General features: G+C 59.6%; 3 protein-coding genes across 6 annotated transcripts; 2 read left to right on the forward strand and 1 right to left on the reverse strand.

The window, feature by feature from the left end:
* Positions 1 to 16936: 16936 nt before the first annotated feature.
* On the forward strand, positions 16937 to 30873 carry CAMSAP1 (calmodulin regulated spectrin associated protein 1). The gene is made up of 12 exons (XM_068986853.1): positions 16937 to 17065; positions 17159 to 17255; positions 18771 to 18927; positions 19338 to 19429; positions 20259 to 20343; positions 20892 to 23244; positions 24152 to 24288; positions 24393 to 24601; positions 24818 to 24920; positions 26172 to 26287; positions 26736 to 26854; positions 29177 to 30873. The coding sequence occupies exons 1-12, from the start codon at positions 16952 to 16954 to the stop codon at positions 29477 to 29479; spliced, it is 3885 nt and encodes a 1294-aa protein (XP_068842954.1). The 5' UTR covers positions 16937 to 16951; the 3' UTR covers positions 29480 to 30873.
* A 9117-nt stretch (positions 30874 to 39990) lies between these two features.
* Positions 39991 to 111355, reverse strand: KCNT1 (potassium sodium-activated channel subfamily T member 1). Of its 4 annotated transcripts, XM_068963808.1 has the most exons (31): positions 111246 to 111355; positions 98930 to 99088; positions 71735 to 71814; positions 71069 to 71168; positions 66258 to 66314; positions 64887 to 64935; positions 64740 to 64799; positions 64452 to 64526; positions 64301 to 64384; positions 63605 to 63699; positions 62427 to 62607; positions 59742 to 59906; positions 59313 to 59449; positions 58371 to 58434; positions 58151 to 58259; positions 57635 to 57743; positions 56704 to 56853; positions 56198 to 56436; positions 55719 to 55953; positions 54391 to 54496; positions 51971 to 52143; positions 51519 to 51590; positions 51279 to 51413; positions 51067 to 51178; positions 47603 to 47704; positions 47050 to 47133; positions 46742 to 46867; positions 46521 to 46541; positions 45501 to 45825; positions 40885 to 40969; positions 39991 to 40751 (listed from the first exon to the last, which is right to left on the reverse strand). In XM_068963808.1, the coding sequence occupies exons 1-31, from the start codon at positions 111353 to 111355 to the stop codon at positions 40631 to 40633; spliced, it is 3720 nt and encodes a 1239-aa protein (XP_068819909.1). In that variant the 3' UTR covers positions 39991 to 40630. The 4 variants fall into 4 exon arrangements, with proteins under 4 accessions (XP_068819909.1, XP_068819918.1, XP_068819927.1 ...); XM_068963817.1 differs by lacking the exons at positions 46521 to 46541; positions 66258 to 66314; positions 111246 to 111355 and having other exon boundaries at positions 98930 to 99024; XM_068963826.1 differs by lacking the exons at positions 46521 to 46541; positions 51519 to 51590; positions 66258 to 66314; positions 111246 to 111355 and having other exon boundaries at positions 98930 to 99024.
* A 3806-nt stretch (positions 111356 to 115161) lies between these two features.
* Positions 115162 to 119197, forward strand: SOHLH1 (spermatogenesis and oogenesis specific basic helix-loop-helix 1). The gene is made up of 8 exons (XM_068977415.1): positions 115162 to 115167; positions 115471 to 115658; positions 116088 to 116235; positions 116691 to 116809; positions 116897 to 116994; positions 117688 to 117874; positions 118327 to 118397; positions 118977 to 119197. The coding sequence occupies exons 1-8, from the start codon at positions 115162 to 115164 to the stop codon at positions 119195 to 119197; spliced, it is 1038 nt and encodes a 345-aa protein (XP_068833516.1).
* The last annotated feature ends 7831 nt before the right edge of the window (positions 119198 to 127028 follow it).

Here is a 127028-nt window from a genome sequence, read left to right on the forward strand (position 1 = left end):
AGCTCCTGCTGTCCAGCGAGCTGTACTGCCGCGTGTGCAGCCTCATCCTCAAAGGGGACCAGGTGGCCTCCCTGCAGGGACACCAGTCTGTCATCCAGGCCCTGTCCCGGAAAGGGATTTACGTGATGGAGAGTGACGACACCCCTGTGACGGAGCCCGACCTCAGCCATGCGCCCATCAAGATGGTGAGCGGCCTGGGCGGTGGGGGGCGGCCATGGGGCGGCCTCTGTGCCCCTGCAGCGCAGCGGAGTTGCCCCGAAACTTCGGGCCTGAGACCACCTTCTCTCAGCAGGATGTGGCTGGGCTGGAACGGGGTGGGGGCGGCTTCCCCCGGTGTGTCCCCTGGGCAGTGCTGCCCCACCCCGGCTGTGGTAAACCGAGTTGCGTTCAGAGATGGCGACATGGAGTTGCTGAGCCCACTCTGAGATTGTTTCACGTCTATCTTTTAAGAATTTTCGTGCCAAAATAAAGAAACAGACGCGCCTCTCCTCCCCTGATTGTCCCCCTCCCCATCCTTCTCCGCAGCCATTCACCAGCCTGGCGTTTCCGGGCCAGGTTGCTCCAGGTCGAGCCACCTCCTGGCGCCTCCCACGTGACTTTAGCTTAGGCTGTTCTCGGGCGTTCTGCGTTCTCTGGTTTTTGGCCTGGCTGGGTGTGTTTTGGGTTGGGAGGATGTTACGGATTCCCGGGAAGAAAGGGTTACAAGGCGTGAGTTCAGTGTGCAGACCCCTGACTGCCTGGGGCCAGTGGTGGTCACGTGCCCGTCTCGTGTCTTCTCCCTTGGCTGAGCTCTCACGGGATCCTTGGAGAGGAGGATGTGGGGCCAAGCCGACCTGACCCCAGGAGGGCTCAGGTGTGGGTGTGGGGAGGGTCTCTGCCTGACTCTGGGCTGTGGGGCAGGGGAGGGTGACCGACTGCTGCCTCTGCCTGCAGAGCGCCCACATGGCGATGGTGGACGCCCTCATGATGGCCTACACCGTGGAGATGATCAGCATCGAGAAGGTGGTGGCCAGCGTCAAGCGCTTCTCCACCTTCAGCGCCTCCAAAGAGCTCCCGTACGACCTTGAGGATGCCATGGTCTTCTGGGTCAACAAGGTGAGCGTGCGGGCCCTGCTGGAGGCGGGTGAGCGGCCTGAAGCTCCAGAGGTGCCCTGTGGGTGCGGGTCCCTTCTCCCCGAGAGCATCACCTTCCTGTGTGTCCTGCTGAGACGCGACCCAGCCGCAGGCCCAGGAGACTGTCCGCTGTGGTTCAGACAGACTGGCTCCTCCTGTGTGTGCAGACGGAGGGTGAAGGGCTGCGTTGTGTGTTGGTGGTCCCGCTTCATAAATTCCTGCTGTTTTTATCTCAGGCACCCAGTGTGCCTTCATTGAGGTCTCAGTTTCAGAAGGCATTTTGATTAAGAGGAAAGGGTATCTTCTTGAGCGCTGTTTTCTCCTCTGGCGTTTAGAAGCTCTCAGTGTGACCGTCTGTACGATCCATGTGAAGAATGTTCGCTTTCCGTGTTGTGTGGTGATAGGATTCTGCTGGAGCCTGTGGTTATTAAGCCCCTCCCTGCAGACAGGTGCTGCGTGTGGGGCACTGCACTCACAGAGCAGAGGGGCAGACGCGGGGCGGCCCTCGGGGGTGGTGCTCCGTGCGCAGAGCCTGTGCGTTTCTCACTATACAGCTCGCACACGCGTTCTCGTCGTGTAGGGCTTTAGCCAGGGTCAGCCGAGGAGCAGGGCAGAGCCTGGCGGGGCCTGCACGTCTCGGGGAAGACGTTCTGCCAGGACCTCTGCTGAGACGGTGCCCCCACTCTTGGTTCCTCCCCCGTGAAGGGGGGGGGCCTCGGGAATGAGGGACGCCCGGTGAGGTGGGGGCCTTATGTACCTGCCAGCTTCACGTGGAGGTGCAGGTGGGAAGCGCCCCGCGGGAATCTGGAGGCAGAGCGGGGCCTGGCCGGGTGCAGGATGAGGGTCCTGGCGTCTACGCTCTGCCCGTACGCGGTGGCGGCAGTCTTTCCGATCAGCCGTGAGTGGCTGTGTAGAGATACCTCACGGTGTTGGTCGGCATTTCCCTAACAACTGAAGGTGTTTCTGTGTGTTTTGTTAGGTGTCCGTTCAGACAGTTGGCCCAGGTTTAACGAGGTGGCTTGTTAATGAGTTCCAGGAGTATTTTATGCGTCTGAAGATCTAGAGATCCGGCACCTTTTTTGGTGTATTTTCTTGTGTTTTACTGTGTCAGCATCGGGATGATGGCTGGTATCAAAGCAGATGAGTTGGGAAGTATTCCCTCCTTTATTCTGTGAAACGGTTTTTGTACAATTAGTATTATTTTGTCCTGAAGTCTTTGATGGATTCACTGCTGAAGCCATCTGGGCTTGGGGTTTTCTTAGTGGGAAGGTTTTAATTATGAATTTAACTTCTTCAGTGTACATGTAAGGTATTTAGGATTTCTGTTTAATTTCGTGTCAGTGCTGGCAACTTGTGACTTTCAAGGAATTTGTCAATTTTGTTTAAATTTTGACTTGATCATCACGTTCGTATTTCTTTGTTGTCCTTTCGTGTGTGTATGGTCCGTAGTGATGTCCCCTCTCGTTTCCCGCTCTTAGTAATTCCTGTCTTTTTTCCTTCCCTTTGTCGGTCTAGTTTGTCAACTTTATTGATGTTCTAAAAAACCTGCTTTTGTTTTTTATTTATTTCTCCAGTCATTTTCTATGTAGCGTCTCTTCTTGCTTTCATTGTTTTTTATTTATTTTGAATTCAGTTTTCTCTCCTTTCTGAGTAAAGTAGGAGATTAGTTCTTCCGTGCACTTGTTCATTTTGATATGGATGTTTAAAGCTAGTGACTGCTCGTTACGTGGTGCTTACGCCACACCGTGCACATCTGTCTTACTTGCTGTGGTCTTCTTTCTCTTTAAGATGCTTTATTTCACTTGTGGACCCTTGTTTCGTCAGTGGGCTGTCTGGAAGCGTGTGGCTTAGCTCCCATGTCTGGTGGGGTGGCTCTGGGCAGTTTGGGGGGGCGTTGGTTTCTCATTCTGGCGTGGTCAAAGCGCGCTGTGACTGCCGTCCTCCTAGGCTCACTGAGGCTTGTTCTGGGTCCACAGTGTGGTCTTGCCGGGTGTTCGTCGTACTCTCTGCTGTCGGCCCGGCGCGCCGCACGTGTTCAGGTTGCTGTGGGCGGGGTGCATCTTTGGGGACCTCATGCCCCATCAGGCAGGTTGCCACAGGAGCACTGGAGTCTCCCGGCGTGGCTGCATCTGCTCTGCCTGTTGGTCGTGCCCGTCCTTGCTTCATGTGTTTTTTGCGTGTTGCTACGTTTGTGCGCTGTTAGGATTTTTCTGTCCTTTTGTGTTCACAAAGAGTCCCTTTATCACAGGTGATGGTCCTTGCCTCCAGCTTTCTTGTGACCAGCACATCTCTTCCCTTCTTCTTTTTTTTTAAAAATTTATTTGTTTTCGGTTGTGCTGAGTCTTCATTGCTGCCCGTGGGCTTTCCCTAATTCAGGCGAGCTGGGGCTGCTCTCCTTGCAGACCACGGGCTTTAGGGCTCCTGGGCTTCAGTAGTTGTGACTCGCGGGCCTAGTTGCCCCCTGGCACATGGGATCTTCCTGGACCCAAGGGCTGAGCCTGTGTCCTCTGCATTGGCAAGCGGATTCTTCACCACTGGACCTCCAGGGACCCCCCTTCCTGTTATGTTTAACCTCTCCTTGTCTTTCTGTTTAAAGTGGGTTTCTTACAGATCTCTTCCAGGCAATTGCAGTTTTAGATGAGCCGCATTTAACCCAATGCTGGAGATGCCTGGGTTTGCATTTCATCTGCTGCAGCATGTTGTTTTTATTGACTTATGTGAAGAAAATCTGATTTTCCGTGGACTCACAGTTGAAGAGAACAGTGTTTTCACAATCTTTCCAGATAACCATACACATCATTTTTTCATTCTACCCCAAAACTTGGCTAGTTTCTTGAAGGTTAACCAAAATGTGAAATTCAAAACCATTACTAATGAGCATTTTTTTTTAAGTTGAGATATAATTCACATGCTGTAAAATCTCCGTTTTAAAGTGTACCTTTCAGTGGAGTTTCACGGTGCTCACCAGGCTGTGCGGCCGTCACCACCAATTCCAGACATTTGATCACACCGGTCGCGTCGGCAGTCGCACCCTGTCGTCCCGTCCCCAGCCCCCACCAGCCCCTCCTCTGCTTTGTGTCTGTGTAGATATTTCTGTTGCAAACGTTTCATTTAAATGAAGCCTGCAGCGTGTGGCCCCTTGTGTCTGACTCTCCCCATTTGCCACGGCACTGGCACCGCGCTCGCTTGCTGTGGGACTTAGAGTGCCCGCTCCTTTTTAGTCGTGTACGCCGCACTGTTCAGCCGTTCCAGGTTTTGTGTAGCCATTTCTCAGCCAATTTTCTGGCTGTTGCAAATTCTGCTATAAATGTTCTTGGATGAGTGTGTGTGCGGCTGGGTCTTCGTCTTTCTTCGGCTTGTGTCTTGGGGTGGAATTGCCGGGTCGCAGGGGCCCTGTGAAGAGCTGGCAGGCTGGCCGCAGCCGCCGCACCGTTTTCCTTTCCCCAAGCACCTGAGGTTTCTAGCTTCCCATGTCCTTGCTGATACGCACTTTCTGCTGCTTTGTTTCCAGCTGTTCTGGAGGGTATGAGGTGGTGTCTCATTGTAGTTGAAATTCACATTTCCCTGATGATGGGCTCCCTTGATAGCTCAATTGGTAAAGAATCTGCCCTCAATGCAGGAGACTCAGGTTCAATCCTGGGTTGGGAAGATCCCTGCAGAAGGGAATGACTACCCAATCCAGTATTCTGGCCTGGAGACTTCCATGGACTGCATAGTCCACGGGGTGAGAAAGAGCCGCACACAACTAAGCAACTTTCACTTTCCCTGATGGTTGTAACGCGGAACCTCTTTTCATGTGTTTACTGGCCATTTGTAGATCTTTTTTGGAGAAATGTCTGCATGGATCTCACTTTAAAAGCTGACTGTCTTGTTCTTGTTGCAAGGTTTCTTTTATATGATCTAGGTACTAGCCCAGTGAACCTTTTTTTTTTTTGAAAACCTTTGTAGTAGATGACGTTTGAGAGGTCTTGCTGCTCTTTTCTTTTATGTTTATGTTTAGTTGAAAGGTAACTGCTTCACAGTATTCTTTTGCTTTCTGCCGTGCCATCAGTTCCAAGAAGAGATAAGAAGGCCTTCCTCAGTGATCAGTGCAAAGAAATAGAGGAAAAGAACAGAATGGGAAAGACTAGAGATCTCGTCAAGAAAATTAGAGATACCAAGGGAACATTTCATGTAAAGATGGGCTCGATAAAGGACAGAAATGGTATGGACCTAATAGAAGTAGAAGATATTAAGAAGAGGTGGCAAAAATACACAGAAGAACTGTACAAAAAAGATCTTCACGACCCAGATAATCACGATGGTGTGATCACTCATCTAGAGCCAGACATCCTGGAATGTGAAGTCAAGTGGGCCTTAGAAAGCATACTATGAACAAAGCTAGTGGAGCTGATGGAATTCCAGTTGAGCTATTTCAAATCCTGAAAGATGATGCTGTGAAAGTGCTGTATTCAATATGCCAGCAAATTTGGAAAACTCAGCAGTGGCCACAGGACTGGAAAAGGTCAGTTTTCATCCCAATCCCAAAGAAAGGCAATGCCAAAGAATGCTCAAACTACCGCACAATTGCACTCATCTCACATGCTAGTAAAGTAATGCTCAAAATTCTCCAAGCTAGGCTTCAGCAATACATGAACCGTGAACTTCCAGATGTTCAAGCTGGTTTTAGAAAAGGCAGAGGAACCAGAGATCAAATTGCCAGCATCCGCTGGATCATGGAAAAAGGAAGAGAGTTCCCGAAAAACATCTATTTCTGCTTTATTGACTATGGCAAAGCCTTTGACTGTGTGGATCACAATAAACTGTGGAAAATTCTGAAAGAGATGGGAATACCAGACCATCTGACCTGCCTCTTGAGAAATCTGTATGCAGACCAGGAAGCAACAGTTAGAACTGGATATGGAACAACAGACTGGTTCCAAATAGGAAAAGGAGTATATCAAGGCTGTATATTGTCACCCTGCTTATTTAACTTATATGCAGAGTACATCATGGGAAATGCTGGACTGGAGGAAACAGAAGCTGGAATCAAGATTGCTGGGAGAAATATCAATAACCTCAGATAGGCAGATGACACCACCCTTATGGCAGAAAGTGAAGAGGAACTAAAAAGCCTCCTGATGAAAGTGAAAGAGGAGAGTGAAAAAGTTGGCTTAAAGCTCAACATTCAGAAAACTAAGATGATGGCATCTGGTCCCATCACTTCATGGGAAATAGATGGGAAAACAGTGGAAACAGTGTCAGACTTTATTTTTGGGGGCTCCAAAATCACTGCAAATGGTGATTGCAGCCATGAAATTAAAAGACGCTTACTCCTTGGAAGGAAAGTTATGACCAACCTAGATAGTATATTCAAAAGCAGAGACATTACTTTGCGGACTAAGGTCTGCCTAGTCAAGGCTATGGTTTTTCCTGTGGTCATGTAAGAATGTGAGAGTTGGACTGTGAAGAGGGCTGAGCACCGAAGAATTGATGCTTTTGAACTGTGGTGTTGGAGAAGACTCTTGAGAGTGCCTTGGACTGCAAGGAGATCCAACCAGTCCATTCTGAAGGAGATCAACCCTGGGATTTCTTTGGAAGAAATGATGCTAAGCTGAAGCTCCAGTACTTTGGCCACCTCATGTGAAGAGTTGACTCATTGGAAAAAAACTCTGATGCTGGGAGGGATTGGGGGCAGGAGGAGAAGGGGACGACAGAGGATGAGATGGCTGGATGGCATCACGGACTCGATGGACATGAGTCTGAGTGAACTCCGGGTGTTGGTGATGGACAGGGAGGCCTGGCGTGCTGCGATTCATGGGGTCGCAAAGAGTCGGACACGACTGAGCGACTGAACTGATGCCGTCAGTATGGCTGAGCCATAGGCATACTTGTGTCCCCTCCCTCTGGAACCTCCCTCCCACCTCCCAGCCCAGCCCATCCCTCTAGGTTGTCTCAGAGCACTGGTTTGAGCTCCTTGAGTAGCCCAGTGAACTTTTTGTACTCTTGTCATATTGAAATCTTTCTTACACTTTTCCTGGCCCTGTTACCCATGGTTTTCTGAGGTTGCACCTTGTCAGTGGGAAAGCTGTTCCACTGACGTGTATAGATCTTCCCAGTGTTGTCACACCTAATGATACAATATCAAAAGCTACATTCGTTAACATTGCATCAGTCCAATCAGAAAATCATTTCCATGGTAGGAAGGTAATTTATGGCATAATCAAATTTCCCCAAATTTTTAATTTCCGATGTTTAATTGTGAAAAATTTTAGACATGCAGAAGAGTTGAAAGAACTAGAGAATGTCCTGTGCCCACCACCTAGATTTATAACTAGTGTTTTACCATACTTCCTTTATCACTTATCCACGTATATGTACATTCTAATTTATTTTAGAATATTTCTATGTTTACTTTTATCTTTTTCTTTTAAAAAACGTTTTTTCCAACTGTCCCAGTGGTCCAGTGGTTAAGAATCCACCATGTAATGCAGCGGGTGTGGGTTTGATCCCTGGTTGGGGAACTAAGATCCCACCTGCCGCAGGAGCAGCTAAGCCTGTGAGATGCAGCTGCTGAGCCTGTGCGCCGTGACTCCAGAAGTCCATGAGCCGTGATCCCGGAAGTCCGCGCGCCACAACTAGAGAATCTGTGTGCCCTAACAAGATCCCACATGACTTAACTAAGACTCTGATGCAGGCAAATAAATAAATATTAAAAAAAGTTTCTCCCTGTCCTTGATTTGATTTGCATGAGTTCCCTTATCTGTGTTCTTTGTTAACGATAAGACATTCAGTTCTGTGGCATTTCATCTGACCGTAGCTTTGACCACGTGCCCGTTAGCCTTGTTTTTTCCTCCATGGTATTAGTTTGTAATTTGCCGTTTTGATCTTATCTTTGGGTTAATAATTCCAGAAAAGGGTATTTTTATTTCTGTGCGGTTGTAGTAAGTGCTTCCGGGTGTCTGACGATGGTTGCTGGTGTTCCTTTGGTGTCAGGGAGTGTGCGAGCTCCCATCTGGTGTCCGGGGCGGGTCTCAGCCAGGCTGTGGCACCGGCGGTGTTCGGTGATGTGGTGCCGCCTGAGCACTGGGGTGAGGCAGTGAGGCGGGGAGCAGCGCACAGGCCCCAGGGGGTGCTGGGCCTTTCCCCCTCCTCTCTGTCATGGGTCACGAGGTCTGTGTATTTCCTCAGGTGTGTACTGGTCTAAATACTACCTGCATCTGAGAATCAGAGTTCACACAGGCGAGGTGGGGTCTGGGTTGTGAAGGAGGGACATAGACCCCAGTGTTGGAAATCAGTCTCAATTGCCTCCCTAATGCATTTGATTTCTTCCACTTTAGGTAAATCTTAAAATGAGAGAGATAACAGAGAAAGAAGTTAAGTTAAAACAGCAGTTACTGGAAAGTCCAGCTCACCAAAAGGTAAAGGGTGAATCTCACTCCTCTGGAACGCTCCATTGCCGTAGCTCCTGGTCGTAGAGAATCGTGTCCGTGTGGGCTCCCTGCTTGTTCTTCTGCTTCACTTGCCAGGCAGGGAGTGGGTGCCCTGGCGCCCTGCCCTGGCGGTGGGGGCTTGGCAGCCCGCTGCCCTTTCTTCCAGGCAGGGGTGGCCTAGTATTGAACTTGAACTGGGGAGGGTGGGGGAGCGGAGGGAGGGCGTGAGGGTCACCTGAGGGGAGTCAGCACAGGAGGGGATGTTCCTGGCAGCCAGCAGTCCCCTCGGGGCCCTCGTGGGCCACGCATCCAGTGGGGGCTTCAGGAGGGTGAAGGTCCCGTGTCCAGTGAAATGAGACGGCTCCATCGTGTTTGTCCCTTTTTGGGGGTGGGGGTGCCAAGTGTGTGTGTGATTGAATCCACGTCCTCCGCGTGTGCACACCGTGGCTGGCCGAGGCTGCAGTCCCAGGGCTGCCGGTCGAGGGAGCTCCTCTCACTGCCTCCCGGGCCCTGGGATGCTGTCCGCGGGTCCCTCACCCCGGCCACACTGCCGTGAGCCCCCCTCCTCAGACGGGCGCAGACGGCTTGCCGAGGCCCTCTCTGAGCGGGCTCGGCGCCTGTCCTCTGTGGGGCCTGGCCCGCATGCCTCCAGAGGCCAGCGTCGTGGCGGTGCCCGTGGTGTCCCCTGGGTCCCCTGCTAGTGCAGAGTGTCCCGGGCCACGTGCACTGGGCACATCCCGCCTCTCGGAGGCGGCGCACCTCCCGTGTGAATGTGGCGTGTTGCGTGTGTCTCGTCCGTCCTCACGCGGACCTGCCTGCTGACTCCTCTCCTGCCTTCCTTCCCTCGCCTCCTGAGCAGTCTCCCTCCAAGTGGTACTGGAAGTTAGTGCCCGTAAGTGGACCCCGCGTGCACCCGGCCGCCATCAGACGGCCGTCCGCCGCCATCACTTGCTTCCATTTCAAACTGCTCGCGCCTGTGTCTTTGTTTGAGTGTCCTCCCTGGTGGTTCGTTGCACCTCCTGCGGGGCAGGGCTGGCCCGCTCTGGGCAGAGTGGACCGTGGCGCGGCCCTCTCAGCTCCAGGGAGGCCTTCTGTAGCCGCCACCCAGAGCGTGGTTTGCCCACTTGCTTAGGTAAACTCGACAGACAGCTTCATGTTTCTCCTTTGAAGAGGTAGTTTCCTGCTTTATGTGATGAACTTCAGGGTCAGTGGCAGGATCCACTCCCTCTCTTGCAGGTTTCAGCAGGCGTGGCCCTTGGCTTGCTCTCCCTGGTGGCGAGGGCGCCGGCGACCGTTCTGGAAACGGACCCAGTGTGTACACCGTTTCCCACGCACAAATACTCGGTGCTCCAAGTGGCGCCCTTTAAAATGAAGTTCTGGAGAACAAATCTTTTTGAAGCTCCTTTATTTTTGCCTGACCCTTTAGTTTAATTGTTTGGATCAAATGGTCCTTAGGATTCGATTAGAAAGGCGATGCGGTGGGTATAAGCCGTCAGTGGGATCTACATGAAGGGTCCGCTTTGTGGCTGGTGGATAATTTCCCTTCTTTGAAATGTAATAATCACAAAGAAGGGGAGGGCCTATTTTTTTTGAGTGTTTATATATTTCTTGTTGGAAAGCGAAGGCCAGAGAGCAAACTGGGAAAGCAGGTCCACGCGTAGCAGTGAGGACCGCCAGGCGTGCAGATGCCCCGGAAGGAGGTGTCAGATGGGACGAGGGCCTCACTGGGAGACGTGGCTGGGAGCAGAGCCCCGGGGTCTCCTCCAGGGAAGTCGGTCCCCTTGGCTGTCCGAGCACGCAGCCCGCGCTTTGGCAGCGGGCTGAGTGTGGGCAGGCCCAGGGCTGGGAGCGGGGCCCCCTCGAGGGGCGGTGGCGGCTCCCAGACCCAAGGGGTCAGCGCTTTCCCCAACGCAGACGCACACCATCTGTCCTGAGTGAGAAACCATCCGCTTTCCTGCATGCTGTGCTCTGCCGTGTGCCGTGTGTGTGCGTGTGGAGGCTGGTCAGGCGCATGCCTTGGGCTGCACACGGGAGCCCCTGGGCGGGAGCCTACCCCAGGCTGAGAAACAAGTTCAAAGTCCCTGTGGAGACTGGTGGGAGTTGTGTGCATCGCATGGGCCCAGATGGGGCGTGTTCCGTGCACACGCCGCTGCTGACTGCCTGGCGCTGGCTCTCCCGGGATCGCTGCCGGGGGCTTTTCCTTGAGTTCATTGACTCTTCCGCGCAGCTTCCGGAAACCCTCCGTGAGCAGCACGGGCTTTGTTCCTTGAGCCAGCACTGTGCTCTTCTACGCTGGGGTAAGTGTGGCTGCAGAAATGCCAGGCTTACCGGCACCGCAGGACGTGGTCACCCGGCAGGCGGCCTGTGTGTCCACGCTCCAAGCAAGGCCCAGTTACAGGGCGGCACCTGCAGGCGGGGGAGGCTCCGCTCTGAGCACTTGTTCCCTGTCGATAAAGACAGCAGCACAGAAACCTTGGGAAAAGTGCTTATGTTTTTTTAATAGCACTTCACGTGCCTTCAGATTCCCGGCCGCCGTGCGCCTGCCCGAGGGGCTGGTGAATGGCCAGGCGGCCTTTGTCTGAGCTGGGTCGGGAGTTTCCCAGGTGCCGTGAGAACGCTGCCTTGTGTTTTTCATGACCCCGAGCTGCTGCTGGCTCTGAGAAGGGCCAGTCACGTGGGTCTTCCCGGTGTAGGGCGCTCACCACGTAACTTGTTTCTTACCCGTGGACCGTGTGCAGCCCCTGGCAACGTAGGCGTGTGTCCTGCCTCCTTCCCTGGGGTGTCTGGCCCTCAGAGGGAGATGGCCGTGGCGTCCTGAGCAGCTTACCGCGGTTGCCCGCTGTGGCCAGGAAGCCCAGTTCCCTGGGTCTGGACGCGTGTTCCAGGCAGAGGGCGTCACCCGACCGTGAGGCTTACGCGCGTGGCTGCCATTGTTCTGACCGTGGTCTGGCCAGCTGCCGTGGACGCTGGCTGAGCACCGGCCTCGTGTGCAGTGACTGGGCCCCTCTCACCCGCAGGTGCGGTACCGTCGGGAGCAGCTGTGCGCGCGGCAGCCGCCCCACTTCCCGCTGCTGGAGGACCTGATGCGCGACGGCAGCCACGGGGCGGCGCTCCTGGCCGTGGTCCACTACTACTGCCCGGGGCAGCTGAAGCTGGATGGTGAGTGTGGCCCCTGCCTCCGAGGGGACCCGGGGGCCGGAGGACATGTGGATCGCCAGTGTAAGCGATGAAGCGGGCAGCAGTAGCCCTGAGTCCTCAGCGTCGCTGGGGCAGCACTTGGACGCGTAGATCTGGCAACAGCATGCCTGGGCCTGGCATTCTACCTGATGGGGAGCGGGGCTGGGACAAATATGGTAGCGCGTTCCCTATCAGTGACTGGACTTAGGTCTCGGGACGGCTAAGAGCCGGTCAGCCCCACTCCAGTCGAGGTAAAGCATCCCGAACGCGGTTTGGGAAGACGAGTGCGGAATCCAGCCTGTGGACACACCGTGCGGGGCGCCTGCAGGCCTGGTGTCGGTGGCATCACTGGGTCACGTGTGTTGCCACGGTGCCCGCGCTGGGCCGTGGGGAGAGGCGTGAGTGATGACCCGAGCAGCACTGCGGGAACAGGGCTGCCGATGTGGGTTTGCTTTGCACCCTCCTCTCTGACGTGGGGCGGGGCGGGGGCGTGAGCTCCACGGTGTCCTGACCGCTGCTGCACACGGAGTGTCTGCCAGGCTCGTGGCTGGCACAGGGCTGACCGTGGTCCCTCCCCAACCCAAGCAGACATGCTGGGCTTGGTAGTTTAAAACACACAGCTGATGGTGAAAGAGGGGGAGTCTCAGAGTCCGGGAGGGGGTCCCCATCTCTAGTGAAAACCCCTGGATTGGCACCTGATTGCCCTCGGCCTGGGAAGCCTCTGTGCTTGTGGGGCCTGGGCCACCTGCCATGGGAGCTGTGACTAGCGCCCTGGGAGGACTGTGGGGCACCCCCTGCTGGCATGACAAAGCCAGGAGGCCTGTCTGACGCCCAGGCCTGCAGCTGAGGGGGATCTTTCAGGGGGTGGAGGGCCACTGGGCTGCATCCTGGGTGGGAAGGAGACAGGTGTGCGGTGAGTTTATGTGAACGAGTCAGCACTTGGGAGACCACCATGCAGGGGTGGGCTACTGCCGGACCCCTGCCCCTGCCCCTGCGGGAAGGCAGCAGGCTGGCGGGCGCAGCAGACAGACAGACTTGTGCAGACGGACATCTGACGGAGCGCAGCGTTCACCACGAAGACTTCGGGGGAGACACTGGCGTGGCGCGCTTGTGTGTGTTGGGGTCCCCTGACCCTTAGCACTTCCTGCGGCCGCCTCGGGGCTCACTGGTTCAGTAGTTCTGACTGTGGTTTTGTCCAGCCTGCGTCTCACCTCTCCACCGGGGTCTGGAGGTAGACGGAGGTACTAGGAGCAGAGAGCCTGTGGTGCGGATGAAGCACAAGCCCGCAGGAGGAGAGGGTTGAGGCTCACTGCGTCCGTAGCAGAACTTTAGAAGGGAGTTTTAAAAGCAGCACAGGGTGAGATGACCGGAGGCACACTTGTGACCTAACTCGGGGGCAGGAAGGCTGGAGGGGCCTCGAGCACACGGGCGCAGGCCCAGCGCTCCAGCTCACAGGGGACCTGCCCTCTTAAACGAGAACGCATGGAGGCGTTACAAGAACGGGCTCGACTAAGGCCACAGAAGAAACCTCGGCAGGTTGTGTCACAACACAGTAAAATGAGAAGTCAGTAACAGAAACGTGCAGTGTCTGTCTCCAAACTGCTAAAATCTTGAATGTGTGGAAACAAAGAACTTACTCTGAAACATTTCACGCTCTAACTCAGAGTCACAGTGGGATCTCCTGGTGGGGGCTCACTGAGGACAGGTGTCTTTATCCGTTCAGCTCACTGATACACCCCATGCTGTTGGGGACAACCTGGTGTTTGGTAGATGTTTGTGGAATAAATGAGCAACGTACATGCCTGAATGCACAGGCTGCAGCTCAGATGGCTTAAAGGGAGACTTGTTGCATCAGCTCCAGTACTTTAGCCACCTGATGCGAAGAGGCAACTCTTTGGAAAAGACCCTGATGCTGGGAAAGATTGAGGGCAGGAGGAGAAGGGGACGACAGAGGATGAGATGGCTGGATGGCGTCACTGACTCGACGGACGTGAGTCTGAGTGAACTCCGGGAGTTGGTGATGGACAGGGAGGCCTGGCGTGCTGAGATTCATGGGGTCGCAGAGTCGGACATGACTGAGCGACTGAACTGTTGCCTCAGCGCGTGTCGTGTACAGCAAGGAGTTTAAAAATCAGTACACCAGGCTGATCTCAGTGCATTTGACAATAACAGAAAAATATGCCAGAACGAGCTGAAGGAAGGAGAATGAAGAGTGGCCTTCTGTCTCTGCTGGTCGGAAATCATCCGAGCACAAGGGGAAGCCAGGCTGAGCTGCAGGTTCTTCCCTGGGGGACGTGCCCCCCGGTGTGGGGGGCAGAGCAGGGGGTGCAGAGGAGGCCGAGGGAGGGCCCTGGGAGCCCCCGGCACCAGGAGCAGGGCGTGAGAGGAGGGGCGCGGGCTTTCCCTCCCGGTGCAGTCAGGGCCTGGTGTCCGCAGCCGCGCTGCCCCGGGCACTCTGTCCGGGACACGCCGCGGTCCCTGGGTTCCGGCCTGTCTCCTCTCTGACACCGCTGCTCTTTGCTTTACGACTGACTAGTGACTGGGCTGCATGGACATCGGTCTCCTGGTCACGTTTCTAACCCCACAGTGGTCGTCAGATGGGAATTTCTGGCCCTGCTTGTCGGTTGGCAGGTCGGCGTTGCGGTGCGGGGGGCCGCTCTCCTTGCGTCGGGATGGCCTCATGGAGTCTTGCTTCTTTCGGCACACTGACCCATTCATCATCCTTTCGCTTTGATTGTCCCAGATTCCTGTGTGTTACCCTTTGCTTCAGCTAAAGCACTGAGAGCTGGGCAGAGGGGCGCAGACACCAATGCTCTGTGGGAACCTGGCGCCTGGCGTGGCCCACAGACTGTGGGGCAAGCGCCACCGGTGAGGGGCGAATGCAGTGGGACCCCACCCCACATGTGCCAAGCACCATGCCTTGGACGAAAATCGTAAGAGTGGAAAAGCAAAATTTTAAAAACTCGGAAAAAAAACAGGAAAATATTGTCACGACATTGGTAATGGGATGGATTGTTTAAATTACACAAGCACCAGAGAAGATTCCTGCATTTACCCATGTGAAATTCTCTGTGGTGACAGAGGGCATCATAAAACCGAGCATAAAATTGCACAAAAATGTTCGGAATAAATATGAACTGGCAGTGGACTGCCACACTGATGTTTTGTAACCAGCATACACAAAGAATTCCGACAAATCAGTAGGATTTGAAGAACCTGAGGGGTAGTAAGAGCAGGCTTTTCCCAGAAGAGGCGGTCCAGGCGAGGACGGCCCAGCACAGAGAGAGGCCAGATGCCGCGGGCAGGCTGGGGTGTGGCCAGGCCAGGTGTGGGCAGCGTAGCTTGTGACCCTTTCTGGAAGGGTTCCCGGTGAAGAGAACATGCAAGTTTGGTTTTTCATAAGAGTGAAAATTGTGGAATCCTAAGTGAAAGTGAAACTTGCTCTGTTGTGTCCAACTCTTTGCGACCCCACGAACTATACACAGTCCATGGAATTCTCCAGGCCAGAATACTAGAGTGGATAGCCTTTCCCTTCTCCAGGGGATCTTCCCAACCCAGGGATTGAACCTAGGTCTCCCGCATTACAGGTGGATTCTTTACCAGCTGAGCCACCAGGGAAGCCCGGAATCCTATATAGCCATTGGGAAATTGTGGAAACCTCTTAAAGAGATGGGAATACCATTGTGGGAAAAGACCCTGATGCTAGGAAAGACTGAAGGCAGAAGGAGAAAGGGGGTGGTGGAGGATGAGACAGGCAGATAGCATCACCGACTTAATGGATATGGGTTTGAGCAAACTCCAGGAGATGGTGGAGAGCAGAGGAGCCTGGCGGGCTACAGTCCGTGGGGTTGAAAAGAGTTGGACATGACTTAGTGGCTGAACAACAACAAATACAGCTGTTGAATGACAGAATCTGCTCACATCAGCATAGAACTTTTTAGAGACATAATTCCGGGTCTGGGGGAAATAATAGGCTGCCACCTGCTAGGCATGGCTTGTTGTTGTGAGTGCTGTCTGCAGTCAGCCAGGAGCTGTGTCCATGATTCATGGGGCAGGCCTCGCGTGGTGCAGACGCTGCATGCGACAGGTCCCAGGGCTTAGAGGGTGCTGCCTTGGGGCTAGGTGGGTCAGCACTGGGTGCTTTACCGAGAGAAAATAAGATTTGGATCAGAGAAGGAACGATGTTAACATTTGTTCACTCGGTGGAGGGTACCTGGGAGTCTGATCTTTATATTTGTAATATTTCACAATCTGAATTTTAGAGTAAAAGGAACATTTCCTAGCAATATAATTGTTACTCAACTTATGAAAGTTTCTTTTGAGAATTCACAGTGTTAGGGCATCTCCACGTAGGACAGAATTCGAAGATAAATCCCATTTGTGCGTGAGATTTCTAAATCGTTGAAAATGACTTCTTAGGAGTAAAGTTTTTCTAAAGTAAGTTTCTCAATCCTGTTTGTTTATTTACAGGCACAGTTAAGTCGTCAGGACAGCCACTTGTAGTTTAGCCTTGGGTGGTATCTGGGTGTTCTGGTTGCTCCTGAGGGTGGGCCCACATCCCCCTCAAGAGCCTGTTGAGTGGCCCAGTGTGGGTGTCCCTGCTGGAATTTTCTGGCTGAGGGTCTGGCATCCTGCAGAACAGCATGAAATGGAACAGTTGTCCTGCTCTGGGTACAGACAGCCAGCAGAGGGAGGCCGAGCTCTGCGGGTCTCCTGCCTTCTGTGATGAGCAGCATCCCGTACATTTCTGTGGGACAAGCCTGACGTTTCCCGTTTTATGCTCCTCTTTCCCACCCGTGGAGGTAGTGTCACTGGAAGGACTCAGGGGAGAAGCTTGGTTAAATGCGCACTGACCTTAGGTAGGCAGGTCTTTATAAACTGAAAGGTGATTGTCACAGTTCATGCTTAAAAGTTAAGTAATTTCTGTATACTTTATAGATGTTAACAGTTAAATTCAGGTCCTGGAGATTTTCCCTATCTTTTTCTTAGTGTTTTCTTTCTATATTTAACATTACTTGTAATCACTTGTGATGTTTAATAATGCTTTTTACCTTTTTAAATGTCACCTTTACCTTCAATTAAAATGGTTTTCAGTTGAAACTTGTATACATATATGCGCACGCAGATCTGTGTGCCTGCACAAACAGGGTGTCTTTATAATAAATTTATCTTTTATATATAATGTATTTTAGGTATAATAAATTTCATCTTTCTATCTATTAGATATCTGCTTGAAGGAGGTGACGTCGATGGCTGACAGTCTGTATAACATTCGGCTTCTGAGAGAATTCTCCAATGAACACCTTAACAAATGCTTCTATCTCACCCTAGAGGATATGCTGTACGCCCCTTTAGTGCTGAAGGTAATAATCAATTATCAAAGCACATTTCTAAAACCATGTGGGAACAAGCTGTCTGCTGTGTCCTTGATCTTTTCTGTGTTTTTTTTTTTTTAGCCAAATGTTATGGTTTTTATTGCCGAGCTCTTCTGGTGGTTTGAGAACGTCAAACCAGATTTTGTCCAGCCCAGGGATGTTCAGGAACTGAAGGATGGTGAGTGGCAGACTTCCGTGCATGAGAGTGCTCGGGAGGTGTGCTTACAGGCCCCTGCCTTCATGCCGCAGTGGGGTTGAATCAGGGCTTTCTCTGGGAGCTCCAGGGGGTTTGACGGGCTGTGATCAGTCTGCCTCCGAAGCCCAGGTCTGGCCACCAGGACTGGCACTGGCACCATCTTTCTTGGCCAGTGTTCTCGGAGCAGGTTCAGGCTGGGCCTGACCTCCACCCCTGAGCCCATGGGGGCTTGAGCTGCAGTGGCCACTGAGGCGTTCGGTCGCAGGCTGGGCCCAGCTGGCCAGCCGCCCCCTGAGGGTTTGGCTGCAGGGCGCCCTGGTCAGCTCTGTCCCCGGGCCCAGTGAGGAGGCTGCGTGCTAGGGGTCCATGCACCCTCCCTCGCTGCTCTAGTCTGGCTTGTGTCTTTTGATTTTAGTACTTATTGTTAAAATATTTGTTTTATTCGTTACAAAATATGCCTCAGTTCAGTTCAGTTCAGTCGCTCAGTCGTGTCCCACTCTTTGTGACCCCATGAATCGCAGCACGCCAGGCCTCCCTGTCCATCACCAACTCCCGGAGTTCACTCAGACTCAGGTCCATCGAGTCCGTGATGCCATCCGGCCGTCTCATCCTCGGTCATCCCCTTCTCCTCCTGCCCCCAATCCCTCCCAGCATCAAAGTCTTTTCCAATGAGTCAACTCTTCTCAGGAGGTGGCCAAAGTACTGGAGTTTCAGCTTTAGCATCATTCCTTCCAAAGAAATCCCAGGGCTGATCTCCTTCAGAATGGACTGGTTGGATCTCCTTGCAGTCCAAGGGACTCTCAAGAGTCTTCTCCAACACCACAGTTCAAAAGCATCAATTCTTCGGCGCTCAGCCTTCTTCACAGTCCATCCAACTCTCACATCCATACATGACCACTGGAAAAACCATAGCCTTGACTAGACGGACCTTAGTCCGCAAAGTAATATCTCTACTTTTGAATACGCTATCTAGGTTGGTCATAACTTTCCTTCCAAGGAGTAAGCGTCTTTTAATTTCATGGCTGCAATCACCATCTGCAGTGATTTTGGAGCCCCCAGAAATAAAGTCTGACACTGTTTCCACTGTTTCCCCATCTATTTCCCATGGAGTGATGGGACCGGATGCCATGATCTTCATTTTCTGAATGTTGAGCTTTAAGCCAACTTTTTCACTCTCCTCTTTTACTTTCATCAAGAGGCTTTTTAGTTCCTCTTCACTTTCTGCCATAAGGGTGGTGTTTTCTGCATATCTGAGGTTATTGATATTTCTCCCGACAATCTTGATTCCAGCTTGTGTTTCTTCCAGTCCAGTGTTTCTCATGATATGCCTAATGACCTTGAAACCAGTTTGTTATTTGTTTTTGAGAAGTTTGGTTTCATGTAAAAGTTTTGTTTTTAGTACTTATAAAAATGGATTTTTTTTCTTAAAGATTCTTCTCGCTAGTGTTGTAAGTAGTGGTAAATAACAAGACTATTCCTATAAAATTGTTTCTGCAGCTAAATCAGTGTCGCACCCCAAAAGCAGCCGGCCCCCAGTTCCCATCTCCAACGCCACCAAGCGCAGCTTCCTGGGCAGCCCTGCAGCGGCGAGCCCGGCCGACCCGCAGCCCCCCGCCCCGCCGCACCACCTGCAGCTCGGGGAGCCTGAGCCCCTGTAAGTCCGGCCTGCCTCCCACTCCTGCCTGTCCGCTATTCCCACTGGGGTCACCTTTTCTCAGGGCGATGGGAAGCTGCAGGGAGTCAGGAGCGAGGACCTCCTCTGTGGGCGGCCCCCCCAGCCCAGGTGAGCAGCGTAGCCTCAACACAAACTTGAATTTGCTGTGGAAACTTGAAGCCTGTTGTATGATAGGCCTTGACCAGAGGTCAGTGTGTCTCCGAGCTACAGTCCGGATGTTTATCCAAGTTTGAATTCTTGATGTTGTTGGTACATTTTGGGTTCATTTTTACAGTAATTAATTTTCCCAGGGAGTCTGAATCTTTTGCAGGTTGGTGTGATTCATGCTGGTCTGGTTTTGAACTTGAAGATTGGCAGCTGGTGATTTTTCTCTCCCGTCCTCTGTTTAGGGGGAAGGGAGCCTCTGCTTTTAGCCCATCACACCCTTTACTGCCACTGAGGCAGAAGCAGCAGAAGACGGTGCAGGGAGAGGACCCCCCAGGTGAGAAGCACCGCCCCCCCCCGCCCCATCCCTCTCTCTGGAGGTCATTACATTGTAGTTTCAAAATGAACAGATTCATCACGATGGAGCGACGCTGGTTAAGAAGACTGGCAGAACGCTTTCTGCATTTTATTGATGTCCCTTAGAATTTATAGTCTTTACAGTGACCATATTAAACCTAATGAATTACATAAAGCCTGACGTTACCTCGTGTCAGACACTTACACTTTGACATTCACTGGTTCTTTTAATTGACATTGACATCACTTATTGATAAAGTGAAAGTGAAAGTCACTCAGTCATGTGTAACACTTTGAGGCCCCATGGAAGTCCATGGGATTCTCCACACCAGATTACTAGAGTGGGTGGCCTTTCCCTTCTCCAGGGGATCTTCCCAACCTAGGGATCAAACCCAGGTCTCCCGCATTGCAGGCAGATTCTTTACCAGCTAGTCACCAGGGAAGCCCAAGAATACTGGAGTGGGTAGCCTATCCCTTCTCCAGGGGATCTTCCCGACCCAGGAATCGAACCAGGGTCTCCTGCATTGCAGGCGGATTCTTCACCAGCTGAACTGCCAGGGAAGCCCATCGTTTATTGATACTGCCGTATAATTGGCATTCTCGTGATTTCATGACCTGGACTGACTTATACGTTACCTATTGTCGAAGCTGGAAAATTGTGTTGGGATTATTTGCTTCCCTGAGCAGTTTTGGTGTGCTGAGTTATGATGCATTTCCTTGAGAAGTGGTTATTATATTGAAGGAATTTCAAGTGATATAAAACTGGTTACTTAATGCTGAGGTCACTCACTGTTTTCTCCAAACCGCAGACCAGCGACACCGATCCAGTTCCTTGACCCGAGCCGACAGTCAGCCCCGAGGAGCAGCCATAGCATGGACGGAAAAAAAAAACAGGTGACCTGTCCACGTTTCCAAATACGTTTCTGCTGGAAATATTGGTTAGTCTAACAGAGCAGTGCCCCAGATGTGGTCCAGGGACCCCAGAATATATCCACAGCGATGCTGCTTTCAGCCTTCTGAGGCCCTGGGCAGTGTGGGGTCACAGCAGCCTGACTCAGGCAGACCCGAGGATCCAGCCAGGGACGCAGCGGAGGCCGCTCCTTACACTCTGCCCTGGCTTGTTTTAGAAAACAGGCCACAGTTCATGTAATGGATTTCTTACCGGAATTTTTAATCGTTTTCAAAACGTCTCAGCTCCAATTCCTAGGGCGATACATATGGACTCGTATTGACGGATCCGCAAAAGTGTGTTGGGATCCTCAGCGTGGTCAAGGGGGGCTGGGCCAGAGTGTCAGGACTGCTGAGCTGAAAGGCTCCTGGCTTTCCTTTGCCCAGGAGAGAGCTGTTCATGCGTCCTGTGTGTAAGAGTAGGGTTCTCTCTCGTGACTTGTGTTCTCGTCAGAGGCATGACGTGTCTCGTGGCCTCTCTCCCCGCATTGCAGGCCTGTGTCTCAGCCAGCGCCCTTTGCCCTCCACCACACCGCGAGCTGTGACATGGACCCTAGCGGTGGTGACAGCGTCAGCCTGGCCCGCTCCATCAGCAAGGACAGCCTGGCTTCCAGCGTCGTCCACCTGACCCCGCAAAACCAGCCCCAGCCCGCAGCCCTCAGGACCGATGGGAGGAGCCTCCTGAGCAACGTTGACATTGAGGACGAAGACGAGGAACTCCTGGCCATCGTGAGGACGGACATGGCTCGCCAGGGTGGTGACCCTGGCCCGATGGCCGGTGCCAGGTCTCCCCAGCGGCTAGCAGACGCCTTCGAAAGTAAGCCCGACAGCTTCTTCCTGGAGCCATTGATGCCGGCCGTGCTCAGGCCAGCCAAGGAGAAGCAGGTGGTCACCAAGGAGGACGAATGTGGAGAGGGGCGGCCCCGGGCCTTCACGTCCAGGAGGTCTGGCGATGGCCACCAGCCTCTGGGGCGGAAGAAGGCGCCTGGCAGTCACGTCGCTCGGGACTTGAACAGGACTTTCACCCCCATCTCCTGTTCAGAGATGTCTGCAGGCTTTGACGCCGTGCCCGCTGACGTGGGGCCCCAGGTGGCGGGGGACACGCATGGTGGGCCTCTGGCTGGCAGCAGTTTTGACCCATCGTCTCAGGGACAGTCCGCCGACGGCTTCTTCCTTCATGTAGGCAGAGCCGACAAGGACGCGGAGGGCAGGCTCTACATGAGCTGCGCACGGAGCCCCGGCGCCCTTGGCCCGGACACCTGGGCTGTCCTGCGGCAGGACTCTGACTCGGACGTTGCAGACCTGGACGAGGCCGAGCAGGACTTTGCTGGCGAGGAGCACCCTGTGGCGAGGGCCGGGTACGGCGGGGAGGAGGAGTCCGCGAAGCTGCAGGAGGACCTGAAGGTGAGGGAGCACGACGACAAGGACGATGCCAGCGGCCGCTCCAGCCCGTGCCTGAGCACCGTCTCCCAGACCAGCAGCGCGTCCATGGCCAGCGGGAGCGCGAAGATGACCAGCTTTGCCGAGAGGAAGCTCCAGCGGCTCAACAGCTGTGAGACCAAGTCGAGCGCGAGCAGCTCCCAGAAGACCACGCCCGATGCCTCGGAGAGCTGCCCGGCCCCGCTGACCACGTGGAAGCAGAGGCGGGAGCAGAGCCCGAGCCGGGCGGGCGGGGACCACGCCAGCCTGCTGGCCTCCGAGCTGCTGCAGCTGCACATGCAGCTGGAGGAGAAGCGCAGGGCCATCGAGGCGCAGAAGAAGAAGGTGGAGGCGCTGTCGGCGCGGCAGCGGCTGCAGCTGGGCAAGGCAGCCTTCCTGCACGTGGTCAAGAAGGGCCGGGCCGACGCTGCCCAGCAGCCGCTGAAAGCAGCGTCCCTCGCAGGGGAGCACGCCCAGCACAACGGGGACGACTTCCTCGGCAAGGAGGAGGGCCGGGGAGCGCTGCTGGGGTCTCCGGATGTGGACGGGGAGGGCCTGGCTCTCGTCCAGCCGCAAAAAGCCCGGGACCCCGCCGGCCTCCCCGAGCTGGAGCGTGGCAAGGCGCTGTCGGCGGTGCTCCTAGAGGACGCCGAGGGCGTGGACGTGGGCGAGTGCGACCTGTCCATCGAGAAGCTAAACGAGACCATCAGCACGTTGCAGCAGGCCATCCTCAGGATCTCCCAGCAGCAGGAGCAGCTGCTGCTCAAGTCCCCCACCATGCCCTCACCCGGGCCCCGCAATGGCTCCCAGGACCCCAAGGCCAAGGCGGCCATCCACTTTGTTGAGCCGCTCTCTCCAACAGCCCTGACCGGTCACCGCAAGCCCCCTCGCCTCGGTCAGGGCCGGAATGCCCGGTCAGGGAGACCGGCTGAGCTGAAGGTGCCGAAGGAGCGACAGCAGGGTTCCTCTCGGAGCAAGACCCCCACCCCTGGCCTCGAGACTGCCCCCCCACACTTGCGGTCCTTCCCGCCTCGGACGCCCCCCGAGCCGGGCTGGGACGGGCTCAGTGAGCCCGGGAGTGAGGCTGCAGAGAAGTGCGCCTTTGACAGTTACCGACTGCACGACGAGAGCAACCAGCGGATGCTCGTCCTGTCGTCCTCCCGAGACGCCAACGTCCTGTCTGAGCAGGCGGGCTTCAGGGAGGGGCTGGAAGGCAGTGTGAAGGAGGTGGGGCTCAGCACCCTGACCGCACCTGGGAAGGAGAACGTGCCGCTGGACGAGCCCCCGCGCAGCAAGGCCAGCCTCATCGAGGTGGATCTCTCCGACCTGAAGGCCCCTGACGAGGACGGGGAGACGGAAGGCCGGGACAGCTCCGTGGACCTTGGCAGCGAGGGGGACCAGAAGCCGGGGGTTGGCTTCTTCTTCAAGGTAAAGGCTGGCGGCATCCACGTCCCACAGTGGCCAGGCCATCACCCACCTTGGTCACGCGGAGCCGCTGCTGCAGAGGCTGGGGGGAGAGGGGGGTGCCTGTGCGGCCTCCTGGCTGCAGGGTCTCCGCAAGGCCCCAGCTTTCCCAGGGCAGCTGGCCACTCCAGCAGAGCTGCTCCTCGGGCCCCGAAGCAGGAGCTCCGTGTGGCTTTGACGTGTCACGAGGTGATTTCCTTGTGGTGGTTTTCTGACCACGTAAGAATGAAAAGCACTCTTAGTTCAAAGGCTCCGCAGAGCAGGTGGTGTTTGGCCTTTGGGCTGAGGTTGGCTTCTCCCTGTTGCAGTCTGGGAAGGTGGAGAAGCTTCAAGAAACATCCTGGAGCTTTTTCTTCAGGAGGAGAGGGCAGTGAGCCATGAGACTCCTCTCTGTCTTGAGAGCATCTCCTCTGTCCTGGCCCTCGAGGGCGGCTGACACCGACGGAGCGGTGAGGGCCGTCTCGTCAGGACACACAGGCCCCTGCTTGGCGATCGTGCGCTTCAGTTGTAAACACACTTTAGCTCCTGTTGTGGGAACGAGTGTGTGGGTTTCGGGCAAATAGAGTCAGCGTCGGCACACTGAATGCTTTTGGAACGGCGCGGCTTGTTTCCTATTTGCTAGCACCTCTAAAGGGGTGCTCCTTTCTCAGTTAAAAAGAGTAAGGAAGCGTCTGGACTACGTTTCCTGTCCGTGGTGCATTCAGTGTGGCCAGGGTTGACGGTGCCGGGGGTCCTGCGAGGGTCCGTCCCGGCTTCTCATAGGTGACTGCAGACGTCCCATCTGTACCTTTAGGGCGGGGCTGGGGAATGACCATGCTGGGGGTCCCCCGAGGGTCCGTCCGGATGCTCATAGGTGACATCTGCTTTGCAGGACGAGCAGAAGGCAGACGACGAGCTTGCCAAGAAGCGGGCGGCCTTCCTCCTGAAGCAACAGCGCAAGGCCGAGGAGGCCCGCGTGCGGAGGCAGCAGCTGGAGGCAGAGGTTGAGCTCAAGAGAGACGAGGCGCGGTAGGTGACCGAGGCGCCTGCCCGCCGGGTCTGTCATGGCCCCCGCCCCCAGATTCTGCTGGGCACTGGTGCAGGCAGGACGCCCCGGTCGGTCCTTCCCACAGGCGTAAAGCGGAGGAAGACCGGATCCGCAAGGAGGAGGAGAAGGCGCGGAGGGAGCTGATCAAGCAGGAGTACCTGCGGCGGAAGCAGCAGCAGATCCTGGAGGAGCAGGGCCTGGGCAAGCCCAAGGCCAGGCCCAGGAAGCCGCGGCCCAAGTCCGTCCACCGGGAGGAGCCAGGCAGCGACCTGGAACCCAAGAGCGCCTCCCCCCGTAAGCAGCGCCGGGGGTGGCGTGTGGGCCCTGCCCCCTCCGCTCCCCGCCGCCCCTCCGGCTGTCAGCTCCCACTTCCCTTCTCCAAAGTTGGGGCCGAGCACTGGCATCCTCAGGTGCTGAGAGGCGGCGGGCCGGCCCTTCCCACCCCCGTGCAGACGGCTGGTGTGGGGGACCCTTGTCTCACGGAAGCGCGCCTTGTCTTGTCTCTGGCAGCTGATAACCTGAGCCGGGCCCAGTCGGGCTCCAGCCTGTCGTTGGCCTCCGCAGCGACCACAGAGCCCGAGAGCGTGCATTCGGGGGGCACGCCTTCACAGCGGTGAGCAGACGGGGTGCTGTGGGGGTGCTGTGCAGTGTGGGCGGTGGGCCGTCCGGCTGGCCCTGGGGCAGCTCAGAGCTGCGGCAGTGCTGTCGTCACAGGAGCTAATCCCTGTCGCCCAGGCTCACCCACTGCTGAGATGGTTTTGTGTTTGTCCCTCTCTGTCCCCTTGTTCTCCCAGCCCTGGACACGTTTTTGTTTCTAACCTTTTGAGAGTAGTAAGTTGACAACATTTGTCCTTAAACAGTTGAGAGCGCGTGTCTCTGAGCAGGGGCGTTGCCTCTCATCACCGTGGTCTTAGACCAGCACTGCCGTTGGGTCCGCAGTATCCTTCCGTGAGCCCACGTCCGTGTGGGATGCAGTCTCGCTAAGTCCTTGTGCCCATTCCCTGAAACGGGGCCCGCCCCTCGGCAGGTTTCCCCTGCTCCAGTCCAGCATGTGCATCTCGGCCGGGGCCCCGCAGAGAGGGGCTTGTGCGTTTCCCAGGGCAGCCCGTCGTGTGGGTCACTTTGATGTGGGCTAAGGTGCTGTTCCCGGGGGCACTGGCATTTCCCTTTCTGATTAAGGAGTGAGTCAGGAGGAGGAGGTGTTGGGGAGGCTGTCGAAGGTGCTGACCGCCCACAGGCCTCAGCAGCCCCTGCGGGTCTCTGTCCACGCTGCCCCCACACTGGGGTCGGCCTCCTGGCAGGCAGGTCCCCGCTGTCCTGCCTTGCCGCACCTCCAGGAGCTTCTTGACGCCTCGCAGGGACAATGGACTCCGGTTAGAACTTTGCTCAGGCGGGTCTGTTACTGGGACTGAATTCAAGCTTTGCCCACATCTGCCTCCTGGCACGAGTGTGTCCCGCTCCGTGGAGGTGGCCCAAGTGCCACGGCTGGGGACCCCGCCCGCCAGGCCCCTTCTTCCCCTTGTCCGTCCCTGGTCTGGCGGCAGCAGCAGCGTCTGGGCCCTGGTCACCTGGCTGTCAAAGCAGCACGGCAAGTGCTGCCCTCCTGCTCTGCGGCGCCGCCTGGGGGTGGCCCTCCCCTCCCAGGCCCCTTGGTGCCCCAGGCTTGGCTCTGTCCCTGATGCCATGTTTTCCTGGGGCAGACTGGCCGTGCTCCCCACTGCTGCCGCGGCCGCCAGCCCTTCCTGTGCCGGCGGTGCAGCCCGGCCCGTTTTCGGGGTGGCGTCCCACCAGCCGGCACCAGTTGAGGGCGAGAGGAGGTGTGCCTGCCACCCTCCCATCGCTGCCCCGTCCCCCTTCCCAGCAGAGTCGAGTCCCTGGAAGCCTTGCCCGTGCTGAGCCGCAACCCCAGCAGGAGCACTGACAGAGACTGGGAGACGGCGTCCGCCGCGTCCTCACTCGCCTCCGTGGCTGAGTACACAGGTGACAGCCTTGCGCTTGGGGCACGGCGCCCAGCCGCCTCCTGCGGAGACGGCGCGGCGTGGGAAGGGAGGGCACGGCCCTGGAGTGGCGCGCCTTTGCCCCTGCCCCGCTCATGGCTCGCTGTGTGTCCTGGGCACGTAGGAACCCCACGCTGCTAAGGGTTTAAAGTCCTGCTTTTGTGTTTTCTGTGTATCAAATAAATGGAAATTAGAAAAGGAGTAAGTTCTTACTTACTTTAACCTTTTCCTCAGTTTATTTAAAATCTATAACTTAGAATTCTCTCATTGATTTGAACTGGCTGTTACTCTGCGTTTTCAGAAAGCTATGAACACTCCCAATTTAGCCTGTCTGCTGCTTGGTTTTATAAGATTGTTGCCTTTTGTGTGTGTGCACGCACGTACGCATGCCACAGATTCTCACTCTGCACATCTTGGCCTGCTTTTCACAGGTCCCAAGCTGTTTAAGGAGCCCAGCAGCAAATCCAACAAGCCAATCATTCACAACGCTATATCCCATTGCTGTCTGGCAGGGAAAGTGAACGAACCTCACAAAAACTCAATATTAGAGGCAAGTATCAAAGTCTCACACCTAAGTTTCCATGTAGGGGAAGGGTGTTTGTGAATGAAGGTTTTCCCTAGAGGGGAGAATCCTGATGGCTGACAGAAGAGGCCGCTGTCTCACACGCGTGTGGTCAGGTGTGGGGCACACAGTCCTGTCTGCTTACGCCACTCGGCGTGCCCTGGCCCTCGCTTTCAGCAGACCTCGGATCAGCAGGACGGAGGCCGCGCTGGGGTCGGGCGGGGGCCTGGGGCAGGCCCCCGGGTGGGGAGCGGGAGGCGGGCGGGGCTTCTTACAGGGAAGCCAGCATACTCAGCATGCTGTTGAGTGCGGGGAGGTCTTCGAGCGTCATAGACAGTGTCGGGGTGGAGACAGGGGGCCCAGCTCTGTACTGGGGCCACTGGAGAAGTGGAAGTTTGGGGCAAAATGCTGGTTATTTGTGTCCCCTTGATGCTTCCTCCCCGGGGCCCGCAGGCCTCAGTCACTCTTCATGGTGAGTGGCGGTGGTCTCATCAGGTGGACAGTCCGGATGGGGAGGGTTCAGGTTAGGACTGGGTGCGTGCCTGCAGCCTCAGGGAGGCTCCGGCTGGGGGCCCTGCTGGGGCGGGGCTCCTCTGCACCCTGGGTTACCAGCTCCTCAGCTGCCGGCGGGTCCAAGGTGGCCCCGTGGTGGGCACCCACGGGTCGTGCTGCCAGCTCGGCTCGGACGCCGCAGCGTGCAGGTGGTCACAGGCCGGCCGGAGGGCGGCTCGGCCCCCAGAAGCCTGTCCACAAAAGCAGTTAGACTGATTCTGACGGGCTGTGGTCAGATGGTGATGAATGGTCTGGAAAGAGTGGAGGGGCAGCATTGGACGCCAGGGCAGCTGCGGCAGGCTGGTCAGCCAGCTGGGTCTCACTGGAAGGGGTCGTTGAGCAGAGGCCTGGAGTCGGGAAGGATGCCGTGCAGCTTTGGGGGCTCCCCAGGCTCCAGGTGGGACTGATCCCCCAGTTTGGGCTGGAGCCAGGGAGCTTGGGGTCAGAGGTCAAGGGGTCACTGCTTTGGGGCCTCTGGGGAGTGGCTGCGTGGGCTGCCAGCCTGGGACAGACCGCGTGAGGGTGGGGCGCAGCGGGAGGGCCTGGAGACTGCTCTGCCTCCAGTTCGGCTCGTGTTCAGACACAGCTTTTACGTCGTTGAAATTGCTGGGATTTTGCCTTTTACTCTTAATTTTATAAATATGTGAATTTATTTAAAATAATAGGAGGCCTGTTAGATACTGAGAAGAATAGTATCTATTTGTGAAAAATCAGGTTTTTATAAACAAAAATAGCAGGAGGAGGGGCACTGTTTTATGTCACAGGGATCTTCTTAGCCCCTGGCTTCCCCTGCCTCTGCGCGCAGTCTCGCGGGTCCTGCAGCCGCTGGACAGCTCCAGTGAACAGGGTGGCTAGGGGACCAGATGAGGTCTGAGAGGGACGGGGAGGTGTCCTCATGGTGAGCGGAGACGCTCGGAGGGTGTCGGCACCCCGGACCAGGCTCAGAGAGCTGCAGGGTAGGAAGCTGAGCATTCTCAAGTGCGAGCGGTGTCGGGCAACATGTTTTTGCAGTAACGGCGTTCTGAGGTTGAGAGCCCAGTGCAGCAGACGCCATAACAAGGAGGGACTGTCACCCCTGTTCCAGGTCCGTTCTGTGACCGCGCTGGGCGTGAAGCCCCCTGTAGCGGCGTCAGGGCTGTGTTCCCAGGGCTGCAGTCAGGGCCAGTCTGGCCCCTGGACCGGGGCCACTCCCCACGCCGCTGCCCTGCCCCCGGCTCTGCAGTCCCCTCAGCGTTTGCCTGCCCTGGTGGTGTCACTTGGAGGGGCTCATCCCGAGGCGGACCTTGGGCGGCGCCTCTCACTGGCAGGATGTCGTCAAGTCCATCCAAGGGGTAGCACCTGTGGTGCTTCAGTCCTTTCTGCGCCTGAAGAGCGTCCCATTTCTGTGCAGACCGGGGCTTGTGCGTCTGTCTGCTGAGGGGCTTCTGGGCAGCATCAGCCTTTGATCGTTGTGAGTAATGCTGCTGGAGACGTCTGTGCACAAGTTTTCCCTGGATGTGGGTTGTAATTTCTCTGGGGCGCATCCCTGAGAAAAGAGCTGCTGAGTCCCGTGGTGACTGGGTGTTCCAGCTTCCGAACACCTGGCTGACTCGTTTCCACGGCGGCTGCGCCCTTCCCTCTGGCAGTGGGGAACAGGGCCCATTGCCTCTCGTCTGCTCCGGCACTTGTCTAGCCTGGCGGGTGAGCAGGCGGTGGGTGCAGGGTCCGACTGTGGGGGCTCACAACTCCATGTCTCCCCGCTTCACGCCCTACCCGCAGGAGCTGGAGAAGTGTGACGCCAACCACTACATCATCCTGTTCCGGGACGCCGGCTGCCAGTTCCGGGCTCTCTACTGCTACTACCCCGACACCGAGGAGATCTGCAAACTGACGGGCACCGGGCCCAAGAGCATCGCCAAGAAGATGATCGACAAGCTGTATAAGTACAGCTCGGACCGGAAGCAGTTCAGCCTCATCCCGGCCAAGACCATGTCGGTCAGCGTGGACGCGCTCACCATCCACAACCACCTGTGGCAGCCCAAGCGGCCCTCGGCGCCAAAGAAGACGCAGACTCGCAAATGACCCCGGTGCGGCGGAGTCTGCGGACGCACCGGCCGGGTCGATATTTATTACTTTCTTCCTTTTGGGTACGAAGTGTGCAGAATCACAGACCTTTCTCAAAGAGGCTTCTAGACGACAAGACAAAACCCCTTCCTGAGCTCCCGGCACCAGGACGGCAGGTGGGGCCGGGGTGGACGGCCCGATCGGTCCCAGCGGCCGCCCCGTCCCTGCTGCTTGGGGGCTCCCGGCTGCGGCGTGTCCCAGAGCTGCCGGCAGCAGGGTCCTTTTACTTGAAGCTCTCCTTCGGTGTGAACTAAAGTGGTCTCCTTGGCTTCCTCGCCTCCCCCCTCATCCCTTCTTGCACGTGGCCTGACCTCGCTCCTGCTGGCTGGCTGTGACCGCGCAGGATCACAGGGTTGAGACCTGGTGTCGGGTCAGGGTGTTCGAATGTCTGTAGGAAAGGAGTTCATGGTGGGGAGTTGTTTTCATTTGAGAAATTGTATAATATTTATTGATTGTGTCTACTGCCAATGTTTATATCCAATTCTAAGATTTCTGGAAAAAAAAAATTCTTGTTTCTTGCTGCTCAGAAAAAGTTTACTGAAAATAGCAGTTCCCTAAAAGCACTGAAATCTGCGGTCTGTCTTCTGCTAGAATAACGTTTACAAACAAGCGCGGCGGGCTCCCCGCCACGCAGTCGCGAGGGAGGCACGGTACTCTGCTGGCGTCCGCCCGGCTAGAGGCGGGCGAGCTGCACCAGCACAGCCCTCGCCTGGTACGTTGGGGGTGGCGCACCCATGATTGTTCACTTTAATAAAGACAGATTTTTTGGTAAAGTAGAATATTTTTTACTCTGAGCATGTTTCTGTTAAAAAGGTGATGATGCACTTAAGCTGACCGTTCTTTCTAGTGTTTTTATCACGTCCTCACTCGTCCCGTCCCGATCCTGGCTTCTGGAAGAGCTTCGGGCCCGCCGGGGAGCTTGCGGTTCTCCGTGTCGACAGAGCGTTTGGTCGCGTCGCCTGTTCAAACACAGAGTGATCGTTGGCAGCTGTCGGGGAACCACAGGTCTGTGGGGCGCTCCGGTCCGCCTCCCGACGGTGGGCCTGGTGCTCCTGCCAGCCCCCGGTGCTTCTTGGGACCAGACCTTCGGGCACGGCCTGCACACGCGCTGCCGGTGCACCTGACCCGCTGACCCGACCGCCGGGACGTTCTGGAGTCACTTATTTAGTTTTGCACATTTTTTTTTTTCCTTGGGAGTGTTACTTGAATCTATCTCAAAACTGCAGAAAGAAAAAAAAACTGAATCTTCACAGAGAGAAAAAGTTAAGACACGCAAACTGGTAATTCCAACGCAAAGGGGAGTGACCGTGTCCACGAGCACGGAGGGGACGCGGCGGCCTCGCCCTGCCCAGTTGGGTCTTCTGTACATAGGTAGGCCTGTGCGGTTTCTCCAGTGCTGAGTGTTGAAACAGTCCTGAGTGAACTCCTGTGACATGCCGTTCACACGTGTGCTTTATTTCTCACTGTATGTTTGATAATTATATTATTATATTTATTTTAAGAAAGCACTGAAATGTAATAAAGTACTTAACTAATTTGCTTTTTATGGCCAGGTTTGTGTGAGGTTGTCGTGGCTGGTTCTGTGGGTCAGGGTCCCCGCTCCGTACTGTGGAGAAGCTTCTGGTGGTTTCTGGCTAACTGCTCTCTTATCAAGAGAAGATGCTCTTCCTTGACGAGGCCAGAACCGGTGACATTCTGAGCACATTCAGAGTGGTCCTGCTGGAGTCAGAGGAGGTGGAAGCTTTTTAGGGACCACCGATAGGTGCTTCCAGCCCCTGGGCCAGATGTCCCAGGCCTGCTGAACCTCTGGGCAAACTCTGGGTCTCCCAACACAGTCAGTCGGCTGTGGGGCATCTTGGGGGTTGTCCTCATGCTGGGCGCCCTCCACTGAGCTCAGTGAGGACCTGCGGCACCACGGCCCCTGGGTGCTCAGCCAGGCCAGTGCTCGGGACGTGGGGCCGCACGTGCCCCTTGGGCCCCCTGCACGTTGCAGCGAGCGTCGGACGCGTTCCCACGGCGGGAATTTTCGTCTCTTGGCTGTGGCGGTGAAGTCGTCGCCTCTGCCCTGGGACTGGGCTGCGCGCGCCCTGCAGAAGTTCCGCCCTCCGGGCAGCTGCCCGTTTGTCTCGCTCTCACCACAGAGGGCCGGGCAGCCCTTCCTTGCCCTGCAGAATTCCAGCCTGCCACCTGTCCAGCCGGGTGAGGAGGTTCGCGTGAGTGTCCTTGGCTGTGACCTGGGATCCCCACAGCCCAGGTGAAACGGGTGAGTGAGCCGCTTACTTTCCAAATAACACGTGCAGAGGCGTTAATGTATCTGTACACACGCTTGCACACGCCAGATGAAGGCTGTCTTCCCGTGTGTCCTTTGACTTTGCACGTCACCACAGATCCATGTCTGATTGGGCTGTTTGGGTCCAAACTCTTGTTTTCTGCTCTGGCACACGGAAAAGTAGCATAATTCCAAATTTGCATCTGCGTTACATGTTTTCCTTTTTTGGTGTTGTCTTTTATTTATTATTTTGGCTGCACAGCTTGAGGGACCCTAGTTCCCCGATCAGGGATTGAACCCACGCCCCTGGCAGTGGAAGCAGCGTCCCGACCCCTGGAGCGCCAGGGAAGTCCCTGGGTTGTACATCTGCTCCTTAAAACTGTAGGTGTTACTTGGTGGGGAAAAAGTTACTTGAAATAAAGTCTCTTGTTAAGTTGAACTCGGATAACCTTTTGTAATTGACGCCGACCTGCTTGGTGAAAGGCAGTTTGGCTTCTGAGAAGCGGGCATGGGCAGCCTCGAAGCACCTCTTCTCCCAGTTTGTGGCCTTAGTTTCTGGTGGAGGGGCAGATGGGCTGGGCTGCTGGGTCAGGGTCACGGCCAAGTCCATCAGCGTGGGTGGGGTGCAGAGCGCCACATGGTGGCATCTCGCCAGGCCAGGTCTCAGGTCGGGGCTGTCTCAGGCTGCATCGCACGGGTCTGGCATTGCCAGCAGAGTCGTGTTGCACTCTCTCTTTCGGGGTCTCCGTGCCAAGGCCTGAGCTGTGGATCCCATTGAGGTCTTGGGGTGTGAAGTCTCAGGGGCGGAACTTGCCCTGGGAAGAAGCTTGGCTCCTGGCTCCCTCCCCCTTCCTGTGCTCAGCCAGCAGAGGGGTCTGTGTGTTTTCTCTTCTTTAGAAAGAGCAAGTTACCGTTTTCCAAGTTACTTCCTAAATAGCGAGGAAAAGCCACTTTGGCAGGATGAATGATAAAGTGCTGTAAACCATACAGTCTGGTCTCCACGCCCTCACGCCCAGACGTAACTTGTAAGAGGTGGTTTCAGGGGAGCCCTGCTTGGCCGTGAGAGTTTAGGGTTGCTCCTGGTACAGAGGAATAGCAACAGCATAGAACTCAACTCTCCCATGGAAGTGAAGTCTAGACGTGGTGTTATGAGGCTCGGAAGCTAACACACTTGGAAGCTCGTGTCTGGCCCCGTGTTTTCATCTGGTAAGTGGGAACTCCAAGTAGCTTTCCGCAGGTCTCAGCTGCACTTGGCCAGGCTGCGTGGGAACGGTTCCAGCCCGAGTGTGCTGCCTGGGGTTGGGGCTGCTGAGACGTACTCTCGGGCACCTATCTGTACACACGTTCCGTATCTACAGCTTAAAATGCTCTGTGATGTGACTGGTTACATTGACAAGCATGCCGCTCCAGGGACTGAGCTTTGAGATGGGGACTCACATGTCCCAGACGATGCCTGTTCTTTGCTCATTCCTGTCGGGGGCCTGTGGTGGAAGCCTGTGAGCATCCGGGAGGCGTCGTCAGCAGTGCCAGGCAGGCTGAAGCATCAGGGATTTTTTTCCCGCAATTCTCAACTTTTTTTCTTATATTGTGCATTTTTCCTTTCAGCTGACAATTCATGTCTTTTTTAATCTATTTAAAAAATTTTTATTTTAAATTACAGGATAATTATTTTACAATGTTGTGATGATTCCTGCCAGACGTCAACATGACCCGGCCATACCTTCCTGTTTGGTTTTTTCATACATTCCTTTTTTTAAATTTTGCTTTGGCTGTGTGGCATGTGGGAGCCCAGCTCCCCGACTGGGGATCAAACTGCCCTGCAAGGGAACTGTGGAGTCCCAACCACTAGACCACCAGGGAAGTCCCAGGACTTGAATTTAAAGTGTTTTTTTTTCAACCATTTGTCTCCAGTTGAACTGATAAATCTCTCTAGTCTCTTATTTTGTAAGAAATGTGGTGTTTTTTTTTTGCCTGTTTTTATTCCAGGTGTTAAATTTTCATTGTGTGCAGTACAGTCCGTGTTCTTTTTTTTTTAATTGAAGTAGAACATACCTACAGAAAAGTAACGAATTGCATGCACAGAGCTTGATATAAAGTTTGAGTGTTTATTCTCATTTTAAAATGAGTGGTTCTCAGCACTTGCCACCAAAGTCATCCCTAAAGGCTTTGCTTCTACCTTGCATCGGTGTCTGGTCCAGTTTCATTAGTAGGAGTCGGTCAGCTGAAGCATGAGATGACGGAAGGGCAGAGCGGCTGTCTGCGGGGTGGAAAGTATGTCCTTATTTCCGTGTCTTTCTTCACACTGGCCTGCTGTTCAGCTTGAGGGTGCTGAGATGCTTCATCCAGGGGGTGGTCGGTACGCCGGCAGGGCAGTCCCTCTGGGGCGGGTTCCACAAGTTTCCAGCGTTGGGCGTCACTGGCCTGGCGCTTATGGCAGCTCAGCTGCTGAGGGATGGTGTGTGCCAGGCATCCTCCGGGCGCCCTGTCCTGGAACCTCTAGACCGCTGACTAGAAGGACCCACGCTCGCTGGTCCAAGGTGTCTTGAAGTTTAAGACACACCGCTGATCTATGCCGCCAAGAGAAGCTGTGCCGTGTAGACTGTCATGTCATTGTCCGGGAGACACCCTGATCTCAGGGTCAGGTGTGTCTGGGGGACGAGGCTCGGGGTGGGGTCCGTGCAAGGACACCTGGTAGACTGATGAATAAAACTAGGTTTCTCTGCATCAAAACCTGGCCAGAGGCCCAGCAACAGAAAATTACGGTCCAGTTCCTGCTGCCGAGCATAAGTCAAGGGAACCCAGACGAAGACATCATGCTCAACAGCATCTGAACAGGAATAAACATTCAACATGAGAGAACATATCAGCGTAATTTACATGGAAGCCGAAGAGGAAAACCAGGGGTAGAAACAAGTTGATCACACTCGGTATGTATTATTCAGGATGGAAAGTGCTACAGTTAGAATTCTCATACTCTGATAACACTCAGCAGAGACTTCCAGCAGACCCCACCTTAACAGTGAAGCTCTGGAAGTGTCCCCCGTTAGGTCAGGGTGGACCCCAGGTCGCTGGAGGCCAGACTTAGTAGCCAAGGTTCTGGATATCTGAGTTGTCATAATAAGGCATCAGGACTAAAGACAGGAAAAGAAATGCCCTAAAGGTCTCTATTAGCAGAGAGATGAAGGTCCTCCTAGAAAAGCGGAGAACAGGTGGTGAGTGTTGGTGGTGAGCGTGCAAGCCAGAGCGCTGGCAGACCAGCAGGTGCCCCAGGCAAAGGCGCCGCAGGAAGTGGGTCACTCAGAGCGTCCCCAGAGGTGTGACAGCCGGAGGTTCAGGCTCCAGCTGTGCAGATGGACCGCCACCACGTGCAAAGTCCCCGGGGGCCTTTCTAGGGGTCTTAGCTGCTGATTCAGTGCTGGGCGCTGGGGACCAGGACAGGGAGCCCTGAACACGGCTCCTGCTCTCACCCTCTCTTCTGGGCTCGTCCGGACTCCAAGGCCCCAGCGAGTGAGCAGGGCCATGGGCCCCCACGTGGACTGCAGCCCCTTCGGCAGGGGTTGGAGGCCCGCTGGGGGTGTGGCAGGGAGCCCTTCCCATGGGTCTGAGCCCAGGAGTCCTGGGGTCTCAGAGATCGAGGTGGCGGGGGGGTTGGTCTGCTCCTGCCTCCAGCTCAGGTTGGCACCTCCAGTCCTCGGAAGGCCGTCGGTGGGCGCACGGTGGGCTCACCCAGAACCCCGTGGCTGTGTCACTGGGCATCCCCTGAGGTAGAGGAGGGTGAGCATTTTAGAGGTCGACCGTGCTTACGCTTCCTTTCTGGGAAATTCCTGGGGTTTCCTCTGCCCACTTTCATTTGGGCTGCGCTAACTGGGTGGCTCTCTTTCTTACTAATGCGTAGAAACTTAAAATAATCTAGACAGGGCTTTTCTGGTGGCTCAGGTGGTAAAAAGTCTGCCTGCAATGCGGGGATCTTCCCAGGGTTGGGAAGATCCCCTGGAGAAGTGAATGGCTGGACACAGGAGTGTCCAGCTGTCCAGAATGGCTGTCCAGAAGTGTCGCCTGGACACAGGAGCCTGGCAGGCTACAGTCCATGGGGTCGCAAAGACACGGACACGACTAAGTGACTAAGCACGGACAAGATTATTTCTTTATATGCAGAGCGTATATGCCAAGTTGTGGCTTTTTTTTTTTTTTTTTTTTTCTTTTTTGCCATGCCACATGGCTTGTGGGATCTCAGTTCCCCAACCAGGAACTGAACTTGGGCCATGGCAATGACGGAAAGTGAAGAGGAGCTAAAGAGCCTCTTGATGAGGTTGAAAGAGGAGAGTGAAAAAGCTGGCTTCAAACTCAACATTTGAGAAATGTTGATCTCGATCATGGCATCCAGTCCCATCATTTCATGGCAAACTGAAGGGGAAAACGTGGAAGCAGTGATAGATTTTATTTTGTTGGGCTCCAAAATCACCGGACAGTGACTGCAGGCGTGAAGTTAAAGTGCGATTGTTCCTTGGAAGAAAAGCTGTGACAGACCTCGTGAAAATGGAAGTGAAAGTTGCTGAGTTGTGTCCGACTCTTTGTGACCCCAGGGACTGTCCATGGGATTCTCTTGGTGTTTCTAAACTGCAGTGGGTAGCCGTTCTCTTCTCCAGGGGATCTTCCCAACCCAGGAATCAAACCAGGGTCTCCTGCATTGCAGGTGGATTCTTTACCAACTGAGCTATCAGGGACAAACCTAGACAACGTATTAAAAAGCAGAGACATCACTTTTCCTGACAAAGGTCCATCTAGTCAAAGCTATGGTTTTTCCAGTAGTCATGTATGGATGTGAGAGTTGGACCACAAAGAAGGCTGAGCGCTGAAGAATTAATGCTTTTGAATTGTTGTGCTGGAGAAGACTCTTGAGAGTCCCTTGGACTGCAAGGAGATCCAACCAGTCCATTCTAAAGGAAATCAACCCTGAATATTCATTGGAAGGACTGATGCTAAAGCTCCAATACTTTGGCCACCTGATGTGAAGAGCCGACTCACTGGAAAAGACCCTGATGCTGGGAAAAATTGAAGGCAAGAGAAAGGTGGGACAGAGGATGAGATGGTTGGTTGGCATCACTGACGCAATGGACATGAGTTTGAGCAAACTCCTGGAGACGGTGCAGGACAGGGAGGCCTGGCGTGCTGTGGTCCGTGGGGTCGCGAAGAGTCAGGCATGACTGAGTGCCTGAGCAGCAGCATGGCAGTGAGAGTCCGGAGCCCTGACCACTGGGCCCCCAGGGAACGCGCTGGCTTTTTGGGTTTTTTTGACTGTTACTCTTGGTATTTGGAATATAACCCCTTCTCTTGGTGTTTCTAATTGCTGTTCTCCTGGTTAGAGATGCAGGCAGCATATTTCTATGTCCTTGTTGGTCATCGTTTTTCTTTTGTGAAATGTCTCTTCAAGTGTTCTGCTTCTTTCCCCTTAAAAGACATATTCTGTATATTAGTTATGCCTCCAGAGCTTCTGCATTCTCTTGATGGAGCTGTGATGAGCAGAGGTTCTAGACTTCTTTGGCTCCCCGTCCACCTCAGCCCCTCTTGCCGAGGACCCAGGCTTAGCACCAGCTCTTGGGGGAGGCCCTTGGGGGAGGGTTCCCCTGGGAAGACCCCCAACCCACCCTGTGCAGCAGGATAGCTGGGAACCAGCCACAGGTGTTGCCTCAGCACCAAGGGGGGGCGATGGGCTCCCTGTGACCCCTCCGTCCAGATTCCTGGAGCTGCTGGGCTGAAGCCCCAGGCCCCGAGCTGGGCTAGAGAGGGGCTATGGATACTGAGAGCGAGTCTGAAGTCCCTGCCTGGCATCCTGGGACAGTCGAGGCTGCAGGCAGGCTCTCTGGGTGAGCTGTTCTCCACTGCAGAGCCCTGGAGAGACCCTGGAGATAATGGGGGTCCAAGCTAGAGAAGGGATCTGCAGGGGCTGGGTAGTCTCCCTGGAGGTGCCCAGGGCTGGAATGGAGGTCCCGTGTGAACCCATGTGGTCACCTAGAACTTGGGGGGCTGGAGCTGGAGCAGTCCTGGGTAAAGATTTTTATCTGCTTTCTCTGGGCATCCCTGAGTCCTCCGAGACCACCCTGCTTGGCACTCAAGCTTCCACTGACTTCACCGGGCCTGAACGTGGCCCTGGTCCACCAGCTGCCCTCAAGAACTCCTCCCCTGGAGGCCCCAGCCAAGCCTCTCAAGCTCCAGAGGGGCGAGACTGGCAGTAGGGTGATGGACTGAGGTCCCGGATGGCATGCCTGTGTGCACCAGCCCAGCCAGCACGCCTGTCTGGCACCAAGGACACAGCCCTGCGCGACCCACGGGAAGCTGTAGCTCAGCAATCTCACAAGAAAATGCTGCAGCTCCTGAGACGCCCACCCGTCTCAGCTGCCAAGGTGCTGACCCGAACTTGAGCCCCCAGAGGGAAAAGGCACCTTTGCGACCGTTGGTCTGGCCTGGGGTGAAGATGAGGTGCAAATGTTGTGGGGGTGCCCGCTTTGTGGTCGTGTGGACTCCTGCCTGGCAGCCGAGCCCGTGTCCATGGCGGGTGGGCCAGCATCCTCCCAAGGCTGGGCCTCCGAGGGGCTGGGGTGGGGTGGCCTCTGCCCTGTTCCTGACTGCTGTGCACACCTTGTCCCTTTTTCTGCCCGCTCTGCTTTTAATAAGCACTTGGTATGATTCCATCTCCTTTTGTCTCCCAGCTACCGAACGCACTTCTCTCTGAGATTCTGGGTGGTTGCCCTGAGTCTGTTCACACCTGCTCCACGTCCATCCATAAATGCTCAGCTCTGGGGGGAGGCGGATGGGCACCTCGGGGCTGGCGTTCCCGGGCCACATCATGTCACGAGCCACAACAGCCCGCTTGTCGCTGGTGCCGTTGTCGTGACCAGCTTTCTACAGGAATTAAAAAAATCAGAGGTGTCTCTCTCATTTTATGTCTGAAAACCCGTCAAAGCATTGAGAAATGTCTTCTGCTTGCCCGGTCAGGTTGCCTGGATCCAGTCTCAGGCCTTTGCTGAAGCCTCTGCAGGTGGCAATGGGTGTGAGAGTGAGTCTGGGTGTGAGCGTGCGTCTGGGTGTGAGCGTGTCTGGCCCAGAGGAGACCCCATTCCTCACTGCCCATCCTGTGCACCCACAGTCAAGCAGACACCTCCAGGGATCCCAGTCGGATGCCGTCTTCCCAGTGGAGTACTGAGGGGCTGCAACCCCGCCTGGATGGAGACCCCACTCCAGCAGCCAAGGTTCCCTTGGTCTCCACTCCTGCAGGGGCCTCCTCCCCTTGGGGAGCTGGCACGTGGCTGCCAGAAGTGGCGGGTGCGGAAGGGAACAGTCACTGGCAGGACCGTGGGAGCCAGTGACACCCTGCTGGGACAGACCCTGGCCCCAGAGGCCACCCGAGCCCATGTCAACAGCCTGTCACCCCGTCGAGGGCCCCTGAGTTTCCCCTCCTCGATCAGACACCCTTCCTGACCCCCCACAGCCCACACTGTCCCAGCAGCTACCCCCACCCCAGGCATGGAGACCCTCTCTAGGTGGGAGGGTCCCGGGCAGCCAGTGGGGGGTGAGCTGGACGTGCTGCCTTGACTGGGGACGGGGAGGGCAGCCCTGAGTCATGTCACTCCCTGGGGGCAGGCCACTCCAGCCGCTGTGTGGCCTGGCCACTCCACCACTGTGTGGCCGGAGCCACACACCCCCTGGGGGCTGGGTTGGTCCTTCCCCTGCCAGACTCTTGGGGGTACTCTGTAAGAGCAAGAGCCCCCAGCTGAGAACCGACAGGGGTGTCTTTGTGCTGGGGAGGCACACAGACCTGTCCCCAGGCTCGGCCCAGAACCCCTGCATGGGGGAGTGCACAGGGGACCCCTGCTTCTGGAACCCCTGCCTCCAGCTGACTTGCTTCCTGCTTTTGGGGAGGACCTGGGCCAGCCACATTTCCTTGGGTTGGGGAACCCTTAGGCGGCTGGGGCAGACCCAGGCCCAGAGCATGCAACCATGGAGAGAATGCCTCATGAGGGGACCTCCTGTCTGCAGAGCGCATCCATTTAATGGAAGTTTCCAGCACTGAGCGTGCAAACCTGTCAGCAACAGTCACAAAGGAACTGAGGTGATGCCCGGAGTCCCTCCCTTGATAAGGAGAAGTCCCTGTCCTGGAGACGTTGGCCGGCAGCCCAGCGGCCACGTTGTGCTTCAGATTTCTTGTTTAAAAGGGCGTCAGATGGTGCAGCTGCAAAAGCTCAGCGTAAAAATAGAGGAAAAGGCAGTTGTCCAAGTCTCTTCCACAAAGTCATGGGCTGCAGGGTCCCCAGTGCACGACAGGGCCCCCTGACGCTTCTCCAGAGCCCGTCCTGCTGCGGCCAGGGGCTCGGCCAAGCTGGAGACCCTCTTGCTCTCCATGTCCTTCTCACATGAGCGCACAGGGGAGGGACTCGGGCGAGAAGGGCGACCCCCCACCCCGTGGCTTGGCCAAAAGCCACAAGCTAGACTGGTCCACGACTGAGGAAACATGGCGAGTTCGGGCTACAGCGTCCCTCCTGTCGTGGTATGAGCCCCTGGCCCGGGCACCTGTCTGATCCACCCCAGCCCGGCTCCTCTCCCTCCGCCGTGGCCAGATCCGGTCACGAGTTGCGGTGCATTTGTGCAAAGGATCAGGGTTGTACAGATTCATAAAAACAGGTTAAAAAGGCTTCCCGCCGGCATCCGGCGGTGCCCAGGGCAGCCCCAGCCCTCATCCAGCTAAGGTCTGCTCCCTCTGGCCCAGTCCCGGGAGCATCTCGGGGTTGGGCACCGGGCAGGACCCCGTGCTCACGCATCACGGGCTTGCGGACTCTGTAAGGCGATCAGAGCTGTGTCTCATCCCGCGTCTCGGGGTTGCAGGAGGCCAGCTTGTTGCTGCAGCTGCTCTTCCGGCTCTGAGAGCTGCTGGCCACGTGGGCCAAGGGGTCAGAGCGGATGAGATATCTGTGGGAAGGGTGGAGGGCGCTGGCATCACGCTTTGCCCAGGAGGCCAGGCTGGACGCCCATGTGGGTGCGCAGCACCAGTCCACGTGGTGAAGGGCAGGGGTCTACACTTGCTTGAGGATGCGGTACTTACACGATGTCATTGGGCTCCAGCCGCGTGTCGGGCGGGGGGTTGATGAGCACATAGGAGAGGGTGTTCTGGTGGTCATTCATCTCGTCTGCGGAGGAGACAGGGCCCGGCGGGCGGTCACCCCTCAGCCCCTGCCCATCTCTGCTCCGCCGGGGCCCGAGGAGCTGGCAGCTCCAGTCAGCTGCAGAATCCTCCTGGCCGTAGGGCCGTTCTGCCCGAGCCCCGTCCTGGGGAACCCAGCCTGGCCGGTCCTCCGACCCACGTGGGCCTCAGCCCAGCACTGCACGGGCCGGGAGCAGCCACCACCCCTGCCCATCCCCATAGCTTGTTGAGTCACCAGCATCTTAGGAGGTGGTCACCCTGAATGTGGAGCACACCTGTGCACACCTCCACGTGTGCACACACCTGCACACACACCCAGCCCAGGCTCATTCGCCCCCTTCCAAGCACCCCTGCCCCATACAGGCCACCCCCAGTCCCCTCCTCAGCTGTCAACCTTGGACCTGCCCTCTGTTTCCCAAGACCTGTCCAGCAGCATCAGCCCAGAGTCCAACTGGCTCACCCTGCTGGAGGTCCCCTCAGGCACGCATGGGGCCAGGCCACTGCCCACCACTGATACAGCCAGTCCAGCGTCCGGCTCTTGGGGTGGCCCCAGGATGTGACCCGCTGGGGTGTGAACTGGTTCTATAGAAACCCTGGTCACTGCATAGATGTCTCTTTGGCCAACTATGGGGTTGGGCTGGCCACTGTCCAGCAGTGACCCTGCGCTCAGTGAGTGGCAGGAGGTGGATGGCTCGTGGCCTCAGTTTACACATCTGGGGATGCCTAAAGGCACCTCCTGACCCAGGACTGGGCACTGGGGGGGGACGGCCCTGGTTGAGGGGGGCAGTGGGTAGGGCCCTGGGTGACCTCTGCCCCGGCTCCTCCCACCTCCTTCTGTCTGCACCGGCCCCTCCCGTCCCGGGAGGGCTCCCTGGCCATGGGAGTCAGGGACTCAGGGAAGGTGGGACAGCTGCTGGCGGGCCAGAAAGGGGTGCTGCGGCTTACTTCCCTGAACTGGCGAGTTCAGGGCCGAATCTGACTCTGGATTCGGGACCCCCACGGCAGCAGGTGGAGCCCAGCATGCTTCAGGGGACAGCTGGGGTGGGGGTGCAGGCCGAACGGGGGGCGGGGCTCACAGACATCACCTGGTCCAGGCTCGTGTCCCCGCCCAGAAAGGGGACGGCCTGACCCCCACCCCTCCCACCGTGTGGGGTCACCGGTGGGCTTGGCTCACGGAGGCGGCGCATGTCCATGGAGGGCAGCCAAGAGCGGGGCTGGGGCAGTGGAGGTGCGGGCAGGAGCGGAAGGCTTTGGTGGACCCTGTACCCCTGAGCACAGCCACCAAGAACAAGGAAAACAGACAGGCTGACAAGGGACAGGGTCACCTGTCCATCTAACCCAGGGGCGGGCCTGCAGAGGGTGGGCGTGGCCCCTGCCTCACTGGACCCACCCCACCCAGCATGGCCCCTGCGTCTGCCCTGCAGGCAGGCGGGCGGGCTATGGGCGTCCCAGCCCAAGCTGGGCCCAGCTTTGCGCTTCTGGGGGTGCTGGGCTGAGAGGTGGTGGGGGGAGGCACATGGGGTCCAGCTGTAGCGCCTGGGGACTGGGTGACCCACGAGGCCCTGACCCTGCCTTCCCAGAGGGGGCGGCCTTATTGCACCTGCTGTGCTCCAGGGAGGGCCTGGTGTGGGGCCGGGGGCTGGCCCATGACCAAGGGCAGAGCTCCCCTGCCTCCGCACCTGGCATTCCAGCCTCCGTGGGGGCTCCTCCCTGGATCCGCAGACCAGTCTCTGGCCAGCTCCTGGGGGTCCACACCACCCCTCTGGAGCGCCTGCCCCAGAACTGTGAACTGGGGGCAGCTGGAGCCCTCCCCCAAGGGGTGACTGTGTGGAAGGGGCTGTCTCGACATGTCACAGCTGGGGGCGTCTCCTCTCTCATTTGCACCCAGCTGGGGGGTGCTTTGTGGTGGCGTCCCCCTGGAGGACCGTCCTGCAGCCCCCTGGGACCAGCCTCTCCTCTGGTTTTAGGTCCTAGCCCAGGCCCCTCTCGATGCCCACACACCAGGGGCAGGGGCTCAGTAAACACCACGCAGTGACCCTGTTGCGGGGTCACTGTTGCAGCCACCCTGCCTGCGAGCCTTGGCAAGAAGTAGGGGTGAAGCCGGCCACAGGGAGGTGGCGACCCAGCCCTCCCGCTCGGGGCAGCCCCAGGCTCGGACTCGCGCTGGCCTAGTGGGGAGTCTGCTGTGAACACGGTCGTGGGTGCAAGTGAGGAAAAACGCAGGGACCCAGGGCGGGGGGTGGGGTGCGGTCAGGGCTCTGCCTCCCGGGCCGCCCCACAGCTCCCCCGCGGTGCACCCCAGAGCTTCTCAATCCTGGGTCTTGTCAGCCCCGGCCATCCTCAGAAACTGGCCCGTCTGAGCTAACACCCACCTGGGCTCAGGAGGCCTGCACAGCTCTGAGCCTGGGGAGCCCCCAGGTAAAGAAGGGGTCCCAGCAGTGAGGTCTGGGGCCTGGACTCTGACCCCTGTTGGGGTCGTGGGGCAGGTCTGGGGACTGCGGGGTGTCTTCTTGCAAGATACAGGGGCCCAAGCAGCACCTGAGTGCCTGGATGAAAATGTGGTACAATCAGACTTTGTCTCAACTGAAGAGGCCCCCATCTCGTGAAGCCCCAGCTGGGGAGTGGAGGTCAACCGTCCACCTGGCTTGGGTGGCCCTCAAAGGCACAGGGTGCTGCAGACCCCAAGGCCCCAGGCACCAGCTCAGGCCTCACTGTGTTCCGCCACGCTGGAGGCATGGGTACCCTGGCCTGGGGTGCTCCATGCCAGTGCTTTTCAAGAGCTGGGTGGGCTCCCAGGGGCCAGCCGGTGGCTGCCTGCGTGTCCAGAGCAGGGCTTATCTCAGACAACTAAGTGGGCAGAAGGGCTGGGGCGCAGGGGGCCGTGCTGAAGGCAGCAGTCAATGGGGAGAAAGTTAGGGTCCCTGCAGTGGGGCAGCCTGGGAGCCATGGGGCCCTGCCTGCAGGGACTCTCTCTCGTGTCTCGCCCTGTCTGCCTGCCTGGCCGGGGCGGGCGGCCACCAGGTGGACCGTCAGGAAGGGTTGGCACGCCCCCTATGCCAGACTCTGGCCTCCGGAGCAGAATTACCTTGCAAATATCCCAGGTTTACCCGATTCATGACATCACTGGCTGTTAAATTTGCTACATCCTCTACGGAACACACAGGAAGAGGGACAGACAGAAACAGAGAGAGAGACTGAGGTCAGCAAGCAGCGTGGAGGAGGCGTCTGGCAGAGCGGGGGTGGGAGGTGCACGCAGGCCGCAGGCGGCCTGTCTGTCCCAGACGAGAAGTCGGCTCTTTGTCTGCCAAGCTCTGGTGGGGGCGCACGGGGGGCGGGGAGGCCCAGGGGAGCCCCGAGGGGCAGGGGCCTGCTCTGGGGCTCAGCTGGGCTGGAGGGTCTACCTGCCAGGGTGTGACATGGGGCCGTGAAACGGGACCCCCACTGGGAGCCTGAGCAACCAGCACACCACCCAGGACGGGGTGACAGCACCCGCCCGGGGAAAGGGCACAGAGTGGACAAGTATGCTGGGCAGCAAGGGCGTGGCTGGGAGGGGCTAGGCGGCTCTCTTGGCTGGTGATCTCCTTGCGCCTGGCATATAGCCAGACCCAAGAGACGCTTGGGCGGCTCTGAGTGAACCCCGAAGCCGCTTGGTCCCACTTGGAGGGGCTTGAGGGCCCCTGACCCAGGAGGTGAGCAGCAGGTGGCGGAGTAGGGGAGTGGGTGCCCAGAAAAATATAGCCAGGCCCAGGGTGGGGTGTGGGGCAGAGTCCCCCAGAGACGGAGCCTAGCGGAGGTCAGAGCCTCCACCCAGCCTGGGGTGTGGATGAGGCCAGGCTGTGGTGGAGGGGCGGCGGACTTGGGCCCCTTTCAGCCCCATCAACAGAGGCAGCATCTCTGGAGTGAGGGAGGGGCCGGCCAGTCCCCTCAGGCCCGGCTGGGGACCCCAGCCCCGATCACGGTCAGAGTCACAAACTTTTCCCTGAATCAAGCTATGGAGAAAATCTGCCGACGACAACAAACGCCCTGGTGGCACCGCCCTGAAGTCGCGGGAATGGGGTGGCCTTGCCCCAGGAGCAGTGGAGGTCCTGGTGCTGGGCCCCTGACCTGCCCCGCCCCTATCCCGCACGAGCTCCGGCTGCAGGGAGGGTCCGGGAGGGGTGGCCAGGGCTCTGGGGTGTCCCCGCCATGCCCCTGTTCCTATTCTCAGGGGAACATGGTGGGGTCCTGCGTTCCTGATCCCGGCAGGACCGGCCGGAGGTGGCCAATCTGCCCCCTGGCTGAGGCCAGTGGCTTTGGCTTTCAGGGAGCCTGGCAAGGCTGTCCCCACCCACAGCCGCCTCCTCCAGGACGGCTGCCTACTGGCTCAGGCAATAGGCATCTTTTTTTCTACAGATGTGGAAACTGAGGCCCCAGAGCAGAGAGTGAATGAACCCTTCCTTGCGGGGCTTGGCGCTGGATCTAGGGGTGCCCCCCTCCCCACATGGGCCAGGAGAGCAGAAAGACGCCCTGCCCCTTACCGTAGCCAGTGGTGGGCAGCCCCAGGTGCTTCATGCGGTTCTTGACCAACTCTGAGAGCTCCTGCCGCTCCGAGCGCCGGTACAGGCTGAGCCGCTGTTGACTGATCCACTCAGCTGCCGCCTTCCCCGCGTGCCGGGAGCCCTTGCGGCTCAGCCTCCGCGCCCACGGGAGGCTCTTGCGCCGCAGGAGCGGATACTCGGCTGGGTCGCTGCCCACCGTGTGCCGGCCGTGGGTGCTGCCGCCGCCCGTGCCCGCCCGCATGCCCCAGGGCCCCTTTGTCTCCCGAGTGTCCTCGCAGTCCTCCACGCTCACCGAGACCTGGGACTGGCCGGGGAGGAGGGGTGAGGCCTGGGAGGGGAAGGGTGTCCAGGGACAGGGGTGGGGGGGGAAAGGGAAGGGGAACGGGTGCTGGGCAGAGGACCATGGGGACCCACGGAGCAGCTGGGGCAATGGGGAGGACAGTCACAGTTCCAGGGGTACCCCAGGCCCTTCTTCGCTCAGGTGGAAGTCCCTTCCTCTCCCCAAACCCTGGCTCAGGCCCGTCCCTGACTTGCTGGTGAGAGGTGGGCCTCCTTTCACCTCTCTGGGGTTGCATGTTCTGACTCTACCACAGCGGGGTGGGGGGGGGAACACCCCCTCTAGGAGACTCAGTTTCCTCACCTCTGGGGCAGGAGAACAGGGGCAGCCCGATGGTGGGCTGGGACGCACAGAGACTTGCAAGGCTTGGTGGGTGACCTGGGGGCCTGGGGGGTGTGCAAGTGGGGACAGATGGGGGGAGGAAGGGGTACCTGCCAGGATGGGGGCCGTGCCCTGAGGGGCAGACAGCCTGGGGGCAGGGGGCGCCTGGGCTTCCCACCCTGGCCTCAGTTTCCCCATCTGCACGGGGGAGGAGAGTGATGCTGAGTCCTCTCTGAGCTGCATTTTGGCCGTTGCCACCTGGGGACTTGCTTCCTGACCACCCCCATCCCCGGGTGGGGCTGGGCTCAGGCACTCTTCGTGGGCTTGAAGGGACCACTAACCTGGGCCCTGAGGTCGTGAGGCTGCAAAGGAAACCAGAGCCTCCTGGGTGCCTGTAGGGCTATTGCCCTGACCCCTGAGGCTGTCTGAGCCCCTCCGTGGGCTCACAACTCGTGGGGGCCCCTCGGTGCTCTCCCCTCCCCCAAAGCCGCCCAAGGAACCACGGGGGTGCCTGTGAACCTGACCCCCAAAGGGCCCGGATCCCCAGGCCTCTGCCCCGCACCTCGGTGGAGAAGACGTGGCTCTGGGTCCTGTAGATGCCGATGGGGATCTCGGCGCTGGAGGAGCACAGCTTCTGGAAGAGGCGGCCGTAGGTGCGGATCCACAGGTCGTCCTCTGAGATCTTCATCTGCAACGCAGAGCCTGGGCTGGGCCGGCCTCGAGCCGCAGAGGCGGCGCTTGCCTCCGCGGCAGGGCGAGGCTGCCCGGCCCGCCTGCCACAAGCCCCGCCCCTCCACCCGCCCAGGCCCCACCCACCCCGCCCACGCCCCTCTGGCCCCGGCCCGTCCCCTCTCCGGCCCAGGCACTTACAGCACAGAGGTAGCCGGAGCCTGGCGTGGTGTCCAAGCCCAGCAGCAGCCTGGTAATGGGGATCATGTAGTCCTTCACGAAGGACTGGAGGAGAAGGGCCGCAGTGAGGCCGGCGTTGTGGACAGTTCCACACCCGCTGGTGGGACATGCCCGCCGGGCACCCACAGTGTCCCCTGCACAGCGTGCCAACAGACAGAGCCAGGCGGCCTTTCCTGGCCCTGGTAGCTCGCTTGGTCACGCGCCTTAGGTCAGAAGAGATCAGAAACCCAAAGGCTGCCAGGAGTGACCCTAGGCCAGCACCCTCCTGGGAGGAAAGGATTGGTAGCTCGCTTGGTCACGCGCCTTAGATCAGAAGGGATCAGAAACCCAAAGGCTGCCAGGGGTGACCCTAGGCCAGCACCCTCCTGGGAGGAAAGGATGGTGACGCTCAGGGGTGAACCCCTGTGGCTCCCGGTCAGGGACGGGGCCCAGAGCCACTCAGTCCCACTGGGTCTCCTGGGGACCCAGGGTGGACGTGGCCCAGGACCGGATGTCAGCCAGGCCCCGGGCTGACCTGATACAGCAGTGTGTCCAGCATGCTGATGCTGAAGACGCGGCCGGCGGCGAAGGGCAGGCGGAACATGAAGGCCAGGTTGGAGCCGTTCTCACGCTCCCTCTGCAAGACAGGGGGGCTCAGACGGGCTGGTGCCCGCGGCCACAGCCGCACGGGGCAGGCAGCCCAGGGTGTGTGTACAGGGTGTGTGTGCACGTGCACATGTGTGGGGTGAGTGTATGAACACAGGCCAGCAGATGCCCCCACACAGAGGCCAAGCACCTGGCTCATGTCCCCCAGATACTAGGGGCTGGAGCCGGGAGTAAGGGCTCAGGGCTCTGCTGGCGAGAGCCAGGGGCCCATGCTGGGGTTAATGCCCGGCCGCTGCCACCCTGGGCCCTTGATTCTCATAGAAACTTGTCCTGGAGCTCATGTCCTGTGAGTGAGGTGGTGAGGACAGCAAGGCGTGCGTGTGAGCAGCGACACGTGTGTCAGCTCCTGCCTCCCCTGTGAGCACAGCGAGGCCCCACGTGGATTCCTCAGACCCGCAGCTCAGACCCACACGGTTCCTCTCTCACAGTATCAGACTTCGTGAGTCCGATCGGATATGTGGGGCTGGAGTCAGGTGTTGCAGGGCTCCCGCTGGTGACCAACGGCCCCCCTGAACCCCGCCCGGCCAGGAGACTCCTTTCCTGCATCTTTCCCATTTTCTAGAAGCCAACCATGGCCCTGGGCCCTTCCTCCACGTCCAGGGCTGGCAGGCTGACCTCTGGCCTCCCTCTTGCAAGTACCCTGGTGATGGCATGGGGCCCCGGGGTGAACCAGGGCCTCCTCCATCTCAGTATCCTCCACAGAATCGTGTCCCCCACTCCGTGCTGGTTCTGGGACGTGAACTTTTTTGGTGCATGCATGAAGTCGGCCTACAGCTGAGGGGTGGCTCTGAGCTCAGGAAGCCATCCTTCCCTCTGGACCAGGACACGCTCCACACAGACAGAAGGTGGGACGCAGGAGCCCTCCCGGGGCCTTTTCCTGGAGCTGCTTCCTGCCGTGGCAGCTTCCTCCTGCAAACTCGGCTGGCGGCCGGCAGGGCAGACAAACACTGGGGCAGCGGGCCTCACCTCTGTCCCTCCCTAGCAGCAGGGAGCCCAAGGGCGTGCTGGCACGTGGGTGTCCAAGCGGGTAACAGTGTGTCAGTTCTGAGCGGCATTTTGCCGTCCCGGAAGAACGAATCACGGACAAGCCCTGGAATCCAACCTGTGTGGCCTGCTGACTCCAGGCTGCATGCTCCCGTTGCATGCTATGAGGACCAACGGGGAGACTCCCAAGATCATTAAAGCTGTCGGTTTCCCTTCACTAAGAACAGTGAATGGATTGAGAAGAAAAGACCGAGGGCTGGTCCAGGGAGACCGTAGACGAAGGAAGGCTCGAGACCGGGGACGAAGAAAGGCTTGATGTCTCAGTGGCTTCATGCTGCCTGTTCTGCAGTGGCCATGGAGGGACTGGAGGCTGTAGCCCAAGCTCTGAGGTCACAGGTCACAGCGAGACATGGGACGAGCCCTTCTGAGAGCCATGTGGCTGGAGCGAGCAGGACTGAATGGGCAGGCTGGGCCCTAGTCGACATCACTGTTACAGGTGCCGAGGCTATTGAAACGATGATGCCACCAGGAACCTGAGTCTGGGGACGGGGTGGGCAGTGGCCCAGCCTCTGGGAGACCTTCCTGAGAACCTCCAGGGAGATGCAGCCACTGCCCTCCATGCCTTTCTGAATCCTCCCCCCACCCCCACCCTAGTGCCACTTCGATCTCGGGGAAGCACGTTGATCTGAATGCCAGAAGCATTTCCAATGTTTCTGCAGTTTCCGCTCACGAAATAGGACTTGCCTCTTCCAGGCTGTACGTACAGCGTGATGCCATGTTCCCACCCCATCCTCTGTGGAATCTTCTGTGTGCAGAGGTCGGGGGAGGCACCAGCTCTGACCATCTCTCCAGAGGGGGTGGATCACGTGGCTCTGTGCCCCTCTGTTCTCAGCCCCCAGGCACTGCACATGCCTGGCCCTGCCCAGCATATCCATCAGCATGGCCTTCAACCCTGGGCTGCAGCATCCCCAGGTCACACGTGCTCACTTGCTGACTTCTCTCCCCATCACAAAACCAGAGGACGAGGTGGGGAGTGGGCCGACCCTGCCCCTGCCTCTCCCTGGAGGTGATGCTGCAGGGGAAGGTGGAAGATGTGGTCAACTGGTGATGCCTGCCACAGAGGGCAGAGTAGGGGCGGACTTGTGGTGTCTGCTGTGGAAGGGCAGAGTCTGCTGACGGATCTCTTTCAAGAACACTGGCTGAACAGGTAGGGGTGCAAGGCCCATGGGGAACTGGCGGCAAGCGAGGACCAGCGTCGGGATGTCAGCCTTGACCCCAGTTCTGTGCTGGTCATCCTGCCTGAGCTGGGTCAGACTGGCCCAAGCACCTGGACACAGTCCCAGCCAGGGCTTCTTCCAATGCCCACAGTCCCAGTTTGAGCAGACGGAGGATCAGCTCACGGGCTGGTAGGAAGTGGCTCTGAGTGGGCTCCAACGGGCTGTTGTGTGGGATGCATGCCAAGCCTCCTCCAGGGGCAGGACAGCCTGAGTTCCTTGGCTGCTGACTGAGGCCTCTGGCTACCAATCAAGGGGCCCTGGGGCCACCATGGGCCTCCTGGCAAAACGCACTTCCGTTGTCCACCTGGGTTCTGGGCAGGTGGAGCTTCCACGCTGCCCCTCTGTCTGCTTTTGGGGCCAGGCCTGGCCTGGTGTGGGGTCAGCCATGCAGATGCAAGCTGCCTCCCGACAAGGACCCCAGTCTGGGCTCGCAGGGAATGGTCACTGCCCCCGATTTCATTGGCTGGGTCTCCTCAATAGCAGCCCACCTGTTTCCTGGTCTCACCCGGGGCCACCTGTTGCCTCTCAGTGAAGGGCAGTGCTACACTGACCCAGACAGGAGGCTGGGAAGGGCCTGGGGTCCACGAACATGCGAGGGCGGCACCACCGGTCCCTGGAGGGTCCCCGTGCCCCCCAGGCACCTGCTGACCTGGCCTCTGAGCCACTGCGTGACCCGAGGCAACCACTCCCCGCTCTGGCCCCAGGGCCCTCATCTGTGCCAGGATGAACACATCCCTGCCGGTGTCCGACAGAACAGACACGGCTCTGACGCGGGTGTGGTGTCAGCGCTGGTGTCACTGGGCTAGTAATTTCTGGTATAACGAGCCGCCTTGGCCACGCACAAGGCCGGGATGGACCTTGCCTTAGGCGGACGATGTGCCCTCCTGGCCGAGGACCCTAAAGTCTCTGGGCTGCACGCTGGAGAGCTTCACAATGGGGCTAGAACCCCGCCGGAGGAGGGCAGGCACCCATGCCCTCCAGGCCGGGTGCAGGTCCTCAGCTGGGCAGAGTCAGAAGGGGCAGTTCCCGTGGGCGCAGGAGGGGAAGGGGTGGTTCGCGAGGGGCCACTCACCTTCTCCAGTTTGGAGAGAGCTAGAGAGTAGCTGTCCTTGGCGCGAAACTGCATGAACCGCATGTTGGACGGGTGGGTGAGCTCGGTCGTGATGCTGAGACTTGGGAAGAGCCTGGGGGGTGGGTGGCCCCGGTCATGGATGTGGGGAGGGGCTCTGGGTGGGGCCCCTGGCAACCGACGAGGGGGAGCTCAGGGCAGCCCAAGCGCCTCACCGGAACATTGTCTGCACGTTGACGATGGTCTTGGCGTCGGCCATATAGTCCTCCTCGGCACTCATGGTGCTCTCCTTGTCCGCCACCACCAGATTGTCCGCGTAGATGACGCCGCACTGCAGCAGGCTGTCCAGGCTGTGGGGACACGCCCATGGGTGCGGCCGCCCCCTGCTCGGCCCTGGGCGCCCGCCCAGGCGGAGGGCAGTGGGGCGGGGGTCCTCCTGCCAAGAGGCGCCTTACTTGTCCACGGAGCCCTCCATGTAGTACACCATGGGAAAGCAGCAGATGGCCTCCAGGAAGTGGTGGTCGGGCCTGCGGGCACAGCACAGCCTGCAGGCGTCCACCCGGCTCCCCCACCCAACACCAGTTTTGACCTGAGCAGAGCAGGGGCCCCAGGACCGTGATGGCTTGGACCAGGGGGGCCTTTATAGGCCAACGGGGCTGCTCTTTATTGTCCCCGAGAGGAAACCAAGGCTCCGGGAGGCAGGACAGCTGAGACTGGACCCTGAGCTCTGGGCTGGCCGCCCTCTGGGGGTAGAGGTGCTGGGGGTGCACTCTGGGGGAGGTTCACGGTCATGGGGAGGATGATGGAGCAGCGCCAGGGTGTGGGAGGGGGCAGGCGGGGTGGGGCCGCTCCCCCCACTCCCCGCCGAAGGTGAGGGCATCGGCGCCCTGCCCTCTCTGCCCCTCACTTGTTGTCCAGCAGCAGCACAATGGGGTTGAGCTCCCGGCGAGGCCGGTAGTAGGCGCGCAGCGGCACGATGAAGTTGTACAGCCCGTTGCCCGCTGTCTCCGCCGAGACAATGATCAGCTTGTTCTTGAAGCCGTAGGCCTTGGCGTCTTCGTAGCTGTTGTGCTTGCAGCCCTGGAAGGGGAGAACGCTGGAATCAACCATGGAGGGGGAGGGAGGGTGCTCCAGGGAAGCCTGAGGCCAAATGGCACCTGGTGTCACCAGGGCTACAGGCCAGCCATCCACCATACCCCGCAGAGCGAGCTGGGGCCCTGCGGGGATGGGAAGGGAGGTGTCTGTGTGAGCTTGTGGCCTTAGCAGATGCAGACACAGATGTGTCTGCGTGGACACATCTGTGTTTGTGCACATTTTGTCTTGTGTGTACACATTCTGTAGTGTGTGCATGTGTGTACACATTTTGTACGTGTGTGCACATTTCTTATGTGTATAACATTCTTTCGTGTGTGCACACGTCTTATGTGTATACACATTCTCTCATGTGCATATACACATTTTTGAGTGTGCATGTTGTCCTGTGTGTACACATTCTGTAGGGTGTGCATTTGTATACATGTTTTGTGTGTGTTGTTGCTAAGTCGCTTCAGTCGTGTCTGACTCTGTGTGACCCCATAGACGGTAGCCCACCAGGCTCCCCCGTCCCTGGGATCCTCCAGGCAAGAACACTGGAGTGGGTTGCCATTTCCTCCTCCAATGCATGAAAGTGAAAAGCGAAAGTGAAGTCGCTCAGTCCTGTCCGACTCAGCGACCCCATGGACTGCAGCCTACCAGGCTCCTCCATCCATGCGGTTTTCCAGGCAAGAGTACCAGAGTGGGGTGCCATTGCCTTCTCTGTACACCTACATTTTGTCATGTATGTATACATTCCATAGTGTGTGCATGTGTGTACATGGTTTGTATGTGTGTGCACATTTCTTATGTGTATAACATTCTCTAGTGTGTACACACGTCATGTGTATACACATTCTCTTATGTGTATATGTATACACATTTTGTGTGTGCATGTTTGTCATGTGTACACATTCTGTACTGTGTGCATGTGTATACATGTGTGTGTACATACATTTTGTCATGTGTATACACATTCCATAGTGTGTGCATGTGTGTACACGTTTTGTGTGCACATGTTCTGCCCTGTGTGTAAATGTTCTGTAGCGTGTGCAAATGTACACACGCTTGTGTGTACGTTTTGTCATGTGTGTACATTGTTGTGTGTGCATGTGTATGTTTTGTGTGCACACACGTTTTGTCATATGTGTATACATTCTGTCAAGTGGTGTGTACACATTTTGTGTGTGTGTGCACATTTTGTCATGTGTGTACACATTCTGTTGTGTGTATGCCCACTTTCTAGCTCTCTGAGGAGAGGCTCAGATGTAGGGCAGCAGTGGGCACCCCAAATCCCCATCTTGCTTCTAAACATGGTTTCCACTAACAGGAATCAGGTTTCTCGGAGCAGCAGCCAGTCCCAGGACTGGAGTAGGAACAAGATTGGGGGGGCAGGCACTATTAGTTCAGAAGCACAGACATCTTCACAGACCAGGAGAAGCATCAGAAAGACCTGGAGGCCCCATCAGCAAAACCAGGAAAGTCTGAGTGTCAAAACCAGCAGGATCCACATAGAAAGCCGATGTTGCAGTAATGCACAGTGGGTTTACTGAGTGAAACAGTGAGTCCACACTGATGTACACAAATGGCTAAGAAAGGGGAAGAACCTCGTCACAGGGAAAAGTGGACACAATCATGGAAGGAACTGGAACCTGCGATCCATCAACTACAGAGGAAACGCATCAGGGGGTCAGTGATGAGCAGCTTATGTACCCGGCCCCCACGTGTCTCCCCCCAGTAACATCCTGACTGCAAAGGTGAAGCTGTATTTCCTCCAGGGAGACCAGGTGTGGACCTGAATCACGTGCTCTAAGGCAGCATTGCAGGGAGGCCTCCAGAGGATGTGGCACCTCTGGGGGGACGAGCCCCTGCCCCATGCAAAAGCTGAGCTGCCCCCCTTCAGGGACGCTCCACCAAATCGATGACTACGCTCACCAAATACGGGAGAAACCCAGGGAAGGTGGGGGCGAGGAGCCTTGAGATGGAGGGAGGCAGGCATGGCGGGCACGCAGAAGTGGGTCAGGACTGGCTCTGGCCAGAAGGGCAGCTGCACTGTGGGCTGAGGGTCCGACACACACATCCTGGTGCTGGTAAGTGGACTGTGGTCAGGAGAGGCACACTCTCGCCTCAGACACGCGTGCAGATGCAGGAGGGAGGGAATGTGTCCCTCTCAACAAACATAGACACCGGGGAGGTGGACTTGACTCAGGATGTCCTCAGGGCCCCTGCTGCCTCCCCATCTTTGCTGTGACCCACCTTGTCCAGCCGCAGGCAGCAGAAGGGGGCTTTCACGGGCAGGAGGTGGCACAGGGTCGGGGAGCTGCCAATGTAGGGTGAGTTAGGGGGGTAGCCCTTCACATACCTGGAGGGGTGGGAGAGAGAGGAACCTCAGACATGTGCCCCACACCCTGGGTGGCCACACGGGGGCACCAGGCCTCGCAGACCAGACTGGGCTGGGGCACTCAGAGCCTCCCCACAGTCCCTCCCGCACAGGAAGTCCTAGGACCTCTATGTTCAACCCCTAGGCAGGAAGGAGGCTGTGACCAGGACCTCTGTCTGTTCCCTGGAGATCAGAGGAGATTCCATGCAATGCACACACACACACACACACACACACACACACGAGCTCACACAGGCCTGGGAGCCATGGAAGAGCCTTAAGGGGTTCCCCTACCCTGGTGTTCCCAGTATCCTAACGCTGGGGCAGATGCTGGCCCTCGGCCCCTGTTCTACTGGCGGCCAGGCTGGACTGGTCGTCCCACAGGCTGCCCCCCACCTTCCAGCTGTCCCCTGAGTGCCCAGTGCAGACATGTGGGGTGGTAGGCCGCCAGCCACCTGGAGAGGGGCTGGCCTTCTGCTCGGCCTCCAGTTGGCTTAAGGGAGGCAGCGTCAGAGGCCAGTCTGCCACCTGCTCTGAGTGTGCAGGAGCCCTGCAGAGCCCCCTTGATTTTGGAGCCAGTCCCCAGCAGCCTGTCTTTAAAGTACGTTGACTCCACCCCAGGGACACAGCAGGAGCAGAAAGTGGCCACAGCACGCTGACAGCCCAGTCGGGAGAGACAGGCCGTGCAGGCCTGTGACTGGCCATGGCCCTGGGGTCAGGTGCTGCCTATCTTGTTTGGGGCAAGGCCAAGTGGCTGAGACTCCAAGACACACTGGGGTCTTTTCTGTCTCATGGTCTCAGAGGAAGATCTGGACTCAAACTCAGGGCAGCATGACAGCTCATCGTGGGCCAGCAGTCTCCAGGCCTGGACGGCACCTCACCCAGGGCTCCGCAGACTGTGCTCAGAGTGCAGCCGCCTCGGTCAAGTAGGCCGTGGTACTCAGGTCTGGCTGCCCACCCAGAGTGCGAGGCTGAGGAGGATGAGGGGCGAGGAGGGTACAGCACAGCCTTCCTGCCCAGGAGCTGGGGCCCCAGATTCCACTTGCCAAGCAAGGTCTCCGCAGAAGCTGTTTGGAAGCCTGGTTCAGAGCGTGGGTCCAGCCCAGTGCTGGCGGCCCCTCTTCCTGGGCACCAGGCACACACACACTGTGCTTCCCCTCTCCCGTGGAGCGCCTCTGTCCTCCCCCCACCCCGAGACACTCACTCCACCACGGACAGCCCCTCGTCCTCCGACGGCGTCATCTCGTCCTCTGACTGGTCACTCAGCAGGTCGCAGGGCAGCAGGGTCGAGCTGTCGGCCACCTCCAGCACCGGCGCGATGCTGGGCCGCCGGCTGCCTGAGCCGTTTTCCGTGGGGAGCGCCAGCTTGCTGCCCCCGCCGCCCCCGCCGCTCGGTGTGGGCCGGCACTCCGTGTTCTGGAGGTCCATGGCCACTGTCCCTAGAACAGAGTGGCTGGACTTGGCTGGCAGCCCCTCTTGGGACTGTCCTGGGGGTGGGGCTTCCCTCCCAGTGCTGACCGTGATGTCCCCACAGGAAGGCAGGGATGACCCCGCCGGACCGATGTGTAAACTGAGGCCCAGAGAGAGGGGGCTTGCCCAGGGTTATGTGCAGGCCTGAGGACCGGGGTCTCCGGGTGGGGCCCCTGAGCGCTTGCCCAGCCGGGAGCGGGCGCCCGGCCTCACCCATGGAGGCGATGATGCTGTGCACGGGCAGGCGGGACGAGCCCTCGTACAGCCCCTGCCCCGCGAAGCCCTTCCTCTTCTGCTTTTCCTCCTGCTTGAAGATGAAGGCCGAGTTCTCCTCCTTGGTGATGTTGATGTAGAAGCAGGTGTCGGAGGCCGCCAGGATGTGCCGCGGGCCCGGGTTCAACAGGATGCTCTTGTTGTCCTCGCGCTTCAGGCCGATGAGGCACACGCCGTACCTGGGCGGACGGACGGACGGGGGTGGAGCCCAGAGCAGCCCCTCTCGGGCTTCTCGTGGGGGTCGGGACCTCTTCCCGACCCGAAGACCCACCGAGGGTTGGCTCAGAGAGGCGCTGGGCGCAGGTCTCACGCTGAGTGGGCGGGGCGTCCGGCCCAGAGGCCCCGCCCACCCACCCGACGCCGGGCGAGGCCCCGCCCACTTCCGCCTCCGAGTCCCGCTCAGCGCTCCCTCCCTCCCGGCCTGAACAGGGGGCAAGGGGCCGTACTTCTTGTGCGCGTGGAAGGCGGCGTAGGTGAAGCTCTTGCCCTCGTACTCGCGGAAGAACTTGCTGTCCCCCATGCGCACGTGGTAGACCTCGTTGCCCGAGCAGCGTCCGTACATGCGCTGCCACTGCTCTGGCGAGTCCTGGCCTTCCCTGGGGCGCGGGCAGGACGTCACCCCCACCGTCGCCCCGCCTGGCCTGGCCGCTTCCAGGCTTCCAGGGCGGGTGGAAGCCAACGTGACCCCTGACCCCGCCCCTCCCATCTGTGGGAGACCAGACCCGGGTGTGGCCTGACGGTCCCTCGGCCAGTTTTAAAGAGCTGTGAACATAACGGTCCAGCTTTTAGGGGGCATCAAAAGGTTTCAGAGTCAAGACAGGCTTCTGTGGCCTGTGGGTCCTCTGATATCTGCTTGGTCCCTCCCCGAGGGCCGCCCAGGCCCCACAAGGAGCCAAGGCCACCCGTTGGGGTGTCTTGCTAGAGAGAAGATGGCACCCCTCTGTCCCAGGTCAGCCCCTCACCTCCCACTCTACCTGGGACCCCAGCTCAGGTGCTGAACACCAACGTGCCTTCTCTCACAGGTCCCCCCCAACCACCCCCCGCCCCTGCCCCTATCGCTGTTTCTAGACTCGGTGGCTCTCCTGAGCCCTACCCCTCCCCCCCCCCCCCCCCCACCACCGCACTAGGCCCTCTGCTCCATGGAGGGCCCTGCCTGTGATTCCCTGCAGCCCCAAGGCTGCCCCTAGCTCCCACTCCTCAAGTGGCAAGGCACCTACTGCTTCCCAGCTGGGTCCTCCCAGGTCGCCACCCCCTCCCATCTCGGGCCCCTCACCCCCTCCCATCACAGGCTCCTCAACACATCCCTTGCCTCCAGGGTCTGCTCCTCTCCCGGGCAGCACACCGCATGCCACGTGGTGCTCCCGGGACAGAACTCACTGGCCGCGGGACGTGTGCACCAGCAGGGTGATGAGAGTGGACGTGGCCGGGCAGATGCAGTTGAGGGCCAGCATGGCGTACTTGCACTCCTCCTCGCACACCACATGCTCTGCGGGCAGGAATGTCAGGGTCACTGAGTGGCTCTCACTATCCCCCACGGTAGGCGCCCCCTTGTCTCCCTAGAAGGCTCCCTCCAGCGCCCCACCTTCCCGAGCCTGTTAATTCTCCAGGCTCTCTGTGCTTGTTTCCCTGGCTTGGCCGAGAGCTCCAGGGCTGGGGGTGGGGGGAGGGAGCTGGCAACACCTTTTGCCCCCCCCCAGGTGTCCAGGATAGATCTACTCACCTTAGAGGTGCTCATCAGACGGTGTTCCTGCCCCTCCCCCGCCCTTGGCTCCTGCCCTCACTGACCCCCAGGCTCCCAGGTACATCACCTGCATGGGCTCTGCCTCAACCCCACCCCTACCCCAGCATGCTCCCCTTGGAGCACACGGGTGCCCCCCTCCTGGCCAAACGCACCTGCAAACTTGACATGAAACTTGTTCTCAGGCTTGAGGATCTGGACGTAGAGGGGGCAGTTCGGGGCGAAGTCCTTCACAGCCCAGGCACGCAGGATGGTCTGGTGGTCCTGAGCAGGGAGGCCACGGTCACTGCTGAGGGCAGCCAGCAGGCTGGGGGAGGGGCACTTTCCCTTCTGGCAGGTGGGCAGGTGGGGGGCCGGTGGCCGGGGGGCACTCACCGCCGCGGTGCGGTCCACCTCGTTCCGGCTGCTGAGAATAAAGCAGGCCTCCCCGTTGTCCATCCTGCAAAGCACCAGGTCTGTCTGGGCCGTCAGGACCCCGCCTCGCTCTGACCAGCCCTGGACGGGCTGAGGATGGGCCCCTACACACTCAGGGTGGGGCTGGGGCGTGGAAGGGGGTGCAGTTGGTGGCAGAGATGCTGGAGCCCGCCTGCTGTCCTGTGCCATCCTGGGACAGGCTGCCAGAGGTCTGGGGGTGGCCAGGTCTGCTCCCCTCATGCCCCGCCCCCAGCCCCTGGCTGCAGAAAGGCCGCCTGAGAGAGGGTCCACTTGCCCCAGGGCAGGGAGGCCTGGTGCCTCCCTCCCCATCACCCTGCACCCCCTACTGGTCCCTGTCGGGCCCTTGATTCCTGGGCTCAGGAGATGGGTGGATGGGGCCCCTGGCTACCCAGGCTTCTGCCGCCTTGGCCTCCATACAACCCACATTTCACCGTTTCACCACGAAGGTTACATCAGGCTCTGTAATAAAATGGTGACGAGTGGCAGGGGGATGGGGGGGGCCCTCCGGGGGTGGGTGACCCCCTCCCAGGTGTCTCAGAATGTGCTGCAGCAGATTCTGGAAAGTTCTGTTCACAACTCAGTCTCCTTACCTCAAGTCACCCTGTCACCTCGTCTTTATAAGAATATCCACCCACAGCCTCAGCTTCCCACCCAAGGCGCAGCAGTAGCAGCCCCCGCCTCACCCCCAAACAAATAGCCAGGCAGGTGGGAGAGGAGCTGGTGTGCTTGCCCAGGAGGCTGTGCGGGGGTCAGTGAGGGGCCCGGCTGGCCTGGACTGGCAGCAGGCACAAAGCTGGAGCTGCCGCCCGGCTGATGGCCCCTCCCGGCTGGAGCGGCGGCTGGCCAGAGCAGGACCGCACCCTCCCCGCACCGGGCGCTCACTTGGCCCGCATGAGGTCCTGATCCTTGAGCGCGGAGCCCTGGAGGTAGATGACCCGCTGGGACCACAGGGGGATCTGCAGGACCCTGCGAACCTGGATGTCCATCTCCGTGGGGCACAGGATGACGACGTAGTAGTCCTGCAGGTAGGGCACCGTCAGCCCCCTGGCAAGCTCGCCGGCTCCCTGCCCACCCTGCCTTCCTACTGTTTTCACCTCCGTATAGCCTCTCGGGACCCTCGGCCTTCTCTGTGACGGCAGGAAGGAAAGGCAGGACGCCACAGACCCACCCCCTACAATGTGGAAGACCATCCAGACTCCACCCCACAGGCAGGGAAACAGAGGCCCCCAGGGCTCAGGGGGTTCTGGGTCCGGATGGGGCCGTGGGCGGGGCCTCACCTGCAGCAGGGTGGGGCCATGGGCGGGGCCTCACCTGCAACCGTGGATGCGCGTAGAACTCGTTCAGAAAGTCCATGAGCAGGTCGATCTTGAGGGAGCTCACGCACAGGATCACATGCTTCTCCGTCTGGGCCCGGTGGCGGCTGTAGTTGCCCCCCGACTTCTGCCGCTCCATCCACAGGTAGACGAGTTCCTCAAACTGCAGGTAAAGCGTGTGAGCGCCAGGTGGCCTGGGGCTCCAGGAACTGCGACAGCACAGGGCAGGGCAAGAAGGCTGATAGCCAGCCCGTGCCGGGCACGAAGGTTGGAGACCAGAGCAGGCCAGAGGAGGCAGGGCGAGAATGGAGCCCCGTCCCGAGCATGTCCTGGAAGGCCTTGGATATTTGTGGCACAGGTAACCCAAGGGGCCAGGTGGGGGCACAGTGGATGGTCTGGCCCATGTGTGGGGTAGCAGATATGCGGCAGGTCCAGCTCCCGGCCCCAGATGGCCAACTGATCGTTAGTGGATGCTAAAGCATGTACTCTGGACATCCAGGTAACTACATGACCTTTGGGTCTCTGTCCACGCCTGAGACACATTTGGAGAAACCTGGATGCGTCTTAGGGAATTCTCAGCCACAGAATTAGGAACCCAGACTTCCCATATGGAAGGAACACTTTGAGTACCGTGGTTCTGAGCCCAAGTCAAGTTTATGGGTGATTCGAGGCAGCAGCCTGCATCTACTCTGGCCCACACCTCCTGACTATGAGCTTTGGGTGTTAGGAACCCTTTTTAAAAATAGAACAATGACAGAGACATAAAGGTGGGCGGGGTGAAGGGGATGCCAGGGCCCTTCGGAGCTGTCCGCGGTGCTGACCCACCCAGGGCTTCCCTCTACAATCTGATTCCACGTCTGTAGCTGACAGCCAGGTCCCATGAAAGTCTCCGACTGTTTTCAGCCCAAGCACTGAGGTCGTTCATTTTTCCCACATGATTTAAAATCAGTGCCAGCAGCCACCTCCACTCATGCTCACCTGCTCTGGTTGATGTACTATATTTAGGTTGAGATCATCTCATTGAATTTATTGAGTACCTATTAGGTTCTACTAACAAGACCCTATGGCCTTGAAGCACAGAACTGGGTCCTGCTGGGAGGGGCCAGAGACTCCAGGGTGATCCCTGAGACCTGTGCAGTCGGGGCTCTGACGGCAGACGCTTGGGTTCCAGCCCCACGTGGCACAGGTGTGCAGCTCTTCTCCAAAGTGGCCTGACAGTGCCTGTCTCCCAGGGCTGCAGCGAGGGGCAAATGGCCTAGTTGTAAAGGACCCAGCAATGACCCCTGAAATCCTGTCCACCCAGAACCTCTGAATGTGACCTTATGTGGAAACAGGGTCTTTGCAGAGGTAATGCATTAAGATGAGATCAGACAGAATGAGTGAAGTGAAAGTTACTCAGTCGTGTCCGACTCTCTGTGATCCCATAGACTATACAATCTATGGAATTCTCCAGGCCAGAATACTGGAGTGGGTAGCCTTTCCCTTCTCCCAACCCAGGATCTTCCCAACCCAGGAATCGAACTGGGGTCTCCTGCATTGCAGAAGGATTCTTGACCACTGAGCCAGTGGAGAAGCCCGTAAGAGATTAAATTCCTCTGGTTCGAGCCCCCAGCCTTCATTTGTGGGGGGCTTTGCTCCAACAGCTACAGGAAGCACCATGTGACGACTCAGCCCCGAGCGGGGGGGATGTTGTCAGCTGTTGTCATTGTTACTCTGGGAGGGACATTTACCGGTGGGCGTTTTCACTGTCATCATCGCTAAGGACACTAACTGGTGAACGTGGTTTAAGGAAGAATGAAGGACAGGGGCTTCCCTGACGATCCAGTGGCTAAGACTCCAAGCTCCCAGTGCAGAGGGCCTGGGTTTGATCCCTGGTCAGGGAACTAGATCCCACATGCCACAGCTAAAGATCCTGCAAGTCACAATGAAGATCGAAGAGCCCACAAGCTGCAACTAAGGCCCGGTGCAGGCAAATAAAGAAATAGTAAATAAAAGAAGAACGCCGGATGGTGACTGGGACCATCCTTTTTCATCACTGATAGAGGGTGACACTGGCTTTCCTGGCAGGTACAGGGCACTCTGGATTGGCGGAAGTGGGGAAGGTGTCAGCTGGGGGCTGGGGTTCTGAGCTATTGGGTGGGGGTGGGAATGGGGGTGAAGAGTTGAGCTCAAAGTCAGCAGAGGACCCCTGGGTCAACTGGGCCCTGCTGTAGCCACAGTTAGGTGCCTCCCCTGCCCCCATCCCCCCAAACCCCAAGTGTCCACCACGAGGTCTGTCTCCCTACAGTCTGTCCTGACCCTTCCCTGGACCTTTTCCTGCCCTCTTAAGGGCTGCAGGGGGCAGTGCCTACAGCTGCCTGGCCCCCCTCTGGGCCTCTACCTTTTATCTAAACACAGGTGGAGTCCCGCACTGCCCCCACAGTGCTCAGCTGGCAGGTCGGCCTTGGTGACAGGTGACAGGAGACAGGAAGCAGCTGCTGCTGCACCGGCTGAGCACTCCTGACTCCCAGCCTGAGGGAGACCCTGGCAGCCCCTCCTGCTGCACACTCGGCAAAGGTCCTGGGGAGCCGTCTGAGAGCGCCACTCCCCGCCCCGTCCTGACGCAGCAGCCTCACTGATTTCAGACCCCACCAGGAAGCCATGCCCCCCACCCCCGTCGGCGCTGCTCCTGGGCGGGGCTCACCTGCAGCGGGAGCACCACCAGGGCCACGCAGATCATGATGACCACCAGCAGCTGGGACGGCCAGATCTTGGGCGTCACGTCCCCGTAGCCCACGGTGGAGAAGGTGACGATGCAGAAGTAGAAGGACGTCAGGAGCGACAGGTTGTCGCCCGCGCGCTCCAGGTGCTGGATGCCGCAGGTCCTAGAGCCGGGGAGGGGCGGCGGTGGGGCCTCGGCCACCCGGCTCCCAGAATGAGGCTCCGCCTGCCCGCAGCTCCTTGTCATTTGTCACCCACACGGCCCTCAGCCTGGGCCTGAGTCCAGCCGGGCGCTTCCCAACCCCGGCCTACAGAGCTGGCACACCCAGCACTTTCCTCCTACCTGACCTTCCTTTCTGGCCCCGAGGCTCCTTTGAGGCCCTTGGAAAACTGGCCACGAGCGTGGACATAGCACTGCGTGGGCTCAGTGTGAGCTTGAGGTCCGAGGGGGCGGATGTGGCCACGCAGGCTGTGAGCCCCACCTGCCACCCACCTCAGAGCCTCATCCTCACCCAGGGGTCAGACAGCATGGGGCACACGCAGCCCCCTGCCCAGCACAGAGCTGGACAGTCCTCCTTGCCACTCAGTGGCCCCACGTCCTGTCCCCAGGCTGGGAGGTGCTGCTGGCAGGGCCTGGGGGGCCCACAGTACACACCCGGGGCAGCACTCAGGGACCCTCCCCAGGGTGGACGCTCTGGCTGCAGGGAGGGGGTGGGCTGAATCACCCTGGAGTTTCCCACCCTGCAGACACCCCAGCCTGCTCCACTCAGGTCTGTGTGTTTTTTTGGTGGGGGGAAGGGAGGGTAGGAGGCATGTGGCCTTGGGGCCTCCCCTGTCCTGGCCTGGGGCAGGCATGCAGGGGGACGGGGTCTCCCCTTCAGGCCCCCCACCCCTCACTCTGGCGGCTCCCAGACCTTATTCTCAGCTGGGCCTTGAGCCCAGGGTCCCCACCCGGCCGAGAGCCAGTGCCTCTCCCCCACGTCCTGGACCCTGGAGGAGCTGGACTTGGGCAGCTCTGGTCTGGAACGTGGGCCCTGAACTGCCTCCTGGCCCTCCATCCCGGTCGGGCCGCCTCCTGCCACTCTGAGGCCCGCCCGGCCTGTTGGATGCAAGGGCCCAGGTCTACCTGGGATGGGCGGGCAGCCGCTTGCAGGGACTCACCCCGTGAAGACCAGGCACAGCAGGGTGCAGAAGAGGATAAGGACCTGGTTGAACATGGCCGACTGCGAGCGCAGGATGGCGCGGTGGAAGTCATTCTGCGGGACGGGACACGGTGCCATCAGCGGCTCAGCCTGGGCCAGAGCCCACGGCCCTTCCCGCCGCAGGCCCTGGACACACACAGGTGAGCGAGCAGGGGAAGGGCTCCGTCTGACCTCAGCTCTCTCGCTCCCTGCCGTGAATAGGCCAGAGGCCATGATCTCAGCCCCGGCCCCTCCCTTTGCAGCTGGGATGGGGTGAGCCAAGGCCTGGGCTGGTGGGTGTGTGGCGGGGGGCGCCCTGGGAGGAAATGGTCCTTGCTCAGCACAGGGGCTGCCGTGACCCAGGGTCCTGGGGCCCACCCTCTCTCGTGTGCATGTTCACCCTCTTCCTCCCCCAGCCATGATTCCGGGGGCAGGGACAGGCCTGAGTGACTGTCCCCAGGGCATCAGGGATGGGGCTCCGGCCGGTCAGGAAGGAGGCATGAGGGCCTCTTGTGGTGACAGGCACATGTGTCTGCCAGTCACCGGCCTGGGCACCAAGGGAGAGGGCCAGCTCCCCTGGGCCAGGACCAGGGCATGGCAAGCAGTGCCCCCGGGGTCCTGGGAAACCTCACAAAGCTGAGGCAATGGCGTGGGTGAGGGGCAGGGAGTGGCTTACGATCATATTCTCCAAGGCGTGCTTGGCCAGCCAGCAGTTCAGAAACACAGGGATGAACAGGTTCCGCAGCGGCGGCCAGAATATCTGCGGAGGAGACGGGTCAGGGGGCAGGGGTCTCGGCGGCCCCTGCCTCGGCCGGCGGCTCACCCACCGTGATGATGAAGGGCAGCGTGTTGATCATCTCCAGGATGAAGGATACGCGGAAGATCTGCTCCCAGATGTTGCCCTGGGGAGCCAAGGGGGTGGGCTTCAGAGTGGGTGGAGAGGAGGGGGCACCGGGGTGGGGCGGGGGCTGAGGAGAGAGACAAACTGAGCCAGTGAGAAGTCAAGGGGTGAGACGAGGGCTGAGGGAAGGGGTGCAAGGGGCTGGAGGAGGGGGCTGGGGGAGGGTGTCAGTGGCGGGGTCCTCCGGGGCAGGGCCAGGCCTGGGGGCACTCACTTTGTAGCTGAGGTAAATGAGAAGCATGGTCTCCAGGAAGCTGATGATGGCCACGATGACCTGAGGTAGGGCGATAATGGAGCCTCTGAGCAGGGCCAGGTGGGCAGCAGGGCCCGCCCAGAGCCGTGCGCCCCCACACCCACTCACCTGAATGGCCCACAGAGCCACCTTCCTCTCCACCCACAGGATGGGGGCCCTGAGGAGAGAGGGAGGTGAGCCCCAGGCTGGGGGGCCCCAGCCATATGGGCCTCCGCCGATCCCAGGCTGCTCCTTGAGCTGGACAGTGGGCGGCAGCCTTGCCCTCGAGGGGCTGAGAGCAGGAGGGGAGGGGGGCTTCCTCCAGAAAGGAGGCCTCAGGCAGGGGCCTGTGAGACCAGGGCCTGAGCAAGGCTGCTCTGGGGACAGGCCTGGCGGCCCCAGGTGGCCACTGTTTCTCATCCAGGTTCCTGTGCCTCTGCACGGGGACTGTGCTGGTCATCCAAGCTCTCGGGTTTCCTGACCTCAGGTCCTTCCTTGACTATAACCCACGTAGCTTCCTTGAGGAGAGTGACATAGGGGAGGGGATGTTCCTGCCCAGACGCAGCCTCCGGACAAAGGTTGGGGTGAGACCAGCATGAGGGGCCAGATGGCCGAGCTCCGCGCTGACCCTGCCCACCCTCCCCAGGCCCAGATGGCCAAAGCCTGACCCTCGGGGGCCCTTGCTGCAGCTGGGGTGTCAGGCAGTGACTTTCTCCACCGAGGGAGAGAGACTGAAATCCCCAGGCCTTCCTTTGGGCGGGAGTCGGGCTGGGCTCAGAAGCTGTCCTGCCCACACTGGGCCAGAAAGGAAGGGCTTCCAGGGCCAGATGTGAAGGGAGGGCCTGGCGTGTCCCTACGTGTCCCTGCGATCCTAACCCTCTTGCCTCCCAGGGACAGGTGACCGGGCTGGGAACAGTGGCCAGGGCCTGGCAGATCCATCCTGCTGCTGTGGAGGGCCACGACTGACCTGCAAGGCTGGGCAGGGGTGCCAGGGGAGGGGTGTGAGTGAGACAGTAAGGCCGAGAGCGGGGCTGTGGGTTTGGGGAGGCTGGAAGGGAGACGCCTCCATCAGGGCCAAGGCCCTGGAGCTCGTCCTAGCCTCCAGCCCAGGCGCCCCCGCTGCTCTGGGGTCAATTCTCACTGCCTAAATGCGGCACCTGCTCTCTTTGGCCAAAGGCTCATGAATTGCAGAGGCAGCAGCCAACCCTCCCTGTCTGTCTCCTCTCACCCAGGGCGCCTGGGGCTGGAGGGCATCACAGAAGGGCGCTGGGCCAAGCCGGCTCCTGGTGACACCCGCTGTCACCCTTAGGTTGCTCCCAGGGTCTCGGGCTGTACCCCGCGGGGCCAGCCCAGTGTTATTACTGCTCAGCCAGGTCCTGCGGATCCCAGGAGGCTCTCTGGCTGTGACTGGGCATCTGTCCCGGGGGCCCGGGCAGTGTCACCCTCTGGCCACCCTGCCCTGCCCCGGACCTCTGAGCAGGAACTGGGAGGCACACTCACCAGTTGATCTCGGAGGACGACTCGTTGAAGGTGTAATTCTGCTTCGGGCAGCCCCAGCTGTGGAGAGACAGAGCTGGCCCCCGCAGCCCTCCCAGCACTGCCCCCCGAAGGGACCAGACCCTTCCAGGATTGCCACGGGCTCAGGGCGTTTGGGGGGCACTCTCCCCAACCTAGGGCCAGGCCCTGCATCTCAGATGGGTGTCTGAATTCTAACACTCAGGGACAAAAGCCTGCTTCCACCCCGCAGAGGCTGTATGGAGGGTCTCTGAGGAGGGGGGTCTCTGAGGAGGAGGGGCAGGGGGAGGGTCTCTGGGGAGGAGGGTCTTCGAGGAGGAGGGGCATGGGGAGGGGCGGGGGAGGGTCTCTGAGGAGGAGGAGCAGGGGGAGGGTATCTGAGGAGGAGGCTCTCTGAGGAGGAGGGCAGGGATCAAGATCATCCCCAAGGAAAAGAAATGCAAAAAGGCAAAATGGTTGTCTGAAGAGGCCTTACAAAAAGCTAAGAAGAGATTCAAAAGGCAAAGGAGAAAAGGAAAGATATACCCATTTGAATGCAGAGTTCCAAAGAACAAAAAGGAGAGATAAGAAAGCCTTTTTCAGGGATCAATGCAAAGAAATAGAAGAAAACAATAGAATGGGAAAGACTAGAGATCTCTTCAAGAAAATTACAGACACTGAGGGAACATTTCATGCAAAGATGGGCTCAATAAAGGACAGAAATGGTATGGACTTAACAGAGGCAGAAGATATTAAGAAGAGGTGGCAAGAATACACAGAAGAACTGTACGAAAAAATCTTCATGACCCAGATAATCACGATGGTGTGATCATTCACCTAGAGCCAGACATCCTGGAATGTGAAGTCAAGTGGGCCTTAGAAAGCATCACTACGAACAAAGCTAGTGGAGGTGATGGAATTCTAGTTGAGCTATTTCAAATCCTGAAAGATGATACTGTGAAAGTACTGCACTCAATATGTCAGCAAATTTGGAAAACTCAGCAGTGGCCACAGGACTGGAAAAGGTCAGTTTTCATTCCAATCCCAAAGAAAGGCAATGCCAAAGAATGCTCAAACTACCACACAATTGCACTCATCTCACATGCTAGTAAAGTAATGCTCAAAATTCTCCAAGCCAGGCTTCGACAGTACGTGAACCGTGAACTTCCAGATGTTCAAGCTGGATTTAGAAAAGGCGGAGGAACCAGAGATCAAATTGCCAACATCCACTGGATTGTTGAAAAAGCAAGAGAATTTTAGAAAAACATCTACTTCTGCTTTATTGGCTATGCCAAAGCTTTTGACTGTGTTCAGTTTAGTCACTCAGTCATTTGACTGTATGGACCCCAAAAAACTCTGGAAAATTCTGAAAGAGATGGGAATATCAGACCACCTGACCTGCCTCTTGAGAAATCTGTTTGCAGGTCAGGAAGCAACAGTTAGAACTGGATATGGAACAACAGACTGGTTCCAAATAGGGAAAGGAACATGTCAAGGCTGTGTACTGTCACCCTGTTTATTTAACTTATATGCAGAGGACATCATGAGAAACGCTGGGCTGGATGAAGCACAAGCTGGAGTCAAGATCGCCGGGAGAAACATCAATAACTTCAGATATGCAAATGACACCACCCTTAGAGTTAGAAAGCAAACTGAAGAGTCTATTAATGAAAGTGAAAGAGGAGACCAAAAAAGGTGGCTTAAAACTCAACATTCAGAAAACTAAGACCATTGCATCCGGTCCCATCACTTCATGGCAAATAGATGGAGAAACAGTGGAAACAGTGTCAGACTTTATTTTGGGGGGCTCCAGAATCACTGCAGATGGTGACTGCAGCCATGAAATTAAAAGACGCTTGCTCCTTGGAAGAAAAGTTATGACCGACCTAGGCAGCATGTTAAAAAGCAGAGACATTATTTTGCCAAAAAAGGTCCATCTGGTTCAAAGCTATGGTTTTTCCAGCAGTCATGTATGGATGTGAGAGTTGAACTATAAAGAAGGCTGAGGGCCAAAGCATTGATGCTTTTGAGCTGTGTTGTTGGAGAAGACTCTTCAGAGTCCCTTTGCAAGGAGATCCAACCAGTCCATCCTAAAGGAAATCAGTCCTGAATATTCACTGGAAGGACTGATGCTGAAGCTGAAACGCCAGTACTTTGGCCACCTCATGCCAAGAGCTGACTAATTAGAAAAGACCCTGATGTTGGGAAAGATTGCAGGCAGGAGGAGGAAGGGACAACAAAGGATGAGATGGTTGGATGGCATCACCTACCCAATGGACATAAGTTTGAGTAAACTCCGGGAGTTGGCGATGGACAGGGAGGCCTGGCATGCTGCAGTCCATGGGGTTGTCCTAAGAGTCTGAGAGGCTGAACTGAACTGAACTGAGGAGGGTCTCTGAGAAGGAGGGTCTCTGAGAAGGAGCGGCAGAGGGGGGGTCTCTGAGGGGGAGGGCCTCTGAGGGGGCGGGTCTCTGAGGGGGCGGGTCTCTGAGGGGGCGGGTCTCTGAGGGGGCGGGCCCCTGAGGGGGCGGGTCTCTGAGGAGGAGGAGGGGAGGGGCAGGGGGAGAGGCCAGCCGGGTAGGCGAACACCAGCGGGGAGCCCGGGAGGGGGCTGGGGGCTCCACCTGGGCTTGCGGCAGGGGAAGGGCTGTGCGCGGCCAGAGACGGACCTGGAGCCCTCAGGGCCTCCCGGAGGCCAGAACTGCCGAAACGAGGCTGGACAGTGTGTGTGCGACACGGAGAGAAAGCCACGCTCCTGCCCAGTGTGCTGACTAAGAAGCAGGTTCCCTAAGTCACTCCTGAGGAGGAGCTTCCCCAAGCCACCGGGTCGCCCCGCACTGGGAAGGGGGCAGGGACCTGGCTGCCATGCTAGCTCTAACCCAGATTACAGCCAAAGCCAGGTCGCCGAGCTGCAGGACCTAACTCTCAGGGAGTCCCATGGTGGCAGGTGGCTCCCTCCTCTTTTCTCAATTGGCCCATTTCCTCCTGCACCTGAGTCTGTTGTTGCAAACTCAGTACCTATAGGAGTCATGAGCCACCCTTCCATCCATCCACCACCCACCCATGCAGCCATCCTATCCATCTGACCCATCCATCCATCCATCCACATCCAGTGTCCTTACATCACCCACGATCCACCCTTCTATCCACTCATCCATCTGGCCTCCATCCATCCACCATCATCTGTCCACCCCCACCCCATCCATCCGTTCGTCCATCTTCCATCCATCCACCCTCCACCACCCATCCATCCACCATCAACCATCCACACACTACCCACCCATCCACTCTACCCACGCCTCTCCCAGCCACCATCCGTCCATGTGCTCTCCCACCCACCCACCACGTGCCAGGTGCTGTGCAATGAATACAACAGACCTGGTCTCCCTGGGGATGTAAAGCCAGGTGCCTCGATGTCTCTGGAGGTGGGAGAAGGTGAGATGAACACAGAAAAGTACTCTCAACGTCAGTTAGAGCCCTTCTCAACCACCACGGTGGGACCTGCCCTCCCACACTCTGGATGAAGATGAGGTCTGTTCTCAAGAGCAGGTGAAAGAGTCTGGCCTGGCGACCCGCCCCACTGCACGTGGGGGTGGGGAAGATGCAAGCTTGCACAGCGACCTTTCACCCCTGCCTGCTTCCCAACTCAGCCAGCAGGAGCCCAGTGGCCAGGCCCTATCCTCCAGTGAGGAGGGGTAGGATCTGCTCTGAGCAGCTGGGGAGACAAGTGACTGACCACATCCTGACTGCAGGGCCCTCGGCCTCTGGACACCCACCCTTAGGGTGAGTGGCAGAACATTTGAGAAAGTCCCCTGCCCACGAGCCCGGAGACCGAGCAGAAGAGGAACGTATAAGAAGGAAAGGGTTTCAGACAGACCCCGAGATGCCAACGGCAGGGCACCTGCAGCGGGGCTGACGCCTGAAGATGAGGAGTTCTTGGAAACCACAAAACACGGGAGCAGAAGTGAAAACCTCAGCTAGAGGGCTGGAGAGGAAGCCAAGGAAACCCCCAGAAAGAGGAGAAACAGGAGAGAGGACCGCTCCAGAACCTTCTGGAACCCCAATCTGGGTATGAGGGAGTCAAGAGAGGCTCCCAGGGCAGATGGGAACCCAGCTGCAGACGAGCCCAGCCCTGCGTGCCCCCAGCTCAGTGTCCACCAGGACCAACGTGGTGCTGAGAAGGGATCATGCCAGGCGTCCCTGAGACGTGACAGACATGGGCACAGAGAGCCAGCCCCACCAGCTTCCAGGGCAGAGAACTGCTTCCCACCAGCAGTGCGAGCAGGACCGCGGGGCCCTCTGGACAACACGAGGCAGGAAGCACCTCGTCCAGCTGTGGGCTCTTGGGCATCCGCTCAGGAGGCGCGGGCACTGTGCCCATGGCCCTGCTGGGAAGCCTCACAGCAGGTGATCCATGTAAATAAGGGAGAGGCCCCAGGGCTGGGAGGGGCAGGGGGAACCAGGGGCGCCCAGGGAAAGGGGCTCACCTCCTCTCCCCACTGAGGCCTGCTACCCCCACCCACCCAGGAGGAGCTGGGGGAGCCAGAGCCCCTTACCGAGACCCCCGGACGCCCCTGGGCAGGCAGGGAGGGAGTACCCCAGACCCTCTGGGAGGGCTCTGTCCGGGTGCAGCTGCACGTGCAGCCACCGTCCACGGCAAGGACACCCAGTGTCAGCGCCAGCCTGAGGGCTGTGTCCCAGCCATGGCTCTCGGCGGCGGGGCCTGGGGAGGTCCCACACACAGACCCCTGTGCAAATCCCATCAGTCTCTGTCACGGCACCGGGAAGGCCCAGCCCCCGGCCCGCAAGTCACCCACCATCCGATCCCCAGGGCTGGGTCGTCCAGCAGGACGCGGACAATGTACAGCAGGCAGGTCAGCAGCTTCAGGGAGAAGTTGAACAGCCGGATCCTCAGGCCTGCGGGTGAGGGTGGGTGGGGCAGGCAGTGGTCAGGGCTCCTGGAGCGGCTGGGACTCTGCACCTGGGCTGCTGTACCTGGCTGTCCTGACCAGCACTGACCAGGTGGCTCTGCGTTGGGGGGCCCTGCCAGGCCGGCCTCCGAGAGGCTCCATGCCCTCCTGCCTCATGGACGAGGTGCAGAGTGTCCCTGAGCTGCTGGCCCTGGGGGTGGGCCTGGGGCTTGGGGGAGCAACCTACAGATCGATGGAACAGAACCCACAGGCACCACCTCCGCACCCCATCCTGCATCCCAGGTGGCCAGCCTCCTGCTGGGAAGGCAGGTGGAGGGAGCCCACAGGGCAAAGGGGAGGGCCACACGGTGGTGCCAGGGAGCCCCGTCAGGTGGGGGGCTGAGCTGTGCCCCTGGTGGCTGTGGCTAGCCCTGCCTCCAGGAGGGGCGCACCTCCCCAGGGTCCCGGCATCTCCCACCCTGGAAGGTGGCAAGGAGACAAGGAGCATGCCCATCACCCCGCCCGCTCCAACAGAGGCCCCTCTGCCCTGCCCCCCCAACAGAACCCACTCACTGGATCTTTGGTTTTTGATGAAGAACAGCTTAAGCCTCTCCTTGAAAGTGTTCTCGTTGACGTAGAACTCCACCTGGACCCTGGGGGGCAGGAAGGTGTGGGCTTGGGGTCAGGGGGCTCCAGCCCAAAGCCCCACATTCCCACGTGTCCCCAGCAGACCTGCTGGCTGGTTGCCTCCCTCCCAGAGCCCAGGGCCCGCCAGGCCCTGCAGATGCGCACACTCATGGCCCCCAGCCTGGGCCATCATGGCAGCTGCCAGGACTACAGGTGGCCTGAGTGGCTGGCCCTTGGCTCAAAACACACCATATGCTTTGCACAGAATGTTCCAGAAGCTGATGGCCAGGTGCTTTTCTGGGGGCCCCTGGTGGCTGTGCCTAGAGGCCCGCTGTAGCCTGTGGGATGGTCAGGGCTGGCAGGGGGCCCTCTCCAGCCGCGGCTGTTGCCCTGGACAATCCCCAGACACCCTGAGCCCCTGGGTGGGCGCCCAGCCTCCAGGGAACAGACCGCACAAACTGGCAGGAGCAGCCTGTTGATTGAGGAGGCAGATGGGGGAAGGGCCATCTGGTCACCCAGAGTGAGCTGGGGCCTGGGAGGACGGGCCGCTGCCCACACCTTAGGTGCAGCCCCGCTGTGGCCGGCCGGGGCATCGTGTTCCACCATAGTGAGAACTCTGGTATTGACAGCAGGCAGGACGGCCACAGCCCTGCCGCCAGGTTCTTGCGCAGGAAGGGTCTAGCATTGCCTTCCTCCCGGAAGTGGGTCTGGGGCTGGGACCACCTTGCTCTGGGCTGGCACCTGCTGGCCCCCACACGGCCTCCATTCCAGGCTGCCTCAGCTGAAACGGAGGCTGGTCTCAGGACCTCAGAGTGGCCTGCTGGCATCACTGCTGTTCCCCACCCCCTGACCAGACAGAGGCACCGGTAGCCTGGGATTTGGGGTGAGGCTTTGTGCCAGGAAGGCCTGGTCCAAGTTACCCAGATGTCAGGTGTAGGCGACCCAATCCACCCCCAGAGATGTTGTGGAGGTGGGACAAAGCCGTCAGGTGAGGCAGCGGCTCACCCACAGCTCTGTGTGATGGTCATGACACACGGAGAGAGGAGGCAGGGACATCCAGCACCCTGGAGGCAGAGTTGTGCTGCCCAAGGAATCCTGGAGGGCTGCATGGAGGAGGTGGCGGTTGAGCAGCTGGGATGCAGGACAGTGGTCCACAGGCAGAGGTGAGGTGTGCACTGGCCCCAGTCTCTGCTCCCCACTCTTGCCCCCATTCAGAGCAGGGGCTCTGAACATCCTCTCCCTCTGGCCAGGCTCCAGCTCTGATCAATGCAGAAATTAATGCTGCTGTCACCTTGAAAATTTCGTGACACCGCTCTGCCAGGGGCTGGCAACCCCATCATCTTTGAGAAGTGTTTAAAATATTCATTGCTCCCCAAAGTCTGTTTGACCCAAAGCATGTGAAACAGACCTGATGTTCTGGCAGCAGCCGTCTGCACCCGCCCAGGTGGTGGACCCGAGGGAGGGGCTGTGGGCAGAGCCCCAGCACCTTCCTGACCTTTGCAGACTGGGGGGGGCCCGGCCTGACTACAGCGGCCACCCCTGGTCACAGGGCTCAAGAAGGACCCAGGGGGAGGGACAGTGGTGTGGGCCTCCCCACTCTCAGGGCAGGATGCAGTGTGGTCAGCGGGGCAGCAGGACAGGCCTCCTGCAGAGCAGGGTCCAAGCCCAGAGCACCCCCTGGACACTGCGCACCCCGGCACATCTCTGTTAGCCCACTGTGGGAGGGGATGGGCCCGTGCCGCCGGTGCGCCCGATGGTACACCCCAGCCCGCACACGTCTGTGTACCCCACTGTCCACTGTTCCCAAGCACATTCACTGGGCGCCACAGCCCAGCGTACTCCTCACGAATGTGAGTCACTCAGTCGTGTCTGACCCTTTCCAACCCCATGGACTGTAGCCCACCAGGCTCCTCTGTCCAAGGAATTCTCCAGGCAAGAACACTGGAGTGGGTTGCCATGCCCTCCTCCAGGGGATCGTCCTGACCCAGGAAGCGATCCCGGGTCTCCTGCACTGCCGGCGGCTTCCATACCATCTGAGCCACCATGGAAACCTGCATGGCTCCTGGTACATCCCTGAGCACGCCACTGTGCCCTGTGTGCCCCAGCGTAGACCACACCCTCGCACGGCTCGCCGTACACTGTACTCCAGTACCTCTCTGCACACCCCACTGCACCCCAGTGTACCTCCCCTAGACCTGAACCCAGCCTCCTCTGTAGGTGCTGCCTGGGGCCAGGTCAGTAGAGCTCCTGAGGGTCCCTGGGGGGAGCTGGTCAAAAACCTTCTCTGTGAAGGAGAGGCTCAGACAACCCAAGCTGGGCCGGGGCCAGGTCAGGGGCAGACACCCCTGAGTGGTGCCCACATGTTCCAAGGGACCACATGCCCCCTCACTCTCCTGCCTGCACAGCGAAGCCTCAAGGAGGGGTCCCCCCACTCATGCCCTCCACTTGGGCACCCCTCCCCTGAAAGTCCCTGCCCAGACCTGGGGGTCAGGATAGTTGATCTGGGACCAGTTACTGCTAGCAATTAGTAGACTAGGAACTGCTCCTAGTAACTGATGTGGACAAGAGACCCACATCACCTGTCAATCCCCTCACCCAGGCAGCTGTGGACACCGACAGGCCTGGCCTGGGAATCTGAGCCTGGGTGCTGGGGAAATCCACATAGCCGCCTCCACTTTTTTTCTTCTTCTCTTTATTTTGGCTGCACGGTGTGGCATGGGGGATCTTCCCTGAGCAAGGATCGAACCTGTGCCCCTTGCACTAGAAGCATGCATCTTAACCACTGGACTGCCAGGGAAGTCTGTTGCCTCCACGAGCTGTGGCTGCCCACTTCTCCCACCACAGAACGCAAGTTGCAAGCTTTCCCTTTAACCTGAAGTTTAAGGCGGTGGGTGTAATTCAGCTGACGGCGTGCTCTTGGCTCAGCAAGGCTCCTGAAGGAAATGGCCACCCCGGGGGGCATGGGCCATCTGGCCTGACAGACAGAGCCCTGATCCTCACCTGCCTGAGCCACAGCTGCCTCACCTGGGGAACAGGCAGTGACAGGAACCGCCTGCTCCGGGCATCCTGAGGGTGCCTGGCAGGGCTGTTGCAACTGTGGAGAAATCAAAACAGTCTCCTCTATACCTTGGGTTCTCCCCTGAAAAGTCAGGCTCTGCTGTGCTTAGTCACTCAGTCATGTCCAACTCTTTGTGACCCCATGGACTGTAGCCCGCCAGGCTCCTCTGTCCATGCGATTCTCTAGGCAAGAATACCAGAGTGGGTTGCCATGCCCTCCTCCAGGGGATCTTCCCCACCCAAGGACTGAACCTAGGTCTCCTGCATTGCAGGGAGATTCTTTACCAACTGAGCCACCAGGGAAACCCCCAAATCCAGCTAATCATTGGTTTTCAGAGGAGGATTGAGAGAGAACCCCTGCCCTTGGCCCTGCCCTGCCACCCTCTCTCAGTGGTGCCAGCGATCAGGGCTGGTTTTGTTGAGACCAGCTCTGGCCGACACCTATCACTCACATCACCCAGAGAAGATGGCGCTGTGCTATAAGCCCATGTGTGTGGCTGCAGGTGGCACGTGGTGGATGCCCACCAGCTGTTGCTCGAGGCCCCTTGGTGGCCCCGTGGTGGAGCCGGCTGCCAAACCAGTGGGATGCTGCTCTGAGGGGAGGGCTGGGCAGGGGCTAGGAGCTGGGATACCACTAAGAGCTCACACAGCGACGGCCCTGTTAACAAGCTCAAGAGCCCTGGGCAGGGGCAGGCGAGGCGTCCACCCCCTATATGCCTGCTCCTGTTCAGCCACTCATTCCTTCAGCGGGCGGCCAGCGGGGAGGGCTGGGCACAGCAGAGGGGCCACTGCTGCTTAGCCCAGGGGGCAGGAAGGTGTCAAGCCCTCGGCAGGCCTAGTTATGGAGCCCTGAGGCTTCCGGGACCCCGCCTCAGAAGGGCCCTGGGGCACCCCCTGGAGTTAGGCCATGAGCCCCAGGCCAAACCCACACCCGTCCCGGGACAGTCCTCAGCCCTGGTCTGTCTGTCCTGCTCGCAGGGAGCAGCTCTCTGACTGTGAGGACAGGGACTCAGGCTGGGCAGCTCAAGAGCCATGCCCCCAGCCCCTCACTGGGCCTCTCAGGGGGCTCCTGCCAGCCTCGGCCTCGGAGTTGGCGCTTGGGCCCAGTCTCTGCTCTTCTGTCTTGCCCGCGGGCTCCTCGGCCTCCTGCCTAGAGCTCCTGGGAACCTGCTGGACATCCACCAGCCCGCAGCAGGCCTCCAGGAAGGAGGCCGCCAGACCTCGGCCCCATGTGAGTGCACGGCTGTCACAGCCAGGCGGGTGGGCTCACGTCACCCAGTGGGTTGAAAGACATGGGCCTTTGGGCTCCCCCCGGAGCCCAGGGCTCTCAAGTTTCGGGTGCCAGCAGTCAGCTCTGGCCCATCCCCACATGGCTTGCATTCTAGTGGCCCAGGCCCAGGCCCAGGCTGGTGTGCAGGGTCTTGTCCACACTGGATGGACTGGAGGGGGCCCCCTTGTGCCAGCAAAGTGGCTCGAACCCCACCTACCCCACCCCACGCCCGGACGGGACCTGCCAGGCGCAGCAGGTGGAGGACGCTGCCGCCCTCCCTGGTTGACTGGGGGGCTGACTGGTGGGCTGACCAGCAGGCTGGGGAGTGGCCTTCCAGGGATTGCTGGCAGGTGGTTCTGGCACAGATGGCCTGTGCTGGGAAGCTGCAAACGCAGGGCCAGGCGGCCAGCCCTGGTGGGAGGGTGGCCAGATACCAGGCACATGGCCGCGGGCAGGCCCACCCGCCTGGCTGTGACAGCCGTGCACTCACATGGGGCCGAGGTCCGGCGGCCTCCTTCCTGGAGGCCTGCTGCGGGCTGGTGGATGTCCAGCAGGTTCCCAGGAGCTCTAGGCAGGAGGCCGAGGAGCCCGCGGGCAAGACAGAAGAGCAGAGACTGGGCCCAAGCGCCAACTCCGAGGCCGGCTATTCTGAGACTGAGCAGAACCTGTGACCTGCCCAGGGGCCCGGGCGGGACAGACACGTGGCCAGCTCCGCTCCAGGTCCTGGGCTGGACCGGCAAGGAGCCGGGCTGGTCCGGTTTGGGGGCGGGGCCGTTGAGCTGACGGTGGCGCTGGGACCACTCTGCCCCCGCCACACCCAGCCCCGTTGCAGATTTGCCAGTGGGGGCGACGGGGGGACATGGAGCTCTGCTGTAGCCCTCCACCCACCCACCACTGCACAGGCTGGGGCACAGGCCAGCCTGCAGCCACAGGCCTCCTCTCTGCCAGTTGCCCCTCCCGGGGTCTGGGATGCCAAGGAAAGCGAGGGCTCCAAGCTGCCAGGCAGAGTGGGCAGCGACCTCTCAAAGCAACAGTGTTGTCCTGGGCCTCCCCAGTACTGGCCTCGCACCTTGGCTGGGTCAGGGCCCTGACAAGCCTCCTTGGGCCTCCAAGGGCCCAGGAATATTTGATCTGCTGGTGACCATGCAGCTCTGGGGCAGAGGACCACAGCCTCAGCCCCTTGGGCAGCTGCAACTGTCCACTCCCCCCTCACCCTGCCAACGGCCTGGGACCTGCCCCAGGGAGCTGGCGGAGGCACCTTCCCCCTCTCTGGTTACCCGCTGCACCACGGCTGGGGGACGGAGGCCCAGGGCTGGCCTGGGTAACGATGCCCGAGCCTCGGGCTGCAGGAGGAAGTGTGGAGAAGCCCCGAGTGGGTGATAGTGGCCGCTGCCAATGGTGTCAATTAACGAAAGGATAATCAGGCCCCGTGTGGTGGGCAATCTGGACGCCCTGGGTGTGAGCAGGTGAGGGGCTCCTTCCCATGAATATGCCCGGTGGAGGTGCTGAGGGGTTTGGGTTCCCAGACCTCAAAGGGCCCTCTGCAGCCCTAACTAAAGCCAGGAAAAGCCTGGAGGGGCTCCCCGGCGGGGCAGCTGGGCCAGGCGCCTGGAGTTCTGGATCTGCACAGGTGGCCGCAGTGGGCTGAAGCCTTCGTTCCCAGCAGTCACCTGCTTGCCTGACCCCACACCAGTACCATAGTGGGGTCCTCATCCCTTCCTAAGGGCTGTCGTCACCACCGTGGGGCTCTGGAGACCCCATTTCCCACTCCCAGGCTCCTTCCCAGAGATCCACGCCGCATTCTGCCCCCAGCCTCAGCCCCACTCAAGGTCCAGCAGTCCTGACCGTGCCCTGCTCTGGCCCGGCTGCAGGACAGATGGTGCTGGGCGCGGCGGACCCTCCCCCTGGGCAGTCACAGCCCAAGCCCCTTCCCCCAGGGTCTGCTCGAGGCCAGGAGGACACCTGTGAACCAAGCACTTACTGAGACACAGAGGAGTCCAGGCTAAACTCTTCCATGTGAAGCCTGAGGGCGGAATGGAGCAGACACGTCAATGCAGACAGCGGACGGATGGACAGATGGGGGAGCCTGGGCTCCCAGACACAGAGGGAGGACTCGGGCATGGGCCGAGGGGAGCAGGGCACGCCCACTCACACACCCCCTGGCCCCCTGAGCACCCCAGAATCAGCACGGTGCCTGCGGCAGCGCGGGTACATGCACCCCGCCCCCTCCCTGGTGGGACAGGGTGACCCTCCCAGCGGAGGGCACGCAGGATGGGCCCTGCCTGCAGCCAGGCGAGTGGCTGGACAGCAGGTTCAGCAGTGCCCACCGCTCTGCTCTGCACTGAGACTGCCCCAGGCCCCTGTGACCCCAGGGTCCAGGAAGGAGCAGGTCAGCCCCCCTCGACACCCAGGAAGCTGATGGCAGCGAGGGGCGCCCCCCCCACAGGAGCCACCAGCTGGACATGACAGTTGGGCTTCTTGTCGTCAAGCCTGCCCACCTCTCCTCGATGCCCCTGCCCTCTACAGGCCCTGGTGCCACCCCACTGCCCTGTCCCCTCGGCTTCCTAGTGACAAGGCAGTCCGATGCTTCTTAGGGACCCCCAGGGGCACCCCTTCTCCTGGGCCAGCAACACACACCTGCTGCCCTTGAGGCTGCCTTGGCCTAGGGTTTTTCCAGCCTGGCTGCAGCCAGAGAACACCGAGGTGGGTGTGGCCTGCGCTAACTGGGGACTGGGAGGGAGAAGCTGGTGGGAGCATCAGGAGCTGGGTGGAGGGGGGCACAGAGGGCCTGCTCTTTGTTGGTGTCCCTCCCATCTGCCCCAGCATCTCCAGCTTCATGGGGCCTCTCCTTCAATCCTTAAAGCAAACATCTTCCAGAAGAGGAAACCAAGGTTCAGAGAGGACCGCTGCGTTCCCAAGGCCACAGGCAGGGAGGAGGGAGCCAGCCTGCTTTGCCTTGTATAGGGCTCTCTGGGTGGGGCCCCAGCCTATAGCTCTGGGTGCCCCGCAGGTGGGCCAGGTGCTGGCTGGGCCTGCAGAGAGCAGGGGTGGCCTGGGCTTCACTGAGTCTGGGGTCTCTGGGAGCTTCTGACAGGTTCTGCTTAGTTGTCGTCAATCCAGACCCCCCCACCCCCCGCCCGCCGCCCCTGAGGCTGTAGTTTCCCATCCATCTCCCCTCCCCCGTCCCCCACTTGCTCTGGTCATAGCAGTGCTGTGGTCCACAGCGTGTGTGCCCTCAGTCGGGTTTGTACTTTGTCTTCATGTCTCATTAAATGGTGTTTTTCCCCCATAGCAGTAAGTTGAATTGGTGTATCACTATGCAGTTACAGGAGAAGGCAATGGCAACCCACTCTAGTACTCTTGCCTGGAAAATCCCATGGACAGAGGAGCCTGGTAGGCTGCAGTCCACGGGGTCACACAGAGCCGGGCACGACTGAAGCGACTTAGCAGCATGTTTATCCAGCTCAGATCCCCTCTGGCCCAGGCACTGCCTGAGTGCTGAGTTGGGTGACAGCTGCTCCCCTGGGGGCGGGAGCCTGGTAGGGCCACAGCCTGTCCTGGAGTCAGGTCAGGGCAGACCAGGAGGAACTCGCTGGGAGCAGGTCGGGGATGGGGGATGGGAGAGAGGCTGGGTTCCTGGCCAGGGGGTGGGGGGCACATGAAGGTGAGGGTCTGCAGGGGCGGAGGGGGGCCCCGGGGTGAGGACTCCTGGGAAAAACCCGGCGGGGGGGAGGGAGGGAGACTTGGGCGGGCCAGTGGGAGGCCAGCCACAGGCGAGGGATCCGGGAGGAACAGCAGGAGAGCAGGGTGGCACCAAGCTCAGAGCACAAGGGGCAGGTGGGCTCAGCACCCAGAGCAAAGTGCTCCGCCGGCCCTGGGCTGGCCAAGGTGCTGTTTCCTGCAGCGCTCACTCTCCCTGCCTGCCGCGGCCCCCACCGTCCACAGAAGCCCCCAGGGCCCCGCACACAGAGGTGGCCCCGGAGCCCCCAGGCCTGTCCTAGGTGGGAGCCAGGCTCAGAGGGGCCGTCCTGAGTTCGGGGTTGGCGGGCAGTGGGGGGCGGTGGGGGGGGGGGTGGGGCGTGTACGGTTGCCCTCAGCAGCCACTCACTGCAGCTGCCCCAGGGCTCTCCAGCTGATTCTGACCCTGCCCAGGCCCTGCACCACCTGCGCGGGCTCTGCCTGACTCCACCCCACGCCCCAAGACCCCACCCCTCCTTTCTGCCCTTCACGAAGAGCCCCCGGGCTAGAGTTTTGCCTTTGTCTCCAACCCTTCCTTCAGCCCAGCTCTGAGCGAGTGCCTTCCTTGGCTGCCCCTCCTGGTAAGGGTCCTGGGTTGGCGAGCCCTGCCCCTGAAGCTACCCTGGGGGAGGCGCAGACAGCCCCAAGGTCCTGCTCACAGGCCTCCCCTGCTGGCGGCCCCTCACTCCTTGCCCAGCTCCTCCTGTGCCTCCCCTGCCTTCCCCTCCCTGGACCCTCTTGCCCTCTTTCTGCCCTGGGGCTCCCTTGACCTCTGCGAGCAGCCTCCAGTGGGAGCTCAGAGCTCATCCTGCCCTCTGCTGCCCACTGTTCCCCTTGCCCGTGTTCTCCCCTCCACGGAGTCCAGGAGAAGGGTGGCAGGGTGGCAGGGGCAGGCGGTGGGGGGCGATCTGGGCAGGGCGTTGGGAGCCGGCCCCTCCCTGTGGCTCAGTCCCCTGGGGGCAGTGGAGACCCCTGCCTCTGCCGTGCTACCTCCCCAGCAGTGGTGAGGCCTCCGGGAGGCTCTGGGCCTCCCTGGGGAGGGCTGAGGCCTGGCTGGCTCCAGACACTGCACGCAGGTTGGGGCAGGAGCTACAGCCACTGGCTCCTCCAGCAGAGGGCACCCACCTGCCTGCTCTGGTCTTTGCAGAATTGAAACCCTGCAAGTCCTCGTCTGCTCCGGAACCTGCCATGGCTCCCCACTGCTTCTGTCTGGAGTAAACTCCACAGCGTGCACCTAATGCTTCCGGAGACGAGCTGCAGGCACCAGCCCCCAGTGCTGCCGGGCTGGCTGTGCAGTTGCTCTGAGGACCCTGCCCCTCAGGGGCAGCTTGGGGACCCAGCCAGGCTGCTCACACGAAGGGTCTGTGCAGGACTGGGGGTGGCAGGGGTGGGAGTGGGGGGAGGGCTTCCTGGAGGAGGTGTCCCCGCCAGCGCAGCTCCCGTGCTGCACTGCGGGTTCAGATGCAGCTTGGACAGGACCTGCCATCCCTGCGTCCCTGCAGGAACAGGGACAGCGGGAAGCCAGTCATTTGCAGGGGCCAGGCTGCCGGTAACCAGAGCCTCTGGGCTCACTGCTTCCTACAGCCTCCAGGAAGGGAACGGAGAAGAGAGGAATCTGGTCTCCAGGGCCTTGGCCCAGCACTCGCCTCCCTCCTGCCCAGGGGCTGCCCATTAGCTGTATGAGTCCACCAGGAGTGCCCGTTAGAGCACTTAGTCTCCTGCCTTAGCAGTCTCCTCCGGCAAATGGGAATGACCGCGGGGCAGCTGCCCTCTAGGGGCGTGCCAAGGAGCAGGAGATGGGTGCGAGAGTGCGGAGGGTCCAGAGGGCCTGTGGTCAGTGGCGGGGGCGGGGGGGGGGGAGGCTCCCCAGGCACCCGTGGTCTGCCATCTGCCAGGCTGAGTCTCTGCCAACGCCTCACCCCAACCCTCACATGGCACCACACCCCAGCACCCCAGGCTTTGGCCTTGGCTGTCTCCTCTGCCCGGAAGCCCCTGCCCATCTCCCGGTGCTCCGCCTGCAGGGCCAGCGCCCCAGGAAGCCTCCCCTCTCCTTGTCCCAGCCCAGCCCAGCCCACACAGGTTTTCGTGCCCACGACATGTGCCCACATTGGGGGGTCTGATTCATCTCAGTTTCCCCCGCAGCATCTAGAAGGGCTCCTGGCACAGGAGAGATGCTGGCTAAGAGTTAGTGCTGCAGGCTGAGCCTCAGTGTCCTCATCAGTGAAATGGGGGTGTCATGCTGTGCCCATGCTCGAGGAGGGGCTGGAGGGGGTCAGCAGGACCCTGCCGGGCCGGGAGAGCAAGCCTCCTGCACCTTTACTGCCACGAACTCCAGCCACCAGCCCCAGGGAGCCTGAGTCCCCAGCCTGCGCCCCGGCTCCCATCTGCTCTGCGGCTGCCCTGGGCCTCACACTGCTTACCCCTGGAGCGGGACACAGACGCTGGCCCTGCCTCACCCCAAGTGGCTGCTGGGGACCAACATGAGTGTAGCCTCCAGCGGGACAGGGCTTGGGCAGGGGTCAGCAGGTCCCCACCTCCTTTCTCTCCTCCGATTTCACCTGCAGGCCCACTGCTCAGCCTCTCAGAGCAGGAGGGAGCAGGGGTCCCACAGGCAGACGGGAGACACAACGGGCGGGGCGCTTGGGAGGGGGTCCCCAGGGGAGACCCGGCCGTCCCTCCCCTCCCCGGGGCTGCAAGCAACGCGGCAGGTGCAGCGGAGCGGGAGCCCGTGCAGGATGCGAGCGCAGAGAGCAAAGCCCCTCCCGGCGGCGCCCCGCGCCCCCGCCCCTACCTCTGGCCCACGTCGCTGCCCACGGAGCCCCCGCCGCGGGCCGGCAGCAGCGGGCTGAGCCCGTGCGGCTCCTCAGGGGCCGAGGCGCCGGCCGGGGTGCCCCCAGGGCCCGCCTTGCCCTCGGACGGCGAGCGCGGCAGCTTGGCCCGCGCCATCCTGCCGGAGCGCACGGCGGCGGCGGCGGGAGGCGGGGGCGGAACGGGCGCTACCATCTCCGCGCGCCTCCCCGCGCTCCCCGCGCCGCCGCCGCAGTGGAACGGCCGAGGGGGGGCTGGGATGCTGGGGGGCGGTCGAGCTCCTTCCCGCCGCGACCGGGGGCGCCCAGGCTCGGCCCCCTCCCCATCCCCGGAGCTCAGAGGGCGCCTCACGTGGGCGCGGGGCGTCTCGGCGCCCCGGGCTGCGAGGGGTCTGCCTTCCCACGGAAGGAGTAGTAATTGTCGCGCCGGCCCGCACGGCGCGGGAGGAGGGGAGGAAGAGTAGCGCGGTGGCAGCTGTGGCTCCTGGCCGGTCACCTCCGCAGGCGGGGGCTGCTGGAGCCGGGGACCCCAGGCGGCCTGTGGGTCCTGGGGACCCGGAGCCACGCGCACCTCCCAGCTTCCACCCCTGCCGCCCAGGTCGGGTGGGCCCACCCAGCCCCACGGTCGAGATGGGGGACGCCACTGTCTGTCTTCCCTCCCGCAAGCACTCAGGGGCCGCCGCTGCCCCCCACCTCCTCCCCCAAAGCGTCCAGGGAGTTCACGAGGCCCTCCTTTACCTGTGTCTGCACTCGAGGCTCCATTCAGAGCGGGACATGGGATCCCGGAAGCGGAGGAGGCAGCTAACAGTCCCGGAGCCCGGTCTGCGACGGACCCCCTCCCTGCCCGGTGTGCTCGGACCATCTCACGCAATAGATAGCTTGAGGAAGTGTGCAGATTTCTGTCCGTTTGCAAAGGGGGAAACCGAGGCGCTGAGGGAGGAAGTGGCTTCCGCTGGAGACCAGACAGGAAGGCAGGGAGAGGCCTCCCAGCTGACGGAGCCTCTGCTCCCTGTTGCCACATTATGTGGCTTTCCTGCCCAATTCCTTCCATTTTTGCAGACCAGGGAGGCCCGGGACTGGGGGGCGGGGGGTAGAGGTGACTCGCCCAGGTGTTGGTGCTGGGAGGACCCAGGCTGTGGCCTGGCTGCCCTGGAGCCCAGCTGGGTGCAGGGTGCTCAGAGGACAGCTGTGCAGGTTGTCCCCAGGGGGCTCCAGGCCCTCCCGTCTGGTCCAAGCCCTGATGCCAGACCGGAGGCTCCAACTTGGCCAGCTGGCCGGCCTCTATTGCTTCACCCCTCTTGTGGGGCAGCAAACCACCATGGCCCTGCGTGGACAGAAGGTCTGTGAGAGGAAGGTGGGCCTCGGTACACCCAGCTCCTGGCCTAGCCTCCCCCCAGACAGTCAGGATGAAGCCATTGGGTGGTCTCAGCAACACGTACATGTGCGCTTCCCCGACCACCTTCTGCGTCCTGTCCTGTCCCGAACCTCCCCTGCCAACACAGGAGGCGGGAGGGGGAAAAACTGGTGTCAGCCACTCCTTGCCCCTCCTGTGGAGGGGGTGACATGGGAGTGGCTGCAAAGAGGGAGGGCTTGAAGCACCTCCGGCCTGCTGGTGAGCAAGACACCGCAGCACCTGTAAAGCAGGGCCAGGAGGGTCGCGGGCATGGGCAGCCTCTCTGGGGCCCCGCTGAGGCCTCTCTGCCGGTATGTCCATGTGAGCCAGGCTGGGACCTGGGACCCTTTGCTGCAGCGCCTTCACCTGGACACACCTCTCCTCCAGCAACAAAATACAAAGAGACTAAACGAGACTAAAACAACCGCGTGCGTGCTCAGGTGGGGCAAATTATGGACAAAAGATGAAAAAAGACCAAAAACCCAGTGGCCACATCTGAAGAGCCGAGAGCAAAACCAGGGTGTCAGGAGCAATGCCTCTGTACTCAACACCACCAAAAAGGGGTGGGGGGCCATCTGAACCATCCCCTCCAGCACATCCTGGACACACGCCTACCCTCACCCCATATAACGATCCCCGGGGCGTGCTAAGTCACTCTGGTCGTGTCCGACTCTTTGCAACCCACGGACTGCAGTCTGCCAGGGTCCTCTGTCCATGGGATTCTCCAGGCAAGAATACTGGAGTGGGTTGCCATTTCATTCTCCAGGGGATCTTCCCGACCCAGGGATCTAACCTGAGTCTTAACGTCTCCTGCACTGGCAGGTGGGTTCTTTACCACTAGCGCCACCTGGTGAACCCAAGTCAGAAGGGAAATGACTGAGAGAGGGATGGCCCTGCTGGCACAGAGGCAGACGCGGAGCAGTGTCCAGGAGCTGAGAGCTGTGGGACAAGCACACCCGAAGAACTGCCCATGCCCCGGGGGGGGCCCCAGCCTGTCTGAAGTATTTAAAACAAATTTAGGAAATCCTGAGAAATAGAACGGTGAAAGGACTGCACATGGAGTTCCAGGACAATAAGGCGCAGATGCGCCACACGCACCCAGCCATCGATCCTACCAATCTACTGGGCTTAAAGGATGAAGAAAGAATTCTTCAGGCAATAAGAGAGACAAAGCAAATCAGGGGAAGGGAAGAGCATGCTGGCTTCAGGGGCTGGGGGAGGGGGTGAAGAGTGTTTAATGGGGATGCGTTTCAGTTGGGGAAGATGAAAGCGGTGGATGGTGGTGTCAGCTGCCCATTAAGAATATGCTTAGTGTATTTAAAAACAAAGGCTGGAATGAGAGCCAAAGAAGGGACACTGCACAATGGTCCAGGGCTCTCTGCAAGAAGACTACATAACCGTTGTAAATGCACGTGCACCCAACGTCTGTGCGGGATCGGTCGTGTCCCTGACCCCACGGACTGCAGCCCGCCAGGCTCCCCTGTCCACGGGATTCCCCAGGCAAGAATACTGGAGTGGGCTGCCATTCCCTCCTCTAGGGGGATCTTCCCCACCCAGGGATGGAACCCGCGTCTTTTCTGTCGGCAGGTGGATTCTTCACCACTGAGCCACCAGGGAATCCCTAAGTCAACTCTACTTTGATTCAAAAAATTTAAAAAGACTATTCTATCACGGAACTGTACTCTCAAAAATGATTAAGGTGGTGAATTTCATATCATGTGTATTTTTTATGTATTTATTTTTGGCTTGCTGGGTCTTTGTCGATGTGCACAGGCTTTCTCTGCACTCTCTAGCCGGAGTACACACGCTTCTCGTTGCGATGGCTTCTCTTGTTGTGAAGCATATGTGTTTTACACAATTTTTTAAAAAATTGTGAAAAAAAGAAGCACAAAATCCAGTTGAACTGGCTCCCGCTAGCCCAAGAAGGGACAACTGAATATTAGACGGGACGAAGATGGGACTCCCCTGGCAGTCCAGTGAGGAAGACTTCGCTTTCCAGCGCCGAGGGTGTGGGTTCGATCCCTGGTAGGGGAGCTAGGGTCCCACACACCTCACAGCCGGAAACCCAGAACGAAACCGAAACAGGAGGAGGGTGAGCGCACGGCGTGCGGGTCTCCTCTTGCTTCTGTAACAACTACTACATACAAATACAGGGGCTTGAAACTTGTCGTCTTCAACAGTTCCCGAATTCTGGGTCCTGAAGTCTACACGTGGGCAGGCCAGTTCCCTTTGGAGACTCTGGGGAGATGCTTTTGTGTCTCTTCCAGCTTCTAGAGGCCCCGGCGTCCCCTGGCTGGGGCCCCGTCCTCACGTGGCTCTGGCCCCTGCCTCATCCTTCTGTCTCCCTCTCTGACTCTGGCCTTCCACCTCCCTCTTCTGAAAAGCCCTGGGACCCCACAGGGTTCCCCAGGTGGCCCAGGATTACCGCCTCATCTCAAGATTCTTAACTTCGGACTTCCATGGGTTCGGAGTCCACTGCCATTGCAGAGGACATGGGTTCAATCCCTGGTGCAGGGAGATTCCACACGCTGTGGAGCAACTAAGCCTGTGCACCGCAACTACTGAGCGCGTGCTCGGCAGCAAGAAAGGCCACCGCAGTGAAGAGTGGCCCCCACCGCGGCAACTCAAGAAAGCCCGTGTGCAGCAGCCAAGACCCAATACAGTCAAGAGTAAATACAACAAATAAGTAATAATTTTAAAACGTTAATCTCTTTCTTCTAAGGTAAGTACTTTTTTTTTTTAAAGATCCTTACCTTCAGCACATTTGCAAAGCCCCTCTTGTCACTTAAGAAACTCAAAGGTCACACCCAGAAAGAAGAATCCAGAAAAAACACCCTCAGTTGTCATCCTGTGAAGCTGCTATAATACACTTTGAAAACTAGTAATTAAAGGGAAAGGATTGAGCGTGTTTTCCTGCTTTTTTCAGCAGGAATTATGTCTCAGGGCTTACAACCGGCTCCCATTGATGCAGGAAAACCACCAGTTAAAAGCATGTGGCTTATACTCAAGGAGGGCAGAGCAGAACAGGAAAGGAGCTTGGCCAAGCTGTCCCGGGGGGCTGCCCCCACCTCAGCTGCAACGTAGAGGGGGAATGTCTGGTCACATGTTGATGGATCACTGCCTAACTGCCCAGTGCAAGGGCTGGGCTGTCATCACTAGCCAGAGTGTCCATCTGGCCATCTCTAACGGAGGGACAACCAGGACACAGGGCAACGTGGGGACCACAATGGCACTTAAAACCTTTTGCCTGAAACATCCACGTTCCATCCACCAGGCCTTCAGAACCAACATCCAGTTTATGAGAAATACTAGGAGAGGCAGCCAGACGCACAGACGGCAGAACCTTCTGCAGGACGAGAGGCATGGCGTATCAGCCACTTGTGCTCTGCGACAGATCACCACCGGCTTCGCAGCTTCTGTTATCTCTTGCCGTCCATTAGAAGGCTGGGCATGGCTTAGCTTGGTGTCCTGCTTAGGGTGCCTGAAACCAGCATCAGCAAGGCTGGACTTCCACCTGGAACCCTGGGGGAAATCCACCTCCACGCTCATCCAGTTGGTGGGATTAATTTCCTGGTGGTTGAGGGACTGAGTTTCCCTTTTCCTGTTGTCTGCTGGTGGCTCAGCTCCTAAAGGCTGCCCACATCCCTTGGCCCCTCCATCTTTAAAGCTGGCAATCGTGGCTCAGATACCCCTATGCCTCAAATCTTTTCTTCCATTTCTGGCCAGAGAAAACACCCTGCTTTCAAAGGCCCACTGTGCTTAGAAAGGGCCCACCCTCCTGTTCATTACCTCAGCCAACTGATGAGTGACCTTACTTATAATGCAAAATTGCAATGGGTAGGAGCTTCCAGAACTATCAACAACCTCAGATACGCAGATGATACCACTCTAATGGCAGAAAGTGAAGAGGAGCTAAAGAGCCTCTTGATGAGGGTGAAAAAGGAGAGGGAAAGGCTGGCTTAAAACTCAGCATTCAAAAAATCTAAGATCATGGCAACCAGTCCCATCACTTCATGGCAAACAGATGGAGTGAAAGTAGAAGCAGCGAGGGATTTTATTTTTGGGGGGCTCCAAAATCACTATGGACAGTGACTGCAGCCATGAAATTAAATGACGCGTGCTCGTTGGAAGGAAAGCTATGACAAACCTAGACAGCATATTAAAAAGCAGAGACATCGCTTTCCTGACAAAGGTCTGTATAGTGAAAGGTATGGTTTTTCCAGAAGTCATGTATGGATGTGTGAGTTGGACCATACAGAAGGCTGAGGGCCAAAGAGTTGATGCTTTCAAATTGTGGTGCTGGAGAAGACTCTTGAGAGTCCCTTGGACAGCAAGGAGAGCAAACCAGTCAATCCTAAAGGAAATCAACACTGAATATTCATTGGAAAGACTAATGGTGAAGCTCCAATACTCTGGCCACCTGATGCGAAGAGCTGACTCATTGGAAGAGACCCTGATGCTGGGAGAGACTGAAGGAAAAGGAGAGAAGGGGGCGTCAGAGGATGAGATGGTTGGATGGCATCACCAACTCACTGGACGTGAATTTGAGCAAACTCTGGGAGACAGTGAAGGACAGGGAAGCCTGGTGTGCTGCGTCACAAAGAGCCAGTGAGCGACTGAGCTATAACATGAGCTTCCTAGGGCTGCGTGGCACAGTCTGGATGGCGTGAACAACAGAAATCCGTTCTCTCCCAGTTCTGGAGGCCGAGATCAAGTTGTTAGCAGGGCCTGCTTCTTCTGGGGCCATGAGGGAGGATCTTTCCAGGTCTGTCTCCAAATTTCCCTTCTTAAAAAGGACATCAGCTGGACCTTCTCTGGTGGTCCAGTGGCTAAGACTCTGAACTCCCAATGCAGGGGCCCTGGGTTCAATACCTGGTCAGGGAACTAGACCCCCTATGCTGCAACTAAATATCCCGTATGCTGCAAGAAAACAGAAGATCCTGTGTGCCACAACTAAGACCCAGCTCAGCCAAATAAACAAAAATAAACACTAAAAAAGACACTAATCATGTTGGATTAGGGCCCACCTTAATGACCCTAATGGCTCTTGTAATTATGTGTAAAGATCCTACTTCCAAATAAGGAGACATCTCACCATCCTCATGGGCTTGGGGATTAGGGTGGGGACCTGGGCAGGCATACCTGGTGGGGGCCATTCTGGATTAAAAGGAGTTAGCGAGCCCTAATAACCAGATGCAACACAATATTCTGCGACACAATACTCCTGGATGGAGCAGATCAGCTGTGAAGGTCAGGTTGGGGCCACCAGGGCAATGTCCTCCCCAAGCCAGGTATGTGCTGCCCCTGCCTGGACTCTGCCATGTCTGCAGACCCAGAGCTGGGAGCCTTCTCCCCTGCCCACAAGCCCTCTGATCACCTCACAGGCACCACGTGGGGGTCCCTGGTTTCTCAGGGAAGATGCCTCCTCTCCTGCTGCCCTCTCCAGCCCAAACGTGGGTCTCAGAAGTTAAAGTGAAGAGTTCGTCATTCAGTCGTATCTGACTCTTTGTGACCTCATGGACTGTAGCCTACTAGGTCCTCTATCCACGGGACTCTCCAGGCAAGAATACTGGAGTGGGTGGCCATTCCCTTCTCCAGAGGATCTTTCCAACCCAAGGATCGAACCTGCGTCTCTTGCATTGCAGGCAGATTCTTTACTGTCTGAGCCACCGGGGAAGCCCTGGTCTTGGGAGATGCCCATAAATGCCACATGAGATCTGTGCTTCTCAAGAGAGTCTCCCTTCCTAACAGCGGCCTGGGGACTGGCCTGGCCGCTGGGCTGGGGGGTGGGGGCGGGAGAGGCTTCCCCAGACTGCTCAGCAGGTGGTACTTTTCTGTCCTAGAGGAAAACGAGGTGACTTCTCCCTGACATTCACTGTCCCCCAAATTACTGAGATTCCCTGGTGTGTGTGTATCTTGGGGCAGCTGGAACAAGGGACCACGAATGAGTGACTTAACACAGAAATTTGTTCTCACACAGTCCTGGAGCCCAAAGGTCCAAAGTCAGCATCACTGGGCTGAAATCAAGATGTCACGGGGCCATGCTCCCTCCAGAGGCTCCAGGGGAGGGCGCTTCCTGCCTCCTCTAACTCCTGGAGACCCCAGGTGGCTCTGGCTTGTGGCCATCACCTGTCTCTGCTCTGTTCTCACCTAGCTTCTCCTGTGTGTGTGTGTCTCTTCTTATAAGGACACCAGTCAGTGGATGTAGGGCCCACCCTAAATCTGAAATCATCCCATCTCAAGATCTTTACCTTAATTACAGCCACAAAGACCCTATTTCCAAATAAGGTCACATTCCCAGGTGCCAGTGGACATGAACTTGGGGGACATCATTCAAAGCACTGCAGGCCCCCTCCTGAGATTCCTCCTCTCAGCTGGAGACCTTGGGCTGGCCTTTTTCCTGCAGGATCAGCCTCTACTCACCAGGGGCCTGCACCTTGTAGGTGTGGGGGAGGTGAGAGAAGCAGGCTTTCCCTCCAGGGATCCTGGGATGCCCCAGGGCTTAAGGAATTTGAGATCGAGGCACACCTTAACCCCTGGAGAGGGTACCAGCCATCTATTTCATAGTGTCCACTTTGTTACCCAAGCCTGTTGTGGATGGAATGTGTGTCCCCCCCACAAACTCACACTGAAGCCCCAACCCCCAGAGTGATGGCATTCAGAGGTGATGAGAGTTATTAACAGATGAGGTCCTGAGGGTGGGGCCCCGAGGTGGGGTTAGCGCCCTCATGAGAGAACTTACTCACTCTCTGTCTCTCCTGAGGACAGGCAGGACGGTATCTGCACAACAGGAAGAGGCCCCATCAGGAATGCCCTCCCCACCTCCCCAGGTTGGCATCTGATCTCAGACTTCCAGCTGCAGAACTGTGAGCAGTAACCGTGCCCTGGTGAGGCGCCTGGGTGGGGGTGTTTGTCACTCAGCTGGAGCTGCCTGAGCCACAGCCTGGGCACTCCCACCTCCCTTTTTTACTCTGAGTGCACGGCAGTGGCACATGGTGGGCAGCATAACAGGAGTCTGATAAACAGCAGTTTGAGACTGAAACCGATCATGGTTTCTGAGACCCTGGAGGATGCTGGCTGTCCTCTCACTGGGCATCTGTGTCCTGTTTTGCACTAATTGGCAGGAATTTAATTTTGAGCTGTGCACACAGGTCCCCAGGATGCAGGCTTAGAGGTAAAGAGATGCTCTGGGATGTGCAAGGCCAGAGGGTGGGATGTGGACAAGGCTCCTGGAGACACCTGATTTGCCATCTCAAGAGTTTCCCCCAGGATCCCTGGGGTGTGAGCAAGGGGCGGGGGGCCAGGCCCCGCCTCATCGCAGAACTGCTGGCACCTTCACTGATGTTCTCCTAATCCCAGATCACTGAGAGCGGGCCCGTCTTAATTAGAAGCGGAGACCCAGGTCCTGGAGTCCTGCTGAACGCCGTCAGCGCCCACGGCTGGGTGAGATGACCACATGCTGCTCATGTGCGTGCATTCCCCGCCCCCGCCTTGTTCCTTTCTCCTCCATCTCGTCACTGCCTATCCTGCCCACTCCTGGCCTCCCAGGTCTGGGGGTGACCCAAGCTCCCCACCCCCACCTACAGGGAGGGAGTTGGGGTAGCAGGGAAGCGTGACCTGTCCCTGGGACCCCCGGCCGCCCCTCTGTCCACCTCCCAGGACCCTGCTCCCTGGCGCGGACCCCAGGTGACAATGGGGCACAAAATCAGACCTGGCCTTAGTCCCCCAGGGGAGTGGGGGAGATGCAAGCAAATGAGCCCCAGACCTGGAAAATGCTAGAAAAATCAGGACACTGCCTTGGGACACAGCACACAGACCCAGTCAGGACCCGGCACCTCCCGGGCCTGTCCTGGACCTAATCATGCAGAGGAAAAGTGAGTCCCAGAGAGATAGGGACGTCGCGGAGCAGCCTGGTGGTGTCCAGGGTCAGCTCCCAGCTCTATGCGCCCAGCGCCCTCGCCACTGTTCTGTTCACGGTGGAAGGACCCTTGGCCTGGGGTGGGAAAGACCTGAGTGGGCACAGGCATTTCAGGCCTGGGCGTGGGGGGAGGTTCGGCGTGTTGGGGCCCCACTGGAGAGGCTACTGTGAGGGCGGCAGCTGTCCAGGGAGCTGGAGCAGAGCCCCAGGGGTGACCAACTTACGCAGGGAGCGGGTCAGGCCTTGGGCCTGAACACCCAGGGCTGCTCTGGCCTGGGGAGGGGCTGTGGTGGGAAGGTGGGGTTTTGGCTTTCGATCTACACTCTGGGGCGCTGGACGTGTCTCCACTAGCACCCACCAGTCCTGTTCCACATGGAGCTGAAGGTGGCAGGGGACCCCCAGCCTGCCTGTCCCCACTAGCCTGGGTCACAGCCATTTCCCAGGCCAGCCGTGTCTTCCGAGGCCTTTGGGTCTGAGATGGACACAGGGCCCTGGCCAGGGCAGGGCAGGGGAAGGCCAGGGCAGGGCCGGGATCCCACCTTACTCCGTCCTGATCACAGCTGAGCGAAAGGAAGGCTCGGGGAGTTTAACCCCAGGAGCCTGAGCTCAGCCCCGAGCAGGGAGAACCCTGGGGCCCTGGGTGGCTGGGTCTGCTCCAGAGCCAGCCTGCTTCAGCCTGGCCAGCATGGAGGTGGTCACCCTGCATGATGACAGCACCCTCCGGGTGCAAGCTCAGGCCCGGGGGGCTGTGGGCCCCAGGCTCTGGTCCTCACCCGGGGTCAGGCCCAGCAGTGACTCCCTCCTCCCCTTCCTCTCTGTGACCCCTCCAGTCCTCCACCCCAGGGGCCAGAGGCTGCACAGGCAGGTCACAGGATGCTCAGAGGTCAACATCATCCCCCATGGCCCCCACCTCCTCCCTGAACAGCCCCTGCCCCTAGGCAGTGGGACCCCTACAAGTGCTTGCCCTCTCGGGTCCTCAGGAAGGTCCTGGGCCCTGCAGGAGCCAGCGGAGAATGGTGTCCCTTCCCTCTGAATGGGCTTCCCTGATGACTCAGATGGTAAAGAATCCACCTGCAACTCAGGAGACCCAGATTCAGTCCCTGGGTTGGGAAGATCCCCTGGAGAAGGGAATGGCAACCCACTCCAATTTTCTTGCCTGGAGAATCCCCATGGACAGAGGAGCCTGGCAGGCTACAGTCCATGGGGTCACAAAGAGTTGGATACAACTGAGCGACTAAGCACAGCACCCCCTCAATCCTGCTGTCCCCAGGCCACCCCACCCACACCCTCTCCAGGGAGCCAATGGGGTGGGGGGTCACACCTCCTCTCTGGACCTGGGTGCTCCCTCAGAACACCAAGTTGAATTAGCTCCTGGCGCTGGGCAGGGGGGCAGCCTGTGCCCAGCTCCGACTCCCTGGGCCTCGCACCCCTGGCCTCCTGGGCAGAGTCCACCATCTGCTGTCCTAAACACAGGGCCTGTCCCCGAATCCCTGCGCTGCCCTAGGCACCCATCCCCGGGAAATGCCCCACCCAGAAAGGCTCAGGCTCTGACACAGGCCCACTTGGAAGGGTCTTAGGGGCCTTCCAGGCTCCAGGACCCCTGGGACCCCAGGTGGACCTCGTGGATCTGGGGCGAGGGGAGAGCCTGGGGTAGGCAGCCCTCGGCTTCGCCAGATCCCCTGTCAAAGCCCAGCCCTTGCATCTCTCCTGAGGAACCTGGGGTCCAGTGGGGTCCTGTCCAGGCCCTCAAGGCAGGGGCTACCCCAGGGTCCCCAGAGTACCCCTGAAGGACAGGTGACGGTGCCCCAACCCCTCCCAAAGCTGCCCATGCAGAAATTAGCTGCGTGACTTTGGGGAGCCCACAGCTGGCCCAGCCCAGACTCCCGGCTCACTGTCCTGGAGGGTCTCAGAGAGCCAAGGGGGGGCTGGGGCACCCTGGAGAAGCAGAGCACCCGGCAGAGCTCCCTCCCAAGGAAAGCTGCGGGCCAGAGGGCGGGCTGTTCCTCTCTGCAGGCTGGGGCTGAGTCGGAGTGGGGAAGCAGGCAGGATGGTGGAGGGACGATGGGGAGGTGGGAGTGGAGGACGGGACACACGTGGTGATGATCAGGACACGGGGTGGGGGTCAGACCCAGGTAGAGCCAAATGGTGCAGGCAAAGGTGCCCCTCCTGCACTTCAGCACCCAAGGCTGCTTCTAAAACTCCCCCACCCCTACCCTGGTCATGCGCGGCTCGCAGCAGCCTGCAGCCCCACTGGAGACTGCTGTTTCAGCAACTGCAGGTGAGGGCTCGAAGGGCAGGCTGCTCCTTGAGAACCCCGTCCCCACCTTGACTCCCCTGCACAGGGCTTCCTAGGTGACGCTAGTGGCAAAGAACCCACCTGCCAATGCAGGAGACGTTAAGAGATGCGGGTTCGATTCCTGGGTTAGGAAGATGCCCTAGAGAAGGAAATGGCAACCCACTCCAGTATTCTTGCCTGGAGAATCCCATGGACAGAGGAGCCTGGCGGGCTACAGTCTATGGGGTCGCAGAGAGTCAGACACGACTGAAACAACTTAGCACATGGAGGCCTGGCAGGCTTTTCCTCTACCGGAGGGGCCTGGCTTTGCCCCTCAGCCCCCCTGGAGCCCAGGGCTGCGGATCCACTTCTGCTCAGCTGAAGGGGAAGGGCGGAGGGGGGCTGCTCCTGCAGAGACCCCAACTCTGAGCCCCGCCTGCCCCTCCCTGCAGCCAGCCTGGGGGCCACAGCTGCCAACGGTGGCCCCTGCAGGGCGGGGTGGTGGTCGGTCCACAGGTCTCCCCCAGGCTCCCCACAGGGCGGGCCTGCCTCTCACGCGCTTTGGCTTGTGTGAACCAGCAGGGTGTTGCTCAACCTCACAGGGGCGGTCAGGCTATTGTTGGAGGAGCCTAGGGAAACACGGGACCGGCCCTTCCGGGCAGTGCTCTGACCCCTTGAGGCCCGGCCTTCTCACCTCCTTGCAGGAGGCCGGCACCCGCCTGGGAGAGGCGCACACCCCCTGCCCATCCCCCACTAGATGCCCGGCCAGGCCAGGTCCCGGCTGGACAGGCAGCTGGCAACGGCACGCAGGCCAGGAGCCTTCCCAGCCGCCCCAGCTCGGCTGCAGTTCTGCCCACCCCAGCCCTTTGCAGATTCTGCCGCTTGTTGGAGATGAGCCTGCAGTGTGACAGCCCTGCTTCCTGCGCTGCAGGGCATAGAGGGGCCCCTGCCCACTACAGGGCATCTCCCCGAGCTGAGGGAGGGCGCTGGTGCCTTGAGTCCATGTTACAGACCAGGACGGGGAGGAACGTGGCCAGTGGCCAAAGCCCCATCTGAAAAGCGCTTCTCCAATCTCCGTACTGTTTCCTTTTCCAGGCCAGGCTGTCGTTAGCCCTCTGAGGAGGAGGGACAGGGGCGGGGGCGGGCGGGCTGGGAAGGCTCGCCACCTGGCCAGGCCTGCAGGCCCTGAGCCGCGCAGGAGGCCCTCAGACCCCCAAGTCCGGCCCCCAGGACCAGGCACCCCAGGTGCTCGGGAGGGGCCGCTGCAGGTGGGGAGGGGCCCCGGAAATGCCCCTTGGCCCCTGGGATGAAGGTGCAGTGAGCTGTCCCGGGACAGGACAGGGAGCCCCAAGCCCCAGGCCTTGGAGGGTTCAGGTGCCCTTCTGCCCAGAGCCCTGCTCCCCAGGAGCCCCGAGATCTGGCTTAGAGGCCGTGAAGAGGGTCTCCTGGGAACCTGGCTGCCCCCGGAAGGCGCGCCAGTCCTGGCTCTGCTCACCTCCTTGGTTGCCCCTCCCCACCAGGAGAAGCTGGGGGCCGTGGGGGTGCGGCTCCTTTGCCCACGTGGGCCAAGCCCCTCCTCCCCGCCAAGGCCGCAGCGTGTAAGGCTCTGGTGACTCACGACTGTGGCTTTATTCCCCTGGAGAACAGGAAGCCCACAGTCCTGCCCGCCCACTCACAGCCTGCCAGGAGTCGGGCAGCAGCACCCCCGCTCAGCCCGCAGAGGCTGCCCCGGGCCGAGTGAGCGGGGCCTGGAGAGGAGCCAGGCAGCAGGGACCCAGGGGCACGCGGTGGGGGTGGCAGGGAGCCCCGCCCCGTGGTGCCGAGAGGGCACAGCTCACCTCCCCAGACCCACGACACAGCCCCCTCTCCCCGGCAGTGCTGACTCACCTGCAGCCTTCACCCTCCTCCTGCAGCCCCAGGAGCCTGTCCTAGGCCCACCGTGTGCCCCAGGGGGCTGTTCCTGGGGCACATGGATGCCCGCCTGAGCCCCCCAGCACCCGCTGAGTGCACCTGGCCCAGCTGGACAGACAGGCTGGCCTTCTTGGCCTCCAGCCTCTCGGACCCAGTGCCTGCTCCCTCCTCCCCCGCCCAGGACCCACCTTACCACCTCTCCACACAGTCAGGTCCTCCACTCTGGGACCAGTGATGGGGGTGGGGGCCACGGGCACCGAGGAGGAGAAGGAGCTGAGGGAGGGGAGGGGTCTCCACACACGTGGTCTTCAAGATGGGGGCTCAGGCGATCTCAGGACCCCCCACGAACCCCAAGCTGGTTTCCAGCACTGCCTGCCTCCATGAGACCTGTGAGCACGAGGGGTTCATGAGAGGCAAGACCCGTGGCTGCCTTTGGGCAAAGGTTTGAGAGAAACTCCTCGGGGAGCGGGCTCCCTGAGCTGCCTGCTCGGAGGACTGGCCCCTTCCAGTTCTCCCACTGACTCACGCCCCTTCCGCTCAAGTCTGGTACTCGGTGAGGACAGCACCATGCCTCAAAGACCCCCCTCCAGCCCCCACGAGGAACAGGGGCAGAATCACCTTGTGCAAACCAGCAGCCCCTGCCCCTCCTGTGGCCCCCTGGCTGTCCCAAGGGCCGGCCAACTGCACCAGGCCCTGTGCTCCTCTGTGGGTGGGCAGGGGCCCTTCCCCCGACAGCCTGGCAGAGGCCATGCTCCCGCTGTTTCTTGGTGACACCCCCCAGGGCCAGCCAGCCCTGCAGACACCAGTGCAAGGTCTCCATGCCGACCACAGGGGTCTTTCCTCTGCAGGATTCACACACACACACACGCACGTGTGTATATATGTGCACACACAACGGGTCTCCAAACACCATATGCACACAAGCAGGAGGTCCCTGGGCCCAGCGGAAGGAGGCTTTCACCCTGAAAACAAGGCCAAGGAGAATGGAGACTGGGGTTTTGCCAGGAGTCAGGGGGTGGAGCTGCTCATGGGGACCAGGTTCCCCCTGGGGTGATGGAATGCTCTGGAAGTACATAGTGGTGATGATGTAAAGTTACCAAACTTCACTCTATATTGTAAGTTTTGTGTATTTTATCATGATTAAAAAACCACAAGTCGTAGGGTCCAGAACACAGTGGGGGTTTCAGTGCCAGCCTCCCAGGTCCAGGGGACGGGGACAGTTTCCTCCAGGCAGACACAAGCCACCCTCGGCTGAAGGCGAGGACCTGCCATCCACTCCTGAAATCCAAGGGATGCGTCACTGCAATTACGTCAGCTGCAGTCACTGGCATTTCTGGAGCATTCGGAGGCCCCAGGCCCACTCAGGAGATGGATGCCGTTTCCTGCCCGACATGGAAAGAACCTCCGGGGCTGCTGTTTTAGAGAAATAACAGTCCCAGTGGAGCAGGCAGGGAGGGGCTGGTGCTGACTCAGGAAGGTGCTGAGCTTGCTTTCAGCTTAGGGAAGCCCCCAGCCCTGCCCTCCTCCACCTCTGCCCACGCAGGAGCTAAATGAACTCTTCACCTGGGTGTGTGTTCCCTGGTGGATTTACCTATTACCTCTGCACTCAGTCTGACAAGACAAAACTACATGGCCTTAAGAAGCCCCTCTGCTAGGCTCACATCCACTGGTCTAAGTGGGTGAAGTCCTTGGGTTCCAGCTCTCCTCCTGATTTGACCCAGGGAATGCAAGCGAATGCCATCTGAGGTCTGGAAGGGTGTTCTGCTGCCAGCAGGCAGAGCAGATTTCAAACTCATTTTCCACAAGCCTCATGCATAGTCCTTATGTCCTGGCCTCATTCACAAGCCTGATTTCTCTCCCAGCTGCAGTTTCAGCAGTGGATTATTCTGAAAGCCCCATCTTTGTCCTGACGATTTTCAACCTCATGGACTTTGTGAGCTAACTCGAATCACTGCACCGCGAGGGGAACACTGCAGATTCACAAGCCCTGTTCAGGGCTGGGTGGGGAAGGAGACCCACAGATACTAGCCACCGCCGCCAACACACTACAAGGGAAGCAGTTCCGTCCAAAGTCCCTCAGGCTCCAGGGTGAGTCCCTGCAGGCATAGAAGCACCTCCCTTGAGGCTGACAGAGCTAAAGTGCTGGGTGTTTACTGAGACAGCTATTTGGGGAAAAGGCAGAGAAAAGCAACATTTCTCCCAGCTTCCTGCCAGCCCCCTCAGCACATGAATTATTTCCAAGGGCTCATTTTGCTGGTCCTTTGCCGGAAGACTCAAGTTTATTTCGCTTTTCGCTACCTCCCCCCAACCCCGCCCCAGGATAATCTGAGGCTAGGGTATGTTGTCAAACTCGGTAAGTGACCACGACATGAGCTTGAAGGACATATCCGCCGATTAATAATAAGTGACCAGAGCCAGCGTCTGGAGGACGCCAGTCTTCAGCCAGCCCGCGGGGCTGCAACACGGAGCGCTTCCGGCCCTGGCTTGTGCCCAAAGTCAGCAGAGCTGCTAGCGGGGCTGGGGGCCTGTGGGCAGACCCGAGGAGGGCAGCCTGAGAATCGGTCTCTGGGGCGACTGCCCAGCACAGAGCATCCCGTCCCACCTTCCAGGACCCTCCCTGGAAGATGCTTCCCACCTACCCCATCCCCCCAACCCAAACTTCTCCGATCCGGGAAGCTCGGGAAAGTTGAAGGGCGCGGGTCGCTGGCGCACCCGCGGCCTTCAGCACCGTGGACAGCTCCGCGCGCCGACCCTACCCCCCGTCCGCCCTACCTGTCGTCGTTCTGGAAGGACTGGTCGCCCAGCAGCAGGTCCCGGAAGCGGTACCGCGGCGGCAAGGGCAGCACCTCCGAGTCCAGGTCGCTCATCTTGAGGCCGGCGGTGTCCAGGCGCGCGCCGTCCCCGCGGCCGCCGTCCTCGGCGCCGGGCTGCCTGCGGGTACACGCCAGCGCCCCCTCAGCCCGCGCCCGCGCCCTCCCGCGCCCAGCGCCCCCGGCCCTCCTGGCCCACACGGCCCCGCCTCCCCCGGCCCGCCCTGGCCGCGCAGCTCCCCCCATCCCCACGCCTGGCCGAGCAGCACACCCCGAGCCACTGCACCCCCCGCCCCTGCAGGGCTGTGAAGCCCACTGCAAAGCACCTCCAAGGTGTGGGGGAGGTTCGCCACTGCCCACATTAGGGGTCGGCACTCACCCCACCCCTGGCTTCCCACCAGGGCCACAGAAGCCCTCCCAGCAACCCCCACATAGACTGCCTACTCAGCCTTCCTCAGGGTCCAGAACACTCATCTCCCCTACTTCCAGACCCTCAGGCTGCTGGGCTCCGGCCGGGGGTGGGGGTGTGTGTGACAAGGAGGCTTAAGAAAAGGCCCTTGTCTGCGGCCTCCATGGGGCCAAGCGGCTCAGGTGGGATCAGAACCTGGGAGGTGGTGGCAGTGGGGATGGCAGGATCCCTCTGGGCCCCCAGCTACCCTTTGCCCGGTATCGCCAGGACTCTGTGGCCAGAAGCCCCTGTCCCCACCTGGCAGGACAGAGCAGAGGCATGGGATGAGACCAGGTAAACTGGGAGGGCCCTTGGTGGTCTGCAGCCTTCTGGGGCCCAAACATTTGTCTCCTGGGGCACCTGCCCCTTCCCACCCCCACCCCACATCCAGGTGAGTTTTGGCTGCGGTCACCCTCAAGCACCAAGGCTCCCGGTTCCCAGCCTCCTGGGGCGACAGCCTCATCAGGACCTCTCTGCCCACCACACAGAGGCTTGCTCGCCAGCCCCCACGCCCCGTCATCACCCAGTGGGTGCTGGACACAGCAGCGCAGCTGCATAGCATTAACTGAGTGCCCTGGGGAGCCTTACCTCCATGGTGCAGGCGGGCAGGGGAGGCGCGGCCACCAGTGCAGGTGGGAGGCTAGGGCAGACCCCCAGCTCCTGCCAGGTGAGCCCAGCCCCAGGCCACCCCGTGGTGGTGCCCTCAGCGCCCTCGCAGGGAGGTGGAATTCTCTCCCTGCAGCCTCCACCGGCTGAGGTGAGCCCTCACTCTGCTCTTCTAAGAGCCGAGACCCCCTGGGTGGGGGGCAGTATATCAGCTGGGACCCTTTGGTGATGGACCCATGAATGGGCCTCTTGGGGCCTTCAGAGGCACTCCCGCGATGGCAGAGCAGCTGGAGGGCACGGGGTGGGGGGGTTCTCTGCCCTGTGAGGCCTGTCCCTGCCAAGGGGCAGGAGATGGAGGGAGGAGCCTGGCTCTGCCCCTGGGCAGGTGCAGGGCTCTGCTGACCACACTCATTCCCAAACTGAAAACTCATAGACAAGCTGTGCGAGAGGCTGGGAGGCCAGGACACTCACCTGGAGCACGAGTTCCACGCTGCGGGGGGGCGGGGGGTGCAGCAGGCACTCTGGTCCCCTCCTCTCCCTCCTCAAGGCGGGAAGGGCAGATGCATTCCCTGGGCCCCCACTGAACACCTAGCCCACGCGTCCCGACGCCTGGACAAGTGGCAGGCAGGCGTCAGCCCCTCATGCCACGGCTTTGGGAGCTGCTCAAGGGCCGTCCCGGGCCCAGGCTGCGAGTGGCCTTGTGGGCCCAACATGCCTGTGCGCTGTTCTCTGGGTCATGGGGTCAACCCTGAGGATCTGGCAGTGTTTGTAAAACAACATTTTCCTAATTGCATCAGCGTGGCTGCATGTTTTTCCTTAGTCATAAGCTGGGGCCGTGGGGAGGCGCAGGCAGGCGGGGGAGAAACATGGCGGGAGGTTGGGGTTGTGTTTCTTGCTTTTGCCCCTTTCTTGCCGACCGCCTCTTTCGACGGCAGAACACCAGAGCTCCCCGGGCATGGCTGCCTTTGACCCCTTCTCCACTTTGACCTGTTTTGGGTTTTCTCTCGTGTCCTGGCCTTGAGACCCGGACACAGCAGGGTCTCTGCTTCAGGAGAACATGGTGAGGTGGAGGGTGGGGGGAAATTGTGCCAGGAGTCAGAAGGCCAGGTTGCCGCCCCACCATGTGGTCTCCGGGGGTGACCGGGAATGCGGCCCCTCCTCCCTCATGGTGCAGCCAGGACACAGGAGTCCGGAGGGAGCACGCACCGGGAAGCAGACGCCCCACAGGCCTCGTGGTGTCCTGCCTCGTTGCCCCAGCGGAGCCGAAAGCCCACACGAACCTGAGTGATTGTTGTGCTGGCCGACGGCCAGGCCCTGGGGCTCCTGGAACGGTGCCCCTTGTAGGAGGGACATGGCCAGGCAGCTGCTCCCTGTGTCCAGGGGCCTGCTCAAGGCCTGTCTCTTGGCCCAAAGGCTTGTGTCACTGAGAGCTTCCGGGCATGTGGGACTTGGGGGTCCTGTCCCCGCCCATGCCTGCCCACCCCCCACAGCTGGGATGGTCCAGGTGGGGCAAGAGCGGGCTCCCTGTGCCTCCTCGTCGTCCCCTTCCTCTCCTCCTCACTGAGTGACCGAGGGGCGGAGGACCTGGGGAGGAAGTCCAGGATCCCCAAACCATGCCCAGTGTCTTTTCTGTCTGATGGCCACACGGAAGAACGCAGGGCTTCCGTGGCCTAAAGAAAGCATCCATCTCCCTGGCCCTCAACTGCCCTCAGGACAAGACATGGAACTTCATCGCAGGACTCACTGTCCCCCGTCCCCTGGAGCCAGGACAGAGCACCCTCCTCCCAGACAAGGCCTTGGGGGACTCTCAAGTCCCCTCGACATGAACCTGCCAGGCCCAGGAAGCTGACCAGGGTCCTGATGACTGAGCAGGGCTCAGTCCTGCCCCTTTAGTCTATGGTGAGTGGCCCCAGGGAGGTCACCTGACCCCTCTGAGCCTCAGTTTCTTCTTTCATAAATGAATATTCTGAAGCCTCTACCGTTATGAAGCGATGGTTGAGATGGAATGAGACAGCAAGTTTGAGGTGGTCAGTGTGTGTAATCCATGTCAGGTTTTAATTTGGGGCTGCTGAGCCAGTTGTTTGGCCAAGTTCCAGTGGACAAAGGCCCTGACCCCAAGCGTCAGGTTCCTGGGACGGCCAGCTCCCCGTCCGCATCTCCCCAGTTCACTAGGAGGCCCCTTTGGGGGCCTTTTGGGAGGCTGACCAGGGAGGCCAAGGCGACAGGAAGCCCACTCCCAGCACACACACAGCAGGAAGTCACCTCCCAGTTTGGGGCACATGAGTTCGGGCACCCTGACCCTCTGGCCGCAGGGGACAGACAGCCTGGGCCACAGCACTGCACGCAAGCCGTGTGCCAGGCACTGTGACTGCACTGCCTAGCGAGGAGTCCTCAGAATCCCGCCTGCAGCCAGGACTTCCCGTCTCTCTGATAGGAGCTGAGGACATCTGGCTCACACAGCCTAGGAAGAGGCCCAGGAGGCGGGGGTGGGGAAGCCAGGCGCACCTGAGCCAGAGCCCTGCTGTTTACCACCAGGGCTTTCCAGGTGATACTAGTGGTAAAGAACCCGCCTGCCAATGCAGGAGATACAGGAGACGCAGGTTTGATCCCCAGGCTGGGAAGATCCCTGGAGCAGGGCATGGCAACCCACTCCAGTATTCTTGCCTGGAGAATCCCATGCACAGAGGAGCCTGGAGGGCTATAGTCCATGGGGTCACAAAGAGTCAGACACAACTGAAGTGGCTTGGCACGCACACGCTACCCACAGGTGGCCAAGGGTCATCCCTCTGAGGGGCAGGACTTCCACTTCTCTCCCCTCCCAAATCCTGCCCCCCGCCCCCAGCCCGGGTGGTCAAGGAGTTAAGCATGACTGAGGAGGGTAAAGTGGTCAGAAACCTCCTTCTCCCACCAAAGGCACCAGGCCCTGGTGGTTGCCTAAGTTTGCTACTGCCAAACCGTGCCAAAGCACAGAAAGAAACAGAAGTGACTTTGTTCATTTTCCTAAGCGGACCTAATCCCATCACCAAAGTCAGGTGCAGACAACACCAGGGTATTGATACATATGAGGGGACCTCCCTGAAGGCTCTAAGTGCAAAAATCCTAAGTAAACTGTCAGTAAGCGGAATCCAGGAGGGCACTACGACACCATACCACCAGCATCCAGGAGGATTTACCTGAGTGTGATGTACTTCACAACGCCAAGGAATTAAAGGAGAAAATCTATATGATTTTGTGAGCAAATACAGATCTGTTAAAGATCTGTTAAGACCCCAAATCCGTTAGTAAAATTAGATATAGAGGGAAATGTTCTTAATTTGATTAGCAAAACCAACAGCGGAATCCTGGGGGGATTCCTGCTCCAGGGAGAACACAAGTCTGTCCACTGCAACAGGCCCAACGGGTCTCCTGGGTGCCCACCGAGACGAAGGGAGGTGTGGGATGAGGAAGACGGGGGCTCTTTCTGTTGTCAGCAGCAGCATCCCCATTTGCCTCAAAACCCCAAAAGTCACCTGAAACCTATCAGAACAAATGAGAGCTTCGAATGAGGCCGCCAAACCAGAGAGCACCGAATGTATGAAGCGAGGGCAGGAGCAACGAGGTGGCCGCAGCATCACGAGAGGGAGTTCCCTGCCCCATTCTCCCTGAGCCTACAGGGTCGCTCGGGGAGGCCACCCACCATTCCCCGGCACCGTCTAACGGCAGGAGGAGCTCGCGCTCCCAGCCCTCGACAGTCCCTTCCCCAGACGAGGGGGCAAAGTCAATCAGCACACAGCCATTTCGAGTCTGACAAACCATTTCCAAGATTTACACTGAAGACTAAACATGCAAGACCGGCCAGGACGGGTGTGAGAGAAAAACAGAGAAGGGGCGGGCCTTGTCAGCTGTCAGGGCTAATTTACAGCCTCAGCAGAGGGACTGCCTCGAGCTTGGCACGAGAGAGGACACAGAGCCGGCGAATTCAGGATGAGAGGCAGGCGATCTTGGGAGGGAAGCGGCAACTTGGGGCTGGGGTTGGAACAAGGGCCACTCGTGGGATGCTTGCAGCATTCTGGGTGGTGGGGTTGGCGTCCCCTCATTTTGCTGATGGGAAAACGGAGATGCAGAGAAGTGAAGGAACTCAGCTATCCAGGCGGGCCCAGCCCCAGAGCCCAGAGACCCTCAGGGGCGATGCCATCTGGCCAGCCATTAGCGAAAAGGAAAAACCCACTTTTCAGCCCCAAACCGAGGAGGCCGAAAGAGGACACAGAGCAGAGATGTCTGCGGCGGAGAAGGCCTATCGTTTAGCAGAACAGGCACACAAATGCTTCCATGTGGGAACAAGACGCTGCCGTTTAAAGAAAGGATGACAAGGAAGAGCAGCGACAGAAATCAGGTCAGCGCACGGGTGCCCGGAAGTCACCCAGGAGACAGACGGGCAAGAGGAGGCCAAGGACGGAGAGGTGGCCACTCAGGAGGGGACACAGGAGTCCAGCGCCACACACGTGACGGGCTTCCTGCCCCCCTGGTCACCAGGAGACAGACCAGCGAGCATCATAACAGGGCCGGGGGGCCTCTCCAACTCCAAGCCTCCACCCGGGACCTTCACCCACACTGGGGACACTGGGCCCCCACCCGCCTCACGACGACACCGTGGGCAGCCCGGACATTCGCGATGGAGGACATACCGCCCTGTGAACACAATCCACTCCAAGAGAACCCCAGGGAGACAGGCTTTCTCTGCAGGCCTGGCTCACACCAGGTGTGTAGGCCGTCCTTACCACATGGGGGCAGTTCCAGGGAGCTGGGGCTGGGGGGGATTCAGGCCCGCGTCTCATCCTTGGTGCTGCACCAGGAGACACACTGAGCGGGACGCAAGTTACTGGACATGAGAAAAGCTGGGGGCCACCTGCCTCCCCTACATGTCACTGGGCTGGAGCCGCAGCCCCGGGCGGGTCTCTGGGGAGGAGGGGCACACGACCTCCTGGGACAACGTCCCTCCCAGCCAGGCTCCTCTAGGCAGGAGTCCAGACGGCTTGGAATGCTCAAGTCAACCCAGTGACTGACGCATGCCCCATTGACTCGAGGATGTGGTCCTTCTTCTAAGATGCATCCTTCAACACTGGAGAGCCATGACCGACAGAGGGGGCGGATGTGTGCCTGTGCACAGGTGTGCATGGACCGGTGTGTGCACGCAGATGTGCAGGTGAACGCACAACGTGCACACGCACACACAAGTGTACCCACACGCGTCCACACGGACACACACAGGTGTGTGTACACACACGGGTCCACACGGACACACACAGGTGTGTACACACACGCGTCCACACGGACACACACAGGTGTGTGTACACACACGCGTCCACATGGACACACACAGGTGTGTGTACACACACGGGTCCACACGGACACACACAGGTGTGTGTACCCACACGCGTCCACAAGGACACATGCGTCCACACGGACACACACAGGTGTGTGTACCCACACGCGTCCACATGGATACACAGGTGTGTGTACATACACGCGTCCACATGGACACACACAGGTGTACACACACGCGTCCACACGGACACATGCGTCCCAAGGACACACACGGGTGTGTGTACCCACATGCGTCCACATGGACACACAGGTGTGTGTACACACACGCGTCCACATGGACACACGCGTCCCACAGACACGGGTGTGTGTACCCACATGCGTCCACATGGACACACAGGTGTGTGTACACACACGCGTCCACATGGACACACGCGTCCCACAGACACGGGTGTGTGTACCCACATGCGTCCACACGGACACACAGGTGTGTGTACACACATGTGTCCACACAGACACATGCGTCCACACAGACACATATAGGTGTGTGTACCCACACACATCCACACAGACACACACGTCCACATGGACACACACACACGCGTCCACACGGACACACAGGTGTACACACATGCATCCACATGGACACACACAGGTGTGTGTACACACACGCATCCACACAGACACACAGGTGTGTGTACACACACGCATCCACATGGACACACAGGTGTGTGTACACACACACATCCACACGGACACATACAGGTGTGTGTACACACACGCGTCCACACGGACACACAGGTGTACACACATGAGTCCACACGGACACACACAGGTGTGTGTACACACATGCATCCACACAGACACACAGGTGTGTGTACACACACGTGTCCACACGGACACACACAGGTGTGTGTACACACACGCGTCCACACGGACACACAGGTGTACACACATGAGTCCACACGGACACACACAGGTGTGTGTACACACATGCATCCACACAGACACACAGGTGTGTGTACACACACGTGTCCACACGGACACACACAGGTGTGTGTACCCACACGCGTCCACACGGACACACAGGCGTTCACACTGCCCAGCACCCAGGAGAGTCCTCAGACCCTGCAGCACCACCAGGGGGGTGGAGAGCAGCTGAGCGCTGGGCTCAGTGCCCAGGGAAGCAGAAAGCCGCCGCCACTCTCTGCTGACCGCGACAGAAAAGCTAAGTGCTTCCTCTGTCCTGTAATTAAAAAGCCAGAGCTGCTCAAGCTGCCCAGCAGGTAGTGGTGGTTGTCGGGGGATGGGGGCGGCCTCTGGGAAATATCCACCCTCTCACTAGGGGAGGGGTCTTCGAGTCAACGCTGACGATGGCTGCTCACCAGCCACTCCGAGGGGCATCAGAATCCAAAGTTGAAAGCTCAGAACGCATCACTGAGCCGAGTTCAAGCTCCAGAGCCGCCAAAGAGACTCCTCCTAGCAGCTTCTCCCGTGCACCAAGCAAGCCCAGGGGACAGGAGGAGGGGCCTGGCATCCCTGCGGATGCGGGGCCTCGGGCGCGTCCATCACCTCCCTGCTCCCTGGCCTTCCCCAAGCCTTGGGCCCACCCCCAGGACACTGAGAAGCAGAAACCACGGGGACTGCAGCACTCACCCCGCTTAGCCGCCCACCTGGACTGGGGCCTGCCTCTGGGGAGGGCCCTCCTGCAAGTCCCCAGAGTGGTCGCAGCATGTCCAGGCCCCTCTGTGCCAGGCAGTGTGTGCACATCCAGGTCGCAGGCCCAGCACTCACCATCTGGCTGCCCATCCCCTGGCTGGACGTAGGGTGGCTGCTGGTGGGGTGGATGCTGGGGGCATCACAGAGGCCTGGGCTGAGTGGCCGGGGTCCACCTGGAGGTGGAAAGCTGCCCTGCCTGCCCCGTTCCCATGGCCGCAGGAGGCACCACTGTATTCCTGCTGAGCCCTAGTCCCCACGGCTGGCACGGCCTGCAGGGGTGCCCGGGCCTCATCTGGGGGTCCAGATGGGGACACCCTGCCCACAGGGGACACCTCATACCCACAGGGGCCTCTCCTTAGAGCCCCGAGTCCCTGAGAATCTGATCTCTGCTGGCTTCCGTGCCCCCCTCCTCCAACCTGCCAACGTGTCAGGGCTCCCCCTCCCCACAACCTAGGGGCTCCCGTGTCCGCCAGACGGGGTTAAATTCTGCGTTCACCTGGCACCCGGGGCCTCTTCCTCTGGTTTGAGACTCTGAGCTCTTCCCAAGATCAGACACCTGCCAAGAGGCGTCCAGCAGCGGCCTCTGGCCCGGAATCCGGGTCTCTGTGAAGGCGGCTCAAGGCCCAGGCAGGGCCTGTCCCGGGGTGGAGGCAGGAGCGGGGCTTCTAGTCACGTCATTGTCAACTTGCAGGCAGCAGCCAGGCCCGCAAGGCTGGCGCCGCAGGGTGGCTTCCGGGCCTCACCGCCCATAAAGAACAAGCTGACCACAGCCAGAGAGACTGAAGGGGGGACCTGGGAACACGCCCCTCTGTGGGAAGTCCAAAGCACAGAGCAAACCTCCTGGGACAGGCCTTTTCAGGCACCGCAGTCCGGAGTGGGCCTTCCATCTCAAGTTTGAACTTGCCGGCGGCTGGTACAGGCCAGACCAGCCCATTCCCTGGCTCTGCAGGAGGAAGAGGTTTTGGCAAACGTGGCGGGCCCACCCGAGCACACAGCCTGGGAGAGCCCCCTCGACTCCTTTAAAAACACCCGTGTCATCAGGCACTGCTCCTGGGCCGCACTGTCTGCAGGCTCCACTCAGAGACTCCACGCACCCGGGAACGGCCGGCGAAGCCCCATGGCCATGGAGATGGAATGAGAAACCTCAGGGGAGAGGTCACAGCTCAGTCACGAGACCTTCTGAGAAGAGGGCAAGTTGTGCTAACAAGGCTGGACTCCCGGCGCGCAGAGTAACTCAGGGTTAGTCAGACTCTCAGACTGGCCTCCCCGGTAGCTCAGTTGGTAAAGAATCCGCCTGCAATGCAGGAGACCCTGGTTCGATTCCTGGGTCGGCAAGATGACCTGGAGAACGGAAAGGCTACCCACTTGTGTTTTGGCCTAGACAATTCCATGGAGTGCATAGTCCATGGGCTCACAAAGAGTCGGACACAACTAAGTGACTTTCACTTTCAGACAGGCTGGGACACCCATCACACAGGCCGGGACACCCACGTGGACAGTGGTCAGAGCCAGGCATGAGGACACGATGACACCCACAGACCCGTACCTGGACACAAGCAGAGTCCTGTGCAGGCACCGCCCCCAAACCCCTTCTCACTCACCTCTGCCCACCCGAGCTGTGGCCAAAGGCAGACCCCCGAGTTCCCCAGGAAGCCGGCTCTCTGGCTGGACAGGGCTGGGTTGGACCTCAGGCCTTGTGAACCTTTTCCCACAGAATCTCGGCCACTTCCTGCTGCCCTGCAGGCACGGCTCCCTAATATGGGCCTGGAGGGCTGGCCCGGATGTCCAGCCAGACATGGACCCTGGCGGGATGCCAGCCCTGGATCCGTGCCCTCTGCATCAGGGGCACGTGCCCTTGGCCCCGGGGCGGGGGGAGTTCAGTCAGGAAACCCTCCAAGGAGAGGGGAAGTTGTGCTAACAATGCTTGACCCTTGCCGTGCCAGGGTAACTCGGGGTTAGTCAGCCTCTCAGACAGGCTGGGACACCCACATGGACGGTGGGTAGAGCTGAGCATAAGGACACGGGTGGCACACACAGAGACTGGAACCTAGATGCAAGCAGCGCCCTAAGGCCACTGGCAAGAGGGGATCACCTCTGGGGCAGCTGGGGGTGCCCCAGCCACGCCCTCTCCCACTTGCAGGGCAGAGATGTTAGGACCTGGGGACGGAGCAGGGCCCGAAGGACAGTGCCCAGTGACCACGGGGGACAGCCAGGGGCAAGGGACCCCTGGGCACAGAGGGGAGGCCCCGGGGTTCAGACAGGGAACCAGGCACCAGGGCCAAGACTTCTGCAGCCTGGAGTCCTCCTGGGAACCCCCATGCCAGGCCTCACAGCCTGGGGGCAGCCCGGGGACCAGGCAGGGCTGGGGGTCAGATGGGGGTGGAAGGCCCCACCCTCCCCACCTGCACCCTCCCCCACCTCCTCTCGGACCTGAAGCCCGTCTCCCTGAGCTGCTGGCCTTGGGCACAGGCCCCACCGCAGCCCAGCCAGATTTCCTCCTCACCCTTCCTGACCTTCCTGGGGGGGCTCCCACCTGGCCTGCCTGATGTGCCCTCGACCCTGGCAGCCACCCCAGACGCCTGCAGCACAACTGGGAATCCTGCAGGGACAGAGGCAGCTCCGGCCAGGGGGAGGGCACTGTCCGGGGGGAGATGGAGGCATCCGGGGGATTGAGCCCACCCAGCCTAGACCTCAGGATACAGAGCCCTCGCCTCCGTCTGGGGCAGGCCGTCCAGTACAGCGGGAGGACCGGGACATGGGTCACCAGGAAGATGGGTGACACCCTTCCGAGCAGGGAGACGGGCAGAGGGGCAGTCAGACCGTGATGGTGCAAGACCCCATCTTGGGGTCACCTACTCTGCGCCTGATGGATGTTACCTGGTTGACCCTCGGAGTGACCCAGGGGAGGTCCAGACTGTGCCTACTTTGTGGAGTTAATTTTGCTTCCCAAGGACACTACTGGGCAGCCTGCTCTCAGAACACTTGCCCCAGGCTATGCTCCAGGACCCCACAGGTGCCAGGCTGGCGCCGCCCCTGCCAAGGGACCACCCTGACCCTGGACATGCGGCCAGAAGCCTCCCCTCCCGACCCTGGTCACTCAGCACACACGGCCCTCCCTTCAAGGTCATCCGCTCCATTCCTTACTTGACAAGCGGGGAAACTGAGTCCCACAGGAAATGGCCTTGAACCAGGTGTCCACCTCTTCTCTGGCCTTAGAACGGTGGACCGAGTGGGACCAGAGGCCGGGGTGCTGCCGATCTGGGGAGGCTTGCACCGGGCAGTGGCTGTGCCTGACCTGGAGTCTGGCTCCTGGCCGAGGGTGAGGAGTGTCTGTGTGTGCCGACCCTCTGGGGGCTGGTGGGGTTGGGGGAGGCCCAAGGACAGGGCCCTGGGCGAACCCCCTTGGGATGGTCACTGCTCTGCCCTTCCGGGGCCCCTGCCTGCGCTGTGCCCTTGGTGCTGGTCACCAGGAGCCACGTGGCACTGTGGACATACCGGGAAGGTCACCTCCCGGCCACCTGGAAGGCCTTGCTAGTCGGCCCTCTCCTCACACGTGGACACAGAAGTAACCGGCCGGCGAGCACCACGGGACCAGACCCAGCACCCCTGCCCTTCATCTGACAGCCCGCCTGCACCCCACACCCCACGCCCCACACAGGGCTCTTCCTAGGAGGAGCTGCCCCTGGGAAGCGGGGGAACCCCACTCCCTCCCAGCGCCTCGCTGGCCCTGGCCAGGTCGTCCCACAGGCTCCTCCCCCAGGCCAGAGCAGAGAGGGGGCTGGGAGGCCAGCACAGTGCCCGGCCCCTCTGGCACAGAGGGCATCCGAGCTTCCTGCCTGCAGCATCTGCACCTCCTGGTGCCTGGGAGATGTATGTAAGCCTGGCCACACTGTGGCCACCTTCCATCAAGGGTGCAGACAGACAGACAGCAGTCTGGGCACCTGCTGGTGATCTGAGTGTAAGTGCCCAGCATGCTGCCACCCGGCCTCGAGAGGCAGCCCTCTCCCCCGCGCTCTCCAGCTCAGTGGGGACATAAGCTCACGGTGGTGGGGGGAAAGGATGGGGGCGGGGGGGGAAGGATGGGGGTGGGGGGCAGGCAGCCTAGGGAAGTGGGAATTTTGAGGATGAGGGGTCCTGGGAGGGTGGCATGAACTCCATCCGGGGTCCCTTCTTATGGGGGGTGGGGGGGCCCGGCAGACCGTACCTGGGGGCGCACTGGCCGTCGTCAAACACGAAGGTCCGGTTGGTGTGGCCCCCGCCTTGCGCCCCACTGTAGACATCCCCTGGACTGTGCACCCCGTCAGGAAGCGGCATTGGGCTGGCGGCGGCTGCGACTGAGAGGCAAGGGACACACCGGGAGCGACGGGAGACTTCTTCCCCTCCACCCCCCTCCCAGCGCTGTGCCCTGAAACACTTCTCTGATTTCGGTGGGGGTGGGAAAAAAAAAAAAAGAAAAAAAATCCTGTTCCAGGGATGGTTTCGGCGCCGGTGCGGGCGCGCCCCCTGCCGGCCACGCTGGGAACCGCGCGAGGGACGGGGAGGTGGTCCCTTTCCGTCCCACCTGCAGACCAGCCTCCCAGGTCCCGCGTAATCCTGAGACCCGGGGCACAGGCTCTTCAAATGCTCAAAAATAAAACCCCCAAACCCCAAAGACCACCACCCCTCTGGGGGCAGGGTTCCACAGTGGAGGCCCTCCCAGGGGGCTGGAGGCCTCTGCGCTTCATGGGTGAGGGTGCCTGTGCTGCTGGCCCTGCCCGCCTCTGGGGTGGGAGGGGCGGCCGGTCAGCATCTGACCCGCCCCCAACTCTCCTGTGCCACTCGCCCCCGCTCCCCCACCCCCCACAGCACCGGTCACTCCTACCGGGGCACCGGCACACACACCCCGTGTGTCCATCCGCATCGGCCTCACCCCTGGGAGGCCCCTGGTCCTGGAGAGGGAAGGGAGGTCAGAAAGCTGGAGGCGGGAGTGAGTGCCCCCCGCCACCCACCCCACCGGGGCCTCCGCCGTGAGCCCCAGCCCCACCCCGAGCATCTTGCAAACAGGCAGAGAGGCCGGGCCGCACCCTGCTGCAGCTCTACCACCCAAGGGAAAAGGCTCAGGAAGCAAAGGGATTGACTGGTGACACCCGCCACAGGCTAACACGGACATCCTAGCTCAGGGTTCTCCCCAACCCCATGCAGAGTCCTGCAGGTACAGCCCCTGGTCTGTCCTGACCCTCAGTGAGCCGGGAGCATGGCAAAGACAGAAAGAAGACAGAGAGAAGCAAAGACAGACAGAGGAGCAAGAGAGCGGCCTCTGAAAAGAGGGCGAGGGGCTGGGGCGCCAGATGGGGCAGGGGCCACTGAGCCAGCACCACCCGGGCAGCTCTTCTCAAGGCCCCGGGCACCAACCCACTCCCCACCCTGGGGCGGTCAGGGCAGGGGCTGCCAGGGCAGGGCTGGACCCGCTGACTGGGAGGGTGCATGGCAGGTACTTTGTGGTCCTGATGCTTGCGTTGCTCCTGAGACCCCATCTGTTTACTCCCAGGAGATGGCAAGCTTAACACCATGCTTCTCCTGGAGGGGGCACTTGGTGAAGGCATGGATCGCCCCAAAGTCCTCGGGAGGGCAGCGTGCACCCCCAGCCGGCTTACCAGCAGTCTTGCACCCTGGGGGCTTTCCCTGCTCCCTCCTGAGTGGTCCCACCCACCCCTGCCCCGCCTCAGCAGGACTCACAGCAGTGTGTGTCCATCTTACAGACCCCTTGGAGGTGCCCTGCTGGTTGGTCAATGAGATGACTGGCCTGCTCTGTCAGTGATGGGAAACAGATAAGTCTGGTAACATTCCTGACATCAAGGGAAACAAAACACGGCTTCGCTCTGCCATGGAGGAGCCAAGCCCCAAAACACTGGCCAGTCCATCCCTCCCCAGCCAGGAGCAGGGAGCCCACTTGCCCCAGCACTCCCTCAGGGGTCCCTGCACACTCGCAGCCAATATTCTCTGCGGGGTCCACTCCAGCACCACCCTCCCTTGGGCACCGGGAACCCTCCCAGAGCATGGAGCCTGGCTTCTCCTTACACCTCCCATAAACGCCGGGCCCTAGGTGCTAGCAGAACTGACCATCCCCAGCCTTTCTTGGGCTCTCCCTGCTCCCAGACTTGACGTCAGGCCCACCCACCTTCTTAGCATAGCCCTCGACTGTGACTTGGGTCCCCTGCCCAGCGCCCTCTTTGTCCCAGGCCCTGGCCTCGGGGCTCCCCCCTCTTCTCCTGCACGGTTCAACACCGCAGGCCCTGGGTCATGGCCCCCGCCTGTCCTCCAGCGTCTGACCTGTGGCCTGGCCTGTGCTGGCCGGCCCCTCCTCCGTGCTGCCTTCAGGCCGTGGAGCTGAGCAGGGCTGGAGAGACAGGCCCAAGCCATCAGCTCTCAGGACCTCTCAGGACCTCCCAGGGCCACATTTCAGCCACCTCCGGGTGTCCCCACGGTCCACAGTCCCGCCTGAGGACGCCCTCCTGCAGCCCCCAGCCCCTCCTCAGTTGCAGACAGGTTTCTCGCTTTCCTGGGACAGAGGCTCTGCTCTGGCCCCTGGCCCTGTCCCAGGACGAGCACCTGGGGTGGACTCCACCCACCGCAGGGACACCTGCCCCAGCTCCCTTCTGCTTCCCCTCCTGGGAGATGAGGTCTCCCCGACCATGGCCTCCCCCAGGAAGGGCCCCGCACGCCCCCAGCAGCCCCCTTCAGCATGAGCTCTGATGTCCTCCCGACTGAAATAAGGACTTAGTATTCTCTTCTCCTGCTACAGGCCCGCCTCCTTGAAAGAGGCGGCATCTCCACTTTCCCCTCCCTCCCTCCTTCCATCATCCCTCCACCGGACTTGGTGGGCTGCACGCCCAGCACTGGCCCGGCCCCCGGAGATCCAGCGAGAGGAGCACAGGCCTGGAGACCCGGCCACTCACACTTGCGTGTCAGGAGTGGGCAAAGGGAGGTTTGCCCACACCAACCTGCTAGAGACAGCGGCTCCGTGCAGCGAGGCCTGAGCCAAGGCCCCTGTCAGGGCAGGAAAGCCGGAGGGCAGGTGGAGGGCAGGCGGGTGGGCCACAGCCTGGGTGGAAGGGGCAGGAAGGCCAGCCAGCATTCCAGCAAGCCGGAAGCTAGGGAGGGCAGAGAGGGTGGGTGGGATCAGAGGCAGGCATGGGAGGTGTGGGGATGCCCCTGGCTCCTAGGTCGGTGGTGGCACTGGCTTAGGCAGAATACCCTGGACAAGGATGAGATTTGGGGTAGAGACACCTGTGAACCCTGGACCTGCAGGCCCTCAGAGGCGGGTGAAGGCTCTCTGCCCATCCTTAACCAGCCAAAGTCCCGCGATCTCTGCTGACCAGCCTCCCGGCTCCTCTTGCATGTAGCTCCCCCAGCCTCTCATCCCTGCCCCCACGGGGGCCCACAAGGACCCTAAAACCTTCCTCTAATCCCCCTGGCCTTGTAGTTCCCTCCTCCGCTCTCAGGTAAGACCAGTGCTTCCTGCCACAGAGGCGGTCCTCCCTGCCCACGGGACCCACGTCCGGAACTCCGGGCTGGGCTCCTTCCCTGGGAAGCTTTGCCCAGTTTGGTCCTCGCCCTGATGGACGCCGTCCAGCCCCTCCCTCTACCCTCAGTCCTCGCCCCCTGCCCCCTGCCCCCCACCCTCAGTTGTGAGATCCTTCAGGGGAGCACCCCAGTTCGGGACTGGCACCCGGGGGTGCCTGCAGTGGGCAGGTGAGAGGAGACCCCCGCTCCAGTGGGAAGCTTGGCTGCCCAGCCGGAAGCGGTGGGGAAGGACTGTCCAGCCTGGGCACTGACCCAGGCGTGCCTTTCTGGCAATTTCTCCAACAGAGGGCCCTCACGGCAGGAAGGGGCACAGAAGCGGGGCAGCGGGGCAGCGGGGGCGCAGAGCACGCGGGGGCGGGGCAGGCTCCCTCCGGGCGAGAAGCACGTGGGGGCGGGTAGAACGCACGTGAGGGGGCGGGGCTGGGAGGACGGCGTGCGTGGGGCGGGGCGCAAGTGGCCGGGGCCGGGGCCTGGCGGCGCTCTTCCGCAGCTGCGCGCGCGCTCATGGCGTCCGGGGCTCCTGAGCCCCGCGCTGGGGTTCCGCGAGTTTCCCGGGGATGCAGGTGAGAACTGGGGCGCGGTTTCTGGAGGGGGTCATCTGGGACGCCCGTGCCCAGGGATGCTCGGGGGGGGGTGGGGGGGCGGGCGGTGGTCCGGGCCCGGCTCTTCTTTCCAATTGAAATGAAACTGAGTCCTAGCCCCACCCAGCAGGGCCCGCTTGGGGCCCACCCTGACCCCCGGGTCCTTGAGGGTTGGCGGGGGGGAGTGGGAGGGGTGCCGAGAGGCAGGACCTACAGGGCCGTGTTCCAGGCCCCCGTCCTGAACCCACCCCCTCTAAGACCTTCATCACCGCCTCTGGGCACTAGGCGTTTTCTGGGGTCCCAGAGCCCCGCGCTCGTGTCTTTTCTCGCGGCAGTGGCCCTTTCCCATCGAACATCCGGTTCTGCTGCGAGGACCACCCTGCCCAGGGTTCGGGCCAGACCAAGGCGCCTGCGGTGGCGGAGGGTCCCGGCGCCCACCTGCCGCGGAACGTGCTCAGCGAGAGGGAGCGCAGGTGGGGGCCGTCGTGGCGGCCGCGTGGTGGGGGCGGGGGTCCGAGGAGGTCAGGCCTGCGCCCGCCGCCTCATTTCAAACAGCTGTTTGGTAAGGGCCCCCTGTAGCGTGTTCTCAAGGTAAATATAGCCCTCGTGCTGGGAGGGCTCCCAGGGGCTGCCAGTGCAGCCCTTTCTTTGAGATGAAGTCCAGGACCACTTGAGGTTGTACATTTTGGACGGTCCCGGCTCCAGGCAGTGGTGGTGGTCTAGGCTTGGTGGTGGTGCGTGGCAGATGCCCTGCTAAGCCTGCAGCTGGGGTCCAGGGCCCCCGAGGCCAGGGCAGTGCTCTGACCTGGTTCCTGAAGGGCTCAAGGCTTCCTGGGGCTGCCCTCTCATCTCCTGGCCAAGCCAGACATCCCTACAGTCGGGGGTCCCTTCTCTGCAAGCAGGAAGCGGATCTCCTTGAGCTGTGAGCACCTGCGGGGTCTGCTGCCCCGGTTTGACGGCCGTCGGGAGGACATGGCCTCGGTCCTAGAGATGGCAGTGCAGTTCCTCCAGCTGGCAGGCACCCTGGTGCCCGGCTGGAAGCAGCAGGCTGTGAGTCGTCGGTGACCGCCGGGTCGGCCCTCTGTGGAGGAGCCATGGGCGTCTCCCCCCTCCCAGTCCCCCTCTGTCCCCCTCTGTCCCCCGGCAGCTCCGACCACCGGGCAGCCTGGCTTCCCGGTGTCCCCGCCCAGCACACCCAGGGCTGCTGTTTCCAGTAGCCACACCTCCATTTGTGTATCACACCTTCTCTGGGAACCGGGGGGATGAGCTGCGGTTTCCGCTTATGTCCCTTGCCTTTGCCCATGGTGCCAAAGCTGGCCTGGGTAAAAGTCCCCCCCCCCGGGGGGGGCACCAACTTCAGCGTCCCTCCCCCGAGTCCGGAGCACAGGGTCTGTGCTCAGGGTGGATCTCTGCGACCCCAGGCGGGGTGGCAAGGGGCCTGCCTTTCGTGCGGGTTTTCCGGTTGACGGTTTCGGTTGCGTTTCTGCTCTTTTTCTCCACCTCAGGTTCTCACTTTCTCCAAGGAGCCGTGGCTTGCGTGGCAGACGGATGTCCTGCAGCTGGCCCTGGCGAGCCAGGCCCCGGCAGGCGCCCCGGACGCCAGCGTGGGAACATCCAGTGTGATGTCAGTGTCCCCGTGGGGCTGGGGGCTGTTGGGGGGGGGGTGCGTGCGACCACTCAGGCTCTCCTTCTGTCTTTGCGCACCATGCAGTCCTCAGGCCCCCCCGAGCTGTGAGGCCGCGGGTGTGGACGAGGGTGAGGCCCTGTCGGGAGTGGCCGACGTGCTGGACAGGCCGCCGGCCCTGCCTGGTGAGCGTGAGTGGGTCCCCGCCCTCCCCTCGTGCCATCCCCAGCCAGGCCCATGAGGCCGCCACGATGACTGTGTCCCCCTTGTGCCGGACGTCCGGCTGTGGGTGGCTCCCCGGACCGTGACTGCCGCTCCTGGAGTGCCGCAGGAGGCGAGACTGTGCATGCTCGCCCAGGCGGGGAGGGCTCCTGCTGTGGTCAGGGCCGGCAGGAGAGCTGGTGGTGGTTTAGTCGCTGAGTCGTGTCCGACTCTCGCGACGCCATGGACGGTAGCCCTCCAGGCTCTTCTGTCCGTATGGTTCTCCAGACGAGAATACTGGAGTGGGTTACCGTTTTCTTCTCCAAGCAGAGCTGAGCCTCCAGGGAAAGCTGAGAGCCGCACACGGGGCGTTGGGGTGGAGGGGTTACACAGCAGGGTAGGTAGGGGTCCTGGAGATAGAGGAGGCGGTGGGGCGTGAGGGTCCTGGGGTCTGAGCCCCACCTGTGTGGCCTGAGGCTGAGCGGCCACACCCTGCAGGCAGCCTCGCTGGCCCCACAGGTCGGGTGCTTCAGCTCTGAACTCTTGCCTTCTCCTGGTTGCTTGTTGGCACCTTGTTCCCGAGTCTCACGTGTTCCCTGCGCAGGATGCAATGGGCAGGGGCTGCGGTCTTTGGGGGGTGGTCCCTCTGCCTGACCCACTCCTTGCTTCCCTCGTAGAGTCGCCCAGCCTCGTCCCCCAGTCCCCAGGCCCAAGACCCCCCAAGGTCCTGAGGCCATCCCCGCTGTGGCCAGTCCGCTCGCAGCAGCCCCCTTCCCCGCTGGTGAGTGAGGAGCCTCGGAGCTGCCTGGGCCAGGCGGGGCCCCCCACTACGGGGGCCGACAAGACCCTGATGCCAGACTCCAGGTAGGTGCCCGGCCACATGTGCGCAAGCTGCCAAGGCCTCCTCCCAGCGCCCCCAACCCTGGCCCCCAGCTGCCCAGACTCGCTGCCTAGGAGGTCTCTGCCTGTCCCGTCCTCGCTGTCTGCCCGGATGGCCAGACTTTGCCATGTGGCTTTGTAGTCTGTGTGTATGTGTGTGTCAGGAAACACTCCTGTCTCCCTAATTGTCGTCTGTTTTGGCTGATGGTAAATGAGTTTGTGTTTTGTGAGTTCCACCAGCTGGGGCGTGGGCTGAGAGCTCTTGGGGGGCTGGAGAGGAGCTGGCAGCGGGCTGGGTGGATGGGTGGGCAGGGTCCGGTGGGAGGGAGGAGCCTGTCAGTAAGCTGCCTTTCAGGGCCCATGCCCTCCTCTCGAGGTGCAAGGCCCAGGGTCCACCTGGGACGATTGGGGTGGGGCTTCCTTCTCGTCCCGTCCAGGTCTGTGTCGGGATGTGATGTGGCAGATGGCGCGTCCTTTCTGCTGACCCCTGGTCCCGACTGGTGGCTGGGTGAGTGGACCACCTCCCCTACTGCCCCCGACCTGGGTCCTGGGTTGGTCCTCAGGCAGGGCTGGGACTGTGGGGAGATGGGCCCCAGCTTGCTGAGTGACGCCAAGGTTCCAGTGTCTGCATCTGGGTTCTCGTTCTCTTCTCTGCCAGTGTTTTTGGGGACCACTGGGTCAAGGGTGGGGATGGCAGGTGAGGTGTGTGCTTGTTGGTGGGTGGGCATCTGCGGGTGAGAGTGTGTGATTGCTGGGTGTTGGTGGCTGCGAGTCGGCTTTGGAGCTTTCCCCCGAGAACCCGTGCCCATATAGGCACGTGGATGCGGGGTGAGTCGAGCGTGTGCAAGACCTGGCGTGGACGGGGTGCACCTCCCTGGTCTGGCCCTCCCAGGGGTCTCGAGCAGGGCCGGCAGGAGTGGGCCCACCCACCTGGTCGGAGGCCCTTCTGAAGATGAGCAGGGGCTTGGTGGGGTGGGACAGATTGGAGGGGGGAAGGGTTGTCATCTCCTCTACGCTGACCCTACCCTGCCCACCCTGGGTCCTGGGTTCCTTGTCTGCTCTGCTGACGTGTCCCATCTGCTTCCAGGGTCCCTGGAGGGCAGAGGCAGCAGCGCCCCTTCTCGGGTGGCCGCCAGGAACAGCCCGCTGGACAGGCTCGAGCCGGGCTTCCTGGGAGACCCCAAGTCTAGCCCCCAGGAGGAGCCCCCGGATGGGCCCCTGGAGCCGTGGGGCTCGGATGGGAGCTGCCCCAGCCCGGTCCTCCGGGATGAGGTGGACAGCATCTTCCCCGACTTCTTCGCCTGCTGAGACCTTTTGGGCAGCACGTGCCACACACTCCAGCGGGGTTTTATTCTGGGTTTTGGCTGCAGCTGTGGTCTAATTCCAGTGAAGGCTGGTGGGGCCGTGGGGAGTGGAGGCTGAGTATTAAAGAGGAGAGCGATTTTCCTGGAGGAAGCAAAACTTGTGTGGCTTTTGTGCAATTAACGCGATTCACTGGGCAGATGGCACTGGTTCCGTTCATAGTGCAGGCGCCTGCCTGGGTTTTGTTTCTGTGAGGTTCCCGGCCTGTGCAATCTCTGAATAATGGCGCTGGGGCTGGCGGGTGCAGGGGCTCTCTGGATTGAGACTCCTGTGTCCTGGGCCTGCTTCCCGAGAGGTGGGTGTGGGACTCCCTGCCCCTGTGATGCTGGTCCCAGGAGCTCCAGAGACGTCCGTCAGGGAGGCCCGTCTCTGGGCCAGGAGGTGCCGGGGCAGGACGGACCTCTTAGAGGTGGGGGCCTCGGCGCTCCCCTCACAGGGCCCGTTGGGGGCCTGGGGCAGAGGCCGCCTGGCTTTAACGCCTGGACTCCTAGCTGTTGCCGTCCACCCCGGGATCTGGGAAGCGCTGGATTCTGGGAGGAGTGGCCCCCCCCACCCCGGTATGGCAGGGTGACCCTGTCCACGTCCCGCTACCTTTCGGCCACTGTGAAGGTGGTGCCAGTCTCTGAGCCAGGCTGGTCGGGCTCACTCCTCCCTGGCCCCTGCATGTCCCTTTCTGCAGACGCTGGGTTCTGGGCCCACCTGGAGGAACCCCATCTGAGCCCTGGGCAGCCTTAATCCAGTGCCCCAGGAGGGAGGGGGGATGGGGCAGGGCTCAGCTCTTTCAGAAGCCCGACTGAAGCCCCAGGGGGACAGGTTGACCCACCCTGACCCTTAGAGGTCCTACTTGGACGCTTAGAAGGTGAGGAGTAGGACCCCGCCCCAGGTGGTAGGCAGGGCTGTCCTGTGCTGCTGCGGTCCCACGGCTGGGGGCGGGGGGCTGGGCCTGGTGCTGGGTCAGGGCTGACAGCGGTGCCTGGCCTGTCAGAAAGCGTGGCAGGGAGGGCAGCCGTCAGACCCGCGCCCGCCCCGGGGCCGTCCTGTCGGCCCTGGGGCCGCACACACAAAGCTGCTGAGTTGAACGCTTTAGACGACCCACTACCCCCACCCGGGGCTGGTGGCTGGGCCCTGGCCTCCCTTGGTGCAGCTGCGAAAAGCACCCCCGCAGTGGGGAGAACCCAGGCCGTTGGCTGGCCTGGTCAAGACTGCTGGAGCCGAGGAGCTGGGTTCCATGAAACGGCTTGCTTTCTGTCCCCTCTGCTCCTCTGGCCCTCGCTGAACCAAATCAGCGAGGCTGATAGCGTGTCTTGTTGGCTTGCTCTTGTTGGCTGCAATTGCGTGTCTGGGGGTGAGTTTAGAAAACCAGCAAGCCGGTGATCACTGGCCAATTCTGCGAGTTGGGGAGGCCTCAGCACAACCCTCCACCTCTCAAGGGGATCCACTCTCCTTCCCCCTACCCCAGGGGGTCCTGGTTGCCTGGCCCCAGGACACAGCAGGCTCTGCCAGGCCCAGCGGGACCCTGGCACCCTGGGGCTGCACCATCTCCCAGGCCCACCCATCCCTCAGCTCGGGCCAGTGTGGCCAGGCCTTGGTGTCAGGCAGCTGGCTGTCGGAGCTGACCAGCTGTCGGCCAGCACCCTTGGTCCACCCTCCCCTGAGCCCGGCTTGCCTCCCCTGCCCCTCTGTGCTGCTCACCCTGCTCCTTGAACTTGGCGGCCACCACGGGTCAGTACTCGCTGGTGTCCTGGTCGAGGTGCCCAGTGCCAACTGGGATTCTCACGCCATCTCTGGTCACAGGTCCTGCCCTGGAGCATGGCCTGCTTGGGGCCTCCCTGCAGAGCTAGGAAGGGGCAGGTTCTGCTGCCTTCCAGGGGCTGGAAGGCTCTGCTTATTGGGGAGGGGCCTGTGGTTCCAGGGTCCCTTGCCCACCACTAGGCTGTGAGCTCCTCTTGGCAAGGACACATCCATTCGTGAGGAGGGAACCCTCAAACTCACACTCCAGCGAACACGGGGAGCCCAGCAGCTCTCCTGTTGGGGCGCTCTCTTAGGTTGAACGACAAAGTCTGGTGGGGACCAGCGTGCCTGAGTGAGGCTTAGAGAGGTCGCCGATGGGGGAAGCTGGGAGTGGTCGATGACTCCCGGGAGCCCGAGTGATGGGCCACGTGTGGGGCATCGGGGCTGAGCCTGCTCGGGCCTGTGGAGGGCGGTGCCGTGAGGGAGCCCCGAGCCAGCACACTGGCACCACACGGGCCTCAGAGGGGCCAGAGTGCCAGGTGCTGGGCTCACCGCATCCCTGCCTTTTTTCCCAGATGTGGGGCGAGGCTTGGTGGGTCACGCGAGGTCGCGCCCGGAGTCCTGGTGGTAGGTCGGGTCCCGGTCGCGGTCCCCTCCTCCGGCGCTGCCCTCCCTGTCATCCCCAGGCCCCAGGATGGTCTCCGCAGGTGGCCAGGGTTCAGCTGGCCACCTCTGTGTTTCCAGATCAGGCAGGTCTGACGAGGCCACCGCGCTTCCAGACGTCAGCTCCTGACCACTCTGCGTCACATCGTCAAACTTGGGGCTCAGCTGACTTCGGGACCTGGGGTCTTATACCCGATCGCCTAGGTCTGTGCTCAGCGGCCTCCTCCACGGGGGCCCCATGGTGAGAGCACCCCCACCCCCAGAAGGGGTCCCTCCTTAGCCAGGAGCTCCACAACAGTCACGTCGCCCAGGGCCCCAGGCAGGCCCCTTGGCATGGTCACAACAGCTTCCCGAGATGCGAATTTTCCGCAGGAACAAACGCTCTTGTGGAGGCTGCCTCCTGAAACAGACCTGTCTGAGGCCCTGGCACCCCTGCATCCTTGCCCACGTGGCAGACAGCTTCCTCTTTGTCCCAGGGCCTAGGTGACCTCAGCCACGTGCGGGCATTCATGTCAACAGTGCCCAGCTTGCTCAGCCACCAGAGACAGCATGGAAGCCCGGGCAGCCCGGAAAATGCCAGCCCACGGGGAGCTGTTTGATACCACAGCCGGCTCCGCAGCAGCACGGGAGCCGCGCCTGGGCAGGTGGCCAGAAGGAGACCAGCCTGTCCGGGGGCTGGCCGCAGACCTTCCACGGGTGTTCATCCAAGTGACCCTGCAGGCCCCCCAGCCTGGCGGCCCTGAGGTCCAAACCTGGGGCTCCCTCAGCTCTCCACCTTGCAAGTTGGCAGGACGGAGACTCAGGTGTCCCGCATGCGTCTCATCCAGCCCTGCGTGCTGGCCCCCAGGCTGCCCGCTCGCCCCGGCCCGTGTGTGAGGCTGGCCTTGTGTCTGCAGGCAGCTCCCCCTTCGTGGGTTGTGTCTGGAGGGGCCGGTCCGTCCGCGTTGCTCACGTCCTCCCAGAAAGAAGTCTTTGGTTGCCTTGGACCTTGCTGTGTCCTCCAGTGGTGTGTGTGTGAGTATGGCAAGCGTGCAGGTGGCTGAGCCACTGACCCAGTGGACGTTAGACCAGGAAGTGAAGACCTGGCTTTTGCATAGAGACGCCCGCCGCCAAGGTGCGCGCAGCTGCCCGGGGCCCGCGGTGCGGCTGTTGGAATGGCTCTTACACTTCCATTTTAGATGTACTTGAAATTCACAAAAGCAGTATCACAGGGCATATCTTTTTGTGTCTAGTTATTCTGTGTGGAATATGTGAGATTCATCCACATTACTATTAAATTAATTTTCATTATGATATGACATACCTAGCAGAGTTTACGGTCTCAACCACTTTTTAAATATGTATAATGTATTTTTAAATTGGAGGATAATTGCTTTATGATGAAGGTTGCAGTTCTAGGGTATCAGGCACACTCACATCATTGTGTAACCATCACCACATCCGTCTCCAGGACTTTCTTATCTCCCTAGAACTTTCTTATCTCCTCAGACTGACCCTCTGTCCCCACAAAAAACTGTCTCTTCTCTCTTCCCCCAGCCGCAGGGCCCCGCCATCTGCACTCTGTCTCGCTGGATTTGACTCCTCTAGGGACCTCTTGGACTGCAAGGAATTCCAACCAGTCAGTCCGAAAGGAAGTCAGTCCTGAGTGTTCATTGGAAGCAGTGATGCTGAAGCTGAAACTCCGATACTTTGGTCACCTGATGCTCATTTGAAAAGACCCTGATGCTGGGAGAGATTAAAGGCAGGAGGAGAAGAGAATGACAGAGGATGAGATGGTTGGATATCATTACCAACTCGATGGACGTGAGTTTGGGTAAACTTCGGAAGTTGGTGATGGACAGGGAGGCCTGGCATGCTGCAGTCCATGGGGTTGCAAAGAGTCAGACACGACTAAGCGACTGAACTGAACTGAGGGGCCTCTTACAGGCCCTAGTGGCTCAGATGGTAAAGAAGCCTGTGTCAGAATTTCTCACTTTTTATGTCTGAATGATATTCCATTGTGAATATTTTATGAACAAATGGTGTTATATGTGACATCGGTTCGCCTGTTTATCTGTCTATGGACATCTGGGTTGTTTCAGCCTTTTGGTTGGTGTGACTAGTGCTGTTATGAACCTGGATGTGCAAATATCTTTTTGGGTTCCTGCTTTCCGTTATTTTGGGTGTGTACTCAGATATGTATTAGCTGGATCAAATAAAAACTCTTGTGTTTCTTGGTGAAACAGCCATACTGCGTCCCGCGGTGGCTGCACTGTTTTTTGCTCCCTCTGACGAATGAGGGTTCTCATTTTCTCCACGTTGTCATCAACACTTGTTTCGTTTGTTTTTATAACAGCCGCCCTAATGGGTATGAAGTGATAGCACATTGTAGTTTTGATTTCAATTTCCGTAATAATTATTGATCTTGACCCTTTTTTAAAAAAGTACCTATTGGCCATTTGTATGTCTTCTTGGGAAAAATGTCTATTCAAGTCCTTTGCCCATTTTTAAATGTTGCTGTTGCTGTTACTGAGTTGTAAAAGACCTTTATGTATCTGGATATTAGTCTCTTATCAGATACAGAATTTGCGAAAATTGTCTCCAATTCTGTGTTGCCTTTTTAACATAGTTCAGGGTTTTTTTTTTTTTTTCTATTATCTGTGCTTTTGGTTTCATATTCAAGAAATCTTGGCGTGATCCAAAGTTAGGAAGCTCTCCCCTACGTTTAGCACACAGTGTGCAGCAGCGTGAAAGTGCTTAGTGTCACGGAGCCGTCCAGTTAAAAGTGGCGAGATGGTAAGAGCTTTACAGTTTAGCTCTTACATTTGAGCCGTTTCGAGGTAACTTTGGTATGTATGTAAGGTAAGGGTCCACCTTTATCCCTTTGCGTGTGGAGATCCAGTTCTCCCAACACTGTTCGTTGAAATGACTGTTCTTTCCCTATTGAGTGGTCTTGGCCCCCTGATCAAAAATCATTTGACCATAAAAGTGAGGGTTTAGTTCTGACCCCTCTGTCTACTGATTGCTCTGTAATCTGTCTTTATGCCAGTGCCACACTGTTTTGATGACTGTAACTTTGTAGTAGGTTTTGAAATCAGGAAGCGTGAGTCTTCCACTTTGCCCTGCTTTCCAAGGTTGTTCTGACTACTTGGCATCCCTGGAGTTCCCATGAGAATTTTTAAGTGGGCTTTTCTATTTCTTAGGATCCATATAAGTTTTAAAATGGATTTTTCTATTTCTGAAAAAAAGAAAAAGAAACTTTAGGATTTTGATAGGGGTTGCAATGAACTGTTGATGGCTTGGGTGGTACTGACATCTTCACAATGTTAAGTCTTCCATCCACAAACCTAGAATGTATTTCCATTTATTTGCATCTTTAATTTCTTTCAGCAGTGGTTTTCAGTGCCCTAGTGTTTGTCTCCTTGGTTAAGTTTATTTCTAAGTATTTCATTCTTGTTGCTATTGTAAATGGAATTGTCTTCACAGTTAAAGTTTCCTTTGCAAATTCTGTTTATTGTCAGTGTACAGAAACACGGCAGATTTCTATCTGCTGACTTTGTGTCCTGCAAGTTTGCTGAATTCTTTTCTTAGTACTCACGTTTTTTGGTAGGATCTTTAAGGCGTCTCTCCATATAAGATTATGTTATCTGCAGACAGGTAATTTTATGTCTTCCTTTCCAGCGTGGACGGCGTTCGTGGGTGCACCCACGTTACTCTTTGTCACGCAGAGCTGTGGTCGGCGCATCCTCACTGCTGAGCAGCACTCCCGTGCTGTTCCTCGGATCATGCTGCTGTCGGTGGGCATTTGGCTTCCTTACGGCTTTTGACTCTCGCCCGTGGAAGTCCTCTGTTGCTGTTCAGTTGCACAGTCATGTCCAGCTCTTTGCAGCCCATGGACCACAGCATGCCAGGCTTCCCTGTCTTTCTCCATCTTCCTGAGTTTGCTCAAATTAATGTCCACGAGTCAGTGATGCCATCCAGCCATCTCATCCTCTGCAACCGCCTTCTCCTCCTGCCCTCAATCTGGAAGTCCTTTAGTGACTTACAATTCCGTTTATTTGGGGACCAAATACTGAATATTTAGTATTGCATACTAAACAAACCTTCAATACTAAAGGAATGACTGGACAGTTAATGAAATATTTAAAGAGTAGACTCGCTGGATCCTGAGCAGGTGTGCTTCTATTAAAAAACTACGAAAACTTGCCCAGAGTGGATGTGCCAGTTGGTGTCCCCAAGACAACACTCCAGAATGCTCACTTTGCACCCTTGCGGAGACTGGGCGAGTCAGCCCTTAATTTCAGCTGTTCCAGTGGGTGTGACGTTGGAGGGCACCTTGGCTTGGACTAACCTCTCTGGTGACTAATGACGGCAGGCACCTTCTCACGGGTGCGTTGGCCATTCGTCTGCCTCCTCTTGTGAAGTGTCTGTTCCCACTTGCTGCCTGATTTTAAACTGGGTTGGTTGTTTTTTCGCTGTTGGCTTTGTAGCAAGGCCTTCAGAGAGGCCTCTGGAGCCTCACTCCCGGATTCCAGCTTGCGGCCCTGGGTGATGGGCGAGAGCTGGCAGCCTCCATCGCGGGGCTCTGTTCCTTGGAGGATGCTTCCTGGGTTAGAACTCTGGCTCGAGGTCTGTTTACCCTATCGGCGCTTCCCAGGGACGGTTTCTCATCCTCCGTCCTCCGTCATTTCGGAGGAAAAGCAAAGCCAGAGTTTCCTGCATGATGCTACCTTTGAGTTTCAGCAGGCCTGACAGTGGTTTGCATTGCTTGGAGTCTGTCGAGTGTCTAGAACCCAAACATTGTCTTTTATCAAGGTTGGGTTTTTGCTTTTCCATTATTTCTTACAATGTTCTGGTTGTTTCTCTGCGGTGTGCGTGTCACTCCCTTCTCTCCACAAAGCTCCAGCTCAGTGCACATCAGGCCTTTGGATCCTGCTTGTGGTTGCTGCCATGCTCTTCATTTTTTGAAAAAACAATTTCTCTGTTTGACTGTGCTGGATCTCAGTTGCAGCACGCGGCATCTTTCGTTCTGAGCATGTGAACTCTTTGTTGTGGCATGGGACGTCTAGATTCCTGACCAGGGATCGAACCTAGGCCTTTCCAGTCAGCCCTCTTTCTAGCAGCCATGTCTGCAGGGCGGTGTCCCGAGCTCAGGTGTGGCCCGGGGCTGCTGGCCTCTACTTCCTGGCCTCTCTCCCCTGCCTCAGGGCTTTGTGGCACCTTCTGTACCCGCAGACCCGCCCACTCAGGGGCCCGGCACTCTGCACCCTGCTCCTGCTCAGCCAGAGGCCCCGTCGGGCCGGATCCGAGTCTGGACAAAGCCCACCGGAGGGTCCTTCCTCCTGCCCCCTGCCGCCTGAGGCCAAGAGAGAAGGCTGCTCCCTTCCGGAGAGGAAAGGTGTGG

This window comes from Capricornis sumatraensis, chromosome 1, assembly GCF_032405125.1.
Source record: "Capricornis sumatraensis isolate serow.1 chromosome 1, serow.2, whole genome shotgun sequence".
Taxonomy (NCBI): Eukaryota; Metazoa; Chordata; class Mammalia; order Artiodactyla; family Bovidae; genus Capricornis; species Capricornis sumatraensis.

Bases quoted from the DNA above. Each gene is read 5' to 3' on its own strand.
- CAMSAP1 (XM_068986853.1), top strand. From the start codon at position 16,952: ATGGCTGACAGTCTGTATAACATTCGGCTTCTGAGAGAATTCTCCAAT. The intron at 17,256-18,770 runs GTGAGTGGCAGA...TTGTTTCTGCAG, and splicing joins TGTTCAGGAACTGAAGGATG to CTAAATCAGTGTCGCACCCC. The intron at 24,289-24,392 runs GTAGGTGACCGA...TCCTTCCCACAG, and splicing joins CTCAAGAGAGACGAGGCGCG to GCGTAAAGCGGAGGAAGACC.
- SOHLH1 (XM_068977415.1), top strand. The intron at 115,659-116,087 runs GTGGGGGCCGTC...CTCTGCAAGCAG, and splicing joins CTCAGCGAGAGGGAGCGCAG to GAAGCGGATCTCCTTGAGCT. The intron at 116,995-117,687 runs GTGAGCGTGAGT...CTTCCCTCGTAG, and splicing joins CAGGCCGCCGGCCCTGCCTG to AGTCGCCCAGCCTCGTCCCC.
- KCNT1 (XM_068963808.1), bottom strand. From the start codon at position 111,355: ATGCCGCTTCCTGACGGGGTGCACAGTCCAGGGGATGTCTACAGTGGG. The intron at 71,169-71,734 runs GTGAGTGGGTTC...CCTCACCCGCAG, and splicing joins CATCAAAAACCAAAGATCCA to GCCTGAGGATCCGGCTGTTC. The intron at 51,591-51,970 runs GTGAGGGGCAGA...CTGTGCCCGCAG, and splicing joins GTGCTGCTGCTGGACAACAA to GCCCGACCACCACTTCCTGG.